At 36.7% G+C, this 109,191-nt stretch overlaps 1 protein-coding gene across 4 annotated transcripts; it reads right to left on the reverse strand.

Annotated features, from left to right (window-relative positions):
• Positions 1-5,251: 5,251 nt before the first annotated feature.
• Positions 5,252-94,426, reverse strand: ZFAT (zinc finger and AT-hook domain containing). Of its 4 annotated transcripts, none has more exons than XM_062570661.1 (16): positions 94,363-94,426; positions 82,005-82,175; positions 73,640-73,903; positions 61,487-61,660; positions 51,956-52,106; positions 50,224-51,689; positions 48,944-49,176; positions 39,128-39,215; positions 35,105-35,251; positions 33,016-33,189; positions 30,478-30,566; positions 27,172-27,310; positions 20,442-20,560; positions 18,875-19,001; positions 16,942-17,072; positions 5,252-6,401 (listed from the first exon to the last, which is right to left on the reverse strand). In XM_062570661.1, the coding sequence occupies exons 1-16, from the start codon at positions 94,379-94,381 to the stop codon at positions 6,162-6,164; spliced, it is 3,732 nt and encodes a 1,243-aa protein (XP_062426645.1). In that variant the 5' UTR covers positions 94,382-94,426; the 3' UTR covers positions 5,252-6,161. The 4 variants fall into 4 exon arrangements, with proteins under 4 accessions (XP_062426645.1, XP_062426643.1, XP_062426646.1 ...); XM_062570659.1 differs by having other exon boundaries at positions 35,105-35,254; XM_062570662.1 differs by lacking the exon at positions 94,363-94,426 and adding an exon at positions 93,639-93,860 and having other exon boundaries at positions 35,105-35,254.
• Between the last annotated feature and the right edge of the window lie 14,765 nt (positions 94,427-109,191).

The following is a 109,191-nucleotide window of genomic DNA, read 5'->3' on the forward strand; positions in this document are numbered from 1 at the left end:
ATAAGGTCTGAAAAGCGTCCTTGTTAGGTGTAGCCCTGAATATAAAACAGGTCTCGTGTCATTTTTCTTCTCCTATATTGTTACTAAATACAGAAATTTGAGGTCTAAGAGAAACCTTAGAGGTCAGCTGTCCTATCCTCCCACTGGGATAAGTCTGAAGGCTGGCCTGTATTTTACTCAGTAAAATAATAAAATAACTCAAGCAAAAGAGCTTCTACTATTTTAGGTACTATCTTACCATCCAATAATTCTTCACAACAGGAAATTAATCAAGATATTTGGCCTAATACTTCTTTTGCTCAGCAACATCTAATCATTCCAAGTTTTATATCATGCTAAGCCTTTCCCCTTCCTCCTCTGGTTGAATCTTTCAAATACTTTTGAACAGTAGAGAGGTGGGGATTTGGCTTCATCACCCGGACAACTTCTGTTAACCTGATTTGAGAGAGAGAAGGGAGAAAAGTTCAAAAAACATTTTCAGTAATCTTTAGCTCTTACTTCCTTCCGCTCTTGATTTCTGAGGAGTTACATTATGGATAATGGCTGAAGTTACATGTTTATACACCACGCAATAGAGCATACTGCTGTGATCCGTGAAATTGTGCACGATTTCACAAACTTGCTCCAAAAGCCATATACTGGAGACAGAACTAATTAGTAACAGGAGAGAACAAACATAAAAACTGTGCCCATGCAGCATGTTCAGGCCCATCTGCATCGAGCTCCTTAGCACTTCAGACTGCGGAATAAGAAGAGATAAAGATATCTCACATTGGTTTTACTTCTGTTATGTGAGCAGAAAAATTTTCAACTGTTTCCACCCCTTCACTTCATCCACAGGGCTTACATACTTGTTTAAGATTTTTATTATTTATTTAGCAAGAGAGAAACTTGTGATGCTTTTTTTTTGCTACCCCAATGACCTTGCAGCTATTGACTACGGAGAATGTAATGGACCTCTCAGACAAAATTTCTTGCTAGGAATATACAACAATGGCTCTGCAATTTGCACTGTCCTTTAAAATATGTGGTGTTGCTTTTAATCACTAAAGCCTGATACAGGCAGCTGAGAGCAGGGACACATGAAAGATCACTTAACTGATTACTTGGACCTTTGGGAATTATGCCGGGGTAAAGATGACCCTACATATTTATGTCATAACATCAAGTTTGATCCTCCCAGAATGTGCCAATATACATTCTCTGCCACTGAGTAAACATGAAAGTCTTCTAAGATGAAAAGTTGTCCTCATTTCAAGGGAAAGGAAATAAAAAAAAAAAAAAAAAAAAAAGGACAAATGCAGCCATGCTGCTATTAATGGAAATGATGTCTCCTAATGATGGGAAAGCTAGAAATGCAAATTGAGAAGCTGTCAAGATGTGTATAGTATAACTCAGTAACCTCACTGTGATCAGATTATTAAAAAAAATAAAAATAAAAATAAAAAAACACCTGAAGTTTATCATGTTATGAGCAAGGAATATGTGATCAGCATTATCTCAAGAAAGCATGTTTTTGTTAATGATGTAATATTCAAATGAGTTTGTGTCCTTTTCTGTTCAAACTTTCAGATATAGCTCAAATACACTTACAAAAAGGCAGAAACTAGTGTAAAAAATGCCTAAAAATTAAAAGAATCTCACGAGTTTCAGCACTATTTTGTTCAACTCTGTTATATACACTGCAATAACTACCACTATTATTTTCAGTTCAAAAGAATTACAGAATGAAAACTGATAGGGCTTTCAATTTAAATATTAGCTGCACAGTCAGGCCTGGCTTTGTTGTTCTTGCAGAAATACAACTCCCCACTTATGTAAGAAAAGGAAAGACGAGACTTGTCTTGGAGACAGACTTGTAGTCTTTTAAGGTGCAAGATTGGTTGATAGATATCCTCCTTCCTCCGCTAAAGATCAGATGCAGCTTTAAAAAAAAAACAAACAAAAAAACAAACAAAAAAACAAACAAAAAAACAAACTTCTCCCTAAGTTTTCAGTCTTGACTATTCAGTTATTCAGTAAGTACTCTTTCATTCCAAGATTTTGATTTCCAGAAGTGCCAAGTACTTAAAGCTTCCTTACTTGCTGAATTGATCTCTCTGAAGTTTCAATAATTTAAAGCTGCCAAAAAGGCACAAGGAGCTGATGTCAAAAATTAAGTCATTATTTTGCAGCTGAATACAGCTCCACTAGGTTCAGTCATATGTCCAATTCTTTGCCCACTAGGACCTCAGAACATTTCTTTGGAGATCTGAATATCTTGCAATATTATTTCTGTTACCACTTTCTCTACTGTGCTAAAGATACTCAATTCCTAAGATTCACTTCTTTAATTTTGTAAAATACAAGTCCGTCTTGCAAACTAATTTATTGGGAGGCGAAAGTATTAGTGGTTTTCTCTAGTACGACTGAACAGATTAAGTCCCATATATGGCAGGGCTAAGATGCTGTATGTAATTTAGAAGACTCCTCAAAAGAAATTTAAAATCTCAAACTTGCAAGTAACATCTTATTTAAAAATATGCCATCAAAAGTATTTATTTCAAGCATATACACTCAAGGGACGTAATTCTTTTTTTATAGGAAGAAAACTGCTCTGTACCATCATCCCTGTTGCACACATTGCCCAAGCTGTGATTTCACACAGCCAAAATTTGAAGTAAAAGCAGCAAAGCAGAAGTACTCAGCCCTTCTCTCCTTTTGTTCCACGTACTTTCTAGATGAGTAATACAGATCCAGGACAAAGCCACTGTTAGTCCAGCTTCCTACGACTTAAGATGCTACAGTTGTTAGTTAAAAAACAGTAGGATGAAGAAATGGTGCCGGGATCCAGACAGAGACACACAAACTTGCCATACAAACCAAGACATGTCAAGAAGAAGGATAGATCCCATCCTCTTTTCTACTTGGAAAGGAGAAACTACCCTCTGCTGAGATAATAGATTAGAAAGAGATGGAAGAAACTGGCCAACCTCCATGCCCCAAATCCTTTCTAGTGGCTTTTGCCCCTTTATGTACACAAGCTTATTCTATTCCACAGCATAACATCCTTCCAGAATTAGTGTTTCTGATAATTTCTGGAGATCAAAAAAGATGTCAGGTTCAAGTATCATGTACTTACCATTCATTAAATATGACTCTGCTGTCAATAAGATTATTTAGAGATTCCTTTTGTTTAAATCTAAATTATAAAGATCTCACCTCTGTACCCAACACATTACTAGAAACCTTTGATGCTTTTTCAGCCTTGCAAATCAGTTAGCCCATCAATTACCCCCAAAATGCATGCAAAACCTCTTCCAGACACTGGGCTGTTCAGATGTTAGCCACTTCTCAAGTATCAGAGAAAGAGGAAAACTGGAAAACAGTATAGTGCAGTAAATGCTGATAAAATAACTAGTATGTGGGGAGGTGTAATCTTCAGAAACAGGAGCTGTCCTGCCTGAACTGAAAATGTCTTCTAACCCCTCAGAAAAGAGTAATTGAATAAAAGGAGTCGAGTCTACATTGAAAACAATCTGCGTTGTTAAGGTGGTATAGAAACAGAGTTTGTCAAGCAAAAGATTTAATTCTTACCTTTTTGGTGGTTCCAAATCCAGATAAAAGACAACTGGAACAGCAGTAGCCTCTCAAACAAGCACCTGATACAAACAAAGCTCTCCTTGCTTTTGACCTTTTGTATAACCTGTTTCTAATTAAAAATAAATAAATAAATAAATAAATTAATTAATAAACAAACTTTGGACATTCACTTGGCTCACATTTAAGAGAAAGCACTTCTCTCTTCACAGCATTACTGTCATTTTGTGTATTCTAGAAAGAAGAAAACATAATAACTATGGACGTAAGAGATCAGCATGCAGTATTCAACACAGCTCAAAATCTTTCCTGACTTGCACCTTACGTGCTTCCAACCACTGCATTTCTAAGCTAAGCTGGGTGAAGAGGCATCTAAAATGAAAAAAAGAAACTCAAAAAAACACTTGAATTGAAAAAATATTTCTAAAATAGAAAAGATAATAGCAAATTCATATCAATGTTTTGCTTTAGCATAGGAAAACTCATGATATAGCTTGCATATACTTAGCTCTTAATTTCTCTAGAGAAGAATTCATAAAATTAGAAGAATGAACTGAAAATTCCTTCAAATTAGCAGAAAGTGCAACATGCCTAGTGCTTTCTAACAAAGAGCAAGTCAAGTCTTAAGTTACACTATGCAATATGTGACATATTGCAATTCAAATAAACAAAACAAACCCAAATACTTCCTCTAAATACACACACACACACCCCTCCAGTTTTAAGTGGCTTAAAAACTGGTAAGTGATACATGGCATAATACTTTCTCCATCCCCACTCTCCATCTGATAATAATATAATACACGACCTAATTGATTCAAAGGGTTTTGTTAATAACCTATCTGTAACCACATATGAACATGATGTTCTTCCAAATGTGGTTCAGAAATGAAAATGGATCATGAATATTTCAAATAATTAAAAAGAAGCTCAAGTTACTTTTGTAGATTAACCAAGTTGGTACATTTGATGCATCAGTTTCTATCATTTAAAATTGTTATTAAAACCATTATGGCCAGCGATTTTGCTATATATCTAAGAAATCAGCCTTCAAATTTGTGACTACATTCAGCCAGTAACAGTAAAATCCAAAAACATTTCATTTTTTTAAACCCAATGACACTGAGATTTCTGTGCACTTGCAAGATTAAACCAGAGGAAATATAGCTACATTAAAGCTGAATGATTTTCATTCTGCTTAGGTGTTTAAATATTTGTTCATTTCTTTTCCATTAACAAAGGCAAATTCGTTATCACCACAGTTAAGAGAGAAACAGCCACTAAATATTTGCACTTCTGCAATTATAAAATTGATAAAACCCAGTAGATTTACAAGAGGTAGATAACAGCTCACTATATTACATTTGCTTATTCAAAATCTTTGTCTCATTTTTCCACTCAGAATGCCCGTAAATAAGTTCAAGTCACATAAAGTCCTCCTTGACTTCACTACGCCATTTCTTTGACTAGAGATTAATAACTAGAGGAATAATTTCTCAGACTGAAAAATGCAAAGCAGCATTCTTTACTTAGCTGTGAAAAGGAAGCCAACAGTAGTGCATTAAAAAGAAATGTGACAACTTTGTTATCAATTAATAACTTTTATAGTTCAAATTTAAAAATATTAAATCAGAAACAAATTAAGATTCATGAAGAAAAACTTAGAACTATATACATGCATAATTAAGAATATCTAAACTCTTGTCAATATTTACTTTGTACAAGTTCTTTCACACAGTCATATATTTATTTACAAACTTTTTTTTTAAAACATATTAACATACATATTTTATAGCATTTACAAATCATTTGAATACAATTTTCCTTAAAAACAAAAGACTATTTCGACGAGTTGACAAATAGATTTGGGTTCATTGTATGGTAGTGGACAGGTATTTATTTAGTGGGATTGAGAGAGTTAACATTAACCAATTATCTAAATAATAATCATCCTACTAGTACCCAGAATTATCATATATGGCTTTAAATATCTTCCAAAACCAAAAGATCAACTCAGAAGTACAACCTAGAGTCCATCGGTGGTATATTTCTAATTAGTCTTGAGCCTTACACATTTGGGCTAGGTTCATAGCTCTGTAAACACATTCTAAGCATATATTCAGAAATAAGAAGTCATGATAATTTTACAAAAAAAACCCTTTACCTAGTGAAGTCAAGAACATATTAAGTATTTATAAGATGGGATGTACTGACTTCTTTAGACATGCCTGCTGACCTTTATGGATGTTTTCTTATTGTAAGGATAACATTGTTTTGAAGTGACCAAACACATTTTTCAGGATTCATAGGAAGCAAGTGAGAGGTCTTCTTAGAAGAGGAAGAACACCTTTTCCTCAAAATATTAATATTTTTCCAAAAGAAAAAATCTGAGGAGGCTGTGTACATAGTATGTCTAAGTTACTCATACAATCCAACCAGCCAGATCACTATCCAGTAACAAGGTCTTGCTTCACAAATTAATTGAAAATTTGCCAGCATGTTTCCTTTTGGTTGTGTTACGAAAAGAAACAGAAGTCTCGGCTTTGACAAATCAAGTAACTATCCCTTTTGAGTACTGTTCCCTAGAGTTCCTGAACAGCTTGTTCCACAGTTTGTTCTTCCACAGGCTGCACAGCTTCCTGTACGTAAACTATAAATTCTGAAGCCTCTCCTCCCTGCGTGTAGACAGTCACTGTCTCAATTCCCTCCACTTCATCTGATGAGACTACCAGGTGATGCTGTTCAGACAGCTCCACTGAGGCTTGCTGCAGAGTCTCTTGAATCATCAAAGTGTGATTGGCTGATTGCTCCTCTTCTTTCACCTAAGAAGAAATTGAAGAGGTTATAGAAGTTTCACCTTTCAAATAAATAATTGCTATTGTGATGATTAATGCAAATACAGACAGAAATTTGAAATCATATTTTTGAGAGAAAACATCAGACTTGCACTGTAAATTTCTAATAAACTTTTTTTACTAGTAAGAGTTTTATAATTTTGTAATGTTATACACTGCATCTCAGTTAAACACACAAACAGCTACAAAGTTCTAGGGGCACAACTCTGGAGACATCTTTAAACTCTCAGCAGTCATTCATTCAAAACCACCATTATTTAAATAAATCTGAAGTTGAACAATTTCTCCTAGTATAACTGAGAATCCATCTAAAACAACTACAATCACCATTTTTTTGAGGCAAGAGACTGCTCTTTAAATTTTTTTTTTTTTTTTTAATATATTGCAAATATCAAAGGACTTTTATTAGAAATTGTGAACTCTAAGTATTACTGAACTATATCTCCAAGAGCCACTGTTTGGGGGGCAGCAGTTTTATTGTATTGAAAGGATACTGATAGGAACAATCAAAAAATGAAAATTTTTAATGAACATATTTCTACTTGACAAAAATAAAAAAGAACATCACAATTAGGTGGTTAAAAGAGTTCAACTGACTCTGGGAATCATTAAAATTTAGCACATATTAAAATTGAAGAACAAATCTTAATTCCTCTACAGATCCATACAATCTCCAACACACAGTACTCTCAGCCAATATCAAAACATTGGAAAACTGTAAGTCACTCGGAAGAAATTAAGTCTCTCCAGTATTAACAGTACAACAATGTATTTTTGAGAAGAGAATGGAAGAGCATTTTTTCTGTATGCAAGATATATGCAAAGGTATTTGTTAGACGATTTCTGTACCGCTGTGTTCATTAAAAAGAGCTGTTTTATTTGTCAGATCATAAATACCAATGCACCCACAAGTGCAAAACAGTGAAGTGTGTGCATAATGAAGACGTACTGTTGCCAATAGCACTTACTGCTGTTTAAGAGGGGAATGGGAAGAGAAGAGACGTTTCCATGCATGTGTTTGACTCCTTAGATTAGAGAATAGTAAGGAGAAAAAGGAGTTCTATATATTTGTTTTCTTATTGATCTAACATGATGTTTTTTCTACGCAATCTTTCCCACTGTTCAACGCTTACTTTTTCTTTAACTTTTTTTATTCTGTGCTTAAAGTTTCTGTCAGATCAAGAAGATTTAAGAGAGATGCCACCCCTTAGCACCTCATATCACTCTGCACTTTCACTCAATTCATGAGGCTATACAAAGCTATTTCTCGAACAATAACAAGTATGTTCAGGCGTTCATTTACATAGAGGTCCCTGAGTCAGTACGCTTGTGATATACTGCTGGAAATGCATGCGGATTTTATCTAGTGAAAGATTAAACTTCTAAAGAGATTCCTGCCATTTTTGTTGACCTTAACGCAAAAGTATAATTGCACCTACTGAGGCTGACTCTGGCGTTGTTACACAGGTCTCAGATTATAGGGATAAAACTACAGAATAGGGATTAAATCCTTTCCATGACCCTTTTCTTCTACAATGCATATCTGAATGTTTTTCTTAAAAATGTTTTAAGTTACTCCTGTTGAAGTTCAAGTTCAACATTTTACAAAAAAAGGTAATGTTGGATGCCTGTCTTGATGCGATAAAATTTGCAACCACCCTTAAAAATCAATGCCACAAAATATGGCTATGCCAAAGATTATCCTTTACTAATGCAAAACTTGGGTCTTTACTCAAAAAGCAAGGAGCAAAGTCATGAGAAGATACATGACATTCTTTACTTGCTTCTTTCTCTGCCCTCCCTCCTTTTAAAAAGGAATCCAAGTCCTGCAGAAAGCAAGAGGAATTTAGCGAATCCAGACACAGGACTCCCCTTTCGTAAGTGCACCCTCCTCTTGCCTGAATCCAGCGACAGAATCGCTGTACGATGGAGAGCTCAAAACAAAATCCACAAATGGCGGTCACGACAGGCAAACCAAAGTCCAAGCATTACGGAATTCAGGTAGGCAGCTGAAGTTAAAACACAGGGTAAACAAAATCTCACAGCTTGTTAGGTCTGCACATAACTACAGACCCTTGATAACAGAGATCTCCACGCAAATACATGAATAGGCAGGCCTGAAATTTGGCCTTTTAAGTATGTAATTCACAGGAACTTCTCCTGTGCTAGCGTAGCATACATAAAACTCTTCTGACAATAGGCCTCAGTCCCCAAAATGACATTTTGATAAAAACGACTACATTTGCTGAGATGCAAGAATGCACACTGCAGTTTGAATATGAGCTTGTACAGTTTCACTTTAGTCATTCTAAATCAAAATGCATAAATAATTTTAAGTACAGTTTTGTGACTGTATATAAATATGAATAAAAGAAGATAAATAAAGCACAGTTGACACAAAACTGAAATGAAAACAGAATCTCATTCAATTCAATAGCAGCAATCTAATACTTTTTCAGTTTTATATGCTCTTGAAATTAAAATGGCCAATAAAGAAAGTTAATTTAACCTCCCTACCTGCCTTTATTGATGTGGTTTTATAACCCTTGTCATGTAGGGTAAAGAAGACTAATGCCCTTATTCCTGGTGTTCCTAGCTTCTAGTATCTTTTTTGAACAGCTCTCTGTAATCCTCCTAGTTTGACAAATCACCATATTAAATTATTTTGGATATTTACATTTCAAATAAGTTCAGTGTTTACATACTTCAGCTTGGTTCCTATTAGATTGTTCCACAGGGAATAATTTTGAAATGTTAATTTACATCCCTCAAATTGATGAAACAGTGGTGCAGCTGCCATCAGAATGAATGAAGTTGCTATGTTCAATTCTTTTTATTGGCATTTCCAGTCTTTCAAGACAGACATCCATGACTTTTCCGTTTGACAGCTAGCTGAAAAGCATCTGGCTGCTTATCCTTTTTTAAAGAGTGGCAGCAAGAATCTGAAGCCCTCCACTACTGGCATGCTAAACCAATTCAGTATCTGCAGAGTAATTCTTTACGGGCTAAATATGTCTCTCATGAAGGCCAGCAGGAAAAAAACATCTCTATACCTTCATTAATAACTTCATGATTTGTTTTGAATGCAAATAGCCAAGGATTGTCAAAACATATGCAAATAACACACAAAAATGGGTACCTCTTAGAGATATCTTCCTCTAAGACCAAACAAGCCTTTTTTAATCTGAGAAGAATGAATCTTCTCTATTAAGGAAAAATATACTTCTTCTCATTCCCTGAAAGGGGAATAAAGAAACTATTTACAACAAACTAGTAAAGCTGCTTTCTCATTCTAGAGGTCATTCTGAGAAATAATTAATATCTTTAATTTCTTTGAAGCTGGCAAGAGCCACAAGTCCAGAGTATACTTAAAACAGCCTTGCTGGGCTTGACCCAATTCCTCTGCAGAATCTCTCTTGTGATTTCAAATTGAAAGCCGACTTTCACTTTACCATGAAGAAGAAAGGTTAATCATATAGATCTTGTAGGAAGTCAAAATTACACTAGGTTGCAGATGCTCCTGTTTACCTTGTAGGACACCACAGTAAGAGGTGTATTCTTTGCTGTTCATTGCTACGCCTGTCATTTTGAAGGTGGCAGCTGTTGCTACGGCAGGATTTTACCAGAGCCTGAAGAGGCCACAAAATAAAAAGATGGGAGGAAATAAAATAAAAAGTGAAACTAGTGAAAATCCACTGTTTTCTTAACCTTGTTAAAGAACTGCTGAGTTAGTGAAACAGTAGATGTGCTTACTCTTCAGAGTAAGCCCAGGTGGGAAAGCAGGTTACCACGCTTTTCAGTAATAGAGTTAACCCTACACTCCAATGGACAGATACAGAAGGAAGATCAGTCTCCTCTGTGATTTCTGAATGGGAGAAAAAGAGGAAATATTCTTTAGCAAATTAGCTCTCTCGATTGTTAATATTAGCGTAGTGATTTGGATTGGGACATGCATTGTATCAGGTATTCTACATGTATAAAACATTTCATGCCCCCAAAGACTTTGTAATTTCAATATAAAACGACAGACAGCAAGCAGATACAGAAAAAAAGGAGATGGGGGAGTATAATATAAACTAGACAGGCAGCAGTATCAATATATCAATTACCTCACCACAGATAACTGCTGTCATCATATTTTTGAAGCATAATTGAGAGAAGACAATTAGGTACAAATTGCTCTTCATTAAAAATCCACATAACTAAGCACAATATGGAAGAAGGCATTAAGCAAGTTGTTTGAAAAAGTAATGAGCAATTAAACCTTTATGGGCTGAGCAAAGGTAGGAGTCAAATCTCCACAACTAATGAGAGATGAGATACTAAGTCAGAACTGTGTAAAAAGCCTTGAAGTGAAAAACAGAAGCTTTTGCTTGATGTGGCAAAAAAGAAAGATCAAGCGGACGCTGAAAGACAGCATGATGTCAAGAGGGGCAGACAAGCAATCTTTGAAATCTGTTCTGAGTGAATACAAAAGGGGCAAAACAGTGTCTGTAAATGTCAAAAAAAAAGAATATCAGAGTAAACATAGCATAAAATAATGATAGCTCAGACAACCATTTTAGCTACGTGGATGAAATAAAAGACCATATTAAAATGAGCATACAGAGTAAGTCAGCAGCGTTTAGTTACCACTCAAATGCAAGATCCACGAACCCCATCTGAAGATAACAGCAGCTTTTTAGGCTTGAATAACAGGAAAAAAGAGTTCCATTCCATAGTGTTGAAATAGAAAATGGACAGATGATAAAGAACAGTTCTGCAGGAAGTCTGATACAATCTTTAAACACAGTGAGCTTGAAGTGATGGCTCTAGAGCCACAAAAGAAAGACAGATGCAAGACCTTTCACTGGGACAGAAGACTGTCTAGGTCACTATTACTTAGTATATAAGGGCATGTATTTGTGATTAAAGCTTATACATGCTAATGTGCTACAAGCAAAATGGCGAAAGAATTTCTGTGTGCTGCACTTACCCAGATATATTGTTCAGAGAATTAGAAATTAAGAAAAAGAAAAGGAGTTGGGGAGTTGAGGCAGTGAACAAGATCATGGGCATAGGTTAGTTGGGCTGTTCTTGTTGGAGTTGGTTTTGTTTTGTTAGAGCAAAGACAGAGAATAGGAATCCCCCAAAAATGTGAGGAATCCAAAGTAACTTGAGACAAAAAGAAAAATTCAAATTTGGACAAATGTGCCTACACTATTTCTAACTTTCATTTATACAGAGATTTAGTAGAGGTAGCACATTATGCATCTAAGCAAAACAAATGACAGTTCAATGAATTAACAGAAAAGATACTGTTAACAGAACATACTTCCTGCTAACAAACACTGGAAATGGAAGAGCAACAGCTCTAACAAAAATTAGAGCTAATGGACACAGATCAAAAAAGGGCAATTTTTTTGATATTCTGGGCAATGCAGTGGGAGACTCAAAGAACAAGCATTCAAGGACGCTCACATTGCAAAAGCAAGAAAATGCACGTTGAACCTCTTCTCCTCGGAGAATAATTTACAGACACAATATGTTGAAAGAATATAGAATATCTCTGCAAAAAAAAGGACAACAGGAGTCTTCATCTTTGAGAGAAATGTTTCTTGACAGGAACTCGGTATTTAAATCAAGCAAATGTTTAACTTGGAATAAATTCTTTCTGCAGGATTAATTACTGTCTTTATTTGATGCATATGTTAACTGAAAGAAATAATTATAAATTAAGTTAGTTTGTAGTTGATAGTTTTTGAATACAGAACTGCAGATACTATAAACTCTGCGACCCTGGCATGACTACTGGTCCTCCAACCCTGCCTTTATCTTCAGCAAGTTAGCTAGGATAATACTCCACCTATAAAGGCAAAGGAGTGAACAGACTACTAGCAAAACAAACAAAAAAACCCAGCCTTCCTGGGCACGGGTGCAAAATTACACCTATAATAGGGCACAAAGAAACACCTCCACAGGAAGCAGTGACTTGTTTTACATTTCCAGTTCTTCCTCTTTTGTTCTGTTCCCACAGAACATTTTCCTTCTCAATTTCCAGCCCATCTTTACCATCCGTTATGAACAACACTTCTTTCTTTTCTGAGTATTTATTACCCTCCTTCCCAGTAACTCTTTAATGCTCTTTGCTTCCACCTTTTCCTCCCCTTTATTACTGACTGTATCTTTCTATAACCTCAGGCAGAACAACTCAGATATAACACCATTAAATATTATCTTCATTAGCTCTGTCTTGGAGGCAGATGCAACCTGGATAACTAGCAACCAAACTGGATTCAAAGAAACACAAATATACTTCTTGTCCCATGCTGCAATCAAAAGTTTAGTGTGGAGTTTTGCCATGCTCAGGCCATTTTGGTAAAACGTCGGACTAGCATCTTGGTTTTCTCTCAGGCATTTGATGTGCATTATGCGTCTGTAGCAGATGCACGTTTTCATAGCTGTCACAGAATAGCATTTCTCCCAAATTAAGTATCAGAAAAAGTTTAACCTGGATAATAGCTTGGTGTACTGATTCTCAGAGAAGAACGGACTAAAGCAATTTCAGGCTCTTGACACAACCTGTGAAAGGCCTCTCATACATGATACAACCTGGCAATTGCTATCAGACAGTCTTTTTTTTTTTTTTTTTTTTTTTTTTTTTTTTTATTTTGTTCTATTTGTTTTACTGAAGGGAGCCAAAAACCAATTCTTAGTTACCAGTCACAATTCAAGTCAAATAGGTTTTTTGGTTTAAATAATAATTTTTGGTTTTAAATTACATGCTGAATCCTGATTCAGCCTGGGACTGGTTGCTGTCATGCTGTCAAGACTTTTCTGTTGTAAAATCATGTAAAGTTTCCAACTTGAAAATTGGTACTTTTGTCTCAACATGCGATTCAGGAGCTGGGGTCCTCAGATAATTTGATCCCGATTTCAGCTCCACTATGCTGTGTACTAACGATTTTCATACACATGCAGTAAGAATACACACTTCAACTCAGAGCAATAATGTAAGAGCAGAATACTGTAAACATGGTATCGTTTCTGTCACCTGACTTGGCAGAAAATAAGTCAAAAATCAGAGCTAATACATTCAGCATCTAGCAACGTACTGAAAAAGACTCACAGGCTAAGCTAAAGCTTGCTTCTGTACAGAAAAGTCTCATGGTCATGTGAGACACCGCAAATGCTTCACACCAGACGTCTCGGCACATAGATTAGGGGAACTGCCAAAGGGTGGAAATTGTAGCATTATTGATACATTGGGATTTGCATACAAATCCAGGTTACAAGTGTGAATAGCACTTTTATGGCTGAGAAGTAAGGAGGAGTAATGTGAGAAAGTTCCAGGGAGGAAAAGGAAGGAAAAACAGCAACAGTATTGTGTAATATTTGCAGCAAAAAATATTATATTTAAAAAATATATTTTTTAAAACTGTGCATTCTAATAATTTAGGATTTAAAATAAATTTCTTAGTGTAAAAAACAGGATTTTGAAAGCAGGAATGAAGGGTGAAGGTAAGAACCGATAAAAAAAAGGAATAATACCGCCTAAAAGAAAGAAAGAGAAAAAAACCCACATAATAGTATAAAAATCAGAACACTAAATAAATGTTAAGGAAAAAAATGGAACCAAGCTGCTAAGCAAGGACTCGGTGAGGCCATTAAAGAACAAGAGTGGAAACTTACTGACAGATGATGCTGATATATTGCTGACACCCTGAATGAATTTTTTGTCTCACAATCCACAAGGGAAGCTGAAGGTCACAGAACAGAGTGTGGAATAAATTTTCCAGTGGGAAAGTGAAATATGAACATGTCTTAAGATCACCTCAAGGTTAACAATTAGGAACTCAGCATAATTAAAAAACTGACAAAGTAGTAGGCACAAGTGAGTTATATCCCACAGAAAGCAACTCATTATTAAAGAAAAAAGAAAAGCTGTCAGTTCTACGATAGGAGAGGATTACAGTCACGGTAATGTCATTTATGGATTTCTTTTTCCCCTCCCTCAAATTAAAAATCGGTGCTGTTATAATTCTGAAGCAATCTTCTGTTGTGAAGATAAGAACTGGGAACAGTAACAAAAGCTGTAAAATAAATTAAATAGAATTGAGAAAAGATCAACTTATACAGAAAATTAAAAGAATAGATGTGCGAAGAGAAATTAAAACAAAACACCCACAGACCTGCACTGGTCCTTTAACTCCTTCCAGAAAGCCCACGAAAGGTAATCAAGAAGTCAGTTGGCTGTCAGTGGGCCTCCACCTTATATTCCCTCAGAAAAATCACAAGTCTGCACACTGAAAAGTGAAAAGGCACCAAACAACCGGGAAAAAAAAGCCAGTAAGCACTCCAGTACAAATATGAAACATTTAATAGAGGAACAGCGCTTCCAACATCAAAGTAAGCTATTAGCAAGATTCAACATAAATAGAGGTACCACAGGGTCACTCAGCTTGAGTCTATTTCAATTCTTCACAGGCCAATTTTGCTTTTCTGCAACTTTAAGTTAGGGAGAAAAAAGGCATTTTATATTAATAGGACTCTAAAGAGGGAAAAAAGAAAAGCAGCAAAGAGATTCTCTGCAAATTCAGTATTTCAGTTGATGTAAGAGTGGTGCTTATACCAGTCTGATACCAGAGCAAAAAAAGTGTGAGAGAGCGAGCTCCGAGGCAAGGGAAAGAAGTGATCTATGCTCAGCAGCTTGTAAACTCAAACGCTAGCTAGAAATATGGAATAAAAAGTGAGAGAAATAATTTTTAATATAAACACTTTTTTACAAAACAGCACCAACAAGTTCAGATGATCTAACACAAGGAAGAAGATGGATTTTAAGATGAGTCAGAAACTAAACAGATCTAATTCTTGAAGGAGGAAGAACCACTAAAAAGTATCTTTTTTAGGTTTAATGATGCAGTTTCTCAAATGCAGCTTCTCATTCACAGCTGCTAGTTCAACAGTCATTCTCTCTGAGGCTTTTAGTAGAAGAAGGGCAACAAAAAATGAATTTTAAAGGGCAGAACACTTTTCAACAGTATTAAGAGATAGCACAGAGAAACACCAATGGCTAATCGTCCACTTAAATAGGTCATATATATAGCACAGACATACCTGTCAGCAGTGGCTCTACTATTAAAGGTGTTTTGAAATCTGCACATAAAGCAGGACTGAAATCTCTCTCCACTTTATTGATTCTGATTAGTCTGCAAATTTGGCTGTTCCTCTTCATAAAAAGAGAACCTTTATATGATTTTTAATCAAAATACCTGGTAATTATTGCAAAGGAGCATTTCAAAATGCATTTTCTTCAAATTTTGCCCCCTCTCCCTGACTTTTGGAAGGTACGGTTAGGAATTACTCAAACACTCCTCACAGAAATGGCATAGGAGTGGGAAGTCCATCATCTGTGAGTCTAACATCCACAATATTACCAAAAAACATTAAACTCAAAAGTTGTACAGTGCAAATATTCTTGTCAAAATCCTATGCAATACCACACTTCAAGAAAAATATACATAAAGTTCTACCAATATCTTACAAGTTTTGTCTCATTTTAGAAGAAACTAATTTCTTACCACAAATTGTGTCACCTAATTCTTTATCAGTTGAAAGCCTGAAATTACCAACTCATCTTATTCATGCTTTTTTGAATACTGACCTCTGTCTCTGGTCTCTGAGAATTTCCATGGTAATAACAGAAGTATTTACAGATCCTCTCAACCAGCTGCAATTTGCTTGAGCTTTTCTTTATGTAGCCTACCTCAAATGTGGGTGACCACACTGACTACTGTCTCACATAAGCGATGGCTGTAAGGAGCATCCTCAACACTACAGCTGCTACATGCCTGCACATTGCTTATCTTGCACCCCTCATAAGAAAGGCAGAGTGAGCTGAAGCCAAGTAGAAGTCTCATTTGTCCTCAGCATACCTGACTTTAGGACCATGCAAGTCTGCCTCATATTAACCACCTGACAGAGTTACAAGGATGGTGGTTCATCTTTGGATATGGACGTACAGCACTAAGTTGCTGTGCATGCACCTCACAGCTTTGCACAAGCCAAAAGGACCTTTCAGATTATTCTGTTTGCAGATGGATGCTGTGTCCAGGAATTTCCGTTTCTTTTAGATGATAATGGAACTAAATGTTTAACCATAATGCAACTATGTTGGTCAAAAAACCTGAAAATGTCTTGGAAAAGTCACATTTTCAAACATATATGCGTGTGTACACATACATACATACAAGCACAAAAAAATTCCCTCCTATTTTTATGTATAAATATGTGTATATATATCTATGTATACATATGTCTATGTATACACATATGTAAGTGTATACATGTATATACGTGTATGTGCACATGCACCTGTGATGATACAAGTAGTAGTCAAAAGTTAGGTTTGAAAAAATTCTTTCTTGCATGTTCACTCAAAATTTAGCCCTTGCAGAACACTTACACATTTCATAACAAACACATGAAGACAAAATAAAACTGTTTTAGAAAAGTAAAGAGCTCTTACCTGCTTTACCACTGTTACAGTTCCAGGTGCCATGGTAACTACAGAAGCAACTGCAGTGGCATCATGAGTTTCTGCACCCAACTCAATGATTTGCTGCAGGATATTCACAGCCGTTGGGTCAAGTCTTTCACCTTATCAGAAAGACAGTAAGCATAAGACCATTACAGTAGAACACATGTAAAAAATGGCACGTGACTAAGTGCTGCAGAAACTCTTTTCCCTCCTGCCTTCACCCTGATTCACAGAGCTGTCTACAAATTTCCAACAACTCAGTAACATGACATCTTAATAACAGATCCATGGCAGAAAGCATTCACAGAACTAATTTTTCCTGAAGAAGGCATGCATCAGCTGTCTGTGAAACCACACTGCTCATTTTTATATCTATTGGAAAGATATCTAAAAAAATCTATTGACTAAGAAAACAACAGGTACAACTCATAACACTAAGTGTAAATTATGAATCTCCAAGACTTTACACATCCAAATGTGTACTTGCCAGAAGTTCAACTGAAACAGAACTTGAACTCTACACGGTAAGCAGGACAGTTACATAGTATACTACATGTCTGTGTTTACCATCTGTCTGGCCATCTGTAATTCCTTTCAACCTACAACAAATCCAGTTATCACTAATGTGCCAAGGAGAAAAAGTTAATTGCTTGACAGAGATCATGCTCATCACTTTAAGCATAGCAGCCGAACATTTGCCATTTTTTTTCTTTTTTTTTTTAATCCTCTTGATGTGTATATAGCCCTGGCAAAGGAAAAGTAAATTTACAAAAACATATAGCCATACTCTCACACTCCTCCAGTACTGTGAAAAGGAAAGATTTTGAAGCCAGCAAGCACTGCAGAATGTTTGCTGCATTGTTTTTCTATACAATTACCTTTAGTCAAGATATCATTGTTTTTCCTGTCTACCCAGAGGAAGATGTCAAAGAAGCATCTTTAATTTGCACGTACTAAAGAAAATCACTTCACTTTGCAAATTAGAGACTCATGTTTAAAATTGAAATTATGTACAACATACTGCATGATTGTGCTTATTTCAACTGAAATATGTAAAACTTTAAGAAAAATTCTCAAGAAGTTTTCTTCATTCAGAATTCCCACCGTTTAGAAGTTAAATAATATACAAAAATTGTCAGTAACATTCTTAATTACAACATGCTTGAAAATTCAATTTAAAAATGGGAAGTTCAGAAATATATATATATTATTAACTAGAAAGATCAAAACAATGGCAAAATGCATTTATTTTTATATATACAAATACACATACACACACACATATATGTATATATTGAAAAGCTCAACCATAAAATCCTATGCTACTCTCTGATGTTTTAACACTCTTAGAAACTTGAATATCTTTTCTTTTTCTTTCAGACTGTTTTCCACTTAGCAAATATTATTTAACACCTTTCCTTTTCTTGGTCAATGTGATACTGACTCATTTACTTTCTATTTAGTGTATCATTAGAATTAAGCTTGTTAGCATTGTCTTAGGAACATGGTAAATGAGTTATTCCACTGTCATTCATTCTGTCGGCAGGTTGACTTACACAGAAAGAAAAATAGCTGGAGAATTGCTGTTAGATACATACCAGCTACCCCGTCAAGATAGCTGATTTCACAATATATTTAATAATAACTACAGAAAATTCCACTCATCTAATAATATAACTCAAAACAGAGTGTGCTAAATATTAATGTTGTAAGGATATAGAAATTCATATGCAATGGCTATTTCTCATAATCTATCTTCAAAGAAAAATATAAAGCTCTAGAAGTAAGTTCTGGATAACAAATCTCATCATGGTTATAGTTTCACAGCTCATCATATATTGCCAAGTGTACTCAAAAGAATTATAAATTTATGAAAAGAAGATGTAGCTTGTGTTTCAACCTCCACCTTCAAAAAGCTTACCATTCTCAGAAGTATATCTAAGGTTCTGTAATGCAGCTACTGCAGCCTGAGTGCCCTGAACATCTTCTCCAGCCTCTGTGATATGGAGATACTGAGTAGATGATTCTTCAGAAACTTCAGCAGTTAACTTAAAAACAAAACCCAGCCAACACATTGATAAATCTCCTTTTCATTTTAGCACATTAGAGACCAATGAAAGTTCTGAATTTAAAGGAATAAATTTTGTATGACAAATATTGAGAGTTATAGAAATAATATGTGAAAACTAATTAAAAATTAGCATTTCCATTGATTTCTTTGGAGTTGTGGTATCACTATATAGCTTTATATTCCTAGATTCTACTTCAAAAGTTGTTTTAAAAGGCTACATTACCTTGACTTCATTTCTGTTAAACAGTTATTTCATGACTAACAATTGACTTCTATTGTATCAGGGTCTAATAAAGACCTTCTGGACAAAAGCAATTTATAATGCTAAACCTTGCAGATCTGGTAAAATGCATCTGAAGTTTGAAAATGGCATTTTGTTTTAGAAAAGAATATCTTCTGTAACTGTGCTTTTTCAAGACAAGCTGTCAACAAGTATTCCTGCTTTGATGGGTCCTTTTATTTATTTATTTATTTTATTTATAGCCATTTCCACAGCAGAGATATTCTTGTCCTCTTATTTTTTCTGGTCTGGGGATCTACTGCAAACGTTGATAGAAAACAGTTTGTGAAATGCATGTGGACACCAGATATCAAAGTATTACCTTTTTAAATACTTACCCTTCCTTCTTTAAATAACTGCCCATAATGTACTTAGTGTGATAATTTGCAAGAATTTCACACCATATCAGTAGCTACTCAAAAACTGTTACCCAAGAACTGCAGGATAACTCTTCCAAATTATGCATTAGCGCTATGCCTAGAGCAAGAAATGCCTGAAGTTTAGCAGAATGGGTCTCAGATTGGGGAGGTCAGTCAACTGCAGTTCACTTCTGGCTTTTTACTCTCATTGGAAATCAGTAACGGCCCTCTCAGGCACTAGAAAAGATTCATCAATAAGCTTGCCAATTGTTCTTTTTTTTAAATAGAGGTTTCTAGATAGTTTTGTGGTTTTGCAACAACTTCTGCACCTACAGTCAGCTCACTTATGTAACAGTAACAGTTTTCATTTTAAAATAAATTGCTACCCACAAGACAACAGAGGGAAGCTTGAGAGGATAAGACTCTTCAAGGTCTCCACTCTAAACTGAGAAAGTTTGTGTTGTTTTTGTTTTATAACCCAGTTTCTGTGATCTAACTTAAATTTTTTTAAGCCTGACCTAAATCAGTGATCTTGTGACTGCTACATGCTTAGGATTGTGCAAGCACTTACAACCTTTTTAATCCTATCAGATATTAAAGCAGTCAAGCTTAACAGCATAGCACTGTATGCATTCAAAACGGACATAAAGGAGATCACATGTCCTCCTAATCTTATAAAAAGTCCAGAACACATTTTTGAATACTTATTATTCTACATTCTTTATTTCCTCTCTAGGAAAAAAAAAATAGTGGTAAAGCCATGGCAACTCTGGTTTACCTCCCACTTTGTCTCCCCATCGTGTTCCACTAGCTTCAGACCATGCTTGTTCTTAAGATGTCTATTGAACTCCCATTTTGTACCATACACAAAGCTGCAAACAGGACACTTAATGCCACCTAAAAGGAAACACAAATAAACTAAGTTATTTTTTATATAAATTCTTCTTCCAGGCAATAAAGACCTATTTAATATGACCACATTTCTGCCAAACCACACAATTAAAATTCAAAATGCTTCACTTTGTCCAAATATCCAACAATAAAAAAAAGAAAGGAAAAACAAAGTAATTGAACTCTCTCAATAATTTTGGATGATGGCGACAGAAGAAGTCAGGAATAACTTGTATGTTTAGGAAAAGTATAGCAATCCCGCCTCCCTGCCTGCAGGCCTCCCTGTGCTGGGTGCAAAGTTGCTATTCCCATCTCTCACTCCCTCTGCACATCCCTGGGATACCCAGGGAGGGATTTGTAGAGGGAGGGAAAGACAGAGCAGGAAACTATCTGCATTAGTCTCAGCTGCTGCCCCATTTCTGTAATTAGGTCCACCTAAGTTTTGTCTCTGTGGAGCTGGACGTTAAAGGAGAAACACAGGACAAATTGCAAAGTGAGGAATAACAAGGCATCTAGCGGGCAAGAAACTGGGCTTGCTCTGCTAACGAAAGCCATTCTCCAAGTGGCTTGCCTGTTAAAGAGGGAAACAGAGTAACTTTATGGGAAGTCTGACCAGCTCTCATCACAGTTTTTTGCTGGGCCACAGAAATTACTGGCATTGCAAGAGATGCTGCAGCTTGTGCAGAACCTTTCCCATAGTGGTGACTGGCTGAAAATGAAGCTAAGCCACCTCCTCACAGTTTTAGAGTGACATTTCTTTCAAGTCGGGGGGCATCTGTGAACGATGCTTTTCTCCAGGCCATAAACAAAGCTTAGAACACGTATTCAAATAATGATAATGATAAACTAGTGCTTTTTTCCTCTTCCTTCAAATCACAAAGAGTTCCCGAAAGACCATTTTTAATGCCTCTCCTGGTGTACATCACTGCAGCTTCAAATATAAATTGAATGTATACTCCAAAGTTCTACAAGACTGAGGCCTCTGGCAAGCTAAAGATTTGAGTATTTGTTTTCTGTTGTCTTACAGGACCCCGGTACGATGGCCTTCGCGACACAATGCAGGGCCATAGTGCACTGTGCTCTTTCAAAAAATGCTGGTATTTTCTCGTGTAAGTGTTTATAAAAACAACTGAGATCTTAACTGCTCAGAAACAATACTAAGATCTTTATATTTAACATGCACAATAGAGGCACACTTTAATAATCTTTAAATAACGCATCTCCTTTTAGACAGATGTTATCTCTCTCTCAACTTTCAAACAAACACTATTAATTTTTCTGACAATTTTCAAGGCAAATTAGGAAAAGTTAGAACTGTAATGCCACCTTTGTCCAAATATCTTTGGTTTTGGGAGCTTCTACCACTTATTTTAACAAGCAGAATTATAAACCAAAGTTTTCTTTCATGGTGCGTAACATGAATTTGGCACAATGTCTGCAGCACTACAGGTAAAAGCTGAGTATAATGAAATCATATGTTTCCAATTTTCTACACTAGATTAAACAGCTTTTATTTATTTTTCTTATGGTTTCATTTGGTCAAGTGTCAGATCTCAGTTGCATGCAATTATGCAAATAAGTGTTTATTTTAAAAAAAAAAATATGTATTTTCCCCCCTCAGTGACTAAAGCAGAATGGAAATAATCTGCGTGTGGTAAATCGCTGCACTAGAACTCACTATAACAAATGTTACAGAAGGGCCTTATGCCACCAGACGGGTGTCTACCTATTAACATGGCAAACGACGACTCTCGCCCATCACGTTCAAATGCTTCAAACCTACTCTCGCAAGCTGGCTAGAAGCCAAGTTCCGATTGCACATAGTGTTTCATGAGTGCAGCGATTAGAGAAAGCATTCAGTTCGACTGTAATGGAAACCTACCATATGGTATTCTACAGGTGGAAAGAAATTAAACTTTTTATTTTGATGAAACAGAATAATTACACTCACCTGCTAAGCTCTTTCACTGAAACTTATAATTCCTGTAAGATTCCCCCCCACCTAGTCCTGCTTTGCTGTCAACCTATTATAAGCCTTCACCAAACATCACTACTACAGCAGATGCTCAACACAGTCTCTATAAAAAGCTGATAGTTTCCCTATTAATGGGCTTAACATGCCCACTTCACAACAGCAGAATGCCTTAGTTCAGATTAGCACAAGTATATTGTATGAAATGAAATATTCATTCCACCTCAATCTTCAATATTAGAACAAAAAAAAATAAGAGAGAAGACCTTTCCTTATTACTTAGATATTGAAAGTAACTCTAATACGACAAGAGGCAATGGGCAGAAATGGAAGTACAGGAAGTTCTGCCTGAGCGTGAGGGGGAATTTCTTCCCTGGGAGAGTGATGGAGCCCTGGCACAGGTTGCCCAGAGAGGTTGTGGAGTCTCCTTCTGTGGAGATCTTCAAGGCCTGCCTGGATGCAACCCTGTCTAACATGCTCTAGGTGACCGTGCTTGAGCAGGGAGGTTGGACTAGATGATCTCCAGAGGTCCCTTCCAACCACAACTGTTCTGTGATGCTGTGATAACAATACATCAAATTAATTAAAGCTGCAACTTGTATCTTTGTGACTTTAATTAAAGAACAACAAATGGAAGCACAGAATTAAACTGATAATGTAAAATATTGAGTCAGTGAATTGATATCAAAGCTCAGGAAAATTAATTTCTATTCAATTCATTAAATAAATAGGTAACATATACAGAAGGTCAATAACTTCTCCAAGCTTACCTACTTTTAATACCAAACTGTCATCTGCAACAAAATGATGTATATAAATAACACATAGTTCCATAACTTTTTTCCATCGTGGCATCAATCTGTGCTCTCCAAGTCTCCTTTACTGGCCTAGCATCTCAGTAAGACAACTATCATCTTACACTAAAATAAAGCATATGATGATATGATAGTAGTCTAACATAGCATAGAGGCTACACAAAGACAAATACAAAAGCCCTCTTCCAGGGGGTACAGAAATATCTAAACAAAACAATCAATGACAGGGAAAACTAATACAGAGAAAAGAAACAATTTGTAGAAAAATTAGATGCAACTTGCCCAGCACCGCAGGGCAAATTAAGCTAAAAAATGAAGCTATCAAATGAGTAAGAAGGCTGGATCTCACCAAAAATAAAATAAAATAAAATAAATAAACAAGCAAACAAAAATCTAATTGTAGGGTAACGCATACATGATACTCTCGTCTCCTGTGAAAATTACACTGCATTGTAATTGCATTTATGTATCTTTAGTACTTTAAAATAATTAAGAATAAATGTCATATCATAGAGTTCTATAAAAAAGGATTTATTTTTGATCTTGACTGATGAAAATTTCTAATATAAGCCTGTAAATAAAATACTGCTGTCCATCTCTGATTGATGCAGTGGCTCAAATTAGCATGCTATCTCTTCCATTCTATAAGCACTTCTAGAAATATTGATTAGAGTCTACTACTTTATACTCATATACATATTTCTGACCACAGTATTTGCAGTGTCTACAATGCAGCCATAAGCAGGTCAGAAGAACAGAGGAAAAAACATGAGCAAGTGTGTTGCAACTCATCCTTAGCTCAGTGGACAGTAAGAACAAGCAATATATAATAGGACAAATAGATATAGGCACATTCTATTAGACTTTAATCTTTGTTATCTTCTCTTTTTTTTTTCCACCCAAACTCTTTCATATGCTGGTCATTTCTCTCCTTTCATGCTCGTCTGTGGTCCTTTAATTTTGAAGGGCTTGTTTAATAACAGCTCTGAAGAGTTGTTTGCATGAGTGATTTTTAAAAATTGCTTTCAAATCTATGAATACAATAAATTAAAACTTCATAGAGGTAGTCAGGCAGCAAGTTGCAACTGCTGACCCTACCAGCTCAGAAAGGTACATCTTGTCATCCTGCGTAATATGTCCACACTGATTTGTTCGTGCTGTGACCCAGATGTACACTATTTCATGATACCAAATTCAGGAATATTTCCATTTAATTCAATAGCACTCATGTTTAGCAACTCCAGATGTAAATCTCAATCAACTTACAGTCTTCCCATGAGGAACAGTGTTTTCCTCAGTCAGGAAAACTGCACTGCCCATAGTATGATAGAATATCTGCAGGCCTCCCATTTTTAGCATGTCTATGAAAGAGTGTCGTGAAAGCATGTCCATCACAGTTAAAATTGAAAGGTTGCTCTCTTTAATCTCACTACAGTATCTTCAGCCTAAGACTGTTCTTCTTGCATTCTCAAGAACTTTTTTTTTTTTGGTTTGTTTGTTTCAGTGGAAAAGACTTATTTTCAGAAGTGCAGTTTTCTGGCCACAAAGAGGAGGGAGACCTAAATATCATATGATTAATATTATTTGTTTAAAAAATTACAAAATGATCCTTAATTTCCCATCAATAGAATTCAATTGCAGGAACTTAGCTTTAATAGCATCTATGGAGAATTAAATCCTTGCAGTGCTCAGATATTCTGCAAATTCAACAAAGTTCCCCATGCTGCAAAGCTTTGCCTTCAAGAACACCACTGCAGGGCACCAACCTGTAAGTACAGCCCAGGTAAATATTACCTCTTGGAAATGACTGCAGTTTTTCTACCAACATTCACTGTCTATGAAAATAGCTGTAAAATTCTACTATACATTCCTGTTCAGAAATTTACAGACAAAGATGTAGGGTTTGAGTTTTGTTTTGTTTTTTAACTATTTCTGATTTTTTTTTGAGAAAAAGAAACGAAGAAATGTCACATTAAAGATAATACGGGCTGAAAGTTTTATCTTTAATGTAGTTGTGCTTCTCTCCGTTATAGTACAAGTTAAAGGTGGAGTCTCAGCTTTTAATTTGAATGTCTTTCTGTGTGTCGGAACTCTAGTATTATTTTAATGTGAATTAATGCCTTTGATAGATAAAGGTTTTTATTGGACGAATAATTTAGAAATATTCTTTAGAAATAATGTCATCTTGGAAGAATTATGCTCTATTCATTATCTATTATCATATATTCTGCTCTCTATTCTTCCTTGACAAGAAAAAAAAAGTCTAAAGATCCTAAAAGACACTGAAAAAAGACCTGTAGTTTCTATTCAAAAACAGAGAAAACACTTTCTAAAATTATCAGAAATGAAATAAGAAACTCAGCTTTACCAAACAGCAAAACACTTTTAATCCAATGCAATTTAATATGTAATCTGGCTCTCTCCTCTTCTTCTGTACTTCCCTTGGCACTAGGCAGCATGAGCTTTGCGCTTCCCAAATCTCTAAATGCATTTTATATTCAACAAGGTATTGCACAGTCAGTTGTTTGCTTTGATTTATCTGCCCTGTGTACAATAGCAAAACTTCTTTTGGGAAACAAGACACCTGTATGTATCTCCTTTGCTGGCATCCAGGCATGGAACTGCCCTGCAAGGAACAAATTACAGTTTGGGATACCTAGATGAAGGCGAAATACCAGAAACAAAGCAACTCGTAGCACTGACCGTCTTTTCGGAAGGATATAGAACTTCAGTTGGGATGAATTTTATAAACAACTACAACAGCCAGGGATGTAATTTTTTGCTACTACATACATGTGTTGAAAACTATTGCAATATAATTTTCACTTTCCTTTGCCATCCCATTGACTCTTATATTCAATCTTGAATTTTGAAAGCTCTCTGCAAATCTTGTTGTCTTTCTCTCCAGGTGTCTTTACCAGGATTATCTTGTTACCTTAGGCTTCTGCACTGAAATTGGCACATCAGCTGATTAAAGTAGCACAACTATTGTAAATCAAGAATGCAGAGCCGATTCTTAAATCAAGTCTATGAATCATTTCTACCCATCTATTTGCAGCAAGAAGAAGAGGCAGTTTACATCCTCTTTTGGAAAGCTGTGCACCTGGTTTCAATCATTTAAGAAGGAAGGTAGTAGGAAATCCAGTGTTTGGCTCCTATGGAGAGGCATCAAGCACTGGGAACTTCAGTGCAGTCTGCATGCCTGAAAATCTCCACAGAATGTTTTGACTAATATATACCTAAACATGCAATTAGGTTATCCTTAAATTTATTACCAGAAACATGCAAAATTTTACTGCTTATTCTTAGACCTAAACAGGCATTCACAATGTGCATCCAAAACTCCAGAATATAAAATCTATATTGTTTTTACTGCTAACTAATTCTACCTGTAATCTTTTTACCTCCATTTGTCTGGGGGGGGTGTGTGAGGGGCAATAATTTGTTACCATTTACTGCTCAATTTTTTTCCTGTTAGTTCAACCTTACAGAACTGTCATAGAAATTGAACAGTAAATCATAAAGTTTGAGAGAGACTGATTCTTTATTTTTGAAAAGAGACATGTGAGCAAAAATGATAAATGCATACAACTTAATGGATAGGCAAGGTCGATCAAAACTTCAGTTCATCTGCCCTTATAAATCCAAAACCAAAGATGCTGAATGATATGTGAAAGGTGGCCATTTCAGAATTACTAAAAAGAAACAGTGATTTTTCACATAACATGCAATAAACTGAGGAAAGCATATGTCACAAAAGTTCATCTTTACATCAAGTCTTTTCAGAAAAAAGAAGAAAAAAAAAGATCTGACATATGGTGGAAATATACCTTGTTGCAAAAGTGCTTCTGCTGCAGGTTCTCCAGAACCTACGTTTACATACTCTTCATTAGGATGCTTTCTGTTGTAATGCCTCTTCAGGGAACCAGAGATATTGCAAGAATAATGGCAATGTGCACAACGGAAAGGCTAGAAACAAAAAAGAAGAACATCAGAACATAATACAGATATCCTGGCTTCCTCTAGAAACAGATCTAAGCCACAATATTTTAATCCACAGAAACCATGCTCATTCCTGGTTGACACATCTTTCAAAGAGACCTTACAAAATGCCTTATAAATGGAAGTTATATCCAAATCTTACCCAGAAGTTGATACTTTTTATTATGTGCAAGACAGTAAGTATTTTCATGATAATAAAATCACTACCTGCTTTTCACAGTTGCATGAGTTGTGTGTTTTCATAATTGATGATCACAGGTCTGACCACGCAAAAGGCTTTTTACTCTAAGTAAATTTACTGCAAGTAAATGATCTGGTTCTCAGCTGCCATCAAGCAGCAGGATTGAAAATTGAGAGAGGAGAGGAGGACACACATATCGACTGTTTTGCTTAAATCAAGCTTTGTACAGCTAATGGCACAATACCTATAGTTTTGTGCAAACAGAATACTTGAGCATTATGATAATGCACAGAATAACCAACAAGAAGAATATACCCATTATTCTTGCAGTGTCTGCAAATTTAGAAACTCCGTTGCAGAAGGGCTGTTTTTTACATCTCTGTTGGTTGTCTTGAGCAAACTGTATGACAGTGGTGCAACAGCAGACACCACTGCCGCCCACAGCGCAAAGTCGGATGGAGCTGAGCTAGTATAAACAGCGGTGGGAGGGCTGTCCCACACGCTCACTGCTGAACGACCTTCTCTGTAAATGTCCTCCTTACTCCTCAGGACATAATGTTGGCCTGACATCAGAGTAACTTTCTAGGGAAACATATTCAAATGAATCCATAAACATGAGTTTCATTATATCAGAGATTGTAACAAGGTGAGAACTCTCTGACAAGTATGTGCTGACTGCTTATAGATCCATGTCAACGTAAAATCTAGTACAGCCACACAGAAGTCAAAAATGTAATATCAGTAGTAACTTATAACATTGTTTCCCTTCCAGTTGTTTGAATTTTGCGATCAGTTTCTTTTTCCTGATTTTTAAAAAGCTTTTTGTTTTCCATACGCTGACTGAAAAGATGCACGAAAAATGACAGACTGCAAGCAGATGGATGCGGGCAGACCCTTGCATTACACTGTTGTGTAACTGATGATGTCCCTGAAACAGAAGCATAAATGAACACGGACAACAACTTGAAAATATTTTGAAAAGATAGAACAACACCTTGACCCTTGGATACTTTACAGTTATAGAAAACTTTAAGCATGCTTGTAGCAAAAATAGATATATAATATTCAGAAAAAAAAGTTAAGAATTTGAATAACAATATTCTTGACAATGCAAGTTATTCAAATGTATTTTACAATCATAAAATTACCCAGGGTATTGCAATAAATGAGTCAAAAAGACTCAGCACTAGAATTTGATACTAGTTAAAAAGAACATTCACACATCACTGATTTTCATGTTCTGCAAGCAAGTACAATGCTTCTAAGTATGGAGGAATGAATGAATGAATGATAGATACATCTGAGTGGAATTCCTTTTTTATTTGAAATGTCAATCTTGATGTTCTTGAAAATACATTAAATGATAAAGTTATGTCAATTAGAAATGATCTTTATGAATGAGACTTTAAAAATAAACTTGAATCTAAAGATACAGAAAAAGCAAAGAAAGGTTCAGCATAAATATACATTGTTTAAACCGGCCAAAAAACACTTACAGAAGACATGTAAAAACAGCACTTCAACAACCTGACAAGCATTAGTAAACAGCAAGTATATATCAAAACAAGTTAGTCTTTAAAATGCTTTAAAATCATTTTATATCAATGCAGCAGTTTTATTTTAATCTACCCTTCCTCTGTCATATTCAGCTTCTTCTGAATCTCTTCTAAAGTATTTAGTCTCCACTGCCTTTCAGGTTCTTGTATTATGAGCCAAAAGTCTTCCTAACCCTTAATTAAAGTTAATCTCTGCTAGCCACATCTATTCTGCTACTTCATACATGTTTCTGTATCAGACAAACACCACCACCACCACAACCTACCCTGAGGTCAGAACTAGCTCTGTTTAAAGAACTGTATTATAAGTCCTGTTGTCCCATTAGCTATTACAAGAAAAAAATAGTATATTTCCATTTACAAAAAATCCTGTAAAAAGATACAATTCCAATACAAAACCTACAAATTTAATTTTAAAATAATATTGTTCAAAATGTCTCATTTCTCAAGAAGACTTGCTTAATTTTCCTTTTATACATCTGTCTTCAAAATTTAAACTGTAAACCAAAAGCCTGTCTTCCTTTCTGCTTTAGGGAGGTACACAGCATTAGTTCTAATTAGGAATGGTTAAAGTGTACTCTTTACAGAAGCAAAATAATTTGTTAGATAATGAAAGATGTTACACATAAAAATAGTATATCTTCAGTAAGAAATATGCTCATTGCCGAGATAAAGCGTTACATTTTCTATATGTAGAAAATACTGATTTCTTCTGGAAGCGAAACTAGTATATTTTCCGCTTCCTGAATATAACATTTCACAATTCATTGCATCAAGAACTATCATGCTGAGAACCAACAAGAGATTTAGGAATAAAACCAAACTACATTTTTTTAATATAAAGACTATTTCTAATCTAAACACTTCACAGAAACATTAACAAGAGTCAAAACTCTTTCCAAGACATGTTTTAAATAATCAGAGTGTTTTAGAATTAATTCGTTCCAATTTCTTCAGGTATAAATAAACTCATCTATAGCACATTAGACTGGCAAACTCTCACAGAAAATTAAAGCGGGAAATCAACAGTGATGCAGGGGATTCAATACTTCACTTCCTAAGACACTCTGAAATAGTTATTAAGTTAGTTCTCTCAAGGATTGGCTGTCAGACAACACGCTCGTATTTGTTTTACATTGCAAAAAGTATATATATATTTAGGTAAGGAAAGATACTAAATATAAATTGTCCATGAACAAAATAATTCTAGCACATTGTTATTCTATCATGCACTAACTCAAAGTCTGAATGTAAACTCAAAATTAACTAAATATTAAAATGTTAAGATCTCATAATTTCCACCAGAAAGAAAAAATTGTCAGTTTTAAAATAGTTATCTGAAGTTCCATGTCTTTCTAAATGAGTTATCATTAATCATGATTTATTTGCTCTCTTACCTTGAAAGAGACATGTTGTTCCATATGACGTAAAAGTTGTGGTTTTTGGGCAGCTGTATAATCACACACTGTACATTTAAACTGCTTTCCTGAAACAAGAATAAAAAGATTGATTTTTTTTCTATTTAAGTTCAGAAAACTACTCATGATATTTCTTCATAAAGCAGATTTCCAAAGGGATAAAAATGAACAATGAACAACTGAACTGTGAGTTTGGCACAAGCTCTGCAAAAAATCTCGTAAAATAGAGTTAAGGGTAATAAAGAAGAAAAAAGGGTTTTGAGTGTCATCATTAAATTGTAAGCATTAATTAGCAGAGATACTCCTGGGATACTCCCTTGGGGAGGAGAAAAAAAGATTACTATAGTATAGCTTAAATGGAAGAAGGAAATCATTGATTGATAGCTGCAGGTAGAGTTATTTTGCTATTCATAAAGCACATCTGTAAATCCTTAGAAGAGAGATATTTGATTATGTTCATATGTGTTCAAACTACTTCTGCTCCAAGCACCTAATTGTTATGGTTCAAATAAACTTAAAGAAAAGTTAAATATATTTGATATATTTTTGGCTGGGTATGACGTATTATTCTTACAACAAGATTTGTTTAGAAATCTAGAATTACTCTTCCAACAAGGACTCGAATTACTCTCAAAGAGATTTCTATACAGGCTTCATCCTGAATACATGGAGAAATAAACTATGTCATAAAATAAAATAAAACTTGCATGGCAAATAATACAGAGGCCTTGTGTCCCAGTATTTTATTTCTGCTCACATAGTTTTGAAAACGATGGACATCCTTTGTTCCATCAACAGCAGCTCAAATGACAACTATTTGGCTTGTTCATTATGAACTTTTGTCCTTTCTCACCTAAATCTCTAGAGTAACCCTAAGTCTCCCATGACAGTTCCCCAAAGCAAAAAACGGAACATACTGAGACTTACTGAGACTAGTTTATGCCTCGTATACACTGACTTGGAAGCTGGCTGCTACCAAAGAGAAAGGATAACAGCCAAGACCTGTCTCGCCTGTTCTCAGAGGGTGCTGATTTATATTTCTGTATTTCAAGTGGGCACAAATTTTTCTGAAAATGTATGGAGTTAAAGTAACCGTGTGACTTTTATTCCTCTGAATAAGGAAATGCAAAAATTATTCAGTGGACTGTACCTCTGTTGCTGTTTGTAGCTTTGTAAAGAGTAAGACTCCTGAATATATTCCTACTCTGTAGGTTTGCCTCTCCAAATATTTTCTCTTCCATTTTTTTTCTTCACGATTTTAAATAACACATTTTTTTCCTTTTATTCTGTTTTTCACACCTCTTTCTCCGTATTTCCTCTTTGACAGCACTATCAGTCTTGCTAACTCCTGCCAAATTACAAGGTGTGTATAAAATACTGAAATATTCATCCCTGCACCAAATGCTCATACCTTGCAAATTGTATTTGTTCAAACTGGAATAAGTATGTGTTTAAAAAACAGTCAGAAGAACTGAAAAGAAGGAAGAAGAGGTAGCATACAGAATATGCTAAATTTTCATGAAACCAATCCAGTTTTTTTAGATTCTGAATCCTGATCAAAAAAAATTGCAAGCATTTTATATTGAGCATGAAAGCTCCCAAGAAACACAACAATTTTTTTGGCCTCTAATTAAAATAACGAAAACCAGTTCCTCTAGTTTATTTCTAATCACAAACAGTAGTAAGATTAGACTACTGACTGGTTTTCCGTTATGTCACTGCTGAGAGGAATAAAGCAGAGAGAAAACTGCTTTATATTCCACTGGTTAAACTGAGCTTGCAGGGCCGATATTGGAACAAAAATTGCCGTGGGGTGCTTAGGGGACTAAAGGCAGGTGAAGGGAAGGGATCAAGGTGGTTAGGAGACGAATAAGCATGGGAAAGTAGAGGGGAAAGGGCATAAAAGGGGCTGACTGCATACAACCAGGCTGCTGGTCAGTGCGCTTACCCGGCCATCTATGTTTGTAAGGGTAGCATGTTCTGTTTGCGCTAGTATTTGTGGTCGGCCGTGTGTGTATGGCTGTCTAGGTGCATATATTTTTGTACACTCTGTGTTTGTGTGCATGGTGCAGGTGCATCCACTAAGGATACACGCTCAGCTTTGCCAGTGACGGGACGTGGGGAGAAAGAGCTGCAGCAGCCTCGGCTCTGTTGGGTTACCAGATTTGGCAGCTTCAAAAATATTCTCACAGAAGAACGTAGTACGAGACTGATCAAAGAACCATTCTGATTTTCATATTCCCACTGAGATCAGCTGTTCCCTGAAAGAGTATACAGGGATATAAAGCCAACCCAAAATTTTAGAAAAATCAAGTATTCCAGAGACAGCTGTCTTTCTTCCCAGAAATTAATTATGCAGTTTTCAGTTATTACACAAAGAGAAGTGACATTTGTGAATAAATAAAATTTATAAATAGTGTTAGTGTTCAAAGGAAAGTTGCTCATTAATTACATCCTACTGTATGTACAATATTTATTGCTCTAATACAAACTGGGATTCAAAAAACATGCCTTTACCATCAGCAGTATGAAGGAGTTTATGGCTCTTCAAAGTGCCTTTTGATTTGAACTTTTTCCCACACATATCACAAAGGTGCGTTTTCTCAGTGCTATGACGATTCATATGGGCTTTCAAGTTACTCTTGCTGCGAGTGGCATACTCACAAAGAGAACATTTAAAGGGCTTGACACCTAAAAAGAAAAGAAAAACATAAAATGAATAAACTGTACATTTTGATAATGGGGTGGATATCCACTTGAAAGAAATTTAACATTGTGTGACATGTGACATTAACACTGCTCACAAGCAAAAAGGTCAAAATTTTCAATTTGGACATTCACATTTAAGAAACTTAATCTGTACCTTCTAAGTAAATGATACTGAGCTCTTGACAGCATCATTTAACTTACTAAGAGAATTGTGGCCCTGTTTTTGGAATTATAGTACTTCTCCAGTCAAGTACTGAGTTTAACCAAGCAAATATTCATATTTTGGCCTTGATATGTCCTTTATTCATTTAAAAATAGAATCTAGTCTGCATAAATTAGTGTGTAACTGGTATACAAACCAGCCACCACTCTCTACTGCAATAAAGAATGTGGAAACCTATTTTCAGAGGACTGGTTTGTGAGATATTTAACATGTAAGCACAAGTTAAATGTGCAAAGCTGTGGTTTAATATTAATTAGCATCAATTTTGATGATGGATCACTCAGTAGTACACATTTTTTTCTTGATAGAGCAGGAACACTTATGATTTCCTTTCTTTCAAACCAGGCAAAGCATGTAATAAAGTGAAAGATGGAAACTATCTAATCTGGCAGAAGGTCTACATGAACAAAATACACCCTTCAAAGAAAAGTGGAATAAATCTGAAGTGACAAAGTACTGCAACACTTTGTGCCACGGGACTGATAATTTTAGGTTGATATTCACAGCCTTGAAAGTAGATTTACAAGCAGAAGGAATTATAGCCTCCTTTAAGTAGACTGTAACTTTTATTTTGAAATCAAATTCGATTCACCTCACTCTCTCCTGCCAGTTAGATTAGGTGGGTAACAAGCTTTTTTGGCAGCATAAACAAATTACGTCTATAAAATACACAAGCAATTGTTCTAAGGCTACAACCTAGCATTACCAAAGTTACTTAATGGATTAAAGATTCCTGGCAAAGACAATTATTACAGTATAAAGGCAAATAATCTCATAGTTAAGGTTCTGAAAGGACTCTCCAGTAGCAGTATAAATGTATGAAGTATCTTAATGAGTGCACATCCTTTGGAACCAAACCATCAGTTTGGGAGTACCAAAGCCCATTATCCCCTTTATGCAGAGGAATGGATAAAGGATCCAGAATCATGCTCAAAGGCCAGAGACAATCTGACCCATAGATTACTAACTGATTAAAGACCATAACAGTTGTCTTCTGTCTGCTATAAAAATAGACAAGTTGGGTAGATATAAAATTTTATTGTGCATTATTTTCAGTCCAAGAGATTTTTAAACTGTATGTTCCTACGTTCCTGGAATTTATCTCTAGAAAGTCAAATACATGATCAACATTGTCTTCAGGGTTGTTCATAACTGCTTAGCCCATTTCAGCTATTCACTATGCTTAGTGTGATTTAATTAAAACACATTTGTAAGTTATTAATATACAACAAAACAACTGAATTTCAATTGTTTAATGATAGATTTTCATACCAAATATTTTCAGAGAAATAGGAAAGAAGGAGCAGTTATTTATGAGGAGTTACAGCAAGTTACTGGTATTAAGTGACTCAGTATGAATTTAATTCATTTGTTACTCACATTAATTTTATAGTGCTTTCAGGATGTTAATGAACAGCTTTTTGGGGAAAGAAAAAGGAATCAGAAGCTAATTAATTTCTACTTAACCCTTAAACTGTTTACTCATGCTGTGAACATGTAGTTCCATACATGATGTAGAATCCATTAAACTAATTCATTAATCTCTACTGTAGCTTAAGTTTTAAGTTTTTGATTCAGGTGTAACAACAAAATGGAATTCCTTTTCATGCCAGTGAAGCTTGCGTGGAATATGAGACTGATTATATGAATGAAAGGTTAGAACCACAGCTTTACCTTCATGAGCCCAAATGTGACGCTGAAGGTCTGATCCATTCTTCATGAAATAAAAATCACAATACGGACATTTCACAGCTCGTTTTCCAATAAGTCCTTTCAGCTGAACTCTTCTGCCAAGAATCTCAGAAATAGTACTCATTGAAACTTCTGAGGGAAAAGTAAAATGTAATAAAAAACAGAAAGACATAAGGGAATGTGTTCTAGGTTGTGTCTAATATGGAAGAGCTAGGTTCTCATTCATTTCTACTTTTTAAAAAGCTTTGCTTCTACTTCTGGTACTCAAGTATTACCTGAGCAAAGAGCACAGCACTATTAAATTAGAATCTTTTGCTTTAGGGCTTTTCAGATGTTCCTTCCTTTCCCTACTCATCCGGGTACTAAATGTCCCTGCCTGTCAGAGGAAAGGGGGGAGGGGGGTGGAAATCAAATCTTGGGTGTGCCACTGGGTTAGAAATCATTTTCTGACTACGAACTTTCTCAATAAACTAATACAGCAATCATTTTCTTCAATATTTCTATAAGACTTTTCATGTTCTTCAATATTTTTGTAAGACTTTATTCAAGATTTCACATGAGATTTTCAGTGCTGCCAGAGATCTGAAGACTTACTCCTTTCCATCACAGCTATGATCATCAGGATGCCTCATAATCAGGATCTTTGAAGGAAAACCAAACCAAAGCAAGCAGAATACTCACAGAATAAATTGGATTGGAATGGACCTGTAGAGGTCATCTGTTCAACTCCCACTCCACGTAGGGCAATTTTAAACTGAGGTCTAACAATTAAATCAGGTTGTTCAGGGTCATATCCAAGCCTGTTTTGAGTGCATCCTGGGGTAGAAATTGCACAGTCCTCCTTGGCCCATTCCAGTGTTTGACTACCTTTACTGCAAAAATTATTTTCTTAATATCAAAGTAGAATCTCCTTGCTGCATCAAGTCCCTGGGCTCTTGTCCCCTCCAAGCTGCAAGAAGAGCCTGACTCTAATCTCCCATTAGGTGAAGATAGCACTAAGCTTGCTCTCTCAGACTTCTATTTTTAAAACTAAACACACTTATCTTTAATTTTCTCCTCCAGTTGATTGAATATTTCAGATATCAGAGTGAAAACAAGAAACATTACAGACAAAAGTCTGAAACTTCACCTCCTTTCCATGGCTTAGATCCTTGGCTCATGACTGCAGGTTAGTATATCTGCTTAACAGGGATCTCTGAAAGTTGATTCCTCTAATGTCTCAGAGCTATTAACAAATACCATATCAAATCAGCCTAAATCAGTCTGACTAAGTGTCACACTAAATGGTTTTCAGTGGACAAATATGTAGAGAAATTCAGGAATCGGGACCAGAATCCAAAGCTGGATTTAGTTTGAAATACTACATTACCAAAGTCTATAGGTTATTTTTGTTCTACTGACTTTATGGGGTCAGAATTTAACTCTATGAAAAATTGGAAAAGAAAGGAGTATTTTTTAATATCATATTTTCTACTTGATGAACAGAAATGGAACAGAAAAGAGAGAGAGAGAGAGCACGCAGAATGACATTAAAAAAAGGAAGGCAAAGGGAGCTCCAGAAATCACATTTTAATGATGAATATGAAATGGTCTCAGTTTAAATGAATTTTTGATTTGTCCTTTTAAAATTCAAATCTTTTTAACATTATACATTTTTTCCTTTCATTTTTATTCCTTTCCATTTGCCATTTTAAAAACAATTGCATTCATTCCACTGAAGTACTTGATAGTTTGTACCATCAAGACCACCAGACTCCTTACATTTATTTGGCTTGTAATTAAATATGTTGTAAAAATAACGGATTTCCTTCTGATTACAAAGAGATGGCACATAGGAAAAGGAGCTATGCATGAATCCTCCTCTATATATTGGAAGTGTTTTTGAATAACTGCTGCATAGGCATATTTTGGAGGTAATATTTCTTTAGTATCGTGAAAATATAACCAATAAATCTGGTATTTTGTTGTTAAATTCTATTTGCCTACAATACATGAATTAAGAATGAAGACATAAAATAATCAGCTGTTTAGGTTTTTTTTTAAGCTTACTTATTTTGTAATCCAGTATTTAAGAGAAATCATTTTCCTAGATCAAAAGATTTATGCTATCCAGATGTAAAAACAACTGCTCACACAAGCGATTGGTTGAAAATCCAATACTGACACACCTTTTTTTTCAGATTAAGCTAATATATTTAAATAATTTGTACAACTACTTCAATACACGTTATTCTCATTCATATTTTACCTTTTTCATATTGTTATGTCTTCAGAGAAGGAAGATGACTAAAAACTACTTTTAGAAGGATTCAGATAGCCACTCAGTTGTCCAAAAGCATTTAAATGGACGTATTTAGCATGGCAGGGCTCTAGAGCTGACTGGTATCTCTGGACTTCAGGCACAGCAGACACAAATAATTCAGTAGTCAATAGATCAGTGCAGACCAACGGCAACATGCAAGAGTATAGTATGGCTCATAGATCACATTAGTCAAAGAGGCCTCATATTCCTCCCTAGCTGATGCAGCACAAAAACTTCACAGGCCCAGCTCTTGGGCTTGAATTTCTATGCTTGCTGGCTGACAAACCTCCTGACTACAATATAGCACAGTAGCCTTTCCACATCACAAGTTGCTGCATGAGACAGGTCCCCTGATGTATCACAAGCCCTCCTCCAATCACACTGTGGTAGAGTGGTCCACAAATAAGAGGTTTAGGAATGAGAAACAGAGTGTGAGCTGATCTAAACTCAAGGTGAAGAAAATGGTTTAAAACACGGGTCTAGCACTATCTAGCAGCAGGATAAGGGACTGTTCTACCTACTGTATTTGGCAGTTGAGTATATACAGCAGTATATATGGCAGCTGAGACGTTTTAATTGGATTTTTTCTTCCCCAAATGCAGACCAAGCATGGCCAGTATTTTCCTGTTTAATATTAAATTATGTCAGGTGATAAGTATCACTGCAGAAAGAGCTAATTAAAGTGTGTTACTCAATGCAGTCAGCTTTCCATTATGCAGAGTAACAGAGCGCATATCTATCAACATGATATGGATACTGGGAGGAAAGTATGGACACATCAATTTTGTGGCTCTGCAAAGAGTTCTGATCTGCCAGATTTAAACTGGTCTCTGCCCTAGTCACCTGGTTACTCTGGCAATGAGCATCCAAATTTTGAGAAAGTTGTGTTTACTCTGGCACAGCCCACTGATTTAGGGCACTCATGTCATGCTGTGCTTGAACTGATAAATCAGTGCACTAGAAAGCAAGGTATAAGTAGAGTCTGAATGGACCTGCAGGGATTAGCTTGGCTCCAGCTAGGTTTGTCAGCTTCAGCTTAATCACGGCCATACTTGATCACAGCTGGTTCCAGTACGAGCCCTGGATCTGGAGAGGTTTATTAGCTGACTTCACAACCTGTGCAAGTGGTTAAACAGACTCCAGACTTCAGCTGGCTCTGGACCTAAAGCCCAGCCACACTCTAACCGGGCACACATCAAGCCAGCTCAGGGACCTCTGTGATTCACGTAAATTAATCTACTGTTGTGTTGAACTACTCTCAGAAAAAATAATATGCAATCAACTCATTCTTCTTAGTTTATATGTGGTCAATGGGAATTTTGATTACTCCCTTGAGATGTCTCACTTGCTGTTATACGATACCTATGTGACTAACTCCAGACTTCCCAATGCTTAATTTGAATTCACTGAAGTCCTTTTCCATCCTTTTGGAAGGAAAGGAAGAGCTTTGCCAGATGACGACAGAGTGCTTCACATAATTACCAGATATACTCCAGAGCACACAAATTGGAACAAAAGCTTTTTTCACTCTTAAATTCTAACAATCTGCAAACCTAATAAAATTCTTAACTTACACCAGTTACACTAGACCTACAACTTATCCCTTTCTTCAGAACATAATCACATCACATTGTTCACTCTAAACCTTTCTTCCTCTATTGCAACAGACTGAGAAATTTTCCTTTGATTTTTTTTTTTCTTACCAGGGTGATTTGTCTTGATGTGTGATTTTATAAGTCGATCTTCAGTAAATGACTTCTCACACACAGGACAGGAATAACTCTTTTTGTCCTTAAAAAGAAAGAAAGAGATTAAGTTATCAATTCACCAGTGTAATCACTACAGTCATTATGCACTTAATAATACACTGTTCTCAACAAAGTTGTAATTGAAGACTTGGTTTCTAAGCAAAAAAAATAAGACATTTATAATGAAATAATGAAAGAGCAATATGAAAGTAATCTAAACACATCATTAATCTTGATTAATGTAGAGCTCCACATTACAGCACATAAGAAAATGCACAACAAATGTAAGCATTATCTTCTACCTGACTCTTTAGAGAACCAAGAGTTGAAAGACTAAGTCATGTAACAGAAGTTATCTGATAGTAGTTCATTTCATAAATCCACCCTCCTAAAATATAAGGTCAGATCTCATCTACCAGTAGGTGTATTTATAATACAACTTAATAGTCTGAAATTAAGCAGAATTAACAATGTCTATATAATCAGTGTCTATATTTTTCAAATGTTTGATAAACATTCGGCATTTTATATATTAGTAATATTGTTCCACTATTTTGATTTTAAAACATTCAGATTTCTCTGGCTTATACCAGTGTCACCCATATTACAAGATTTAACATCATCATACAAGTTAAACTAGAGAGCTTTGATGCAATTTCTTTCTACATGCAATTCTACTGTAATTTCTATTGTGATTTCAGTACTGTTACACATGCATTTAACTCCACATAAAAATCGTAGGAGAGCTTTCCATTAATTGGAAAATTATCCAATTTAAAATATTGTTTGCTACTTATTATTTAATATAAAGAGGTTTCTCCTTCCAGAAGCACATGCAACAGACTAGATGTCCAAACAAATACTGATCACCACTGCACTAACTGGAATAACAAGTGAGTGGTCATCAAAATAACGGACATAGCAAAGAAAACCAAGCTAGTTTTGAAATAAATAGATAACCAGGTAACACACTACTTGGTGGAAGGTAGGTATGTATCAACCAAACCAGCAGGAGATCACCGTAAAAGGCCAGCTACCAAACAGATATTTCACTAATTATTTTGGGAAAAGAGAAAACTGTCAAGAGCACAAAAGGAAGATTATTGTATCAAATAGAGACTGATTCCTGAGTTATGAAAGAGAAATTGGGAGGTAAGTAATTGGGATTAAGGATCCTGGATTCTTTACCAGTTTCTGACCTGAGACCAAAGAGCATCTCTGAGTAGCAAGGAAAATGGGACAAGGAGGTTATATGTAATAGGAAAATGACTATAAATGGACACATGTCTTAACAGCAAAGTGAAAATGGAACAATTATCATGAGAAATAGGGTTTGTAACATTAAGTATTTGAATACCATAAAGGTATTTGCATTCAGCATCATGTAGCCCTGAGAGAGAAATCCATACACTGAAGCACCTACAAGCTAAACCTTGGGCCTCTCAGAAATTTAGGTCCCTTTCAAAAGATATAACCCATTATCTTTAAATCTGATAGAGATGATTTTGGACTTCTGAATAATAATCAGTAGATTAAGTCTAATAAAATTGCACAGCAGTATTTGCACCTTTTTAAATGTTGGATTCAAGTATCACATTTGTAGTTTGAAAAGAATAAGAACAGTATAAATATCATTATCATTTAGGGGCTGTTTAGAGGCCCTGTGAAATCCACTGGCAGATCTTAGACTATTCCTCAAATAGGGCAATATAACTCATTTGAAAAATTAGATTATATGAAAAATATGTTACAGTTTTAATGTACTTTCTGCTGGTTGCTGCTAGTCTTTTCTCTTCATACATTGTAAAGTATTTCTCAAAGTGTCTGGAACCGTAAGACAAATACACCTTGCTATTTCATAAAGTTAAATATGAGAAAAAAATCCACTCCAGAAACACTACTTTAAGTAAAATGATATTCATGACAACTTTAAATTCTTGTTATTAGTTTTTGGGAAGGTGAGGCCATAAACCTATGCCTGACAAAAAAAATCATTATCACTAAATGCATTTAGAGCTATAGAACTAACACGACCATACAGTCACCAAACTACAAAATCACATTTCTCCACATGACCAAGTTAAGATTTTTTTCAAAAATAAAATAATCCAAAGAGCTTTCTTCAAGCAGCTAGAAAGTTAACTCTGCGAAGCTCTATGATACGTGATCTTCAAAAGGACGTTTCTTTGTAGTAACAAACGGATTGTACTTCTGAGCACAGAGCGCCTTCAAAGTCTATCTGTCAACCTCCGTTCTCCTACCGAGTGCATCCAGCTGAAGCTGAACCTCTCGCAGCTGCTTGTCCGGGTCAGTGTCATGGACTTTTGGAGCTTACGTTATTAGTTCTGAATGCTTAAGAATATTCCTGAGAGCTTGCAACATGCTAGTCCTTCAGAGCAACCCCATTGCTCTCAAAACCAGTCTTTAGGAATTCCTCTGTTGCAAGCTAAGTATTTCGGAGCACTACAAGGTCACAGCGCAGAGTCCCCAGAAAGGTCTCCACCACCACATCTCTAGCTCTTCTGAGTGCCCTTGTCATAGACAATGGCAAAGGCACTTTGAAAGACTTAAACTGACATTTTAAGAATACCTCTGTCATGCTCTCGGCATCCAAGTTTTCCTCTGATAACAGTGAAAGTAATTTAGCCCACACCTCACCAGAGTGCCTGAATGCAGGCCTTTTAAATGCCTTTGAGGATGTTTTTTTGAAGGACACGAACAGAAGCAAAGTACCATGAGATGGATCTACGTTTGTAAGGCAGCAGCTGCATAAACCAACCAGCTACTTCAATGTCAAAGTCACATCCACACTTCCTCAGAATTGCAGAATCCCCCTATTAGCCAACTTAGGAAAATAAAGAAGCTTCAAGACAAAATAATTCTAAAATAAAGTTAGTTTTGACACTGAAAGAATGGTTTACATCCCACTGGCGAGAAATGAATTAGGTTCATAAATGTTCTTAAACCCTCTGCAGTACATAGTCCATTTATCATAGAATTTCCTTGTTTCCTTATGCTATGCTTCATTACAAAGTAAGGCCATTTAAACAGGAATCACAATGCCTTTCTCCTTATATAGATGAATTAAAATTGTGCTAAGAAAGCATCAACTATATTACAATACCAACATTATATTGTAGCAAATTTTGTTTCTCTGAGGCACCTGTTTCAAGATAATTCAGTAAGTAGGAGTACCAGTATACAGTTATGAATGAAAGATAAGAAACTTCTGGATACACAGTTCTTAAAACAACAGCTCACTATGAAGTTAATTTAATGAATCAAATAGTACTGAACATGACGTACCCTGTAAAACATCAAAAATGTTAGAAGGTTATCAATATAGATACTGCACTTATCAATATAGAGGCACTCTGGCAATACAGATAGCCTATAAATATATGCAGGGAAATACATATGATGTGCACACACACACACACACCACTATATCATTATATATTCATGATCACTATATATGTCACCATAAATTTATGATCTATATGGAAATTCTGCCACTAATTTCAAAATGGTCTGTGTGAACTTCTGAACTGCTTTGTTACCAACTTCATTAATAGTATAAACCAAGACTTGCAAAAATCCCTGGCCATAATAAAAATTATTTTGGTCAAAATTAGACAAATATCACATAAACGATACATTCTGTTCCTTTTAGTAGTAACGATACTATTTCACCAGCAGAAAATAAAACAGAGCTCCAGTAAATATGGCCACTCATTGCCAGATGTGAATGTTTCTTGCCTGCTCAAGGTCTCCCAACTGGACTGCTAGTGGAGCAGTCAGGCTAAATAGATAGAAAAATAGTTTTTCAAATTATCTTTGTTCCACTAATATTTCCCCACACGGAAACAATCTTTGTGAAATGAAGGTCAACAGAATATTTTCCTGATGCTCAGACACATTGCACCAGTGAAGCTAATGTTAAACGAAACGAACTAGGAAGGGAGACATGTGGCATCATTTCCTTCCCATATTTCAGTGTTTGTCTGTTACAGCTCTTCCAATACGCTTACACACACACACACATTCTACACAAACATATAAAACAAAGATTTTACAGAAGCTTTTACAAGAAATCTGGTAACACATCTCTCTTTTTATGCAAGTAAAGCAGGCATATATGTCAAAGCACCAAAACAAAGAATAAAGAAGCTAAGCAAAATGGAAGGAAAAACAAGACATCATACAGAAATTAATGATCGAAGAAAGAGGTAAATTGCAGTACTTGAAAAATTCCAGCAAAACTAATTTCTTCTTTCTTAGTTTTCTTCCCACTGTTTTCTCTTGTTTTTTCTCTGGTATTTCAGTCTCTGTATTTTGACAGTTTGAGATTGTAACATTTTCCATTCTTCTTCTATTTCCATAGCTGATAAAATGTGCTTTCCTCTTTATCAAAGAATAATTACAACCAATAACAATAGATAAAACTTGCCAGCAGCCTGTGAGTAGCAAAAATTTTCAAGCATCTGCCAATGTATCGCAACATACTGAACAGACTTCCTGCAATTACAGCTCTAGGTCTTCCCTAAAAGGAAGCTCTGGTCAGACGCACAATTAGAGCCCCTCTTGTATTAAGGACTAAATTAAATTGAACTCTCTCACATCTGCCCTGGTCTCAATATTTCTAGCGAAAGTTCCCACAACTCAATTAATAATAATGTGACTGTGTACAAGACAATTAGTAATTATGCAGAGAAATACAGATTCAGAGCCTGCCACTCTACCTAACAAAAACAACAGAAATTTTAATGTTAACGCTAACGGGAACAGAATTAGGCCCTTGAGAAACATTTCTGAGGTGTGAGGAAGCCTGGAACTGTTCATCATAGCCGTCATGATGCTCAAATCACAATTTTCACAAAAGGTTCCTAAATTAAACTGAGGTCACACAGTGCTACTAATACACAATTTTGTTAAACTGACCTGATTTACTAAGGAAGAGGTTATAGGCACACTTGTGAAGGAAAGCTACAGAAAAACGAAGTTATAAATGGCAAGAGAGACTTCTATTAAGCCTGTCAAGTGGCAGAAATCAGAGCGTACAGAATGATAAGCACCTGCACACAGTACTGTTTAAGCACTTTTCTCGAGATAGCTACTCGGTAAAAACGAGCCACTAGCTGACATTTATTATGGGAGCATTAACCAAGAACAAAAGCCATTTTCCAGCTGAGTGCCCTAATCACTGGAGCATGGGGGCTTATTTATTTATTAATTTTTCTTATTTTTTTATTTTTTTGCTGTCTCTGAACCTCATTTTAGAGAGATGCTGGTCTTGGAATATAAATCATACATATAGATTTAAAAGAATTTCAGACACAAACCTCTCTGACATTTGTCTGCTCAGCGCACTGACTATTGCACTAAAGCCAGCAATGTTTAGTTTCACTGCTGGTCCCTAATTACTAACACTAGTTTATTCATCACTAGAAATTATGGTGCTTAACTCTCTTTTTGAATCTGGCCTGTAAAAATAGCTGCAGATCTGCATCGTAATTCATCCTCTTTGGTCACTTTTCTGAAGTTGCTGTAAACTGTCCACTCCCTCCCTTAGGTACTATGACACTGAAGGAGTTCACATATGTTTCATGGTTTGAACTTCTACAGAGCTCCAAAAATGCCAAAAATCCTGAAAGAAGCCACTACACAACCCTTGGAAGTAAAAGTCTGTCACAGAGAATTAGGGAAGACACACAAAATTTGGTCTGAAATCAAACTGAACCTCGGTTCCCAAAGTTTGAAAATAAAAATCCTCTATTATGAAGATGTGTAGCAAACACAGTGGCCATAGGCAGCACATACACACTCCTCCCAGCCATCCCCTAGGAAATGCAATCCCAAATTCAGTGCACAACGTGAATTGTGTGTAGAGAATAAGATGGGAGGCTATACACTGAGGAATGGGTATTAATAGTAAAAATGGAAAGCTGCTTTTCAATGGCCAGCATTCATCCTATACACCAAATAAGGCAGGGATCCAGTTGAAAAGCAGAAAACAACACCATAATCAAAGACTACAACATGTAGCTCCTCTGGGAGAGCTTTAATTCTGCTAAGTATTAATTTTGCAAACTAAAATCAACATTAAAATAGCTTTCCATATTTAAATGTACATAGTTTGTTAAATACTGTAGTTTGGAAGGAGTGTCCTATTTACTAAAGGTTACATCAAGTAAATGTAGCAAGCATTTGACACAAAGGCCAAGATGAAAACTGCAAAATTTAGTAACTAAGTAAATTCTAATACATTAATTTTCAATTCTTTTAAAAGCTCAAAATATTTTTGAGTAAGCATCAGTAAGCATAATTCTGAAAGATTTTGCTGTCACGTTGTTTCTAAATACAAAATGCATTTTCTCAGTTCTAATTTGTATCAAAAAAATGGGCCTCCTAGTGGAAGCTACTGGACATTCACTACATTTGAAAAAGAGGTATTTATGTATGTATGTAGGATGCCTAATTGTAGGCTTTGTTTTAAAGTTGTCTCAGATATCATTTAAACAGATTTTTGCGATCAAATGTATATCATAAACTTAATAAATTCAAAAGCAAGCTAAAGACATGTCTGTTAAGTGAGCCTTCTGTATATTTCATAATAAATTCAGATTTTGTTTAAAATGTCCATAATATTGGTTGGGGAGTCAAACACTTCCCTTTTGTGTCACCTGCTGTTTCATTAAAAGCTGTCCTGCAGTTAAAGAAAGCTAGTACTTAAAAAGGGTAGGAGGGGAAACGTTCTGTTCTGTTCCAAATCCTTTTAAGTAACTTTAACTGTTGGAAATATTGGCCAAGAGCCCACCCCCAGAGGCCAAAAAAAGACCTGAAAACATTAGGCACCGTATGTTTAACGGCTCTTTAAAGTAGCAATGCTGAAATTGTCCACATCTGGGGAAAAAATTAATACAGATCCTTAATTCAAACAACACATTTCACTAGTAAAAGGGATTATAACATCAATATTTATCACAGTACTTTAGGTGAGTTCAGATGTTGCCTTCTCATGTGATTGGGCGGTGTGTGTTGTATGTTCTGCATGTCAAGGGTGCAGAGGATTTATTTACAAGACAATGCCAATGAAACTATAATGCTGCATAAAGAATGAAAAAAAAAAAAAAAAAAAAAAAAAACAGGCTGCATGGATAGAAGAGTGACCATTGCTATTAAACAACCAGTATTCTTTTTTCTTTTGCTTGAACAAAAGTAAAAAATAGATTCAAAAGAAGGATAAATATCTTTGGAAGTAGTTTAATGATATAGCTATTGTGCAACTTAATAAAAATACAAATTGCAAGGACATCATTCATGCCATCATTCAAGCCAGTCAAGAAAGTTTAATTACAAATACAAATGCTTACCAAGAATTTCATGAAATCCTAAACAGTGCTTTATTCAATACCTGTATCCCAGACAAAATCATGTGAAGTAATGCAGAATCACAGAATGGTTGAGGTTGAAGGGACCTCTGGATATCTGCTTCAACCCTCTTGCTCAAGCAGGGTCACCTAGAGCACATTGCCCAGGACTGTGTCCAAATGGCTTTTGAATATCTCCAAGGATGGAGACCAAACAACCTCTCTGGGCAACCTGTTCCAGGGCTCAGCTACTTTTACAGTATACTTTTTCCTTATGTTCAGATGAAACTTCCCATGTCTTACGTTGTGCCCATTGCCTCTCATCCTACTGCTGGGCACCACTGAAAAAAGTCCAGCCCCATCCTCTCAACCTGTTCCCCTCAGCTATTTAAACACATTGATAAGATCCCCTCTCAGTCTTGGCTGAATAGTCCCAGCTCTTTCAGCCTTTCCTCAGAGGGCAGGTGCTCCAGCCCTCTGATCATCTTTGTAGCCCTTCGTTGGACTCACTCCAGTAGCTCTGTATCTTTCGTAAACAGGGGAGCTCAGCACTAGACACAGTACTGCAGATGTGGCCTCATCAGGGCTGAGGGGAGGGGTAAGACAACCTCCCTTGACCTCCTGGCAACATTCTTCCTAATGCCCCCCGGGATACCATCAGCCACCTTGGCCACAAGGGCACATTGCTGGCTCATGGTCAACTTGTCATCCTCCAGCACTCCCAGGTCCTTCTCCACAGAGTTGCTTTCTAGCAGGTCAGCCCTCTGAAGCCTCTAGTCGTGCATAGGTTTATTTCTCCCCAGGTGCAGGACTCTGCACTCGCCTTTGCTGAACCTCTTAAGGTTCCTCTCCGCCCAACTCTCCAGCCTGTCCAGGTCTCTCTGAATGGCAGCTCAGCCCACTGGTGTATCAGCCACTCCTCTCAGTTTTGTATCATCAACAAACTTGCTGAGGAGGCACTCTGTCCCTTCTTCCACCTCACTGATGAATAAATTGAACAGGACTCAACCCAGTATTGACCTCTAGGGTACACTGCTAATTACTGGCCTCCAACTAGACTTTGTGCCACTGATCACAGCCATCTGAGCTCTGCCATTCAGCTCTATCAATGCACTCCAGGGGGCCTTCTGGAAAGAGGACAGTCAGAAGTAGACTGAAACCACTATTCCCAGGTAGCATGCTACTGCCAATCATTTTTGTTTCTATAGGTCACTTTGGAACTGGAAGGTGCTTAAATATGTTCATGCATTTCTTAGGTGTACGTCCATTAAAGACTTCCTGGGTATATGCAACAAGCCTAGCATGACCCAGATCAATTATGCCACGCAAGCAGAAATGATGCTGTTAAATGGTAGGAAAAAAGTCCATGGTACACAGATATTTTCTGACGAAAGCTGAACCTACCTGGCCTAGCCATGCAAAATAATAAACAATAACAAAAACAACAAAAAGCTAGGCAATATCGACGTAAAGAAAATACATCTTTTTCATAATCATGAAAGAGAAGCATATAAGGAATTGTAATTCTAAAAACACACATCAGACTGCTTCTCTCCTAAGCACATCAACAATAAAGAACTCCTTAGTCACTTATGAAATATTTCTCATTCCAGACACCAAAAATATATTTTAAAAATATATTTTTGGAATAAATGCAAGCCAGGTTTACACAGGAAACAATTTTCTCTTTAGATTGTCCAGCAGTAGCACAGAGCAGTATCTTGCATAAAGAGGGCTTCCAGTCAAGGACATAGCCCCTTACATAGTGACAAGGAAAACACGTCAGAGCCCTTTGAAGAAATAGGCCAGATCTGGTTTTGACATGAGAAGCAATTGAGACAGGTATTCAGTTATTCAATTAATTAAGAGACAAGCAAATTTTCATCTCACCACAATCATGTCTTTATGAAGGAAGGGAATTCAGCTCCAAGGAAATAAAGTAACAATAGTACCAGGCCCCATTTTACTCTCTCAAGACTCAAAGAGTTTGAAAACATTGGGAAAACTGAAGGAAAAAAAAAATGAACACAGATGTATCCTGAAAGAAACTCCTATGAGTTTTCCTGCACAGAAGCATGTAGAGAGCACTCACAAAAAAGACTCACTGTGTTTTTATCAATTACAAAAAATTCAAACAGAAGCCTCGTAATGCTGACTGAAAGACGCACAATTTTGATGCACCACATCCTCGATTGCGGCTATGGTAATGCGATTCATTCAGTGACATTGTCACAAATCACAACAGTATCACAGAAAACCGAGACCATATGCGTGAACTGCATTATTATTCTAGCCAACTACATCTGAAAGAAACAATCTATGCCTCCAAATATTACCATACGACTCCAAACATTAGGATGATGACACTAAATTTAGATAAATACACCATTTGATTACTTACCAGCTCAGTGTGAACTTTAAGATGCGCCTGGAGCTTGTATTTATCTGGAGTAGAGTAATCACAATGTTCTGTGGGACATTTCAGCAAAATATTACTGTGTTTCTGAATGACGTGACGCTTAAGGCAGTTTTTGGTGATTGATGAATAATTGCACTGGGAGCAGTAATACAAATGTTCTCGAGTGTGCGTACGAACATGCATGTCGTAATGCACTTGGTACCAAAACAACTTGCCTAAAAATAAAATCAGACATGAAACAAGTAAATTCTAAAGATCTGTTTAAAAACTTACATAATGAAAATACAATACATATCTAGATTTCTTTTAGGGCAAATCACAATCTTTGACTCCCGTCCCTTCTATGTTTAATGAAAACTTGTCCTAAAGATCCTTCACTAATAAAAATATGCTTAGAGGGAAAAAAAAAAAAAAAGAAAGAAAGAAAAAAGGAAAGAAAAAAAATGAAGATAAATTAATCTAACATACAATTACAATGCTATTATGTTTTATAAAATATTTTTTTTTTCCAAACTTTGATTCTGGTGTCTTTTCAAGAATTAAGGCTGCAAGATAAATCCAAAATTCTTCCCCTTCAAGTGATGAATGCACAGAAAGTTTTCATTAGAACAAATGAAAAAGGTGTGTTCTTTCTTTTTATCTAAACTAAAAAAAAAAAAAAAAAAAAATCAGGACAGTTTTGATCTGACACTACGCAATGAAGTTTTCCATCTCACAGAAACTGGTTCAAAAAAAGTCATAAAAACATGCCAGTATACATTACGTAATGCACAAAATGCATATTATTTACACATCCTTGCAGGCTATATAAAAAAGTCAGACTCAATTTCACACTAAGACGATATGAAGCTTAAAACACTGTAAGTACAGACTAACAAATGCTGCACATGGATGCTTATCTCTGCTCTGCTTGGCCTCAGTGAAAATTATGAGCTGGCGGGGGGGAGGCAGTCTGACAGAAAGCAGCTGATTTTCTATGTTTAGCAGAACATTTCATCACATTTCATGTCAACAGAGAATTGTCTCTTTCAGAGCTTTGCTTTGCTATATTCCCCTAGTACTTTCTTCAGGAGATTTGAGTTCATTTCACACTGTTTATACAGCCCAAAGTAAATCTAGCTGGATCCCAGAATCCACTCTGAGCTACAAAATTATTACTACAAGTACATATAACTGTATCAAAAAACTATATACCAGAGCATGAAGAAGGCCAGTATATAGCATTATAAAAAAGTAACAAATACCATCCTGTTGCTCCTTACCACAATATTCACATTCCAAGTCTCCATAAACTTTCCGTATCCTCTCACACAGCTCTGTGTTCATTTGTCTCTTCTGCAAGCTGTCCAGTATCTGCATAAAGGCAACAGCTCCACTCTGATTATCTGTTGTAACTGCATTGGAAGAGTCTGCCTGTGAACTGCTGGTTGCATTAGAATCTGGTGCTGGCAAAGGATTAGGGGCTTCTGTTGAATTTTGATTTGAAGATTTATTTGTTTCTGATTCATTAGAAGAAATAGAATGATTTTTCTCTTCAGAAAGGTTCTCAGTCATTGCGTTGTTCTGATTTTGATTTAAACTTTTGTCTTCTGACAACAAAAGTTGGATTCCCTCACCCTGAATATTTACAGAACTGCAATGATTAACAACTTCTTCATTTCCAGGAGAAACTTTTAACTCATCAGGGGCAGAGGTACCATTTTTCAACATAAAACAATCTGATGCTTCACAGGATTGAATATTTGGGGCTGCTATGTCCATTGATGCCTGACACAGTGGCTCTGCTACATTTTCTGCCAGAGGATGTTCAAATTCTAAGGAAGGGGTTGTATTGACCTTTAAGTCACCATTATGCTGACCATTATAGTTTACCTCTGCCGTCTTTGATTCGCCTTTACAAGTAGATGGTTTTGGTATGTTGTTAGAATCAGTACTCGTGATACTCATTTCATCTGCACTTTGTGCTAGCTGTTCACCAAGTGCTTCTGGTTGGATATCACCTCCTGGCTCAAGGAGGCAGAAACTTTGATTGATAGAACTGTTAAAAACAGAAGTCTCCGGCAAATCCACGTGCACCTCTTTTATGTGAGCACGGAGTCTTACAGAACTAACAAATTTCTTCAGGCAGACAGAACACACATATACAAAAGGGTGTTTTCGAACATGAAGCTCAAGAGCTTGGTATTTAGTTGCTCCATGACCACAGAGCTCACATGCAAAGGGCCTTTCATCACCATGAACAAGCATATGACGGTCTCGATCCAGTTCATTTTTGAATTTGCGTTCACAAATATGGCAGTCATAAAGAAGCTGTCTTTTCCCCTCTCGTGTCATCAAGCGAAGCTCGTCAAAAACATCTTTCACTTTTTTGTCCTGAAGGTCATGTGTTTCCTTGATGTGCTTGATTAAATTTTTAACATCTGAGTACTTTTTTTTGCAGAAGCGACAATGCTGCTTAATTTTCTTGTGAACTCTTTCAATGTGGACCTTGAGATGGCCTTTGCTGAGACAAGTAAATGTACAATAATCACAGCTGAACTTCTCCCCTGTATGTTTCCGCATGTGAACATTTAGGTTGGCTTTGATTGCACTGGCATAATTACAGTATGAACACTTGTAAGGCTTTTCATTTGTATGAATCCGCAAGTGTGCTTGGAGAGAGTGTTTAAATTTGAACACCTTGTTACAGTATTCACATGTAAAAATCTTCAGCTGAGTTGGACCTAACCTAAAAAGAAACAAAACCAGTTATATTTACAATATTGATACAAAATATAGCAGAAGTTTCCTAGATGTTCATAACGGACACAAATGTTTATTTATTTTAAAAAGATGTTCACCACATGTTTTTTTAAATTCAACAACTGATGCATGGATTATGTTTAGCTGTTTCTTTATTAAAAAAAAATGAGAGTATTTCAATTCCATGAAAATGGATAGAGAAGTATTTAATTCATACCCTGCATGACCATGAATATAAGTACTTCAAACTACCTGCTTGATTTCATTGCCTGTTCATATGGGGTTTGCTGAATGGCATATTCTTGATACCCTCTTCGTTGTGATGGGTCTTGAACTGTTGTCTCTGGAGTTGTGGGTTCACTTTCTTGGGGAGTAGCCTCAACTGGGACAATTTTTGTGGCTCCTAGAAGAAAGAACAAAAAAAAGTTAACTAAAAGTGACATATTAAAATGTATGTTGTCTATAATATACAAGTGTAACCAAAATACTAACTCTGTAATCATTAGCTCAACTATTTTATTTTCTGTTGTTAAATTCATCTGCACAAAATGGCAGATATACTTCTGTCAGATGTTCAGTACCTACACTGCAGATCTGCTTAAATAACATAAGGCTGCTGTCTTTACAGATTATTAAAGCTGCTTGAAGACCTGCATGGGTGAGCAAGGAGCTCTTGGCCAAATTCAGGCAGAAGAAGAAAGTACGCAGAATGTGGGAGAGGGAACAGGCTGCTTGGGAGAATGATAGGAATGCAGCCAGGGTATGCAGAGATGCTGCGAGGAAGGGCTAAGGCCCAGCTGGAATTGAGTCTGGCAAGGGATGTCAAGGACAACAGGAAGGGCTTCTTCAAATACATCAGCAGCAAGATGAGGACTAGGGAAAACGTGGGCCCACTACTGAATGGGGCAGGGGCCCTGGTGACAAGGGATGCAGAGAAGGCAGAATTACTGAATGCCTTCTTTGCTTCAGTCTTCACTGCTAAGGGCAGCCCCCATGAATCCTGAAGCCTGGATATGAGGGAGAAAGTCTGGACAAGGGAAGACTTTCCTTTGGTTGAGGAGGAAAGGATTAGAGACCTTCTGGGCAGGATAGACATCCACAAATCCATGGGCCCAGATGGAATGCACCCACGGGTACTGAGGGAGCTGGTGGATGTTGTTGTCAAGCTGCTCTCCATCATCTTTGAAAAATCCTGGAGAACTGGAGAGGTACCTGAGGACTGGAAGAAAGCCAATGTCACTCCAGTCTTCAAGAAGGGCAAGGAGGAGGACCCAGGCAACTATAGGCCCGTCAGCCTCACCTCCATCCCTGCAAAGGGGGTGGGACAGCTCATTCTGGATGTCATCTCCAGACATATGGAGGAGAAGGTGGTGATCAGGAGTAGCCAGCATGGATTCACCAAGGGGAAATCCCGCTTAACCGATCTGATAGCCTTCTAGGATGGAATGACTGGCTGGGTAGATGAAGGGAGAGCAGTGGATGGTGTCTACCTTGACTTCAGCAAGGCTTTTGACACTGTCTCCCAGAACATCCTCCTAGAGAAGCTCAGGAAGTGTGGGTTAGGCGAGAAGAAAGTGAGGTGGATTGAGAACTGGCTGAAAGGTAGAGCTCAGAGTGTCGTCATCAGTGACGTGGAGTCTAGTTGGAGGGCTGTGGCTAGTGGCGTCCCCCAAGGCTCAGTCTTGGATCCCATCCTGTTCAACTTTTTCATCAGTGACCTGGATGAGGGGATGGAGTGCCTCCTCAGCAAGTTTGCTGATGATACCAAGCTGGGAGGAGTGGCTGTGCTGCCACTCAGAGAGACCTGGACAAGATGGAGAGTTGGGCGGAGAGGAACTTCCTGAGGTTCAACAAGGGCAAGTGCAGAGTCCTCCACCTAGGGAAAAATAACCCTAGGCACAAATACAAGCTGGGGGCTGACCTTCTGGAGAGCAGCTCTGCAGAGAAGGACCTGGGAGTGCTGGTGGATGAGCCAGCAATGTGCCCTTGTGGCCAAGAAAGCCAATGGTCTCCTGGGGTGCATTGGGAAGACTGTTGCCAGCAGGCCAAGGGAGGTGATCCTGCCCCTCTACTCAGCCCTGGGGAGGCCTCACCTCAAGTCCTGTGTCCAGTTCTGGGCTCCCTGGGACAAGAGAGACATGGAGCTACTGGAGAGAGTCCAGCGCAGGGCTACAAAGATGATCAGAGGGCTGGAGCACCTGCCCTACGAGGAATGGCTGTGAGAGCTGGGCCTCTTCAGCCTGGGGAAGAGAAGACTGAGGAGGGATCTGATCAATGTGTGTAAGTACCTGAAGGGAGGGTGTCAGTGGGACAGGGACAAACTATTTTCAGTTGTCCCATGTGACAGGACAAGAGGCAATGGGCAGAAATGGAAGCACAGGAAGTTCCTCCTGACCGTGAGGGGGAATTTCTTTCCTGTGAGAGTGACGGAGCACTGGCACAGGTTGCCCAGAGAGGTTGTGGAGTCTCCCTCTCTGGAGATCTTCAAGGCCCGCCTGGATGCAGCCCTGTCTATCCATGCTCTATCTAGGTGACCCTGCTGAGCAGGAAGGTTGGGCTAGATGATCTGCAGAGGTCCCTTCCAACCTTACTGATTCTATGATTCTATGAATGGATGGTAAGTGAGTGACCATATACTGAGTAACAAACAGAAAACAAGATATTGAACATTTGCTAACAGAAGAGCACCTATTCATCTTAGAGAGAAATATTACAAGACCTATAATTAAAGGCTGCTCTATAACCTAATGGGTACAAAGTAACCAGTAACATGGCACAGGAAATCATCTCTGATTTAAATACTGAAGTTAACAACTTCAGGTAAAACTGAGTTCATTTTTTCCATAAGCTTCTCCTTATTTTCTTTTTCTTGGGGATTAGTATTTGATCCCTTTTCAATTCACCTGATTAAAAGCTGAGAAAAAGTGATAGAACGTACTTTATTGATAGAGGAAGGATTATACAATAAGAATCAAAATAATTCGACAAAAAGACATAAATGAGAGTCTAAAAAGCCCAAGACAGGTGAAGTATTTTGTTTTTCAACAGATTATTTTATGATTCTTTGATTTTATTCACATGTAGTTATTTATAAAATGAAACACCTGAAGAGAAAAAAATCCAAAGAACATGCATGAATCTTTCCTTTTACTGAAGGATGAACTTAAGATCATTATTGTTCCATTCAAACAACAGGTTTTTGAAGATGATATTCATAAAATATAAGCAATACTAGCATGAAATCTACGAAATAACAACTTGTAATGGCCACAAAACCACACCGCAGAGCACAATCCAAAGAAAACTGGTTGGCCAGCACATCATCAAATCCATCCATCTCTTTATTTATAACCACTCAATTAAAAGAAAACAGATCTTGAACAGATATATGGGCATGGCTACCTTTCTCAAGCTTCCCATTTCCTGAATACAGACAAAGATTCTCATTAAATGTTCTGCACTGAGCTGCCTCTGTGCTTTTCTGCCTTTCAGGATGTTTGAGGACTTCCTGAACAGCCTGATGAATTCCTTAACAGTTTTCTGCACCTATGTAAAATCTGACCTATCTAATTTAGATTATTAATGTAAGTATTGCCTCACCAGTAGTTTAGATACCTGGAGCGGAAGGAATGCTGCAGATTACCCTAGCACTACTACCTAAATTCTCTATCCCTGTGATATCCCTATCAATAGAGAGACAAACACATCTAAAAACCTAAAGAGAAAGGTCCGGTTCTTCTAACACAGAGATACACACACACATACTTGCTTGCAGTATGTAATTCAGTCCACCCATGTTAGGTGGTCATTTCCCATCCTGAGGAGATAAAGAGGCATTAAGAAACATTGCTTCCCTCCACTTGGGATGCTGTCGGAGAATGAGCTCCTACTTGACCCAGCCACAGTAATCTCTGCTGTATCACTATCTAATGACTAGAACATTTGCCCAGGAAATAAGAAACTTGGCTTTTATGCTCTACATAACCTAATAGGTTCTAAATTCACCCATCCCACATCCTAGGAGAATGTCCGCAATGTTTCTGTCTCTAAAAGCAGACATTAGCATATGTCTATGGAAAAACATAAGAACAAGATAAACAAGATAACAGATCTCATTTTCATTAAAACATCATAGCTCAATAAGGAAGAATAAAGTTTGCCTGACTGTCACCCTAGAAAATCATTTCAAGAAGTCAGAGTATACAAATACTAAGGGAAAAGATAAAAATCCTTCTCCAAAACCCCCTCCTCTAGTCAAGTTACATTATTACTTTAAACTCAGAATGGATTTTATTTTACTAGACTTTGTCTTTTGCTTTCTTCTCTTCAGTCAAAATCATCAATTCCAAGTAAATCCGATTTAAGTGTAACAAGATTTGGGTTCCTCTTGATATTCTGTGAGAGCAGCTTCTACAGGTATCTATCACCCAGTGTGCCTCATCTCTGCTCAAACTCAGCAAAGCCTCTAATCTCTTATTACCTATGCCTTAGAAAAGTAATTTGGCCACCACTACAAACTCTCCAAAAACAAAGCTCATCAACAGTCAGGAAGCTAAACAGAATGGAAGGATTATTAGGAGAGGATCAGAAACAAAGAGACATCATTAGGCCAGCATCCAAATTCCATGAATCTCGTGCAACTTAAGAGACTAGAGACAAAAGGATACAGAGAAAAATAAAAACAAAAATGGGTAACAAAAATAAAAATAGGAGTATTACCCTTGGAAAAAAAACAAGCTGAGGGACCTTGAGCTTGGAAAAAAGATAAATGAAAGAGGAATATGACAAAGACTTCTAAAATTAGGAATATCATGAAAGGAGAGTGTGAATAATCATCCCCTAGTTCATAAACCATGAACAAGGAGCAGTTCAAAGAAACAAACAGGCAGAAGGATTAAAATGAAACAGAAGAATGTAAACTTTCACCCAGTGTATAATTAAATAATGGAACAATTACTGCAGGATGTTTCAGAGACTGAAAATATAAATTCATTCAGGAAGGGATTAGACAAATTAGTGGATAGGTATTAAATAAAATGATCCAGACGCATCCACCAGCTCAACAGTTGACAGAAGCTGGGATGCTTTATGTAATAAGTTTCCACTTCTTTCACTGCTAGCTACCTTTGGGGACAACTGATCTGGCTAAATCGACCTATAAGTTACAGCCATGTTATTCATTTTAAGATTTAAAAAACCCTCTCGGTTTAGGGCTTGGTCTGTGATGAAATAATTCAAGGGTATGAAGTGAATATCTATTTCTTACAGTCTCTTTTTGGATGCATTTATTTTTTCAGTTTCTACAATATCTTGAGAAAAGTGCTCCAAATGTATGCAACTCTTGCCAAAACAATTCTGCAATTGAAACCAACAGAAACTAATCCTACCATAACACCTTCCTGAGAAAACCTAATCTTCCTTTCCCCCAAAATCTTACACAATCACCAGAATAACAGCAACAACAACAATAAAAACTTTCATTTTTCTTTCAACTTACTTCACCGGGAAGTAAAACATATTTTAAGTAAGACAGATAGAAACAGATCTGGATATGGTGGGATGAAGATTATGACCTCTTTCCACATAGCTGGTCATTAGATTGGCTTAGCTAAATCAAACTGTGTCCTATTAGAGAGACCATGGTAAGACAAATTCTGAGGTGACAGCTTAACTTCTCTTAACCTTACTTAAGTTGCCGTTCCACAGCTGCTTTATTAACCAACAGGTTAAGTTTCTTTTCTCCAGCCCTCTTCCCAGCTACATGTTCATCATACCTTGGCACCAGCATGAGGGCTTATGCAGATGCAGAAGATGAGAGAAGGGACTGGGCTAAGATCTAAACTGCTTCTCTCCTCCCAGAGATGATTCATTTTCTGATGTGATTTACCCTGCAAATGCACTAACATCCAAGGGATAGGAATGCGTGGCCAGAGACTGCGGAGATAGGACAGACTGACAGTCTGCACTTTGATGGGCTTAGAGACTTGAATCACTGACTTGGCTGCTTTAAAAGGGGGCAGCCACTATCCTCCGACTTCCCCAGCAGCACCCACGCTGTCACCACTTTCCCTCTTCCCACCTGTGTGCGTGGCCCCAAGGCAGAATGGTTCACTAAGGAAAACCTGTAGGGAAAAACAACAACTACAAAAAACAGAGAAAATGAATATATGCACATATGCATTTACTTTACCAGTTTTAATTTTTCAATCTGTTTACCTGAGACAAGTACTAAGGCTGGTGCAAAAAAGGGGAAAGTGAACTGAGAAGTGAGAGACAAACAGGAAAGCTCCTTCGGAAACAGTCAGATACGTGCAGATATCACAAAGCCACAACAACAGGTCTGTGAGATGCAAAAGGAGCCGTCTTGTACAGAAAGGACAGTTATCAGCTTAACAAGGAGAGTTTTGTTGTCCCTTAGGTTCAAAATATTATGCAAAACAATGCTCTTCCGCTCCTTTCCTGCATCCCAAAATCTTCATGGGAGGAGTATCCAAGCATCTGTAAGCTTACAGCATGAAGTGGAGGAGGAAGAGAAAGCACTTGGCCTTTTAGGGATCTCCTCAGCAGAAACTGGGCAAAGAAAAAGCTGCACAGCCTTATGTTAAGAATTTTCAGGAGAAACAAATACAAATACTTCAGAAACAAGTTTCTAGTCAGCCAAAGATTCGTAGACTTGGTAAAGAGAAAAAATAACTAGCATTATGTTATTAGGCACTTTAAACTATTTTTGTATTTTTCAAGCTCCACCAAAAGCTAAAAAGTCTACTGTTTTCCATCTTCTCAGGAGCATAGGACAAGTCTAGTAAATACACACAAGATGAATTTTAAAAATATTACAGGACAAAACAAATTAAATGTTAAAAGTAGAATCTCTACTAAATCATATTAACTGGGCATGAATAATAAATGTCATTTTTAGAAACTTTCATAACATCAGAAAATTTAAATATAGAAAATGAAATACATAAAAAACAGAATATTAATTGTCTGGCACTGATTTACCTATTAGTCCTTAAATGCAGGTTATGAACAAAGTATCTGTCATTCAAAGCCAAGTATTTTTAGGTGCATATATAACTGTACTTGTTCACTTCCACCCTTAACTGAGATGTTAACAGCAAACTCTACTCCTTTTAAGCAGATACAAGGAGCAAGTGTTCATGAAGACAGTATTCTCTCTCTTTTTAAGGGCTTAGCATCTCTCCAGCTAGGTCTAAAGGTTCTTCAATGACTGCAGGAAAAAGTTGCTACTTAAACTATACTTACTCTGTGGGATGATACAAGCTTTCAGATTTCTAAAGCTGTAAATATATTACCTTTCATGTGTCCCTATCAAAATATTCTAGGAAAGGAAGGTGGAGTGAAATCAATCTTATCTGGCTCTCCTTTCTGAGAAGTAAGAAAATGAGTGATCTGTTTGTTCAAAGGGATTTGGAAGAGATCGATTTAGTCATCATCTACTGCACACATGATGTAAAGCAGTCTCCCAAACCTAAGTAATACATGGTGAAATTATAGCAAGCAGTTAATACAGCACTCCTGAAAGCATCTTGCATAAAAGAAAGGAAGCACTGTCTGAGTATGATTATTTCCTCTATACTGTGAATAAAATCCAATGAATTCTTAAAGGCTTCTCTCTTTTTCTAATTGATAGAATTCTTATCTGACAACTTCTACATGATTTTATTGCATTATATACTAAAAGTGGTATTTATACACAGGTTTAACTCTAGATAACAGGTGGCTATGGAATACTAATGCTTGCAGAAAGATAATAAATTGTAGGAGGTTACAGCAAAATATGAATCTGTAGTGAAGTTTAAAGGCCATCTCATTTACTTGATTGAGGATTACTATTCTAACTAACTTGAAATTACCAGCTAGAATACATACAGAAAAATCACTGCTGTTAAAGACAGATGTATTTATTATTAATAATAACTTATAATAACTTATTATCCACAAATATTTTTGAAGTAGAAGCAGGTTGTTTTAACATTTCAAATAATTCAAAAAGCATATATATATATATATATATAGAAATTGTCTGAAGAAAAGCATTTACTAGATAGTAATTAAGGCAGCAGTTATCTTTTTTTCCTTCATTTCCTCTCCCTCGTCACACTCTTACTATATTTTCTTCACTATCTGTATTTAGTGTTATTTCGCTCATCTCTAGGCTGGTTTCCTAAGAAAATGAGACTCTGATTGTTCTATCTGCTATGTCTTTCCCCTTGAAAACTGTTCTGCTCTTTGACAGAAAGGTAGAGATCTCAAAGAAAAAGAAAAATCCCAGAACCTTCCTAAGATTTCTAAGATTCAGATGCACCTGGATAAAGGAGATCTAAGTTACAGTGCTACTGAAATCCCCGAGAAAGGGGAAAACATACAAGCCCAGCAATTAGTACCCATGTAAGCCTCTTAACCAGCCATCACATTTTGCCTTTTGCCCAAGAAGTGGAGGCTACTGGAGGGCTGCTGCTCAGGTTGGGCAGTGCAATGGGAGCAGAATGGGAGGAGAAGCTGACTGTAGTGGGAAAGGAGCAAAGGAGTGGGAGACACAGAAGGGAAAACAAATCGCTTTGATGCCAAGTTTCAGTAGTTCCAAAACAGCTCACAGGTAACAGTAAAAATTTTCTTTTTCACTACTGCACTCTCCCACCTTCCCCCATATGTACAATACTGCAAGGGGAACTTTTTAACAGCTCAGAATTTAAAGCCCAAAATCTTATGTTTCTCGATCAATGAATCTGAAATTATCTTTTACTTCCTTCTAAGCAAATAGAATATATTTAGTTCAGTTCATCCAGTTTCCTCTACTACCTTCGCAAGTAGGAACACATTTTAAAAAATGAAGCCCAAGTGTACCATGGATCTCAATATCAAAAGATATTGAAGAACAACACAGTAAATCCAAACCTCCAAACCACAACGATAAAAATATAAATACGGTCTAGTCAGTCTGTAATTTGCAGGGAAAACTACTATTCAGAAATGCTAGCAATAATGAAGAGGAGAATGGTAAAGGCTATAAAGCTGAAAATGATGCAAGATAAAATTAAAAGGGGATTTTTGTCAGCCAAGTATGAGACTTTTTTTAAACAAACAGTCAAATACAGGCCTAGTTTTAACAGTAACAGTTTGAAATTACGTCAAAATTTTTTTAACGAAAACACACAAGATAAATTTATAAATGAAGAATCTTTTAATTATTACATAGAAATCTTACTTGATTTCCAAAAATATGTTATATGTATTAACTTCTATGGCCAAGTGTTCTCTGTCAAACTGCAATCCTAGCAGTTTGCAGAGAGAATAGCAGTACTACTATGCCACTGTACAAACCACGTTGGGCTGTTTGTGTTTTCCTAACCAGATTTACAGTTATGCTAACGATAAATGTAAATCAAGATCTGAAATAAACAATGCTATTAGGGTAGAAGAAATACTTTCCTATTCCTTGGTCACTGATATTTTCAGCTGCTTCTTTAATACCATTCATGGACAAACTTTAACTGATGTTAATGCAGATAAATACAGCCAGGCCCACATAGTCCTCTCCAACCTTTGTCACAGCTATGAAGAACTGTAATGGTAGTTCTAAAATGATGAATGGCTGCCAGACTCATAGATTCTACATAAAGATAACCAAATTAAACTAAATATTTTATTTTTCAAATAATAAATGTCCTAAGCAGTTGTTAGTCTTAGAATAATGACAATTTAACTACCATCAGCATGAACAAAACCTGATTTCTTTACATAATGGATGATTCTGATTACCTGGAATAGCTTCATGGGCTGTCAAAACCACACTTATAATAGGATTTTTAGCTCCTGAAACCTGTTCAGCATCCTTAGTTGATAGAGTTTTCTCTGCTTTCTGAATTCTGGGCCTCTTTGGAGGTTTTTCTCGCTCGTCTTCCTTCCTGTCAATGTCAACGTCAGAATCATTACCTAAAGAGCAAACATCAGAAAGAATATAACTATGTACAAAATAAATGCAGTAACACAGTTGCTAATAATATAGAAAGAATTAGGAGACAATTAATACTACTATAGAAAGAACTATTTGTCACAAAAAAATAAAAAAGTGGTGCTGCATGAGTCCCTAAAGGCAACTATTTTTTTTCTCTCATTTGTAGATCCACTATGACACTCATATAAATACAGAAAATACATGAAATACAGACATTTTAAAAATAAAGTATTGGCTTCTCGGAAACACTTACATTCCTAAATCATTCTTAAAACCCACAGGAGCTTTCTACAATTTCTCATGCTTTCGTCATTCATGAACGAATTATTTTTCTCCTTTCTATACGTAACTGTTCTGATACCTTAGGATTATTTCTCCAAGTAGCTTATTCATTATCCATCTTATTTAATAGAAAGTGCTCCAACAGCCTCTCTGTTTTTCCCACTGTTTTTCTAAATCAATAGCTAAAAATGTCGGTTCAAGAAAAATTAAATTTCAGAACAGTTCTGTTTTTCAATTGAACTCTTGACATAAAACACTGCTTTCTGAAGACTTGTGCCTCTAAATCACCCCCTATCTTTTGCTGCTCAGAATGTCTTCATCCTCTTAAAGGAGACATCTTGTGGCATCACAGACAGGACCCAATAACTAGAAAGCAACAACACTCATCTGAAACAAGAAATTAAAAATCAGTAATCAGCTAAGTTGTTCCTTGAAGCTATTTTTTCCTTAAAGCAAATGAGGGATTCATTACTGATATTCTAAAAATAACTTTATAGAAAAGGAGTTATCAGAATGAGAATAAAAACTCAGAGGGTTGCAAACTTATACAGAAGTATTTCTTTACATTAGATTAAGGGGTAGAAAATACAGACTAGAAAAAAATTCTTTTTAGTAAATAAAGGCATTATGCAAATGTTCCAGAGGTAACGAGTAAGTAAAGGAAAAATTGATTTAAAGAAAATTATAAATGAACCAAATGAATTTCGGAATTTTTTCTGAATCTGAAGCAGCTGACAGTCTCCACAGTAAGTCATTTAATGTATATTCATGAAGTGCTATAGCTGTTCTACTGAGATAGGGAAACAATATATAAATATAAAATAGCAACAGCAAAGCTGCAGTGTGTCAGTTGTTGTTTATGAAATACAAATAGCAAAAGTAGTGGCGAGATATGCTACATATATTAAAATACATGCTATATTTTAATTTCAGTAATATTTTGTTAATATTTAACTGATAGTTAAACAAGCCTGTCTCGCATGATCTTACCTCACTGAAACAACAGTTTAAAGAGAGCTGACAGCCCCTTAAAAGAAATGACAGGCACAAGCACAAACTAGTAGTCCAGTTTGGTCAGAACATGTTGCTAGATCATGAGCCAAGATTCACAACATCAGACTCAAAAACAAAAAGGAAATTAAGTGTGTAGGAGCTAGGTCAGATTCCTAAGAATTGGAATACAAAAGAAGAGAATAAATATATAGTGTCTGTGCCGAGCCACAAAGTAAGGGATGCAAAGGAGAACAAAAATCAATCTCTAATACAGTTACATCACTAGTAAAAGACAGACAAGTAAAGGTTTAGGTCTTTGTTCATTAGACAATAAAAGCTATCAACGCAGAAAAGAGCAAAGTGCTCAAATACTTTTAGTGAAGATTGATGCAAAAAAACCCACCATGTGCAATCAGGCGGTCAACTTTAACTACCCAAAAAAGGATAATGTAGCAAAAGCACAAGAAATGACAGGCCAGACGTTAAAGTACGTTAGGCATTTTCAAATTGGCCAAGCATATGTTTATTCTAAGACAGTCAGAACTGCTTCACATCATCCCAGGGAAACGAAAGTTGTTCTTCTTTACTAAGGGTGGGATTTGAAAGCTACAATCCAATCAGTTTACTACGAATTCCTGAAAATTATATTAAGTTAATCTTTTTTCTACACCAGATTTGTCGATGGGAAATAAGATTTCACCACATTCTGTACTAAAAATTCAGACACATTTCATCACTTAAGTATATCCAGTACAACTTTTCCCTTTATCGGGCATCTTTTTAGATGTATCTTCAACCTAGGACAAAAAGATCTGTACAATGAGATGGAGAAACAAAGTTCAGGTGGAGATGTAATCCATAAGGCCAGTACAAATAGCTACCAAAGGCAAAATTACATCAACCAAGTTGCTGCCTGCCATTCCTGCTTACTTTCAGAAATGGAAACAGGAAAGAATTTTATGTAATTGGCATCTTGCTCATGAGTAATATGTAGTCAACAAGAAACGCAGGACCATGCAAGACCTGGGACAAAAAGTACAGCATTTGCTGATAAGAGTCCAGGATGAAGGAATCATCCAGAGACCAACTCCCAGTCAAAAAAAAAAAAAAAAAAAAAAAAAAAAAAAAAAGGCTCTGAAAAGCTCAAGTATCACTAGTGACCTTTTCACTTGACAGAATTTGCTGAGGTTTTCAAGTCTTCAGAGATTTCCCTGGATCAGATGGCAAACGTAGCAGTTTCAAAGGCTGACTGCTTCCTGACAGAGAAGCACCTGTGTGCTTTTTTAATAGATTCTGGTGGTGCGATTTATTAGCGTGCTAACATTACGTGACTACCTAAAACACGGATGAATGCTCAGCATGCGTTCCTTAAAGCCTGTATCCCAAGGCTGACATGCACGTCAGTCTTTTCTGAGAAGCATCTAAACTGTGTCTCATCATTTTCCAGATGACTTTTCTGTAGGCAACGAAGGAGATGCCTTCAACAGTAGATCCAGAATGAAGGCAAAAATTAACACACTAACTCAGGTGCAGATCTAACCAGGCTCAAGCCATACCTTCTGGAACCATACCTAGCATAAGGTTTCAACGTTACCCAATGTAATTAAATATGCCTTCAACAAAAATGAACAGGACAAAATTCTAGATTCAACAGGAAGTCTTGAGTGCTTCAAAGGATTTTTAGTAAGGCAAATCTTAACAGCCGCAGAATCCAGAGTGGCTCCAACAAACTTCATGCAGGAGTACGGGGGAGAATCTACCCAGGTGATGTTGACACCTCTCCTCAGAATAACATTTCTGAACAAGAAGGGTGAAGGAAATTTCTAGCAAGCTTTTGGCAGAAGCAGCACACCTTACAGTATAGTTTGTCAGTTCTTGCACAGCTTACCATGCAATGGGTAGTCTTCACACAACCCTCCAGCTGCCACAGACCACATTCAAGAAAGAACCAAGGTCACTGCCTGAGCACATTCTGGGACTGCAGCACAAAGCATAGTCAGGCTTAATGCTGAAGGCCCCCAAAACACTGCCTTTGGCAGGGGAGTTGTTATTATTTTTTTATTTCCTTCAACTTTCTTGGAATTGCCTGTGCTGAACACCACAAGACAAGGGGCATTTGTAAGTTTGTTTATTTAATTTAAGATTCAACAGTAATTTCTGTAGTTAAGGTAGCTTCACAGAATGTCCATTTTGAGGTAGGTGGGATCTCTCCAAGATCTCTCAGTGTTGATGCTCCTCCACAATGAATACTAGATTCATGATCTATTACAGATGTTTTCCTTAACAGCATTTCAAGAAGAAGAACCTCTTATGATGCTGGATCTACCAGTGATCCAAGATTTCAAGATTTATTAAGAAATCAAATTTTCCCTGACACTCTTTTCAGATCTTCCAAGTCTGAAAACCAAGACTATTTATGATTAAAATGTCACCTTTTTAGTAGCAGCAGGGGAAAGACAGATTGGACCTTCTTACTGGAAATGATGTCTGATGATTTAGTCAAAAAAGCCATGAGAAGGAAATAGGAAACAGGGAAAGGTGAAGTGGAGAGGAAACATAATGGACTGGGGAACCCAAACAAACAAGAATCAAGTCTGAAGGTTGAGGCTATTGAGAGCATTCCTCAAACCACTAAAAAAGAAAAGGAAAAGAAGGTTCAACTTGTCCAGACAGCTGAGAAGAACAGACAATATGCTCTAACCCCAGCATGCCACATTTTTGCACAATGATTTGAGGATTTAATTTGGCATAAGGATTTGAATGTGTGCATGCCCTAAGGATACTTACAGCTGGAGAAGGTTTTGGGCTAAAATGCTTTGTGCTGTGCTGTCCATCTTCAGTAAACAGATAAACACACAGTGCAACCCAACCCTTGCCAAAATTTATATTTGCATCAGAAAAAATATTTTCAATGTATAAGTCAGCTTTCCTTTAGCATAAAGTATACTGAGACAGAAAGATGTTTACAGATAACTGTAAATGACTTCATACTAACCCACTTGCAACACTGTTGGCAACAGCTTTGTTACCTACAACACCTAGAACGAGGAATGACCACCTAGTGAATTAAATTCAAACGTGGTAAGCAAGCCTTCTTCCTCTGGAATTACATTAGCAATGACTTTGCCCCCAGCTTTCAGTTTTTAGTTTATAGTAAATTATGCTCTGCCTCAAGAGTTTCATTACATCTACTCCTTGATTTTCCAGTGCATGTTAAAATTTTATTCAATTTAATTACATATGATTCTATGATATGTTCCTTGATATAGTCCTCTGCCTTTTATTCTGTAGCCTTCTATGACTTTGGAAACTATTACTGCTTTATAGATACATATAGTCTCATTATCTCTGCATTTAGCTGCATAATACTGTTGTAATTTACTGATTGATATTGAGAGCAAATATTTCGAACATCAACATTTCATTAGAATACTTCAAAGCAATATCTCAGTTTAAACAAATATCCCCTTCTACCAGAAACTGTTGTGTGGTGTTATTTTTCAGCGGGAGGAACAGGAGGTTAGGGAAAACAAACAATATAATTTTCTGCATTTCTTACATGAAATAGTATCTGCTAGTTTACTATCAACAATAAATGCACCTGCACAAATTTCACAGCAGGATTTGACCACTGACAAAAGGAAGTCTTCTGATAAAGAATCAAAATACATAAAGAATGTAAACTGCTCATTAAAGTGTGTTTCCCTGAGGCTATTTTACTTAGTGTTAAGCAACAAAGGGAATTATTTGGGTTGCTTATACTACTTCTGTTCAGTAAGAACAGAATAGTAAGAGTTAGCATTGTTTTGGAAAGAAAATTCCACCGATTTGAAATAGCTATGAACAAAAATCCTGTCTTTTAAGCAAAAGACTTAACCTGTCTTTTGCTTGTTTAAGTAACAGAAATCCAGAACTATATGAAGAAAGGAAAGGCATCATTAGGACAACAGAATTACTTCCTTGGCTAGGGATCACCCACTGAATTCTCAGCAGGAATGTGAACAGAATCCAAGCACCACCCTACTCCTAAATTGTCTTTTTTAATCATAAAAAAAGATAGTTCAATGAAGGAGTAAGTGGTTAAGCTTGAAAGGCACAATTACTTTATAGCCTTTTTCTTTCTTAGCTTGTAACTCTATTAAGATTTGAATATTGAAATTTATTAAAAAACAGTAAAGGAAAAAAAGGACCAACAATGGAGTTGAGTTTTTTAGTGACCTACACTAATGAATAACTACTATCACTAGAGTAACAAGCTAACAAATATTTCATGCTTTTTCTTTCCTGATATGCCTCTATCAAACTAGTTCCTCAACTCAACCAAGGGGAAAAGCAATTGAAAAGAAAAGGCCTGCTATTAATAATGTTACCTACAACTTCCAGTCTTAACAACAGAATTTCAAAAATGTTAATAAAAAAGTCATTTTAAGATAACATAAACAATTGTAGCAAAAAAAGTATTTAATAAAATGTTGCTCTTTACTTCATACACACAGAAATCTAGTATCCAGATGTTAAACACTAACTATGAAGATCATGGTTATGTGAGAATAATTTTTTCTCTACATAATAAACCCAAAGTTTATGTGCCCCCCAAAAAAGGACTGAATCTCAACTTTCACCTTCTCAGTATGAGCTGAGATGCTCAATAACTAATAGAACTTCGATCACTGGGAGCAAACTGTCTCTTCATAACCTGGGGCTACTTGAGCAGTAATTTAGTCTTTTTCCTGGAAAAACCTACTCAGCTGGCACCATTGTGGTTTACAAGTCAAAAATGTGTTTTGCTTTTCCCAGGTAGCACAATTAACCTGAAACTGTTCTTGTGGTATTATAAAGGAATCACCTTCAATGAAGTCGATTTAGGAGCAAGTGGAACATACGCACCTTAGACTAGCTAAGCAAAGTTTCTCCAAACGATAAGAGTCTTTGCTGGCTCGTAAGCAGCTCGCTCTAGGTATATATTGCCTCACTTTGGCCCTCCCCTTGCTAAGCAGTCAGTTTGAACAGCTGGCTCTTCAACAGATTAACAAACTGACCTTCTTTATCTAGCAACAGGCATTTTAAATCCAAATCGTGCTGGTACGAGTAATGCAATGCAGTGCCTGACGCGTTTAAGAAATGTTCCCGTTGGTGCTGACGACGAAAGCTACCACTGTCTTTGAAGGAATCAGTCCTTCAGTGTCCTGTCAAGCTAGTCTTCTCCTGTCCCATGGCTCTGAGGCCCCATCTGAGGATACTGCCTTCCACATTCGTAACTGGAAGTACTACCAGGAACGTTTTGCAGAACCAGCTATACATGCCTGATGCTTTTGAAAGACTCTTCAAATTATTATTATATTTCTAGAAGATGCTGGCGTTGAATAGCAGCAAGAGAGGAGTCTGAAATGAAATTTCAGCTGGACAAAATGAACGCATGCAATTATTTCCTCCTGCAAACAGACTGACATATTACTTGTAAAAAGAGCTCTTTAAATTAGAATGGAGTTGATGACAAAAACATTTTAAATTAAAGATGACAGTGTCATCATTAAAAGTAATGCAAGCTTCTAAATCACTGTGAACCTCTTGAAAAGGTCTAAAAAACATCTGGAATGTTTGCATTAAAATTTGAATAGTAAAAGAACCATTAGAAGTTAATTTTACAGGTCAGAAGCACTTTCAAAGTCTGTTACGTTGTTTCAGTAGAGAGGCAGTAATATTAAGGGGAAGGACAGTGACTTCTTAAACTGCTTGAATAGAGTTGCTTATTTTATGATTAAGAAAGCTGTGCTCTCTCATTTAAAGTTATTTTAAATTTGGAATTTGCACTGGTGAAAGCTTTTCTATATTGACACAAAACTGATGTGAAATATGCTGTTGTAAATTTGTAAATTCAAAGTAAGAGTTTGTTGTTGTTGTTGCTTTTTTATTTTATTTTTTTATATATATATAGCTCAGCATTGTTCAATCCACAGAACTGAAACCAGCTGTAATCCATCTTCCATCCAAACCCTCGTTTCCCAGCTACCAAATGTTCTCTCTTGCACCTGCCAGAGATTCAGGTATGCTGCAGTGCGAGAAAGAGATGTTATCTGTTATCTGTCCCTCAAAACAAGCGATCGTAGAGGCAGCGACCGGGGAACCGATTCAATCCAGGAACAGCCCAAATGCCCCATCCCACTCCAGTGGCATGAGCACTGGCAGCTCCGTTTTCTGGCTGCGAGCAGGCACAGTGAAGCCAGATGGCTGTGCACACTGCTGCTCGGCTGTGCCAGGTTCCTCTTAGGACACGAAGGCAGGATGGCAGCACCAGCCAGACTCAATCCATTTGCCCAAAAAATTCAATTTGGTTTAATCAAATAAAAGCACAGCTCTACTTAAACCACAAAACTTTCTTAGGCAGATAAGCCCTCTTTTAAAAAAGGTAGTATCTAATGTGGGGTTTGTAAGCACAGTGGGCGTATTTTTTAATTCTGTGCAAGGAGGACACCTTTGTTCCTGTTGTTTCAGCAACCAAGCTAAACAAGGTTAAGGCAGTCATATGCATCAAAGGATTAAATTAGCTGCACAGAGGTTGTCAATAACCAGTAAGGCTTCATGACTCCTGCAATCAAGGGGGAAGCATCAACGACAAATCGACCTCTGAGAGCTCAGTGTGGATCGCAGATTACAGATGCGAAGAATGGTAGAAGGCCGATTATGTCCACCAACTATTTCTCTGACCAATACATGCTTCAATTCAGTGCTACAGTGGTTTATCGGTGTTAATTTTAAACCTTCAGTATGGTAAGGATTTCAACACTTGCCTTTGAGTTCAGTACAAAAGAGCAACGCACTTTATTACCTGGAAACCTTCTGCTGATATTTAACTTCATTTTCAGCTTATTACACTTCCTACATTTCTTTTGGTAAAGTCTTCTTTTGACTGAAATTTGTCCTTATTTTCATTTGAAATGACTGTCATTTAATAGTACAATAGTTTTGTAATACTTCAAACAACAGTAAAGCAATCGAAATGATCGGGAACATTTAAGTGCATGTAGATTTTTTTCTTTTTTTTATTATTGATATTGAATATGTTTTTTTAATTTAAGTCTCAAAGATGAAACAATTTATTGAAGATACAGTTGTGGAAACAATACCTCTGAATTTCTTGTTTTCTGTGTGCGCACAAATGTTCTCAGTGCTATTATCTGTGTAAGGAGTTGTTTTTCTTCTTGTTTGGGGTTACATAAAGCTGCTGCTTTTTGAATTGGCACACTTTAATTAATCTCAGACAAAAATAAATCATGCTCAACTCACATTAAGTTAATATATGCATATTATCACTGCCAAAACTGTTTTTTTTAATAGACACATGTTGTATATGCGTTTCATGTGCATATGAAAACAATTACTAATCAGATGTCCACATAATGCTAAACTTTGGAAAACATGAAAAACATAAGAAAATAGTCAAACTAATGAAAAGCAATTTCAAATTGGAAAGGCAAAAGCTTAAACAACAGATTAAGGGGGGGGAGGTGGGAACCCAGCTAGGAGATATTAAATAGGAAGTCAAAGACTATGGGAGAAGAATTTAGTCAAAGTGCTTTATGATTTTTAGCTATCTGCACTGAATCACTGTGTCAGAAATATAGGAGGTTATATTGTAACTCTGAAAGGTTCAAAGAGACTTACCAAAATTCTGTATCTAATCTAAATCGTCAGCAACAGATCTGCTCAAATTAAAAGTTTCAGTACTTTTATTTCATACAAGCCAAAATACGTATAATTTCAGGAAGTCTGCATCTCTTGGCTTGTTTACTCCAGAAGATGTTCGGATTAAGTCTACTCATGCAGGTAAAGTATTTGTTAAACACACACACAGAGGCTGGTGAAATATCTGTAATGTTATGTGCTTAGACAGCCATGCCACTATCTCTGTATTTAGATGTTAGAGATATTTGATCTCAATGTCAATCAGTAAATTCTAAATTCATGCAAAAGTTTAATACAGAATTATTATTCCCCTTTCAGATTCATAATATGAATTCCACATTCACATTCAGAGTTGCAGAATAAGGCAGCACTCAATGAAATAAGCAGGAAGCAGGTTTAAGAAACAATCTAAAGTAATGACACTCTGGAACTCGTTAACAAAAAAGCAGAGTGAAAATCAGAAATACAGATAGCTTTGTAACCTACTTAGATAATTAAGTAGTTAAATAACTTTCAGTTGACAACAACCTGGATGCAACCTCTAGTTTGAGGACTTTGTCAGCATTGCTGTACCACTTAAGAATCTGGCCATACACTCAGAGGTTTATTATTTTTTTCTTTTTTACTATGATCAGGTCCCAATTAAATTTTTCCTTTTGAATAGTGACATTTATAACTTCATCATCTGTTTGCCATTATCATTTTAGACTTTTTCTGTTTTTCATATTTTGAAGGTTCACACATCCTCCTCCAAACCTTTTTCTTAACGAAAATCGAGCCTGACAATAGCACAACTCCATGAGTTCAAATTTTAAAGAACATTCTTTTGCTGTATGACAAACAACGCTGGACATAGCCCCAGACTGCTCCTGTCCACTCATCAGAATGTTCTGAGCTACTGACTGCAATCATATTTCTGTAAGGGTGATAAAAACATGCACCCCTTCTTTTATCTGTGCATTCATAAATTGAAAAGCTGTCTCAAAGCATATGATAACTTGTGACTTCAGCATATGAAGTAAGTTTTCTGGAGACGAGACAGTAATCAGTAGATGACTGAAGACAGAATTTTCCAGATGTACTCCAAGGAAGAATTATTCCTTCAAAATAAAAACACAGTCCCCAATATCTTTAGAGTTTGAAGCCAAAATAGGAAGCTTTGGGCTGGAGACATTCTAGATGCATTAGTTGCTGATAACACAAAGCCCTCATCATTTGCTGCTTGAGAGTGACTTTGTTTGACTGGTTTGCCTTCCCCAGAAAATAAATAAAAATTGTTCCATTCGTCTAAAAATTGAGGACTTTTTTAAAAAAAAAAAAAAAAAGAAGAAGAAGAAAAAGACCTGGCAGTTTACTCTGAAAAGTCTGCCAATGTGTGAAGTAGGAAAATCTAGGTAAGATTTAGCAGCTCTAACGAGCTAACAGACCAAGAATGACTGATCTGAATTTATACTCTGACCTCTGAGATTTTACTTTAGAAGGCCACTTAGAAAAGATAACATTGCTGGAATAACGCAAATGTTAACACTGTACCTAGCACATGCAAACAGCAAAGGGCACCAACACTTATGAGGTCAGAGATGAGACAGTTGGACTGAAGGTCATTACGTGTGTTTGAAAAATCCTGCCACTGATGACAGTGGAAAAAACATGAGGTATTTTATGAAAGCAAGACTTTCTGTACTCTGACAACGTATCTTAAACATATTTTAATCTTATATGAATATGAATAACACATTTCTTTCTTATAGAAGTTAAAGTCTACATCTCACAGAGTACAGTGAACTCATACTACTTGTGTACCACAAAGGCAGAGTGTACACAAAAAAGTAATAAAAAAGCAGGAGAGAAAAATCAATGGTAAATTTTGATCAATAAGCGGAACCAACAGGGTAGCATACAAAACAATTATGGCAAAAGCAAAAAACGAAATTTAACAAAAACACAAAACTCTGATCGAGTTATCTGAGATGAATGTATTGCTTTCTATGTGACATTCACCATCTTGGAGCAAAAGTTATATATGTGTTCACTACATGATTTTTAAGCTTTTAAGAGGCTGAATATATTTTAAAAAATCTTAAAGCAAAATTTAAACAAGAAACTCTCACACTCCGAAGACAATCTTCCAAATGAACCTTTGTAAAATAAAAGAGGAATGTTTGGCATTATTTTTTAATACAGTAAAACAAGCCACTCAGAGAAATGGTCTTTAAATAGAAGAACAAATGAACAGCAACTAAAATCTCCTCTGATTATATGAAAAAATATGGAGACATTTTAAAGTTTCTTCTTAAGAAAAGGATACTGCTCATTGCAGTAGTAGAGCAATTTTCAATATTCAGCTGCCTGCTTGTTTCTATATCCAACTCAAATTCTGTGACAGATGAAGAAAGTCTGCATCGCAGTTCTCACAAATACAAAAGAGGATCCCCATTTTTATCCCCATTAAAAAAGAAACTAAATATTTTGAATCAAACTGGAGTCTGTAGTCTAGCAAAAGAACAATACAGAATTCAAACTTCCCAAGTCACCTGCTAGAAACCCAACAGGATCATTATTCTTCCCCAATGTTTGATATTCATTTATGTGGCCAAATCATTTCTCATTCAAAAAAAAACCATAATCCTCTTTGTGAGAAAGAGAACAGTTTCTTATGCCAAAGGACCATTTCACTGAGTTTCACACACCTATTAACGTGACAAACATTTTGACCTTTCTGAAAAAAAAAGTTAAAATATGTCACTTTCTTCTCATTTTTGCTTTTCACCTGTTCCATTTGTTCCTGATGATTCTAGCCTTCACTCACACAATAAGTTTGACAAAATATCTAGTTGTCCTTTTACACAGACTCGTCAAAGTGAATGTTGAAAGAAACATAAAATTCCATTTAAAATTAACATTAGGTATTGCAAGTTGTCACCAATCAGGTAACAATCAGAGTGGAAATAGACTAGTCTGGGTCATACTTAATACGTTTCTGTTGGATATTTTCTTACCTCCATCTCCTTCTTCCTCTGCTTCATTTAGAACAATAATGCAGATGTGTTTCCTTAGCTGACGCATGTTAGAGAACTTCCGACTGCATTTCCTGCATTCCAAACTGCCTGGCGAAACTTCAGTCGGTTCCGGTCCATCCTCTGATCCAGGCTGAACTTCCTCACTTGGAACAGAATTACTGTTCTCTGCCACTTCTTCATCCACACAAAACTTCTTGGTAGATCCTTTTGGTCTGCCCCTTTTCCTCTTCGCTACAAGAAGCTCTAGGAAAGAAAGTTGAAAACAAGCTATAATGAAATTTCACAGGATTATTGTGATAATTAGCTAATATCCATACAGCTCTTTGAAAAGTAGGGATATTAAAGGATGTTTGAAAATCTCTGTATCTGAACCTTAAAAAAAACGTTAACTTCACACAAACTTATTTTTAAGTGATGACATTTGTTGGCATTTCTCTTGGCTGCAAAGCTTTGACATCTACATCAGTAGATGTCAAAGTGCCACAAATTTACAGAAATTAAAATGAAATTATTCTTTCAGATTACCATATGATTGTATACATATATGCACTCTAGAAAGGTGCTCGTCTGTGTTCTCTGACACTCCACAAAAATATCATTTTAATTTAAATCACTCTCAGATAAGTGGTTTAAGCATTTAAGATATGTTCAGAAAAAGTAGTTTATTTTTTAAAACAAAAAGTGTGTTATATTTTTAATGACTTGTACAATTACTCTCAAATAATACCCAGAATTCGTTGTCTGAGGCACTTTCTAGCCAGAAATAGCTAAGGCAAAAAAATTGTTGGAAACAAATTTTCTGAAGTCATACAAGAAGAAAAAAAAATCCTAATGATTATTCCAAAGAATTAAAATCAGAAGTCATGCATGATACTTAGTAAATACTATATGAATTCAGATTTCCCTGTTTCTATGGAGGAAATACGGATAAACCAATGAGATATAACCAATGGAAACACAGAAAACAGAAAAAACTTCACACATCTGCTCCTCGGATTTCTCTCATTACTATTCTATTTATTTCAAGCTGTTTTGCTACTATCTTGTCAGAGATTTAACTGTCTAAAATTGACTAAATTAATGGAATTCACAGGATACTTTCAGTCAACAAAACTAGATACTCAGAGGGAAGGGGGCAACTTTCCAAGGGTGATCAGGTACTTTTAGAAGATTTCATCATCTTAGCTACCAGTTATGCCAGTTACTAGTTTTATAAAATGAAAAGAATCAGTCTGTATTTTTCTTGCTAGATCTTGGGGACAGGGTGCGCATTTGTTTTTTTTTTTTTAGTGCTTTATACTGTACTTTGTGAGAAATATTCACATTGTTATTGTATATATTTTTTGTTTAAAAAGTTAAAGTTACAGCGAAGCTGTTCATCTGCAAGAAGAAGCTGACAGCTCACGAAAAACAAATCATGTTCGCTTTTGAAGGATCTTTTCTAGTCAGAACATCTGATGAAATATGAGATCTATTCTGTCTGTCAAAAGAAAGACGGAGGGTTTCTTAGAGAGAAAAAAACTAGTGTGCATCCAAAAACAGTTGCCTGATGCCATACAGAAAAACAGGACATAGTCAAGCTTCTTCAAATTTTAGGCCTGGATTCACTCCACGTAATGTTAGACATCTAAGCTCTGAAATTAGTCCTTATTTGTCCTCCATATTCAGTGGGCAGCGAAAATACTCTGCAGAAAGCAATTCAGACCACGTAAGATCTGAATCGTCCCTGGATCCCAGAGGGGCAATGCTCCCAGTTTAAGGCCTTTAGTCATGCACAGTGAATTCCAGCTTTGGGAATTACAAGAAAACAGTAAAGGACTGACACAGTCACTGCAGTTGCAAGAACCATAGTATAATGTACATTAAATTGTGCTAAATGAAACACAGCCTACTGTTTTTGTAGTATCATAGAGAAAAAATAAAGGACTAGCTCTCAGCAAATATTATTTTTTTTTCTCCAAGAACTATGCTTTTAATGCTCAGGAGTAAAACAAGTATAAATCTCATGTACTTTTCAGCTTGTGGTAGTCAGAGCAAAGAACTCCCTATAAGTTTGCCTGCACCAAAAGATTTCTAGATCTTGGGACTTGTGCAAAGAAAAATACTTTTTTCTGCTCAGAATTTCACACTTTTACTGTTTTTTCCCCTTCCTCATCCCACAGATGGGAGAGGTAGGAAGTACATCATCTGGGCAAAGGAGAGAGAAACGCCCAGTAGTTAAGTAACTGTTGCAAGTCTAAAGGCGTGAAGACATCCCGAGCCTTATTCAAGCTGAAAGAGACTGGCAGTATTACACTTAAATTGTCCCTCCTAATGAGAACCTTTTATTTTTATTGCTCTTATTCCAGAAGCTTTCACCAAAACAAAATCTATTAAGAAATAAAATGACTGCATAAAGCTTTTTATCAGGTATTCATTAAGTTACCAGCCTATTCTGCAGATTGAGACTGGCAATGTAAAGCTCCCAAACTACATAAAAGGAGAGAATATTAAAAATAATTTGGAATGATTTTCAAACACACATGCCAAAAGTTCTTACTAAATTGTTTGACTTAGAGCATATGGAAAAATAAATGACCTCAAAGAATCTTAAAGGAAGAGGATGTAGAAGAACAGGAGGTGGTGGCAGTATCATATTCAAAATCTGTTCAACACTTCCCTTTAGTATTCCAAACAAATAAAAACCCACACACACAGACCACAGCTTTGCGATAATCATCTAATTGATACCACAGGGAAAAAGAAATCACTCTATCTTGTTAGAGTGCTGATTGAGCACCTGTCTACTTAAATATAAAGTAGTAAGGAAAACACTAAAAGCTGTCTTAGGAATAGGGAAAAAAAAAAGAAAAAAAAACCCAATCTTTTCACCCTTCACCGATAGTGTTCTGAATTTCTATGCCACTGCATTCAGGTAAAAGTAGTTTTACCACTAAATAATCAGCCAGAAAGAGACAGATAATTTCAATGCCCTCAAAAACTCTTCTTGCTACTTTTATTTTGATACACATCAGATACACCGCAGCAATCAGTATTTGGTGCCTTGACTGAAAGAAACTAAAATCATTAAAAATAATTATCTTCATGTCAGCCCACAAAAAATCCCAGATGACTACTGTGCCAAACATATTATGAAGAATACAGATGTGGATACTGCTGAAGCTACTACAGAATAATTAAATCCCAAGATCTGAAGTGTGAATATAAACATCCTATTCACTGTGTATGCTGTTCCTTTGGAATGCAATCATTATCAAATTACCCAACATATTATCGAAAAAGATGTGAAACAGAATCAGGTGAAAGAGGTGTGTCTCTTCTTGATCATTTTAATGTAAACTTAATGAAATACAAAGTAGTATTTCAAAACAGAAATGCAAACAAAATCACATATGCAAGTGAAACGTGGGAAATGCTCCTTTAGCCGCTTGATTGTAGATTTCCTCCTATGGCCTACAGAATGGCAGCTGTTATCACTTTGACTTCTTATGGCATGGCAAACAATATAAAGACTGTATAAATTTAAACGTCTTTGTAAATGAGCCTAGAAGCACAATCTGCAACAGCTCTCAGGCATTTAATAATAAGGCTTCATGTCAAGTGTGAGGTAGCAACACATACTGGGGAGGAGGACTCATATGGGCAACTATCACCAGAACTTCTGAGGCTTACGGCAGTCATTTTATTTCCTTCCTTCCTTCCTTCCTTTTTTTTTTTTTTTTTTTTTTTTTCCTCCTTCCCAGGACTAAATATATCTCAAGCTATTTTGAGCTACCACTTCCAGAATTCAGTTTTAATAAGACCCATGGCTGTAAGCTCCAGCTGCCAGCAGCCAGCCACTCGCACTGCACCGTGCTAACCGCAGTTCGATACACCACCCAAGACTACCAGGACACACTGACCGAACCGCAGGCTGTCTTTTGTTCTGCCATTAGCTCGCAACCAAGTCAATCAGAAACACTACCCCTTGCTAAACTGTTAAAGTAGTATATCAGGAAAACACGCGCAGGCGCAAAACCCAAGCACCTATTTCAAGCATGCTCAGTCAGAAATTCAAGTTTTAAATTGGTCATTAAAAAGATTTAAAAGGTAAGATCCTGGCATTTCTTAATATTCCCCCAAGAACATTTCAGTTGTCCCTGGGAATTTTTATGCCCATCGCAGATTCACTGAAACCAATCTTTATGTTGACTTTATTGGGTGCACAACAGGAATCCTCAGGGAAGACAATCTGTGCTATGCTATGTAATTAGGTCCTCAAAGACATTTAAAAAAAAAAGACATTTCAGAAAGAATAATGAAATAAATTATGTGAGACTATTTTTGTGCTGCTCTTTCACAGGAATTATGCAAGTTTTTCAAAATCAGTCCATTTAATAATCAATTGTCTAAAAAATGTTCAGAATGTGTATAGCACAGAACATCTCGATTTTTGAGGCCTTCATGTTATTATATAGAAGAATTATATTTAATTGCTCTCTTGAACCTTATATATATATAAAAAAAATCAAATTCTATTGAGGTGTGTGATAGTTCCCACAAATTATTTGTTTGGGATCACGCTACATAAAAACAGAACTCCACAATACAAGCTCCAGAGTACTAGGCCTGATTAGGATTTTTTAAAGTTTATTTTATTCAATTTTCTTTAAATTTACATTTACTGTTTAAAACAATGACTTTACTAATGAGTGTTTTAACTCTTCACAGATTCAACTGATGCTTATGCCAGCATTCCAGCACTGTGGATTTCACTGGACTTAATGATCTTCAGCACGTTTGTGTGGTTTGCCTCAAAAATCAAACTTAACTGAAACTGTTTCACCAAACATCAGCCTTAGGAGGTAAGGGTTTTGCAAAGCTACTTTGTTTTGTACAGGGAAACTCAACAAACGGATGAAGACTAGGCTTTTTTAAACATATCTGAGATTTTTCTCCTTTTTCTTTTCCCTACTCTTCAACCTTAATTCCATTACATACATAATTCAGGTTACACATGTACAAAAAAGTCTTTTAGTGAACACATGCTAATGTGGTCATAGGCTAAATAGCTCAGATTTGGGAAGAGTAGGTGATATTCACGATCCTTATCATTCAATTGGCTCTTTTTCCCCAAACCTATATAAATAAATAGGCTCTACAGAGTCATCAAACTGTTTGCTATAGCATCATTCAAACAAAAATAGTTTGTCGGAAGTCACACAACACCTGAGCAAATGTTAATTGAAGCACCCTAACTAAATTTCAATAGCTAGATGCATTAATAATACAAATCCCTCCTCAAACGTCAGCATAAAAGCTTATCTGCTTCTAGTTAATCCTATCAATTACAACAGTCTACGGCTGTATTCAGAATTTGCTGTGTAAGCTGTCATACAAAAATATGCAAATGAATCTCATCTACACCCTAATACCATTACTGTTATCACAGGACCTAGGACCGCCTCTTAGCCCCCAGGCTGGAATGCCTGCTCCGGTTGCATCTCATCTTCAAGTCAAGACGAAGCTGAGGTATACACCACCGTTTTAAGTGACCTTAAGGAGTTAACCCTCAAGGATAAAATTCTAATACTTAAACTCTAACTTTCTTCCAGGTCTCATAATCAATAGATTAGGCCTAAAGATTGTGCTGCAGAGAGCACATATTCCATAATACGAATATAACCTACGATAACAAATAACGTGGTAGTTATTGCAGAACAACACCTAATGAAGCATATACATTATTTGGTTAACTATAATCCAACTGGGATTATGAATAAATGAAGTTAGGGCCATCTGTCCTGTCCCTCAAAACATTAACAAACTCACTAAATAGAAGCAAAATGGCAAAGAGTTTTCAGAAGCTCTTTGAAAGAGATGGCGATTGTTAAGAAAAGTTACAAACAAAATCCTATGTAAAAGTATAGTATGACTGGTTACTGTAAACCAGTAAATGCCTGTCATTTTCCCAGTCAAAGAGGCTACCCTCCAGCTCTGGACAAAATGTGATCTATATGACGGCAACATGTATAATGACTATAACATCAGTCCAGTACCCTTGGGTCCACTTGATTAAAAAATTCTAGTGTCGTACGATCAAAACTGTTAGGACAAATTAAGTCTAAACACATCATGATGTAACTATTGAAAAGTGGCATAATGAAATAAAATTCAGCAGAGAGCACAGCCAATAAATAACATTACAGTAATAAATATATATTACTTGTTTAGCATTTTAGATCTTTAGCACTTTTAAAAGTATTAATTTATCATTCAGGCAGAACACAGAACTCCATTAAGCACTCAACATTCATTCATCTAAAACAACTTTGGAATAACTGTAGTGCTTACCTACATTTGGAATAGAAACTATGCTTTCAAAGGACACAAAAAACATTCATTTACCAGCCAATAAGTACTGAAAAGAAGTTGTAATTTCTAGACTGTCTTTCATCAGTCACTTCTGCTTTTACCGACAATACTGAATCACTACAAAAAAAGGCAGAATAGTCCACTGAGAGAAAAAATGTGTAATAAAAACTGGTTAAATTTTATCTGCAGTAGACTCCAAAAGAAGAGGGGAAAATGTAATGCCTTGAAAGAAGATCTCTTCAAATCTATATTCAACTGTGAAATACCCTAATTTTTAAACAGAATATGAGAAATAATTCAATAGGACTTCCAAGAAAATTATCCTCTTCTCAAATCAGTCTGTAGGAGGGAAACGAAAAATATTATAGTATACTGTAAGTTGAAATCCGTATTGAAAGTAATTTACCTAAATATTGCTAGTCACAGCAGATGGCAGAGTTGGGCTACATAATCTGAAAAAGGTGAGGCAACAAGATCATATCAGATGACGCAAAATATTCATCAAGCATAAAGAAGAAAATAACTAAAAATATGATGTTATATTTTACATAATTAGATTAACAAAATTATTTTCTTCAACCTACAAAAGTCTAGTTTCTGCTGCCTCAGATCATTACAGGAATTACACACTATTCTGATAAATGTAAAATGTAATTTTGTAAATGTAAGCTTGGCAATATACAATACAGAAAGGGCAGATAGTTCTTATCACAAATGCAGAAGCATTTTACTGAACTGCCTCATTACTAAAAGGAGTGAGAATATGTAACAAAGTACCAGCTTCACTGTGCTCAGAAATACAGCCAAGTGAAGGGCTTCCTGGCAGCAAAGATTTAAGAAAGAAAGAGATGGATTCTACAAGCGTGAGATATTCATACTATAAAATTAAAGTAAAATTGGGTAGATAGGTGTTTTGAAAGTTGATGAAGTTCTGATATTTATTCATCCTCTTCTGATGCACTTTAATTATAGGTATTGAGTGAAATATTAACCTGCTGCAATTTTGTCCTCACCAACCATCTGAGGAGATAGCAGTTATAGTTTAAAACTATATGGCCATTTATTAGAGCATCTTCCTATGCTGATGAAAATTACTGATTTACTGTTGGTAAGTAAGTAAAGATACACATCATATGTATATGTTAACAATAAGAAAAGTATTCTTCCAAGTATGACATTAAAAAACAACAACTAATTATAAACACACACTTGGTGAAATCCAGCAATCATAATGATTAGATACTTGCAAAATCATGGTAGCTGTGTTGAATTAGAGGTTTGGCAAACACATAAAACCATTGCTCAATAAGAGTCTAAAGATGTAATTATAAAGTTTGGATTATTTTGAACTCCTCCCTAATATTACAAGTGGTTGCAATTATAATCAGTTAAAAATGGTAATCAATGTAACTTCTTCTACTGCTGAGTGAAACTGCTCTGTATAACCAATTCAACCTTTGACTACCAGACTGCTTTATTTATTAGCACCAATTTCAAAGTAAAATTATAAATTGTGAACCATACAATTTCTCTTTTAAAATAGAGTTATTGTCTGAAGCCCAATAAGTAAAGAGTTAGACAACTCAAAGCAGGCCACTGTCCTAAGCTTCGAGACCTACAACCCCTTTCAATCCCTAGCTCTAGTGTGCTGGCTGCTTGTCATGAAAAATTTAATTGTTTAGCACTATCATTGTTTCCATTTTTATCAAGGATTTTCAAATTAAAGCCTTATTAAGCACATTTTGCTATACTTAACATTTAAAATCAATGAACCAATGCAATCATCCCATCACACGTTGTGTTTATCCAAGTCCATCCTCTAATCTACTTTATACCGAATGAAATTTAGGTGGGCAGCATACAGTCACCATCATAGAAATAAGTTACGTAAATCATTCTATATACAGTGTAGAATCATCATATCACAGACTTCATTTAAAAAAATAAGTGACTGATTAAAAATTACATTCTTCACAATTTATGAAAGTACCTTCTCCATTTCTGTTTATATTTGTGGGTGCTGTTAGCGGCTGGAGCGGAATAATGATGTCATCCACACTAGTCCCGTCTTCTGTATGCTTCTCTGAGACGTGAGACAATAATTCTGATTGATTTGGTGAAAATAAGTTACAAAGCTTACACATGAAGATGGAATTGACCCCTGAAAAATAAGTTTAAAGACAGGAGTTAATACTTGTAAATTTTAGTGGTTTATTTGAAATACCATTAGTTATTGAAATTTTATTTCTGTTAACACAAACTGGACAGTAACTAGCTTAAACAAAGAATGTTACACTATTAAAGGAATGTATTCATAGCAAATCACAAAAATAAATAGTTTAAGAAATGACTAAAACTTCTGCCTAGATCTTCACAGGGCAAGAAATTCCTCCTTACTCAAATTTTCTTAGAAATAATGAGATTTAAAAGGAGCAGGATAGACAAAAAAAAAAAAAAAAAAAAAAAAAAAAAAAAAAAAAAAAAAACAACTCCTTCCAGCCTCAGAAGGTAAAATATATATATATATACACATACATATAAAATGTAAAGTCAATGCACAAGTTCATCGTGTAACATGCTAGTATAAACACAAAGCATTTTATCCTTCCAAAGTGACTTTCTAGGGTAGAAAAGCTGGGCTCCACATCTAATTTATGCTTATGGATCTCATTGCTCTTTCCTACACATATTTATGCTTCTTATCTATCTTACGTAAACAAGTCTAATTCTATATGAACTTAGTAAATTTTTCAATCTAGGAAAGTGCTGCTGAAAAAAAAAAGGTTAGGAAGAAATAAATATTGTAATAGATAAAAGGAAACTTCCTTACTATCTTAATTTTTTTTTTTTTTTAAGGAAAAAAATAGTATTTTATGAAAAGATACATCTTCTGATAGGTCTTTTTTAACTTAGTACATTACCAATAGCATGCAGTGCAGAAAAAAGGTAAAATGTGAAGTAAGTGCTCTCCGGAGTAGTTATCTAGAGATGTGGCTACACAATAAAGAAAGAGCAGGGAGGAAGGCTGCAACGTTACAGGCCGCAAAATACTGTATTACATAACAGTCATTCGTATGCAATTGCATCATCTTACTTTCTCCTTCACTTCAGAGCTGTAATAACACATTTTTTTCCTTCTTTGAACCACTTTTTTTTTTTTTTTTTTTTTTGGGGGGGGGAAGGGAGGAGAAGTGTCAGGCCTTATCTTGCACCATCTACATGGAAAAAAAAAACAGCAGGAGTAGGAGGAAAATTTAAGAAAGGAGGGAAGAGAAGATTTACTCCCAAAACAAATCACATCACATTGGCCCTTGAAGTATAATTAACATTTGACATAAACAGAAACATCAAGCATTTCATACATTCTTTGACTTAAGGGTCCTACAAAAAAAATTATGTTGATTCCCAAAGCAACCCCCCCCCCAAAACCAAACAATCAAATTTTGAAGCATTAGCAGATGAAGAATTACATTAAAACCATTAAAATTCTCCTTGTCCAGTATTTTAAACAGAAATTTAACAGATTTTTTTTTGAAAAAAATGGTCTCCTGTATTTACAGAAAGTAGATATGTACTGTGAAAGCAAAAGCAAAGCCACAAGAGAGTAAAGGACAAAAGAGAAGAATTAATGCACAGTTAACAATTGAGGGGAAAAAAAAGCTAAAAAAAAAAAAAAAAAAAACACTCCCAATCTTTTGGAAAGTAGTTAATTCAGGAGACTTTGTTTGTATTTTAAAACTCATGATTTGTTTTAACGTTTTGGTTTTTTCAGTAGTCCTTGCTCCCTCCTGTGTCCAGTGAAATCCGACAATCAGAAGCTGATTTTAACAGTGTGCTAGTCCCTCAGCTACGTACATAAACCTCTGGCCCACAGATCTGCTTCAGTTCTTCCTTTCCCTTGGGCCCCAAAGGAAAACTAGGGACATACGTGGACAGCAGCAGGGAACAGCCAATACTCTTTGGGGTACACACCAAACCACCTCTTGGGTAAACACAGAAACAAAGTGATATTCCATAAGATCTGGGTGATTTTTAGGAGGAGAGAAGAGAAAAGCTGTATTTTCAGGTACCCTTTTTGCAAAGCAAACACTACCCCTGTTCAACATTCTTCTCTTCCTTTCATGATGGTTTGTTCTACTCCAGATGAAGGAATCTTTATGGAGTTTTGGATGTTAAGAACAATACAGTTGACTCTCTTTTATAGTTACGTACATCTGTAACAAAAATTCTCATCTCTAATAAAACTACTTCAAAACTAAAAGACATAGTATGTCTTAAAATATCTCTGAAAAACACCTAAAATATTGTTTCTGTTTCTACATCTCAAATATACTGTATATTATGTATACACGCATTATGTAAAATGTATTATATGCTCAATGTATTCTTGTAAGATCAGTAAGGTTCCTTCTCAGGCATTTGTCTGCCTTGAGCATATGCACATTTTTATTTTAATCATAGTATGTATATAATAGAAGGATCCCCAGCCATTTACTATTATTCTTTCATTAAAAAAAAATGTAAGCCTCATTATTGAAAGAGTAAGAACTGTTCCATCTAAATGCATATGCATATTTAAGATTCACAACAGAAAAAAAAATTATGAACATTTCATAACTCAATCAGTGAATCAATTTGATTGATTCATCAATCAAAAAGTTTAACATTAAACATGCAAGTTCTGCTGTCTGGAAGACACTTCTATTTTGAGGTTTTATTATCTGCTGCCATCACTGCTTCCTAACTTGCTACTTTTTTTCTCCTAAAAGTTCAGGCTCACTGTCTTGTGTCTCCTATCTCCTCTTTCAACAGTTTTAATCTGTACTCACACAGCACCTTATTTCTCACTGCGCACAGACAGGGTTTGGCGAAGGGGGCAAGAGCAGGAAGAATGCTCAAAAGAGTGGTTGTTTAAAGTACCTGATAATACAAACACATGCCTAAGGTTTTTCTAAGAAGCTTTCAGTAAACACACAAAGTTTAAAAAAGTCCACCACAGGAAACACTCAGATTAAAGCTGGAACAAAACCAGAAGTGAATAAGCCAGGTTGCGGAGAACAGCGTGAGTGAAGGTCCAGAAACCATCAGGAGAAGCAAGCAGAAGACACGCGCTTTACTCGGAAGCACGATGGAAAACCAGGTAGAGGGAAAAAAAGGAGTTTAGGAAGAATGACTGGAAGACAAAGTCAAGAAGCCAAAAGCAGAGGATAAGCTTTGCTGATCATGGGCCTGAACAACTAGACTGGAGTAAGCAAATGATAATTGATTAACAGTTGCTAATTAGGTGGTGTAGCAATACAGCAATGAATTATAGTCAATTAAGTGTAAAAATCAAATAAGCAATAAGTCAATTAACTATGCAGGGAATCAATGATTAAGTACCGGATAATTAATTATGTAGGAAATCTACAGAGCAATTAATTAGACAGCAATTAAAAATGCAGAGAATGAAAGGAATAGTAATCAAGTAGGCAGGTAAACAAACATCATGAATTTCAGCCAAAAAACAATCTGGAATATACTACTGCCTAAATATGCTTTCAGTCTATTCACTACCTCCTATTTGCCTATATAAATTATGCTAAGCATACACTGAAATTAGGCTATAACACAAAGTCATTTCAATGAGTTTTTTTTTTTCAGTTCTTCCAAAGCATTCAAATGTACTTAATTAGTCAAAAATATTTTTCATTTTACTGATCAAGAATTGAGTAAGCCAGTCTTTAATTTCCCTTTACTGAAGGTCAAACAACTAGTTACAGGCTAGGAAGCAGACTCCCTTATTCACAATCCCTCCCACAAAATCTAAGCTATCATCTGCCTTGTTTTGACTGAGAACAGGGTGGCGGGAAGGGGAGGAAGAGGTAGGAGCAGAAACACTCAAATTAGAAAATCTATAAAATAAAGATTATTAAGGGAAACAATTAATATGATATTATCATATATCCCAGAGTTAACTTTAGCAAAGTCATAAGCTTTCATTTAGCAGAAAAGATAACCTGTGGGTTTTTTTGATTTAGTTTGGTTTTTGAAAGCAAGTATTTCCATGAGAAACACAGAGCAAGGGAAAAAAAGAAAAGGGAGCTTATCCATCTGAATTTGTGCGTCATATAAATTCTTCTAAATTAACATTTCAGCACACTTGTTAACACAGGTAGTGTTTTAAAACTTCTATAGCAGCCTTTACAGTTCTGTAACAGTTAAAGGCAAGTAGAACTCCATAATTAAATGCAAAAAGTTAACCTGACATCTATCGGCCTAAGGAATAATACAGTTGATAGTACAAATACTTACTCACCTCTTCAGTGTTCCTAATATGTACAGCAATAAAGTTCAGAATATAAGTAACAACGTACTACAGCCTAGCCTTACTAGATAGCTTTGGGAAGTAGGACAAATAAAAAAGAAGAAGAAAAAAAACCCAACTCTGCTGTTTGATCACCACCAAATCCTTACTACCACGAATTTTCTGCAATTAAAAGCCTTATATTTCATTCTCAGACTAGGACTTTCATTTTTCTTTCTTTTTTTTTTCTTTTCTTTTTTTTTTTCCTTGGGATGAGTTTTTTGGTGACAGTTAGGTATTTGTGACAGTATAACAGAGAATTACACATTTTTTGTCTCTTCGCCTTCACCAATAGCATAATGTTTGACAGATTTCCTCCCACCTGCAGCATCCTTTTAATGCAGTTTTTATCACAGTTTTGTATCTCTTTTGTCTCTCGAGTTATACTAGCCTTTGTTTCTGATTCTTTTGTTCACTTCCTATCATGCATTTTTTAATCATTTCATTATTTTTTTTAATCCAGTGTCTTTCATATTCTCTATCGCACACTTTTCCTTCTCCCTGTTCCTCACTATGGTTTTCCAAGCTCTACTCTACTCAACACAACTACTCTTATTAAGTTATACTTCCATTTCCAGGACACATTTTTTTCCTGCAACTAAAATAACTTTGCTTCTCTCTACTCAGGCCTCGTCTGAACCCAACGGTATTCATTCTTAACTTAATTTAAAATCTTAAAGACAAATGTGGTTTCTAGTGTTCATGGAATTTAGACGGGTCAGATCTAAAGCTACCACGCTGTCTTCACTATATGTATACTGAATGACAGCCAAACACCGTCCCACAGCATTCTGTCATAAGCAAGACTCAAGGCATTCCTCTACTCAGATGAGGTAAGAAAATGCATCTTTATTTCTGGAGTTAACACCTGGTTACACCACAAGAAAACTCACCCTCTCTTCTCTAGTAATATCTATAGCTAGGCACTTCCTGCAAAGAGACAACTTTAGCCACTGATCATCATTTTTTTTTACTCCAGATGGAAGATCTCCATAAATTTTGCCACATATCTGGTTCCCCACACCCTTGACCCTAGTTTCCCTTTTCTTCTCTCTTTCTGTGTGTAAGAAAAGCAAGGTTTGTAAAGAAAGGTCTTATTTTTGTTACTATTAGTTTCTTTACTGAACCTGCAAGAAATATTAGAAAAAAACGCATACAAGTCTTCAGCTCAGAATCACCTCCCCAGCTCTGTTCTCCTTCTCCCAGTTCCACAGCACTGGCTTCTCCCAGTGCTTTGTTCCAGGTTACTGAAGTCCCGGCTCTAGTTCAGCAGGCAGCTCGGGGAGAGCTGACCGGGGGCGCTGCGGCAGGGAGAACCAGCCTCCCCCAGGCTCTGGGTCGCCTCGGCTGACGCAGAGGTCTGCAGAACCCCTCTCGCTTGCTCTTTGCCTTTCAGGTTTTCAAATGCAGGAGTAGGTCACATCCGAGCCCATGGCACTTACTGCATAATTCAAATAGGTGAAAGGTAGTGGTAGGGTTTTTTTTGTTTTTTATTTTTTGTTTTTTTTTCCTTTAAATGTTCTTTATATGAAAACTCTTAAACACAACAGTATGAGGATAAACTCTTTTCAGCTGTCCCGTGTGACAGGACAAGAGGCAATGGGCAGAAATGGAAGCACAGGAAGTTCCTCCTGACCGTGAGGGGGAATTTCTTCCCTGTGAGAGTGACAGAGCACTGGAACAGGTTGCCCAGAGAGGTTGTGGAGTCTCCTTCTCTGGAGATCTTCAAGGCCTGCCTGGCTGCAACCCTGTCTACCATGCTCTAGGTGACCCTGCTGAGCAGGGTCTCTAGAGATCTCCAGAGGTCTCTTCTAGCCTTACTGATTCTATGAAGGTTCCTGTCTCCTTCTGTTGGGCATTCAAGAGTACATCCAGGAAATAAAATAAAATATAGCCAAGAATAGGACAAAAAACATCAACTTTTTTTCCTTTAAGATTAGATTGTAGTCAATTACATTGTTTACCAACATTTTCATCAGTATATTATTTCTGATCTTTCTCCAGCAAGTATTACTGCCGCAGTTCGTGCTATTCTTGAATCTCCAAGTCCATGCCTATAAAAACAGTTAAACTTGTGGACCAAGTGAAAATACATTCTACAGCCCTACCTACACATATCTCAGCACTGCACTACGCTCAGAGATAACCAACGGCCTAAAATCTAGCTAGCACTCACTTCAAAATATTCCTGAAACAATTACTTTTTATTATAAAAAATAACCTCTCAATATCCCAAGTGCAACAGTATCTAAAACCAGCTAACACAAATGTTACAATAAAATAATTAGAAACAAATTGTAGTTTCAGCTACCAGCCAGGCACAGCACTGCATGGCTGGCCAACAAGCTTACTTGTCAAAGAAAAGGAAGTGTGTTACTTCTGTGCTGGAGCGCTTCACGATGTTGTCGCTACTCTCCCTCATTCTCTATTTTCCATCTTGAAATCTGCAATTATTTGATCACAGTACTATTAACCACAAGCTGTCTTTATTCATAGTTCAGCTCAGCTCTCCATTAGAATAGGAAACATAACACATTAACAAGAGAATTACTGAGAAATTAAAAGAGTTCTTGCACAAAGTCTCAAATGCAGTAATGAACAACACTTTCTGTTATGTAAGGAGGTGGGCACAATTCTTCTAATGAAAGTATAGTTTTTAATAAAGAACTCTTCTTGCACAAATACTGAGCAGGTAAGATATTAAATTGTCCAGGAACAACAAACAGTATATAACTGCACAAGATTTTTCTCTTTGGGAGCTTCTTTAAGTAGAGGAAGGAATATTAATTTTTGTCCTCAAGGCTGAATAAGGGAACAGCATGCAACAAGCCAGTAATTTTGGTCTAATATAGGCAGAATTATTTCCGAGTTAAAAAAAAAAAAAAAAAAAAAAAAAAAAAAAGTGTTTGAACTAAACATAAGAGAATCAGTACATACATACAATGAATTAGGCTATCATATCATAATGTCAAATACATAACAATATTGTTCTTGAACATCAAATCTTATTCTCCTGTCCATGTTAGGGACTATCTTTTCATATTCAATGATGTTTCAAATAAATTAAATTTTCAAAGATATGTTATCATGCATCTCTGACTTTTGTTGTTTTGCTGAAGAGACACTGTTGCCAAGATGGTCATTTTTTTTTCCATTAAAATCTACTTTAATCTGTTCCTTAGAGAAGTCAAAATATATTTTAAACATTGTGAAATGTGTGACTACTCATTGTTAATATTTTCAGGAAATTAATGCCATTTCATAATCTCAGAAAAATAAAAATAACTATCAATGACATTTTTTATCTTCCAAAGAAGAAACTTCAAATGAATCTAAGTTTCAATTACATATGCTTTAACTTCAAAAGAATATACTTAGCCAAAGATTCATTTGCCAGACTTCTTCTTTCACCTCATAACATTTTAGTTATCATTTTAATAAAGATGTTAGTATGAATTAATTTTATTTTTCTTCATTTGATAAAGAAAAAAAATACTATTTTTGTCCTAATTATTTTCTCCATTTTGCTTCATCAAGAAATTACTGTGCAGGATTATGGCCTATCTGCACTGCACAATCAAAAATATTATCCTCACTAAGGATTTAAAAACACATATACAAAACTCTCATTATTTGATACCACTAGAGCAGGAATATCCCAAGGACTCCTTCTATGAACACCTGGCTGCAACTAGGTTCAACAGTGTTTCAAAACCAACCCATGTCTGCTTTCACTTCTTGCTGCTAACTAAAGTCCAGACAATTTACTTAGCCATTAGCTTTATCTCACAAACATTTTTCATTTTAATAGAAGAGATAAATTCATGGAAAATTTGATACAGGATGCACTCCTGTAAAAGTTAAATGATACTACGGGTTTATGGAAAACAGACCTCATCATATATATTTACTACTTTCTAACAAGACCAAAAGTTTAGTTTACAAGGTAAACTGCAACTATGAAGATTCTTAGGTTTTATGGGGAGGTGTATGATTTAAGCCTAAAATACACTGAAGCTTGTGAATGTTTCTCATTAAGAAATAAACAGCATTCAAGAAACCTCTGCAATACAAACATTCTGTGACAGAAAAAAAAAATCACAACAGTGATGTGGTGAGTAGAACTAAACTGATAGTTTGATATATACTTAAAGGAACACCATGAGTTGAGGGAAAAAAAGAAAAAAAAAGCTAAAGGATAAACAGGCTTTATCTAAACCAAAATTTAACAGACCATGGAAAATTTTTTAAGTTAAAGACTGAAGGGTAGCTGACAAGAGCAAAAGACTACAAAGATCAAGCTGCCTCACCTCACAGTGAGGACTATCAAGAGGACTATTTAAAACGAATATTAAGTATAGAATTTCAACAGGAAATAGAAAAGAACAGTTGGAATAAATTGTTGTTTTTGTTTCCCATTTCTTTGCAGTTGCTTTAAGTAAAGCAGCTACATGCTTCTACACTAATGCAAGAACCTAGTTCTAGGGCAGAACCAGAACGCTGAGCTGTGAATATGAATATTGATATAATCTGTTTTTCAGAAACTCGGTTGAATTGATGCTGCCTGTTAAAGGAAACCTAGAATCAAATCTGATCATCAGGCTACTTCAAGTAATAAAAACTCTAAGGACTGAAAATCTAGCACTATATAGCAAAACACATTGTTAGGACTGGGTTATCAACTGCTTGACCACTATGGTAAGAGAGCTGTGACACTCTGAAGGAGACAAAAGAAGTTACAAATACATAAGCAATAATAGCAGGCTTCAATTACCCTTATGTAGATTGGTTAAGTGTCAGGTCAGGACAGGAGATTAAATATTTAGACATCATTAATGACTGCTTACTGAGCAACCCATCGGGAAACCACATGAGGAGAAACAGTTCCTGACTTTATCTAGCATAAAATACAGGAGGTCTTTCAAAGTGATACTACTAGAGAATTACTTTGTAACTGATTAAAGAAGTAATCAGAAATCTTTTACAAGAGCAACAAAAAGTCAGATGTTTATGTTTAGTAACGTGAACTGAAGCATCGTTAAAAAGGGGCGGAGGGATAAAACATTTGAAAAAGAGATGAATCCTTGAAAGCAGCAGGAAAACAAAAAAGCATATTTGATGCTAATCATTAAAAAAGATTTTAGAAAGACCCAAGGGAGGGAAATAGAGCTAAATACTAAGAAAGGCATCTTTGTAGAAGAAAACAATTTCCTAAAAGTTAAAAGTTCTGCCAAATGAAACTGTGGCAAATTAAACGCCAAAACACAGTGAGGCCAGTCAATACAGATGTTTCAGGAATTTTTGGGGGAAAAAATAGGATTTTTTTTATCCACCTCAGCGAGCCTGTATACTCAAAAGCCATCTAGGTAAGTAAGGAATCATCAAAGAATCTGCTGGACAAATTCTCAGAACCATCAAGTGGAAAGATACCACCTTTGCTCAGCAGCTGCACTTACCACGGCCCAGCAGAGTATTCTAGACAAACATCACTACCTAGTTGCCCTATTCTTACACCTTCCCATAGACATCTATTATGACTCAGTGAAAGACAGGACGTGTCGCACTCTCTCCCCCATAAGGGGAGGATAAGCTGATCATAGTAGTAAGTTTAGCCTTAAAAATCCATTAAATTCTATTTTATCCTGTGACATCCCAGTGGTACTTACACTGCAAACCAACAGAAGAAAAGCCCTATCTTTTAATCTTGTGAACAGGTCACAAAATTAAAATCCAGAACATGGAATTCCCAACACTTAGACATTTTTTAAGTCACAGCTACAGAACCATACTTCACAGATCTTAACATAGCTCTGCTGCTGTATTTCAAATACTGTATTTCACCAACATAACACAGTACCAACTCCAAATACTTGATGTAATGACACCGTGATCTCCAGTGCAATAGGAGAAAAACTGAGTAGTAAAGGTCTACAGTTGCTCCTTCTGGTAGATGTATCAGTTTTAGCAGATTAACTTGAGTTCCTGAAACACTGAGTAGTCAGAGATACACTGACTTCCTTTAGAGCTGTCTAAGGCGCTACCAGCAGCCAGTACATGATGAAACAGCACTCCCAGCAGGAAAAGGGCAAAAGCCTCTCACCTCTCTGTTCTTAGTCTGAAACATGTCCCCGTCTTCACCATATGCATCACCATATGCATTCTCTTTAACTAGTATACCTGTAACTAGATTTGTCAAAATATACTTCTAAAATTACTGAAGTTTAACTAATGAAGGCAGATGAAATACATATATACACACAAAGGTATTTTTATATACATAGTACTGTATACAGTAGCATATAGTATACTATACATACTATATATAGTATATATAGTAGTATATACGCAGTAGCATATACATTCTTATACTCACATCAGTTGTAAAACTACTCCTTGTAATAATTGCACAAAGTTCTGCAAAATAAAACACTGCCTAAATGCATTCACATTGCCTAGAATAAAAAAAAAAAAAAGAGGAAAAAAAGAATCTGTTTAAAAAGGATGTTCTAGTAACTAGTTTAGACCAATCACAAAGCTCTCTCCATAAATGATTCCAAATGAAACACATGAAAAAAATAAGGAAAATAACTAATCTGTGGTGGCTCAGAATAACCAATTTACCTTGCAGAACTATAACAAGGTCACTTTTTAACATAAGCTGGTTAGTTACTATTACTGCAACATTGTTTTATGAACTTCCATTACTACAACCATACACTGCTACATCAAAAGATACACTAGTATATAAATATCAACAAAACCAAGATGTTTTTTTCAACATCAGAAAACAATGTGTTAACGCTTACTCTGTAGCAATAGGGTGTAAAACATCAAGCCTTTTCCGCGTTCCTAGGGGGTCCTCTTGTGGCTAAACACAGCACTGCAGAAGCCACTAAAAATACAATAGTGTAGTATCACGTCCTAAACTACATTGCAAGAGGCACTGAAAACATCTGGACCCTCACAAAAAGTAAGCAAGAACTACGCAATCGGTTATGAGCTCCAGGATACGCTAGATAAAACGCTCTGAACCTCGTTTTTTGGTAGGACACCTAACAGAAGTGCTTCTGAAGTCAGACACAGCATTCAGCAGTTGCAGCTCAAACACACTGACCACATTTCTGCGCTCAGCTGCCCTCAGTACATTATTAAGACCAACGTGTTTACGTAAACTAGGAAATTTTTTCTTTGATTATTAGAAAGGCAACTTTATATTCTTTGATTCCATTTCAGATGAGAAGTTAAGTAGCCGTGGCACGTTTTTACAGCAGTACTTACATAACGCTTGCTAGATATTCTGCTATTTAGCTAAAGGCGATTTTCCTGACAGGGCTGTTCTCCTGCGGGTATGAAATCCTCTTTGAGCAGTAAATTGTTCGTAAACACGCCAGAGGATAGCTGGGGGTAACTTGGGGCTATCGATTAAATCCCCCCCTCTCAGAGGGCAACAGCCGAGGAGCCGCAGGGCCGCGCAGCGGGCGGGCAGCGCGAAGCCGGGGCAGGGCCGCTCCGCGGCGCGTCCCGCGGGCGGCCAGGGCGCAGCGCCCACGGCTGAGCCCCCCCGCCAGGGGAGGCCGCGGCCGGGGAGCCGCGGGCTGCGCCAGGCCCGCAACCGCCGTCGGGGCGGCGGGGCCGAGCCCGGCCTAGGCCGCGGGAGAGGCAGCGCCGGAGGGGGCGATGGTGCCTCCCTCCCCACCCCCGACCCCGTGTTGGCGGTGGGGGACGGCACTGCCTCCCCCTTCCCCCTTCTTCCCCGGGACCTGCCCCACCGCCACCACCAACATCGGCCCGCCCCCGAGGGAACTATTTCGCGGGCGGAAGGATCGCGGAAGGACGCTCTTTAAGTACGCGCCGGAACTACTTCCCACCGCCGTCGCCCCCTGTCGCCCCGGCAGAGGATCCCTGCGCGCGCTCGCTGTCGTCCCCCCTCCCCCCCCCCCCAGCCGCGCTCTCCCCCCCTCCCCCCCCCCCCCGCCCGCCGTTTCCAGCCGGCCCTGCTCACCTGCAGCCGCAGACTCCATAGCCGCGGCGGTGAAAGGCGCGCGGGGCGCAGGGGCACGGGTGAGACGAGCCCAAACGTGGAGGCTTTTTTTTTTTTTTTTTTTAAAAAAAAAAAAAAAAGGACTTTCGCGCCAGCGAGTCAGGTCTCACTCGTGCCGCACCGAGGCCCCGCAGGCTTCCCCCTTTTTTTAAAAAAAAATATATATATTTTTTTAATAGATATGGGTGATAGGTGTAAGGCTAGCCGGTCGACGGATTATGGCGAATCTGCCGCGTCCGACACGGCGGCTTCTTCCTCAGCGACGTCGCGCAGAGAGCGCGAGGGCGAGGGGGGGGGGGGGGGGGGGAAGGAGGAGTGGGCGGGGCGCGAGGGAAGGGCGGGGGCGCGCGCCGCCCAACGGCTGAGCCGCGTCCGTTGGGCGGCGCCTGCGCGCCGCGCCCTCCCCCCACCTCAGCCGCCTCCCGCTTCCAACGGCCGCCGCGAGCCGAGGCGGGGCGGGAAGGCGGCAGCGAGCGAGCTCTGAGGACTTAGCTCGCACGGATACAGGCATGCGGTGGCTGAGGCGTTTTAATTCGCCGTGAGTGATTCCAGAAGCTCGCCTTTTAAATGAACGGCGGGCGCCTGCGTTTGCGGTAAGCAGTAGCGATAGCCGTGCAGGGCCAGGAGATGCTAAGAGGCAAAACAAATCACAGTTATCACAGCGAGTCATCCTATCTTCTGAGATATATTTTAAATCCTTCAGGAAGCAGAAGGCAAAGGGAAGACACAGTCACAGAGCGTGACCTGTCTCCCCCGCTCCTAGAAGATCACATACTTATGAGTTACCAGTTTACTTTCAAAGCAGTGAAAGAACAGTAATTTATAAAACACGTTTGACAAAACTCATTGATTGCTAATACCGGTCTCAAAATACTACAAGATATTTAGGTAAGTGTAGAGAAAATAATTTCCACAATATTAACAAGGCTAAACAAAAACATGCGTGATGTGGAGTTCATACAGTTATTTAGCCAGGTGCTTACGACCATGCCTGTGTTAACGTTTGTTTTCCTAGCGACTAAGTGCAGTTTGGAGGTTTTACATTTGCCTTGAAGAGCTATATTTATGAATGGTTTGGTGAATCACATACAGTAATTTTTGGATTCAACTCCAAGCTATGAATTCAAGAATTAATTTATTTTTTAGCTTGCTATTCTTAATAGGAGCCTGAACACAGATACTTGTCATGACACAATACAACTAGTTACATTGGAATATTCATAAACACCCACTTCTGCCTCGTGTCCTTTTCTGTTTTGTTGCTTTTCCATTTTGTTTCCACACTAACAATGATATCACTTTCACTCTTAGTCATCACGTGTTGTACAGATTTGATATTAATATATTTAGTACAGTATTCTAGTTTCTGTCACCATAGTTAATTTCAGAACAAATGACTGCATGCGAATTGTATTATGCTTCCTAGACATTAATGTTATTAAATTATCTATTTAAATTGTTTGCCATACTGCAAGTGAATATATTCAATTAAGCATAAAGAGCAAAACTTGTGAAAACAAGAATTTCAGTATTAACTGAGTAATAAACCTAAATAATTTCTTGTCATAAGAGCAATGATGCATATTTCATTTACTGAGATGTCACTTAATTTTTTTTTAATATCATAGTTTATATTCCATCATGGAAAGTAAAATTCAGTTGCAGGGAAATGCCACAAATCTATATATTTCTTCAACAAAGTAGCTTTTAATGAGCATTTTGACAGATAAAATGGTAGACCATTTTCCCCCCATGTATAAGGGGTCATTTAAGCAATGCCTTTAAAATGAGTAAAAAGTGTGGCAGAGGACGAACTACAGCTCTGCGCCAGAAGGAAGAAGAGTCCCTATTATGTAAGTCACTGGGACCTATGGGAACCATGATACAGCAGCAACAGTCAAAGATGCAGCAGAGGTAGAGGTATGCAGAGATTTGTAACAGAAACATTAAGATTGGTATGAATGGAAGTGTTAAGTAAGTGTGTGTGTGTGTGTGTGTGTGTATCAGCAGAAGGAACAGAAGAATGGCATGTTATACTGGCATCTAGATCAGCAGGTCATTAACAACACAGCACAATTACATGTTTTTTCTCAAGATACCTAGATCAAGAAAACCAATGGGAGACAACACCCAAGACGGACAAAAGGGAGTAAATCAGTGTTGCTGAATGACTTACAGGGGTAAGACAAGATGAACAGGTAAAAGACCAAAATCACCATCAACTCTAACTGTAAACAGTACAAAAAGCACATCCAAACAACAGCAAGTTTGTCAGTCAAGGAAAACATAGGAGGCAGGACAAGGATTCAGTGGCCTGTGACCCTTGTCTTCCATATCACCACAAGTAATTCAGGTCAGGCCACCTGAACAAACATCTTGGTGCTTATGAGTATGAAGGACAAATCTGAGGAAGTGATTCAGCTTCGTGTAAAATAAAGTCACTTTTCCTATCCGGCCTCTCGTGATTCTTTATTGCACTGCTTGCAACATTAAAGTCTTACAGGGGGCTTTGCTACATAGTTGCTACAGGTGTAGCTATAAAGGACAGAGGCATGCCAGAGCTAGACCCTTCTTCCAAAAGGTATGAAGACTGAGAAGTTATGCCCTACCAATGCTCATCCTACCAATTTACCTCTCAAAAAGGATAATACAGTAACATGTTTATTAGCTGTCTTATGGACCCAAATATATGGCAGGAGAGGAGAGAAAAAGATGACTTTTTCAGAGGCTACGGTGGCACTCCTCTGCTAATTTATCACCTCTTATGTGAATGATTGGGCAACATCACAGCAAACTCATGAATATTCTTACCTGATGAGAAGCAATAATTACGATTCTGCCTTTGCTCTTTACCTTGCTGCCTTGATTAGCCATTTTCAACTTCTGGACTCCCACTTCCAGTATATCTTTTTTGTCCCCCTTTGTATCTCTGCTCATTTCATTATCAGCTTCTGAACAGCATTTTCTACTGGAAACAAAAAATATCAAAGCACTTGCATGCTCAGGCACTCACCTCCCAGGACAGGAAAGGCTTGTGCTCTTTTTAGGATGTAAGTAATCTTCATCCTTACTTTGGCACTGAAAGAACTTCTCTGGTTCCTGAGTCATTGAGCCTCACTACAGCAACTGTAGTGGATTTTCCAACTCGAAAAGTTCTTGTCCTAAATCCTTCACATAGCTACTGCTAGGGCATCAATTTTACACAAGGTTTGTCACTTGTTAGTCTCCTTTGTACAATCACAACCCCATGTAAAAGGCAACATTAATAGAGGCTTTTGTTTGTTTTGGGGAGGGGTTGTTTGTTTGTTTTTAACCAAAGATGAAAGGGAAGGGAAAAATCAAGAGCTCAAATCTCTGACTTTTGGTGTCAGGCCTAGTCAAAGTTGTCTAGAAGCTATGAGAAAGGATATCAGTGCTGAGGTCTCTGAATAACAGTGCTTGGCCAAATTAAAGCTAACAAACTCTCTGGAACTCCCAAACACAGATTTCCTCAGCTTTATCAAAAATACCCTCAAGTTCTTCCAGCAGTTTCAACATAGCCCATCTTACTTAAGGGGAAAAAAAAAAAAAAAAAAAAAAAAAAAAAAAAAAAACCTCACCAGAATAAGTTCAGATCCACCACTCAGGACAGCTGATCCCAACAGTATAACCAGCATCAGTTGCAGGTATCTCCTCAAAACAGACAACAGAAGATGCCAAGAGGCAAATGAGTTTCACTGGCATTTTCTGAAAATAGAATTTTTGCCAGGTATTTATGAAACCTGATCAAGCTCCTCCAGGCAGTACGGTCTCTACATAATCACCCCTTCTCTCACCTCATGAAGGAATCCAATCCTGTTTTGTTTCTTCACCTCATATCATTCTGTCCTAGTTTCCTTATTTACTAAACTCTACGCAGTCCTTCCTGGTCTCCCCTGCGTATCTCTTTGTCTGAGCTCTTCTGCCAGCTCTCCAGGTCTCAGTTTTTGCTCATACCAATGCCCGTCAAATGCAGCTACCAACCCCTCCCTTAAGTCCACTCTGATTCCTTGCTATAGTCTTCACATCCAGCCAGTAACAGTTGATTTCCCCTTCTGTTTCCCTTAAACAACTCCCCAGAATGTAAAGTTCATCTACACAGCAAGTAAAGCATTGCACAGGGCTTCAGTCTGTTTCTGCACCTGCAATTTAGAGAGATTGCAGATGCCCTCATTGAGAGCACAGCAGATACTGACTCCTTTCTTTCCCAGATCTTGGTTTTATTTACAGGAAATAAAAGCACTTTACTGGGTAAAGTGTTCCATATATATAAAATTAAAATATAGCTTGCTTTAGTGTTCAATAGAATGCTCCCACAGAATTAAAGATTTGACTTCAGTAAGAAGTTAGAATTAATACTGTCTTGCACAGCTTCTACTTCCATTCCTTTCTGCATATAAGCTACTTCTAGGAATCATTAACACCACAATCGTATATTGCCTTTATGCAGTATTTCTGACTCATTTAGCATTATTGATGGACCTGACTTAGATATGAATTAGGGCTTCATAGAAAGACAGGTTGTTTGTAAAACAAGACTTCTGCATCATTTATTGTAAAAGCTGCAAACTATTGAGGAAAAAAAAAAAAAAAACATGATGTTTTCTGAAAGGGAATGATAATTCTCCTGAAAAAAAAATCTATCCACACTCTTCTCAATTTCTTTATGATATAGAAACAAGTGTCATGCATTTCTGTAATTTAAATTATTAGAATCTATACTTGAAGTATATATTTAAAATACAAATTACCTTAACAACTCTTACCCTAAATGTCTTAAATTGAGTATAAGAATTTGGGGAAGCTTCTCACTTTCAAGGCTTCATTTTCCCTTTTATCACAAACATTTTGTGAAAATAAAGGCCTTTCCCCCAACCCTCACCCCCAAATCTTGTGCTTCTTCAGGAGCTATCCTGCTTAAAGTGCAAGTCATTAATCTTGCAGAAAAATGAAATCTTTTATATAATTGAACATTACTCAGTTAATCATTCACAGAATATTTTATCTTCTCAATAAAATACTTCTAATCTTAAAAAGTATTGATCAAGACAACATTTTTAGCCTACATTATTTAACAGCGTCCATTTAAGATGGATTCTCAGAGAGGACATAAAGAGGCACATTCTCAAACCATTTTATGCATGCCATTTAGAGTGTATGAGGTACCGCCTTTTAGCACTGTTCCATCAGTTTAATCATCTACTGTTTGGCTCAAGTGAGTCCACAACTACATAGGTTTAAAAGGAATTTCCAAAGAAGTTCAGCACTTTGTTGTCTTCCATTTTTATTTTCCAATTAATTAGAAAGGGGAAAAAAAAAAAAACTCAAGCTGATGATAAGAATTTTTGGAAGTCTCATCTGAAAATTTAAAGGAGTTTAGCACTTAGAAATTATAGGACATTATTTTGCAACTAGTTCTATACTTAGAAAAAAAATCTTGTTTTGTTGTTAATGCCTATTTTTCTCCATTTTATCTATTTGGAGTAACTGTATATAATTTTATTTTTATGGGATATGTTTAATGTGGAATTCTGTACTTAGGATTGTATAATTGCTGTTTTCTTGTTACAGAACATTAACTTTATGCTTCCAATAACATCTTTATAATGGAAATGCTAATAAAAATGTGGCACTGCAAGCTGCACATTTACAAAGCTCTCCAGAGCTTAATATAAGGCTTATCATAATTCTTGCCATCTCAGGATTGTACAGTCTGTGACACTGATTATGCTGTACTGTTAATTTTTAAATTATCTCCTTCAGGCCTGAAAGGCAACAATTATAAATAACTTCAGAAAGATACATACACACTGCAAATGCTTCTAACAAACAGATTCATTTTCTCAGCATAGCAATATCATCACTGCAGGCTTTAGAAATACTCCTTATTAATCACATTTCTGCTTCCAGGTTTATACTATTTAATCCTATTACAAATATGCAGCCTGTTTTTCTTTTACTAGGTGATGTCACAGACTATCTGGAGACAGCAGCACAGCTGAAACACTGGACAGATTTAAACCTTGTTTTCCTTGTTCTTTTACGGTCTTTTTCTGGGGATGGGAGGGTGAGGGGTGTCTTACATAGGCCCTATGGAACTAGAAGTGCTATTAAAAAAAGTTCAGAAGCATTATTATGTGCTTGGATATGTCTGGGCTTTCAGTTCAGTACAAAATGAACACCACACAACCAGACAGCAATATGAATGTATGGGGGGGGGGGGGGGGGAGGGGACGACTTTGCCACAGGCAGTTTAAATCATTGTTCTATCAAAATGGAAGCTTATTTATATGTGTGACAATGTACACAAAACATGCAAAGCAACATGCAAATAGCGCCCTGATCTCATTCTCTTCACTCTTAACATAATTTTGGGAAAGAGCAAATATGTATGTGTCAAACAGAAAAAGTAAATTCATAGTACAAAAGAGTACATTCTGAATACTAGGAAATTTAAAGATCTCTGTCTTCTACACCTGTCTTTGTGCCTTTTTTCACACCATCATGTTTCCACTTGGTAAGCTGCCATAGTTGTGACTGAACAGTCACTTATTTACAGGATAGCAGTGCAAAGGTAAGAACAGCACCAATCATGCTGCTTTTTTAATCTCTTTACAATAGGAGTTTGTGACCATGATATAACCAAACTGCAAACTATACCAATCTGACAGTTCATACCCAATTTGTACTAGGATTTTGATTTGTCATTGTCATTATACTTTTGGCTTCAGGAGATCACTGTTCTATTCTTGATTCTCATCAATTTTCTGCAAGATTAACAGGTTAAGTATTACATACCTTAGTTCTCTCCTGGGAAAGCAAGAACCACCACCACTACCTACCAAAATGTTTTTTATTCCTCAAATAAATATATGCATATAAATATATGCATACATATACACAGACACACAATTGAAAACTTTTTTTCCACATAGTTTATTTCTGCTAATAAGATGCATGTCTTACCTACTTGTGAGGGTTTTTTTTGTTTGTTTGCATTTATTATAAATAAGCCTAAAGAAAAAGTACTGTGTTCTCATCTGCCAATCAAGCTCAATGGTTAAGGCAACTAGGAGTTTGTTCACAACTTACTGCTTCAATGTTAAAAAGTTTCAAAATTATATACAAGCAAGAAACAGTATGCATACATAATTATTTCCCTAAGACTTATATCCAGAGAGGGAGACAGCAATATAATGGGGATACCTTAAAAGCAAGTAAAAAAGTAGTTTGTTTCTGTTTGTTGAAAGCCATCATTTTCTGGTAAAACAAAATACTGTTATAAATAGAAGGCAATATTCTAAAAGTTATAAGCTTTGCTGGTTGTCTTTCAAGCACGTTCCACTGAATGTTTTTCATCTAAGACCATTGCTCTGTCTGATATAAACATCACCACAGAATTCAGGCAGCCTGCAAGTGTAACATTAATTACCCCTATTCTTTTATTTTTTTACATAAAATTTTAATTAAAGAATTTCCCATTTATGGAGATTGTAAATTGAGCTCTGGCATCTCTCAGGTGAGGAATGAGCTCATAAGGAAGAGCAAACCCATTTTCACCAGCAGTTTAAGCCAAGATGCTGGCCTGCGCTGAAGTGATTCAAGCATTGGCACTCTTCCCTCTGCTGACTATGTGCGGAGAGCTATGCTAACAGATTGAAAAAAAACCCTGCAACTAGATCTTTACAGCTGATCGGTCAACAGCTTCTACAGGTCCTCAGAAGCACCTAGACTTTCCACTGACTACAGAACAAAATCAGTGGGACTACTGCGACTATCTAAACATTTTAAAGGAGCAGATGTCTAACTATAAATAAGGTTAAAAAGTTTAGATATCTAACTTGTTTAATGTAGTATCACTGACTTGTTCACTAGTTTTTGAATATTACATTGCAATTTCCACAGCTATCACAGTCTGATAATATTTGAAAACATTTTTTTCTGGCTTCTGATGGTTTGTTATCTATAAATACCAGTTTGCACTGCACCAGCTTAGAACATCCCAGTGATATTCTGTGGAGATTCACTTACCATTGCCCCCAAAATCATAAATATTGGTCAGCTTTTTTAAAATACTCCAGCTACTAAAATCTAATGATGTCACCGCAAGTAAGCATAAGAGACCACTTCATTTCTCTAAACTTTGACTAGAGCTGACAGAAGTTCCAGTTAAACTCCTTAAATGGTATAAGCAGTTTGAGTTTCCTTCCTTGTTATTCTATCCATTGAAACTGGAAACTTCAGGTTTCATTCTGTGCTGTCTCAAAACCCAGCAATTCAAATTCTCAGAAACCCTAGCAATGGGATTATTTTTTTTCTTCCTTTTTTTAGCCAAGCTGGCAGTGTTTTCCAGGTCCAAGAATGAACCCCTCCCCCGCCACCCTTCTCTGATACAAATTAAAAACATTAAACAGGTTTTTAACTCCAGTGCTCTAACGAGATAATTGCTCAAATTGGGAGGGTAAAAGAATTTAAGTGTTAATTAATGCTCTTCAAATCTTTTCTATTTTATTTTGACAATGACTAAACCCGCATCTTTAAAGGTTTAGTTACTTTTTTTCCTGCCTCACTTTTTTCATGAAAGAGCAATACAGTTACATAATTTGTGAAGTGCAGTCCCTAAAAACCATCTGTTCAGTTTACTTTCATTTGTTTACAACATCAAGGATTTTAGTTTTTTTCTTTGTTTGGTAACTCAGACACTATTGCTTAAATATCTAATATAAATGAGTTCAGCCTTCATGTTTTTACTGGGAAGCTATAAATGCTAATAAACTAGTCATACCTGTCGTATCTTAGCTATTGATTTTACAACAAAATTATTTATAATTAAACCTCCTTATATGTACATTTCAGATGTCTTATATGATTGTTTACATCTGCACATATTTAGTTTCTCCACTTATACTCAACTGTAAAAGAAGCCTGACTTTAACTTTGTATCAATGAAAGCTAGATTTCCTCCTCCCCCTCCCCCCCCCCCCCCGGGAAATCTGTGAAGTCACCCAGGTATAACCAAAATTAATGAAAGCAGAGTTTTTAGTCTCAGTAACTGCTGAATAAAGAGCATTAAATCAATTTGTAGCAACATTCTGCAGTAAAAGCAACCATCAGATCTAAGTAATAGATATGAGCTATCACTGAGAACTAGGTATGAAAAGCTACTATTTTAGACCTTACCTGTTTTTCTATCAGAAATGTTGCAGTTCAAACAAGAATTCAGAAAAGTTCAGTACTGTAGCATTTCCAAATACTATCTAGATTTCTGCCTGTCGTACTTTTTGATACTTTGAGATTCTCTGCATAAAGGCTATACCTGCAAGGCTGCTGAGGGAGCTGGCTGCTGTCACTGAGAAGCTACTCTCCATTAACTTCAAAAGGTCATGACAATTGGGAGAGGCTCCTGAGGACTGGAAAAAAGCAAGTATCACTCCCTGTCTTCAAGTAGGGGGAGAAAGAAGATCTGAGGGAACTACAGGCCATTCAGCCTCACTTCAGTCTCTGAGAAGTTAATGGAATGACTAATCCTGGAAACCACTTCCAGACACATGAAGAATGTAACTGGGAGTAGTTGGATTGAATTTACAGAGAGGAAGTTATGCTTAAACAACCTGATGGGCTTCTAGGCTGAGGTGACTAGCTTTATGGATGAAGGGAGAGCAGTGGATTGTTCCCCTTGACTTCAGCAAGGCTTACGACACTGTCCCCCGTATTTTCACAGATAAGCTAACGAAGCATGGGCTAGATAGATGGGTAGTCAGTGAGGTGGACTGGAAACTGGCTGAACAGTTGGGCTCAGAGGGTTGCGATCAGAAGTGCAAAGTCCAGTTGGAGGCCAGTCACTAGTGGTGTCCTTCAAGGATCAATACTCTTCGAAATATTCATTAATAACATATGTAACAGGGCCAGCATACCCTCAGCAAGTTTGCGTGATACAAAACTTCAAAGAGTGGCTGATACACCAAATGGTTGTGCTGCCATTCCAAGGGACCTCAACACATTGGAAAAATGAGCAGAGAGGAACCTTGTGACAAGGTTCAGCAAAATGCAACTCTTGAACTTGAAGAGGAATAACTTTATGCACCAGTACCTGCTAGGGGCTGACCAACCGGCAAGCAGCTTTTCTGAGAAAGACCTTTGAGTCCTAGTGGTGAAGCTGAGTATGTGCCAGCAATGCACCATGGTAGCAAAGGTAGTCAAAGGTATTCTGGGCTGTGTTGGGCAGAGCATTACTAGCAGGTTGAGGGAACTGATCCATCCCTTTTGCTCAGCACTGAGGAGAGACATCCAGAGTGCTGGGATCAGTTCTCTTCTCCCCAGTACAAATAAGACACGGACCTATTAGAGCAAGTCCAGCAAAGAGCCGCTAAGATGATTAAGGGATTGCAGCACCTCTCATATGATCAGAGGTTGAGAGTTAGGATTGTTTAACCTGGAGGAAAGAAGGCTCAGGGGGGATCTTGTCAACGCTTATAAATATCTGAAGGGAGAGTGTAAAGAAGATAGGGCCAGACTTTTCTCACTAGTGCCCAGTGACAGGACAAGGGACAATAAGCACAAATAGAAATGCAGAGAATTCCACTGGAACATAAGAAAACTTTTTTTTTTTTTTTTTTTTTTTTTTTCTTTTTTTTACTATTGTAAGGGTGGCTGAACACTGGAACAGGTTGCCCAGAGAGGTTGTAGATCTCCGTCCTTGGAGATACTCAAAACCAAGCTGGACACGGTCCTGGGCAACCTACTTTAGCTGGCCCTGCTTAAACAGGGAGACTGGGCCAGATTATCTCCAGAGGTCCCTTCCAACCCCAAGTATTCTGCGATTCTGTATCAGAGAGCAATAGTATTTTGTTAGACATCTTGCCCACTCCCTCCACCTAGAGGAATGCTGAAGACTAGGACCACGGACAAATCCAGCTACAGAGCACAACAAATAATACCCTGATGGTGGGACAGGTCCAAAGGTGTCTGAACAACACAGTTAATGGAAGGAGAGCAAGAAACACTACAGCAAAATAGGAATTTAGTAAGCCCATGTCATTAAATAACTGAATACTTCAGATGCATTACAGCTGTGCCTGAATTCTCTTTCAGAGCATGCAGAGTTAGCTCCCTCCAGAACAAGTAACCTCTCCATTTGAGAACAGTTTGCTTCAGTGACACCTTCAAGCAGCCTAGCAGGTGTGCTCCTTCTGCCCCAGAGACCTCTAATACTTCCCTAGCAAAACCACCCTTTCACCTGCAGGCACCAGCACACACCTCTGTCACTTCCAGGCATGCAACACGTACCCACAGTTTCAGGCCGTAAGAACTTTCCTCGAGTGGGCGACAGCCCAGCCCTCACTGTATCAGACACTTCACTCAGAGAAAGGAGGGAACATACACACACTTATGACATGGGCACCACATGCCTAACATGGGAGACCCAAAGTCACACGCTATGTAGTGTGGACACAGCTAGTGCAGAGGGGACATCCCTGGGAAGTGTGGGGGCACCGTTTGGGGGTTGTGGGAAAAGGACAGATGGGGGAAAAAAGTCACACCCTGAAATAGATGCACTTCTCAATATAGATACAGCCTGTACACTGGACAGATTAAAGGCCACACTTCCACTCATGGGAGAGTTTCCTATCTTATCCCTAAACCAAGAAGTACAACTCCTAGCCTTGCACAACAATTCATAGATGCACAGAATATATTTGTCTGCTTGTAAAAGAAATTTTAGATTTTAAGAGATAGAAGATTTAATCAAAATGCTTCTACATCAAAAGGCACTATTTTAGCAAGATATTACAGACTTTGTTGTGCATCCCACTTACTATTCCTTCTTCAGTTTAAGTAGTAGTAATTTAACCTTATCAGTAAAATCTTAGGATCTTAACTACAACTTTACTTTTCTTACCACTACTAAATATACAGTCTTTATACAAATACTTTTACTCTACAAATGAATAGAAAAAGTTTAAGATTCATACGGAAATTATTTCTATTCTACACATAACAGACTGCCTCTTCTTTAGAATAAAGCTGAAAGACTACACAAGAAACTTCAGCCTTATCATAAAATGCCTTCCAAGACTATTTAAATGTTTCTTGCCTACAACCAAGCACATTCAAAAGTTGTACAAAGTTTGTTTCCTGAAATCATTGATTAAAATAGCAACTTGTAATTGCAACAGAGAAATGTGAAAGGGTTCAGAAAGGAGCAACAAATTTAGAAAACTAGAAAGTTTGTGCTGCACTGAAAGCCTACAGAGGACCAGTCTAATTATTTTATGAAGGAGGAGCACATAATAACTCAGAGCATATACATGGAGAAGAGCCATCACAAAACTTCTTAACTTAGTGAAATCCAACAGGAGGAAGCTGGAGCTTACATAAACAAACATATTTACTAGTGGGAGATATCACCACAGCTGTAAGGAGAAATCCTGCATTATCAGGAAGAATAAAAATAGACAAATAAAAAGGCCTTAAGATCACCAAGTTTACAAAAAAAGCATAAAAGAGACGACATCCTTATAAACACGTAAGAGTAGAACGGTATACCACTCAGCATGATAGGCAGCTGTCTCAGCACGAGTATCTAACTCTGACAAGAAAAAAAAACAAAAAACAACACAACTTAATCAAATCTGAGAGCAAGAAAGTTTTAATGAAGGTTTCCCAGGGTAATGGCTTCATTTTTAAACAGATACTCATAAGGAGTCAATCCAAACAGCAGCTGTGCTCAGGACAGTGGCAGTAAATACATGACACTACACAGACGGGCTGAGTGTGTATGTTATCATATCATGATTTATCAGGAAATAAATACGTGGCTCCATTTTGGGCATGAAGCTCTTTTTTTTTTTTTTTTTCATTTTTAATATCTTTGTTTAAAAGAAATGGGCAATCAGCTTACCACTTTCCTCTCTTGCTATATATATTTTTTTAATTAAACTACTTATATTTATTTCAGTAAAATTAGATTCCATTTTTGGTTCAGAAAAATTTCAGTTTACACTATTATTGTAAATATGACTTCTCAGAGATCCTGAAGAAATGATGCAACTTAAATTCCATTTTACCACAAAGAGACATATTATTTGTCCTACTTAACTCTGTGTTTAAGTATTACTAACCAGTGAAAGTTTAATTAGCTAAACAAATTTTTGTTGAAGTGTTCTTTTAACACTGAGCATAAATTAAAAACAACTCTTTTTGCTTTCCAGCACTTACTAGTCAGGTGTTAAGTAGGTCAATGCCATAGTATACACCTAATGCATTTAAAACCAAGAGTGGTAACATGGTATTCTGATACTTTCTTTTGCTTAATATTTTGTGCATCTCTGCAATAAATATCACAAGAACACCAGACACTGCCAAAGGGTCAAGCAGCATAAGATAAATTTTTCATGTTGCCTGATGACACTGTTTTCAAAGCTACTTATGCAACTAATTCCTGTATAGTCCTTGGGAATTATACATGTGTTTGAAAGTGGAACATATTCACTCAAGTCACTTTTATATTTTTGAAAGGTCTTAACTATAATCTCAAAAAGTTCAGACTCTGTGAAGATTTCCTACTCTACATGTAGACTGCCTTGTCTCCAGAAACTCAAGAGATTGAGCTCTGCTCTATGTAACTTTTGTTATGACAATTTACTTGTCAGAGATCTACAGTACATCCTCAGAGTATCGATCAATCTTTTGGACCTTCATAGAAGCATTCTTTGAATTAGAGAATTGGGCGAATCAGGAGTCTTCCTTATGGATACTACCATTTTTAAGACTTGTCAACCTAACTTCATTTCACACCTAAGAAAATGAAGGCAAACAATACGATATTCCCTACTCCATGCATTTAAAGCTCAGAGCTAGAAATAGTCCGTATTCAAAATGGTGAAAAATCATGTGTGCATTCCTTGTATTAGATTTAAGCAAAGGGAGCCTGAACTTACTCAACTCTTCAATCAGTTACCTCCCACAAAACAAACAAACAAAAAAGATAGAGATCATCACAAACATTTCCGGACTTAGTTGTCTTCACATTAAAATACTCCTGTTCACTTTTGAAGTTTATTTTTCTTTTTACTGCCTATAAGTTTTTTTTTTTTTTGCCAATTTTCCAGCCTATACAAAGGTTCTTCGTACCTCTGTCATCTCTGAACTTCCAGGATTCCTTCCTCCCTTTCCTTTCCTCTATTTTCAAACTAAGGCCATCAAAGACATTATGGCTGATTTTGCTGCCTTGCTTCCCCATTCCTTTTCCTTTAGAAGGAGAATTCTCACTTTGTTTCTAAGGAGACTAATAGGAGCAAAATGTTAAAGGAACTCTCCAATTCCTTTATCTGAAAGGAACTAAGTAGACTGCTCTAGGATTTCTGAATTTATTCAAAGCTCTAAAGTTCAGTTTTGTGAGTGGATTTTAAGAAAAAAAAAAGCCTTAAGAATCAACACTACACCCACCATAAAAATAAATGTCTTAAATGTTTCTTCCATTTGCTTTAGAAGTGCCTTTAAAAAGAAGCAATCTAGGAATTCCCAAAGCATTGGTCCCCTAACAACAGAAATATCAGCATTCTTCCTCCTGGGGGCAGAGAAGCATTTGGTTGAAAGGCAAGAATTACTCAGCAAGTGAAGTTACTTTCCTACCTATATATGAAAACGGTTCTCAGAAGCAGAAGTTTCTCTTCCATATCACAATTTGAATGCACGTGTCTTTAAAATACAACAAGGGGTGTGTGTGGAGGGGGGAAATCCATGAGCATCCAGGTAAGCATTCTCCACGTG

Source organism: Rhea pennata, chromosome 2 (genome assembly GCF_028389875.1).
Source record: "Rhea pennata isolate bPtePen1 chromosome 2, bPtePen1.pri, whole genome shotgun sequence".
Classification (NCBI taxonomy): Eukaryota; Metazoa; Chordata; class Aves; order Rheiformes; family Rheidae; genus Rhea; species Rhea pennata.

Bases quoted from the DNA above. Each gene is read 5' to 3' on its own strand.
- ZFAT (XM_062570659.1), bottom strand. The intron at 19,002-20,441 runs GTAAACCAGAGT...TTTGTTTTTAAG, and splicing joins ATGGGGAGACAAAGTGGGAG to TTAACTGCTGAAGTTTCTGA. The intron at 6,402-16,941 runs GTAAGAGCTCTT...ATTTCTTCTTAG, and splicing joins CTGTAACAGTGGTAAAGCAG to GTGAAAGAAGAGGAGCAATC.